The following is a 144,179-nucleotide window of genomic DNA, read 5'->3' on the forward strand; positions in this document are numbered from 1 at the left end:
CCAATATAATCAATTGCCATATTTGCTCAGGCAGCTTGTCATGTGCCAGTTGTCCTTTGACTAGTTGTGGCAAGCTTCTGTGTTTAATATGTTGACAGATCAGCTATGTTAAAATAACAAATTTAATGAGAGCCATAGTTAAAAGAAACACCTTAATCCTGAGCCCACCTGTATGTTGCTTTTTCTCCCAGATGGCCATATTTTTGGTGTGTCTGTAGAGTCAAATCTTTTAAGTCGCTAGAGTCTGGATTGACTTCTAAGGCTTGAATTATGGTTTGTTCATCTGTAATAGAGTTATACCATCGTTCTATAGAATTTGGAACACTATTAACATCTACATGAAAGACTGAAACATTAATAGTTTGAGCAATTTCCAAAATATCTGACCATGATTCCTTTCCCCATAGCACTTTGCAGTGAATTTGCCAGTTATTCTTTACCCATAGGGGAAGCCAAGTGGCCATCCATTGGCTACTGACCATGACATTTAGTTAAATTTTCTTGCTTTAATACCTGATAAGTGAAAGTGTTAGTCGTTCAGTGGTGTCCAACTCTTTGCGCACCCGTGGACTGTAGTCCACCAGGTACTTCTGTCCATGGAATTCTCTGGGCAAGAATACTGGAGTGGATTGCCATTTCCTTCTCCAGGGTATCTTCCCAACCCAGGGATTGAACCTGGAGCTCCTGCATTGCAGGCAGATTCTTTACCATCTGAGCCACCATGAGTGCTTTAATACCTGATAAATAGCATCAGTCAGTTCAGTTCAGTGGCTCAGTCGTGTCTGACTCCTTGTGACCCCATGAACTGCAGCACTCCAGGCCTGTCCATCACCAACTCCCAGCATATAACTCTGCAAATTGGCTACTTTTACCTTCCTCCGTGGGGCTTCTTGGGTGGCTCAATGGTAAAGAATCCATCTACCAAGCAGGAGACATGGGTTCGATCCCTGGGTTGGCAAGATCCCTTGGAGAAGGGCATGGCCACCCACTCCAGTATTTCTACCTGGGAAATCCCATGGACAGAGGAAGCTGGTGGGCTCCTTGGGGTTGCAAGAGTTGGACCTGACTTAGCAGCTAAACAGCAATAACAATTGCACTTTTAGTGGCATAAAAAGCCTGTTGTTGCTCATCAGGCCATTGAAATTTATACTTTTTCCTAGTTACTTTGTAAAGTAAACTTAATATCTGGCCCAAATGTGGAATATGCTGTCACCGGAAACCAAATAGCCTTCTAAATTTCTGAGCCTCCCTTTTTTGTCTGGGGACTTTTAAATTTCATTATCTTTTGTTAGTGTGCATGCTAAGTCTCTTCAGTCATGTGACCCCACGAACGATAGCCTGCCAGGCTCCTCTGTCCATGGGATTCTCCAGGCAAGAATAGTGGGGTGGGTTTGTCATTCTCTACTCCAGTGGATCTTCCTGACCTAGGGATTGAACCCAGATCTCTTACGTCTTCTGCACTGGCAAGAGAGTTCTTTACCACTGGCACCACTTGCCTTAGGTAATATCTCTTTATGTTCATTGTTGTTCAGGTGCTAAGTCATGTCTGACTCTTGTGACCCAATGGACTGCAGCACTCCAGGCTCCTCTGCCCTCCACTATCTCCCGGAATTTGCTCATATCCATTTAGTCAATGATGCTATCTAACCATCTTGTCCTCTGCCGTCCCTTCTCCTTTTGCCTTCAGTCTTTCTCAGCATCAGGGTCTTTTCCAGGGAGTCAGCTCTTTGCATTACATGGCCAAAGTATGGCTTCAGCTTCAACATCAATCTTTCCAATGAATATTCAGGGTTGATTTCCTTTTGAATTGACTTGTTTGATCTCCTTGCTGTCCAAGGGACTCTCAAGGTTCTTCTCCAGCACCACATTTTGAAAGCATCAATTCTTTGGACCTGAGCCTTCTTTATGGTCCAACTGTCATATCTATACATGACTACTAGAAAAACCATAGCTTTGAATATGTGGCAAAGTGATGTCTCTGCTTTTTTTACACTGTCAAGGTTTTTCATAGCTTTTCTTCCAAGGAGCAAGCATTTTATAATTTCGTGGCTACAGTCACTGTCTGCAGTAATTTTGGGGCCCCATAAAATAAAATCTATCACTGTTTCCCCTTTTCCCCCATCGATTTGCCATGAAGTGAAGGGATCAGATGCCATGATCTTAGTTTTTTGAATGTTGAATTTTAAGCCAGCTTTTTCACTCTCCGCTTTCACCCTCATCAAGAGGCTCTTTAACTCCTCTTCACTTTCTGCTGTTAGAGTGGTATCATCTGCATATCTGAGGTTATTGATGTTTCTCCCAGCAATCTTGATTCCAGCTTGTCATTCATCCAGCTTGGCATTTCACATGATATAAGTTAAACAAGCAGGATAACTTGCATATAAGTTAAACAATCAGGGTGACAATGTACAGCCTTGACATACTCCTTTCACAGTCTGTTGTTGCATGTCTGGTTCTAATGGATGCTTCTTGACCTGCATACAGATTTCTCAGGAGGCAGGTTAGGTGCTCTGGTATTCCCATCTCTTTAAGAATATTCCACATTTTGTTGTGATCCACACAGTCAAAGGCTTTAGTGTAGTCAGTGAAGCAGAAGTAGATATTTTTCTGGAATTCTCTTGCTTTTTCTATGATCCAACAGATGTTAGCAATTTGATCTCTGGTTCCTCTGCCTTTTCTAAATCCAGCTTGTATATCTGGAAGTTCTTGGTTCATGTACTGTCAAAGCCCAGCTTGAAGGATTTTGAGGATTAACTTGCTAGCATGTGAAGTGAGCACAATTGTGTGGTACTTTGAACAGTCTTTGGCATTGCCTTTCTTTGGAATTGGAATGTAAACTGACCTTTTCCAGTCCTGTGGCTGTTGCTGAGTTTTCCAAATTTGCTGTCATATTGAGTGCAGCACTTTAACAACAACATTTTTTTTAGGATTTGAAATAGCTCAGCTGGAATTCCATCACCTCCACTAACTTTGTAGTAATGCTTCCGAAGGCCCACTTGACTTCGCATTTCAGGATGTCTGGCTCTAGGTAAGGGACTACATCTCTCTATGTTCTTTAACCCATTGTATTCCCAAAACTTTTACAGTCTGGCCAGGTCCCTGAATTTTGGAGGGATTAATCTCCTATCCTTTATTTCTTTAAAATACTAACACATTGGTTTAGAGTTTTAACACTGTTTCCTCGGTTGGTCCTTGTATCATAATATCATCAATATAATAAAATATTTTTACATCATCAGACATTTCCATGTGATCTAAATGTTCAGCTCCAAGTCATTGACAAATAATAGGACTGGGCACATAACCCTGTGGCAAGTGGGTGAACGTATATTGTCACCCCTGCCATGTAAAAGTAAATTGATTCCATGATTATTCTTCTATGAGTAGAGTAAAGAAAGCACTGGCCTGATCAGTTACTGCATACCATTGTCCTGAATGGCTGTGTATTCATTCTATTAAAGTTATAGTATCAGAAACTGCAGCAGACTGCTTAAAGTCATACCTGCCACCTTCTTAGTCCTAATAATCTACAGTCTTTCTCCAAGAGCCATCTTTTTTTTTTTTTACTGGCCATACAAGGTTATTCCCTTCAGTAGATGTAGCAATTAATACTCCAGCCTCTAATAGGTCTTGTATAGTTTTAGTAATTTCAGTCTGTCCCTCAGGAATTTGATATTGTTTTAGCTGAATTAATTTGGTAGCAGCCAGAAGTTTTAGGGGGGCATGATTGACTTTCTTACAATTACAAGAGATGCCAGTTGTAAAGCATATACTCCAAATTGATATCTTCCTGCTTCTAGATTTAAAGTCATGCCTGCCACGATGTCAAATTCAATTATATATTCTGGAAGAAGAACAGTCATTACTGAATAAGTTTTTTGAGGTAATTGCCCTATTTTGAAATCAGTTTTGGTTTGTACAGCTTTTGTCTGTTTACCTCTAAGGCCTGTCATTATTATTTTTTTGTCTTTAAAATTCTTGAGATTCCCATAGACTAAAGAGGCTTCCACCCTGGTATCAAATAATGCCCTAAAAGTAATTGGTGAGTCATTTTTCAAAAAAATTATTACTTTAAAATGAGGCCGCCTATCTTTCCCAGCCGAAGAATTTACTGAAGCTTGTCCCACAAGTCATTGTTTGTTTTTAATTTTCCCCATATCTGTCCAGGGATAAATGGGGTTGGGGAACAAATCTGATTACTTAGACTCATCTTTACCATTATTGTCATTAAATGGATTATTTCCTCTTGGTCCCCCTTTTCCTTCCTCTTGTTCCTTACCCTTAACAGTTTTCTGGGAAGTCTTTCTTATATCTAATCCATTCTTACAGTACATTTCCCATAATTCTTTAGTTGTTACTCCATCAATTTTCTCTTTAGGAACTCTCTCTTTAATGTGAGCCATAAACGTGTCCTTTCTAGATACCCTGTTATTGCTTTTATTTTTTTCCTTCTGTCCTCCTATTTTTCAAAATTCCATTCTCCTAAGTCACTCAGTTGCTGGACTTTATCAATTACTTAATTGATGGGAGTGCCCATCTTATTTAAAATAGGGTTAAAATGGCATGATTGTAGCTTGGAGGGGCCATTTTAAAGATCTTCTGTCTCATTTGTACTGTTAAAGGTATTTGTGACATCTCATTCATGTGCTCTGCGAAGATAGTGCTTTTCATAGCCTTTTCCTTCAGTCTCAGAACACAGTCCTTTAATGCATACCAAGGGCGATCACTCCCAGGCCAGGTGGATTTTAAAGGATATTTCTTAACGCACCCTTCAATCACCACTTCTAGCAGAATTGAGTCTCCAGGACTTTGACTTTTATTCCTAAAAACTTGTTGCACCAAAGAATCATTGCTGATAGTGCCAAATTTATTTGCGTCATCCCCATCTATGAGGATTCCAGCTGCCCCAGTGTCATATACACACACCATCTGAGAAGTAAGGAGCTCTTCAGCCCTCTGAGTAAATCTGCTTAGAATGTTGTTAATTTCTTTCTTTTTTTTTTTTTTAACTTTATTTTACTTTACAATACTGTATTGGTTTTGCCATACATTGACATGAATCCACCACGGGTGTACATGTGTTCCCAAACATGAACCCCCCTCCCACCTCCCTCCCCACAACATCCCTCTGGGTCATCCCCGTGCACCAGCCAGAATGTTGTTAATTTCATACTGGGTATTATCCTCAAGCATATCCTTCTTTATGACATTCCCTTGAGCATCAGTTTCCATTCTCCACACTATGCCGACTCAGCATAAAAGTTAGGGGGTTTGATTCCTCCTTGGCTTGTATAGAGCTAGGTTGTGCTCTCGAGCTTGCATCATCCTCTGCCTCTGAATTTGAACTATCATCCCAGATATCCATATCCCAAGCGCCAGGGTCCCAGTCTACCCTGATTCAGCTATCGCTGGATGAACTACCTTCTTGTTAACCTTACTGTGCTGCTTTCTATATTTAGCTTGTGCAGCCTTTACAGCGGCTTTTTCCATTGTCGACTGGCAAGTGGAGACTTAGTCACTTAAAATATAATTTTGACATTGTAACATGGACAGTCATCCTTGCAAATCACATAATTATTTCTCTAGTTTTGCCTTCTCTTCAATCAATTTTAATTTGGCTTCATGTACCTGATGATATGCAGAGAGGAGGATCCAGCCTCTCAGACCCAACGTGGTACATTTTTATCCTTTCTCAATTGGCACGAGCTGCAAACATTCAATAATTTCAAAAGGTTCAGCCCACTTTAATTTGGGGGTCCCAATTCTCACACAATCCAGTGGATGTGCCTCCTATAGCAACTAACAAGCAGTAAGACAGATCTTCCCATCTAGGAATAAAAACCTCATCAATCTTAACCTCTTTCTTCTTAACAAGTTGTGTTTTGTTTTACAAATTCAGCTCATAGCACCAACGTATGTTTGGCCAAAAGGATTACTTTTATTTTAGATTTGAACCATTCATTAACAAAAGAAACCACTCATTACTCACAAATGAATAATTTCAAATTTTTACAGATTTTTTGACTTAATTTCCATATACGATGAACAAAAGAGAAGAAATAGAAACAATAGAGAGAAGTAGCAGTGTATACATCATCAAACTGGGCCAACCTACATCCAGACTAAACAGTACCAGGAAGTCCCTCAGTAACAGCAATCTGGAGTCCCAATTGGGAACAGTCTTGGACGGTGCATCCACCCCATGGAAGAGATTTCAAATTGCCATTTAAGGGGGTCCTACCATCATCAGTTTGCATGCAAAAATACAGCTCTGGTTTTTCTTGTTTAAAAAAGTATTTTACATATTTTTAGAACTTTTAATTTTATATTGGGGTATAGCAAATTAACAATGTCATGATAGTTTCAGGTGAACAGAGAAGGAACTCAGCCATACATATACATGTATCCATTCTCCCACAAACTCCCCTCACATCCAGGCTGCCACATAACATTGAGTAGAGTTCCATGTGCCATACAGTAGGTCCTTGTTGGTTATGCGTTTTAAATACAGCAGTGTGTACATTGTCCATCCCAAACTCCCTAATGAGTGCTTCGCCTGTCATTCCCCCTGGCAACCACACATTCATTCTCCAAGTCTGTGAGTCTGTTTCTGTTTTATAAGTTCATTTGTATCATTTCTTTTTAGATTCTACATATAAAAGATGTCATACAATAATGCTCCTCTGACTCACTTGACTCAGGATGACAATCTTTAGGTCCATCCATATGCTGCTAATGGCATTATTTAATTCTTTTTAATGGGTGAGTAATATTTCATTGTATATATGTACGACATCTCCTTTATCCTTTCCTCTGTTGATGGACATTTAGGTTGATTTCATGTCTTGGCTCCTATAAACAGTGCTGCAATGGTGCATGTATGCTTTTGGACCATATTTTTCTCTGGATATATGCCCAGGAGTGGGATTGCAGGGTCATTTGGTAGCTCTATTCTTAGTTTTTTAAGGAACCTCCATATTGTTCTCCTAGTGGCTGTACCAGTTTACATTCCCACACCCTCTCCAGCCTTTATTGTTTGTGGATTTGTTGGTAATAACCATTCTGGCTAGTGGGAGGTGATACCTCACTGTAGTTTTGATTTGCATTTCTCTAGTAATTAGCAATGTTGAACATCTTCTCATGTGCCTCTTAGCCATCTATATGTCTTCTTTGGAGAAATGTCTGTTTAGGTCTTCTGCTCACTTGTTGATTGGGTTGTTTGTTTCAATGATGTTAAGTGTCATTTCTGGTATTTCTTTTAAATTTTACAATGCTGTTTGTTTTACTTTGTGAGTCATATGACTTCTTCAGTGCTGGGGGGCTGGTCAGGCCCTTAGGGACTTAAGAGATTCCAAGACCGACTCTTTTTCTTATCTGAAGTGCTGCCTAACTTGCTGTGCTTACAGGCAGACACAGAATCTGGGGAGCATCTAGGATGGTCAGAAGCAGGTCAGAGGCCTGCTATCCTGCTTCTGAAGCCTGAACAGGACTTCCTCCATTTTAATTTCCCTAACACTTAAATGCGGATTTGCGGTGCCATCCCAAGGATGTTCAGCAGGGAGTTGAATATAAATGCAAAACTCAAGTGAAGATTTAGGGCTTGGGATATATTTGGAGGTCATTTGAAAGTAGAGCATCCCACCTACATTGTAATAACCTTCAAATATAATCCAAGCAGTAGGAATGTCTCAGTGGTTTTTCTCAGGCCTATGGATGGTTTCAGTCCATCCTGAGTCTGTGGAGACATGCTAATTTGTACAACTCTATTTTCACTACATGCTAGAACACCCAGTCTGGAATTTAATAGAGAGTAAAGTTATGCAAAGAATCACTGTGTGTGACAAGAACCAGAACATTTTCTGCCAAGGCCATCTCCAGTATAAACATGTACACACACGAGTCCATTCTATATATAGAACTTGGCTTTGAATACCAAAATCTATTTGCCACACTGTGGAGCAAATGTGTTTTCATTCTCTTGATTAAAATAATAGCAAGTATCATCATTCTTGCAGTCTTGGTATTTATAACAAAAATATAACCACTATATATATATTTGCGTGTGTGTAACTTTGGAGACTTGCCAAGGTCTATTGACAAGGTGTCTGGTACCATCCTTGGCTTGGGATTAAAAACTACAGTTGAGAATCTTCTCTCTCAAGCAATTACTTGAAGATCCAGTCCAAGAGGACTAAAAGTGTCTAGAGAAGTCCTCTATAACTTCCGGCCAGAAAGGGGCCTCTGCCTCTTTAGCTAGTCTGGCAGGTCATGGAAATTCTACTCTGGAGCTGAGGATACAAGAGAAATATTTCTTCAGTATTTACTTTGACCATTGAAATAGCCATGACAGATTTTTTTTTCTTTTTCTCCAGGCCCAAAGTGACATTTTAAAGAAGAAATCATTCTTTGGGTGCCATAGAGTCTTTTAAAAATAATATTAGAATAAAAGTTACAAGGAATATCTGCTCAAGCACAGCTGTCCAAAGCCTCATGTTTCAAAAAGAATTTGGCCACTTAGCAAACAGGAGTCAGGACTGCTCATTTCAGCCTCTTGCCTTTGAATCTGCTTCTTTTATATTCAGATAACACCAGATTCACACCTAGTGACTGTCTCTCAGTTCAAAGGCATTTTTTGGCCTGTTTTTCTATTCAATGCATGTTACCTTGCAGCATTGGTCCTTTTTTTTTTTCATATTCCTGCTTTGTTTTTGCAACTGATTATGAGATTTGTAAGGTGAAGGGTCACATCTTGCACTCCATTATTTCTTGCAGAGCTGTGTTTGTCATGGTAAACTCCCAGGAAATAGTTGTAGAGCAGGTGAATGAATGAAAGAATGACAAAAACTGGAGAGCCAAGGTAGGTAAGTCACTAGACAGCCTGATGAAGATAATTACAAAACTCAGGTCAGATTAACAGGAAAGGTGGTGTAGGGACAAGAATGTTTCATTTGAGCCACAGACATGGATCCTAGCCCTAGGTTGCCTTGCTTGGCTTCACTCATTCAACAGATACTCCTTTAAATGTCTTCCAACAGGCCAGGCAGGCACTGTAGCAGGCCCTGACTGAGACCAAGTCCCTATTCTCCAAGCGTGGTGGTGGTGGGGAGGGGGACACGCAGAGACTAGGGATGACAGGACATATGATAATGACAAGCACTGGGCATGTGGGACAGAAAAGGGTCTTCTGTGTTAGGCTTGTTTCTAAGAAGGCTTCCTGAAGAGAAGGATTTTGATTCAAGTCTTGAATGATGAGTAGGTTTTGGCTAGATGAGATGAATTGGGAAAGGCATATAAGGATGTTCCTAACCATAATATAGGTTGCATTTGAGAACTAAAGTCTCACCTGAAAGGATAACCATGGCCAGGGAGGAAGGCCTGAGAAGCCTTGCAGAGGGCCTTGTGGCAATGTGATTTAGTACTAAAGAGCAGAGGTTTAGAAATCAGACAAAACTGAGTTCAAATCACGTTCTTGTACTTACTAGCTATGTAGCAGTAACTCTGTGTGTGTGTTTAACCCAGAAATCAAGTGTTGATTTCTTTAGCATGGTGTCTAGCTCTGTGGCTTAACTATTGCTGTATAACAAATTTATCCCAAACCATAACAGCTTTAAAATAACATGGTTTTATTAAATTCTCATAGTATCTGTGGGTCCCAAATGTGAATCCTGTTTAGTGAGGGTCCTCTGCTTCAGTGTCTCTTACAAGACTGCAGTCCAGGTGTCAGCCAGGTGCTGTCTCAAGACATTGATGCCTTCGAACTGTGGTGCTGGAGAAGACTCCTGAGAGTCCTTTGGACAGCGAGGAGATCAAACCAGTCAATCCTAAAGGAAATCAACCCTGAATACTCATAGGAAAGACTGATGCTGAAGCTAAAGCTCCAGTATTCTAGTCACCTGATGCGAACAGGTGGCTGTTCCATCTGTTCCAGTGAACTTTTCCTCATGGAAAAGTTCCTGATACTGGAAAAGATTAAGGGCAGAAGGAGAAGAGAGTGGCAAAGAATGAATGGCTGGATGGCATCACCAATGCAATGGACATGAACTTGGGCAAACTCCAGAAGATGGTGAGGGACAGGGAGGCCTGGCATGTGGCAGTCCATGGGGTTGCAAAGAGTCGGACACGACTGGGCAACTGAACAACAACAACTCAAGATATGACTGGGGAAGGATCTCCTTCCAGGCACACTTACATTGTTGTTGGCAGAATTCAGTGCTTTGTTGGATGTTGGCCAGAGGCTGCCCCCAGTTCCTTGTCATACTGGCCTTCTCAGCATAATCGCTTGCTTCATCAAAACCAGGGAGAAAGAGTCTGCCAGCAAGACAGATTTAGCCAAATACTGGAAATGATTACTCAACTCTGTTGCCACATTCTTTGGTTTAGAAGTCACTAGGGGGTTCCTGGAGAAGGCAATGGCGACCCACTCCAGTACTCTTGCCTGGAAAACCCCATGGACAGAGGAGCCTGGTAGGCTGCATGCAGTCCATGGAGTCGCTAAGAGTTGGGCACGACTGAACGACTTCACTTTCACTTTTCACTTTCATGCATTGGAGAAGGAAGTAGCAACCCACTCCAGTGTTCTTGCCTGGAGAATCCCAGGGACGGGGGCGCCTGGTGGGCTGCCGTCTATGGGGCCGCAGAGAGTCGGACACTACTGAAGCGACTTAGCAGCAGCAGCAGCGGCAGCAGGGGGTTCCTTTGTGGCTCAGTGGTAAAGAATCCACCTTCAATGAATGAGACATGGGTTCAATACCTGATGTGGGAAGATCCCACACACCAAGGGCAACTAAGCCTGTGGGCCACAACAGTTGAGCCTGTGCTCTGGAGTCCAGGAGTTGCAACTACTGAAGCCCATGTGCCCTAGAGCCCGTGTTCTACAACAAGAGAAGCCACCACAGTGAGAAGCTCACCCACCACAACAAAGAGTAACCCCTGTTCACTGCAACTAGAGAAAAGGCCACGCAGCAGTAAAGACCTAGTGCAACCAAAATAAGCAAAATAAATAAATAAAATTATATTAAAAAAAAAAGTCATTAGGCCAGCCTACACTCAAGGGGAAGAGATTATACAAGGGAGTGAACATTAGGAAATGGGGGTCGTTGAGGGCCATCTTAGGGTCTGCCTGACTCACTAACGTATGGCTTATTACCACTTCATAAATGTTAACTATTATTATTCTCAGTTGAGAGATTTGCAAGAGGTACAAAAATCAGTAAAGGATTTCATATCACAGAGTAACTTTAGGTGAACTTGGGCAAGTCAAGTCACCTAGTGTCTTTGAGCTATTTCCTCCTCAGTACGATGAAAATAATCTGTTTCCAAAAGAAAGGAGAATATAATATATGCAAACACAAATACATTTTTGTAACATCAAATATAGGTCTTCACAGTTTGAGGAAGCAAACTACTTTAGGCCAGTTTTCCATTTTGTGTTAACTCTGTGAGTCTCACAGTCTGATCTTTTTAAAGTTTTCAGGGCTTGGCCCTGTGGGCTGGTAAGGATTTGTATAAGGGGAATAACACCCACAAAAGGAAATCTGTTTCTTGAGCGTTCCTAAAGGCATTTCCAAGGGTTTACTTTTCCCTTCTTTTAAAATACCTTTGCTTCCAAAGACCCCAGGGAGATCCCAAAAGAGAAAACAGACTATCTGGGAAATTTCAAGCTCTTGATAATAAAATTGGTAGTAAAATCTCTTCCAGCTACTGGAGCTTCGCTGAGGGTACAGTTATGGTAGATGGGGTTCCCCCACACTCTCAGGGCATCTGGTTTGGCGGTTGTGAGGTTTCCAGTTCCGCGGAGAGCTCGGGTTACCACCTCTGTGGCAGCGGTCAAGAGCAGCTTCGATGCCCGACCCAGGGTCTCTCCACCGTGGCGCCTAGCCCGTTTCTGCTTGGTGTCCAAACCGGATGCCTTATTCCACGCCCCAAACAGAGCCGATCGCACACTGTAGCGTTTCATGCCCTTCCCGGGTGCGGTTTTCCCCGGGGAAGGTAAACAACGCTCTTGACTCGGACTGGCAGGCATTTCGGCCCGGTGGCCCAGTCCTTCCGGGCGGTCCCGTCCTCCTGGGAGGCAACCTTCGGGTGGGGGGGCGGAATGGAATTTAGGAGTCAGTCCCCAGGCTTCACACAAAGCCGCAGTTCTCCGCAACGCGTCTCTGGGTGAAGTGAAGCGGCCGCGCGGGAAGTTGTGGCTGCGACAGTGCCTTTTGCTTCTCGGCTCGAGAGCCTGACGTTCAGGGCGACGGGCGCCTGGGACCCCAGGGCAGGGCTCAAACCGTAACCCCCACCACCCTCGCCCTGCCAGGCTGGCGGGGCACGTTGCGCCAGCCGGCAGCTGCACACGCCGCCTCGAGGTCCCCCTTGGCGCCGAGGTCATCTCCTGCAGTGCCGCCGCCTTCGAACCGTGTGGGCCATTTGGTCCACAGGGCGGGACTCGCCTGGATCTCCGGGTAGCCCCGTCAGGAGGGCGGAGATGACCTCCCCGCCCCGCGAGCTCTCGGGGAGCGGAGGCGGAGGAGAAGTAATTCCGATCACCCCTGGCGGGGGCTTTCACCTCTCCAGCCCCCGCCGCTCCGGTGACCGCTGCCTTAGAGAACTTAACGAGAACCAGATGTGGTGGCAGCTGTCGAACTTTCTCAGAGCCGGCGATTGGGTCCGGGCCCAAGGCCGCGGCCAATCAGAGCTTTGGGAGGGCCCAGAGTCCCGCCCCGCCCCGGCACCCGCGGGGATCCAGGTCCGAGGCCCGCTCAGCGCCGCTAGTGGGCTGGCGGGCCGGGCGGGACGCGGTCTGTTGCGGGGCAGCCCAGGGCCGAGCAAGCATGCGGGCGGACCGGGCGGCCGGGCGGCCAGCGCTGCCGCTGCCGCCGTTGCTGCTACTGTTGCTGCTGCTGCTGTCGCGGGCCGCGGCGCTGCACCCAAGCGAGCTCTTCCCCTACGGGCAGTCGCGAGGGGACCAGCTCCTGCAGGAAGGCGACGACGAAAGCTCAGCCGCCGTGAAGCTGACGCTTTCCTTGCGCTTCTACGATGCCCAGTTCAGCGACCTCTACGTAAGTTTAGCTTCTTCATGGTGCGGGACTCCAGATTTCTAGCAGCTTCTGAACAGGGGTCATTGGTAGTGTGGATCTCACCGGACCCCTGCCTTCCGAGGGGAGGAAATGGTCCGCATCGTCTGCTGTCCCCGAGCGCCCTTGGGGTGGGACCTGGCTTTTTGCCTTTGCCAAACGCACTGCTTTCCCCTGCTACAAGGGGACGGTAAGAATTGTTAGCCGCATAAGCGTCCCAGGCAGAAAAGAAGGTGGGATTCCTAAGGCGGCCAGTGGGGTCTAAAGTTAAGTTCAGCGAGAGGGCCGTGCAAATTTGCAGAACTGGGTGCTCCTTCCTCGAACCCAGAGCTTCTTCCCCAGGGATGTGCGGGAAATGAAAAGATATGTGAAGGAATTTAGGGCTCCTGGACCAATTGCACTGTACGTGTGGGATAGGGTGGTGGGGCGGGGGGATGACGCCGGCTGAAGTTGCGCTGGTCGCTCCGAACCAGGAGTCAGACTTCCAGAGGATGGGGAAGTGGGGAGTTTCATGCCTCGAGGGCTTCCTTCCCTCCTTGCGATGCCAGGGTAGGCTCTCGCGTCCTTGGGCTTCCTACGGTCACCTTTTTGTCCCCCTCATTCCCCAGGTGGGCACCAACGGCATCATCTCCACCCAGGACTTCCCCAGGGAGACCCAGTATGTGGACGACGATTTCCCCACAGACTTCCCGGCCATCGCCCCCTTCCTGGCCGACATCGACACCAGTGGCGGCAGGGGCCGGGTCCTGTACCGCCAGGACACCTCTCCGGCGGTGTTGGGCCTGGCCGCCAACTACGTGCGCACAGGCTTCCCGCTCTCCGGCGCACACTTCACTCCCACCCACGCCTTTCTGGCCACCTGGGAGCAGGTGGGCGCCTACGAAGAAGCCAAGCGTGGGGCCCCGCCCTCGGGAGAGGTAAGCGACCAGGGATGCTTGGCCTCTGTGCTTACTGAAAGATGGGCTTGAATTCTGGGCTGGAACCCAGGCTTGAAGTTTCTCCTGAGTCTGCTCCCTTGATGAACCTCAGGTACAGTTTGTTGGCACCGGGGCTGAAGTGGCTTGGTTTTCTCCAGGCTTTCTCTGAGGATCTGAGAGGTGGTCACACTTGTAAGGAGAACTGCTTAGGAGATGTGAGTGCCCAGTGCAGATGCAGGAGGGAGTTTATGGTTTGATTGTTTATTTTTAGAATCACCTCATATATATGAGAATTGTTTCTAATTATATGTTCACTGAAGGAAAAACATCAGAAGATGGCAGGCAGTTTTGAAAAGAACAGCCACTCATTTTCCTGCCACTTAAGATAACCACTATTAAACAGTTTTGTGTGCACCTGCCAGAGCTTTTTCCTATCCATATCTATATGTGTCTCTGTCTATTAATGATGGATTCACACTCCATATACTGTTTTGTAACTTTTTTTTCAGTAAGTTGTGAATATATTTCATTGTCAATAAATATATTTCTACAACATCATCATTAATGTTTGTATGTTCCATCCAGTGGATTTCTCACTGTGCCCAGTGGTCAGCAATGTCATTTCCAATTTTTCATCATTATAAATTTGTGAAGCACTTTTTCTTTTTTAGGCTAAATCTTTATGCCATGTCACCACTTGACTTTCCAGGAAGTGGAATTGGTAGGCCAGAGAGATGCATTTTATATGAAGTTTTTGATAATTTTGCCAAACTGTCACTCAGGTACCAGGTCACATGCTCCCTACTTTACAGGAGACTGCCCTTGATCCATTGTATAGTCTCTACCTGAGATATTGAGCACCTTCTTTGTGCAGGGTATTGGGCTAGGTGCGGGGTTGGAGAAAGATAAAGAAGGTAAGTATGTTGCATGCATTCATTCACTGAGGTACTCCAAATGGATTATCAGATGGGTCAGGGTGGTTTGGCAGAAGGGTACTTGCCTCATTCCTGGGGTAGGTATGGGCTTCCTCCATGAAATTCAACCTAAATCTAAAATGTCATACTCCAAGGGCTGAAACTCTTTCAGCTTATCTCTATTTTAACTCATCAATGTGATTTTTAGCTATATAGAAGCGGTACATATCCTCCTTTAGGTTCAGAGAGGTTAAGTAGCTTGCTTGCACACTCTCCCTGGATGATTCAAGATGGTGGCCATTCTTACTGTGTTCCCGGAGCGAGAGGAGTATCTTCTAAAGACTCTACTAAGCAAAGAGGATCTAGAGATTTAAAAAATCATTTGAATTGATTTTAGCCAATTGTTTTGAAACATCTAGTTTTGTTTATTGAATAACTTTTTAATGCATAGATTTGACATTTCAGTTATTCAATTCAACAGAGTATATTTAATTCAAACACATATATTGAGCACCTTCTTTATGCAGGGCATTGGGCTAGGTGGAGGGTTGGATAAAGATAAATAAGGTAAGTATGTTGATTCATTCATTTATTTTTGTCGATAAGTTTAAAAAACATATTTAAAGTTTAACATATCTCTAATACAAAGTTTAGAAAATAAATCCAGCTTATAATTATACTAATCAGAGGTCACCACTGCTATTTTATCGTCTTCCAATCTTCTTTTCTAAACATATATATGTGATATATTAATATATGTATGTATAAGTAATTTATATTTAAACATGGTTGAGATCTATTTATCCAGCAAACTTTTTTGCACACTTACTGTAAGTCAGGATGCGTAGGCACTGTGAAAGGACACATTCTTTACTTTCAAGAATCTCAGAGTTTAATATTGATTATGATTCAATATAAGTGAAGTGACATCTTAAGGAGACTAACTCCACCCCTCACTGGTTAGGGAACCTAATCTGGGAAAGCTTCAGTGAGCAATTGTCTTTGAATCTGAGTTGAGCAGAGTTGAACATTCCCTATAGAAGGGGTAGCATATGACGTATCACCTACGTACTATATTGTTAATGTGTTTTGGGGCATTACACGTGGTCCTATTACTGAACAGGAAGGGTGGTGGGGATGAGGCTGGGAAGGCCATGGGGTAGGGGCAGATCATGCTCTGCTAAGGGTTTGGACTTGGTTCTTTGGCACTGGGCAGCTCTTGAAGGATTTTAAATAGAAGTTTTTGTTTTTCAAAGAGTGCTCTTTCTGACTATTGAGAAGATAAGGGTTCAGAGGAAAGGCTGACTACTTAGACAATGATTATACGTGTTGTTTATTCAGGATATCTTGTTAATTCTTATAACAACACTTTATCTTGCTGTCTTCTCACAACACTGCTGCAAGACAAGTACAGAAAGACTCACTGTTTGCCATTACCTAGTAAGTTAAGGTGAGTGTGCAGAATTCTGTACATAGTAAGGCAAAGGCAGGTTTAGAATACAGACATTTTTTTCTTTTTTGTGGTGTGTGGGATCCTCCGTTGTGGCATGTGAACTCTCAGTTTCAGTATCTAGTTCCAGTTTCAGCTCTAGTTCCCTGACCAGAAGTGAACTCAGGTTCCCTGCTTTGGGAGCATAAAGTGCCAGTCCCTGGACCACCAGGGAAGTCCCTATAATATAGACTTGTTGATTCTTAGGTTTTTGTTGTTGTTGCTTCTACCCAGACTTTTCATGCAGGGCCCATTCTATTGGCACAAGTGATGTAGGCAGACACAATAGTTATGCCTTTTCCAAACACTTCCAGTAAATGAGGCTTGTTTTATTGTTTTGATGTGATCTTAGTACCAGAAGAGTCCTTGGACTCATATCTCATTCAAAGGAAGAATTAACTTGGAATGAATTTTGCCAAGGATACTATTGATGCCTTATTACTTCCAGATTAGTATTCCAGTGGTCTGAAGTGAATCCAGCTGCATCTGTCTTACTTTTTCAACAGAGAAAAAAAGGTAATGTTGAGCTGAGTGAGATGAATTGGAGAGATGAGCAGTTGCACAGAACCTATGGGGTGATGAAGTCACTTGTAGAGCTTCAGGAGTCCAATTTTATCAGAACTTATTTGAAACTGGAAATTATAATGCAGACAAATATTTTTCTGTTTCATCTGTAGCATGGAAATAATGCTTCTGATGTGAAGATAATGACAAAAAATGTTTTGAAAGTAGTTTATGAAAGGTTATCCAGTGACTTTGGAAGCAATGATCCTGCCTCAGTCTTAGTTTACTAACCTGTAAAGTGAGGTAGCAATGCCTACCTTACAGGACTGTTGTGAGAATTCACTAAGGTGACATTTTAAAGTAGCCATCGTAGTCCCTTAGACTTAGCAGGTGTATTTGCTCAGCAGATCTGTATTCCCCTACCTGGGGTTGATGTAGGACCAGATTCTGGTTCTTTGATTTCTCTGTCTTGAAAGGATACTGTGATGTGAGTCTTTTACTTAAGGACTCTTTAAATACAAGGTTTTCTGCATTGCAGCTTCTGTCTGGGCCTCTTTATGGTGGGGGCGGAGCATGGGAAGATTTGTAGAATCCATCTCTTACTTTTCTAATTAAAATTAATCTTCAGAAATGTTGCCAAATGCTGAGCTGGCTTCAGAATGTTTCATTTAGAAAGGAGATAAAGATTCTGTTTGGAGAGAGGATTTTTTTTAATTACCCACATTGAAGGTTCCTTCTGAATACTTTAAAGAGCCCTGTGACATGAGTTGTTGTTTTAATAGTTCTTTGGAAATAGATTCTGGCAAACAGTAATCTACTTTGCTTGAAGGATTGTGTGAATTCTACATGACCTTCTTAAACCTTGGCATATAACATGTTGCAGAGTTACAAGAGACTTGAAGATGTTAGAGGAAAGGCATTTCTGCCTTTTAAAACTGTTTCAGATGTTGTCCTTTCTCACCTTGGACATTCTTGATGGATGTGACAGGATATGGTACCTGATACTGTAGGAATGTCAAGGTGTTACTGTATCTAAAAAGCTATGACCAAATAGTGTTTGTCAGCGCAATCTGAGATGCCTTGAATTGTCATAAGTACGTCACAGAGCAAAGTCCCAGTTTAGTTCAGTTGCTCAGTAGTGTCTGACTCTGAGACCCCATGGACTGCAGCACGCTAGGCTACCCTATCCATCACCAACTCCCAGAGCTTGCTCAAACTCCTGTCCATCGAATCAGTGATGCCATCCAATCGTCTCATCCTCTGTCATCTCCTCCTCCTCCTGCCTTCAGTCTTCCCCAGCATCAGGGTCTTTTCCAGTGAGTCAGTTTGACCTTCAAAGAACTTACTGACAGGAGACATAGAGAGGACTAATGTTTACCTTAGCTGTGTCTTTTTCTCGAGGGTGGTGCGGGTGAGGGTGTTGTTATTTGAGGGATGAAGGGGGATAGAAAACTGGGCTTCACAGATCTGTGTGGTACAGGGAATGTTTTGTCGACTGTTATCTAAGTTGGGCTGAAATGACGGATATCGAGAATGGAGCAACAGGACAGATTGTGCTGACCAAGGATGTGTCCTGGGAGAAGGCCAAGAGAGCTAAGGCTGGAGATATGGATGAAGGCAGATGTGGGCAGTAAAGTAAGATGAGCAGAAGGCTTCCTAGTGGAGGCCTCACCTCGGGAGTGATATATGCCAACATGTTTCAAAGAATGATGGTCATTGATCCAGTGGGGGGGTGGGTAGGATCCAGTGAGAAAATGAGAAGTAAAAGCAGGACATGGTTGTAGCTTTTTTGAATTTTGAAGCTGAGGTCCCAAAGAAGGGAGGTGTACAGTCTGAGAGAGTTTAGCTTGTGTCTGAGATCTAGCTATGCAGACATAGAGAACAGAGACATATATGAAAATTGGTTAAAGAAATGCTGCAGTTTTGCTAAAGACCAAGTGTTACGAAGGTTATAATATTAGGGATGTGATAGTACTGGGCATTAATTTTGGTATTTTTGGCAGGATCTGTAGGATTAGGGCATAAAAAATGAATGAGGGAAAATTATACAAGTGACAGTGATGTATAGGTAATGGTAGATAGAGAAATATGCTGAGGAATGAAGGTCAGCATTCACACCAAACAATGGAGACGAGAAGCTAATAATGCTAGGAGTAGAGAGAGCAGCAGCTGCTGCTGCTAAGTCGCTTCAGTCATGTCCGACTCTGTGTGACCCCATAGATGGCAGCCCAGCAGGCTTCGCCGCCCCTGGGATTCTCCAGGCAAGAACACTGGAGTGGGTTGCCATTTCCTTCTCCAATGCATGAAAGTGAAAAGTGAAAGGGAAGTTGTTCGGTTGTGTCCAACTCTTCGCGACCCCATGGGCTGCAGCCCACCAGGCTCCTCTGTCCATGGGATTTCCAGGCGAGAGTACTGGACTGGGTTGCCATTGCCTTCTCCAGTATAGAAAGCATGAGGCCCTAAAGAAGACAGGAAGGGGAACTTTGTGACCCTATTTCTTAATTTTCCTTATAATTTTTGTAAGCCACTTTAGGCAAACCCTTTGGGACATGGATGGTATTGTCGTGATATTTGGCCAGATGGCTGAAATTAAGTAAATTGAATAAACTGGGAACTCATTGAGGAGCATGCTTTGTATCCATCAGCCTGGCTTTGCCAAGCATCAAGTCAGCACTGATTGGTGATGCCCTGCACCTGAAAGGGAGAGCCCAAAGCTGTCTGATTTCTGCTGAGGGCTCTGGCTTTTCTCTTTCTGATAGCAGGAAGGTGGATCCTGAAGCTCTGCAGCACAGGCCCTGCTCCTCTCCTCCCCGGGATCCTGAGGAAGTTGGAAACTGGTGACCCTTTTGTGAGGTTTGGCAGCCCATCTGAGGCTTTCCCTTCAGGGACAGAGCATGTAGGGTTCTTGGGAAGTCTTTTCTCCAGGAATGTGTAGACCTTTCCGGTTAGGAAGCCAGTCAAGGAGTGTTCTAGGGAGAGGAGCCCTGCAGGACATCATGAAGCAGGCTCTTTAGCGATTAGGTGTAGAATGTTGTGGAACTGAGGGAGAACTTTAAACGTGATCATTTGGTGTGCAGGTGGTTTTTAAACAGCCAGACTTTTTTGGCTGGTACTCTGGGATCCTAAATTCTATTTAAACTTCTTCTATTTGCCTATTTCACTGAAGACAAGTAGATTAAATAAATGCTTGCCACCTGTAATAAGTGCATGTCTCAAGGATGGCATATAAAGACGTTGAATAACTTTTCTTTGAAATAAATTTGCTCACTGGCTGAAAGAATGAATAAAATTTGTTGACTAGCTAAATACCCAGACCCCACAGTAAAAAGCCAGACTCTTCCCTTCCCAGCTCTGTTTACTTTTTTCTTCCCTTTCCTATCCCATTCAATTCCTTCACAATCTATAGGACCTCCTTATCTCACAGAGCTTCTCTAGATGTAGAACCAGGATTCCTCCTATCTGACATTTATTGTGGGCAATCAATGCCAGAAGCTTTGAAAGCTTTGCTTCTTAAAACAGAGTCTCTTTCCTTGAGTACCTTTCTTTCTCTAGCTGAACTTTATTTATTCTGAGTAAAGTAAAACTCTGAAGTTACTGAATTGCCATTAATCGATGATGTATACATTCTGTATGGACATGATACAGAATGGCTTTTGTTTACATTTGGCAGAAGTTATGGCTTCCGAGCTTTGAGAAATTCTAGAAAACATCCCTTGCCTTTTGTTTGTGGAAAAGTCAAGCTTTCCGGCTGAAACAATCAACAACGAAAACAATAACAAATATATGAGGCCCCCCCTCCTTGTCTTTAAGTTTCTGAACTTAAAGGAAAGCAAAAAGCCAAGCCACGCTAGGTGACCTTTTCTATGTTGGCGATCTGGAAGAAAAGTTGGATAATATTTTGAGTTTTTCTGGAAAAACATTTTAACACCTAAACTTTATCTTGTAAGCAAACCATCCAAACTATACTTTGAAATTAAACATCAAAAAAGAATAATTAACATTAGAAAAGAGCGTGGCCACCATTTGGGGAAGGACGCAGGACAGGCCCATACCTATTTTCTGCTGTTTTATTTAGTAAAATGCGATATGTTTCTTTCTGCCTAACTTTGTGTGTCTAGCAAAATGGGGAGACAGTGCTCCTTACCAGTAAAGAATGTTTCTAGGAGTCACATTACTTAGGAAGTAGTGGTATTTATAAATACCTCTCCTGCTCCCTGCTAAGTTGCAAAAAGAATGGGATTTAGTGAGAGGGGTGTCCTCAGAGGCCTTCATATAACATTTTTTAAAAGATACTCAAATACCATTAACTGATCATTTGTGTGTTGTGAGGGAGATAGCTGGATGTAGATAAAGGCAAAAAAAAAAAGTGTCCTGTTGAAAATACTAGAGTAAATTGAACTTTAAGGAGTGATTCTATAAGGACCTGGGTGTTGCGTTTGTGGCTAGTTCAGGCTCCTGGCCTGTCCTTCTGGTCTGCTTTGGCTCCTGCAGTGTTTATTACTATTCACAGTCAGCCTCTGCGACGCCTGCCCATTCCAGCCCTGAGGTCTGGGGCCCACGCCTTCCTCTCTGGCCTCTACTACCTTCTCCAGCAACTCTCCTGGAATCCCAGCCATGGCTGCTTCCTGTCGTAAACTCTGAGACTGTCCTGGTTGGAGGCTTCCATCCTCTGCCCCTTTGCTTCTTGCCACCAAGCATACTGTCCAGTGCTTAGCTGGCACCTGGCTCTCTGAATTAATGTACAAATGAACTAATGAATCAAGTTTACAAACATGTAAACAGCTAACCAGGCTAAACTAGGTGACTGCTAACTAGAAACACTCACTAAGATGTTGTGGAGGGTCAGAGAACAGCAATAAATCTACAGGGAATCTCAAAAACCCCTCAGAGGTCAGTATGAGAAGGTCAGGAGTGTTTCTAGGCACAGGAAAACGTGAGTAAATAAATGTTTAGAAGCATCAAAGTACATGGGACAGATGGGCAATATTAAATAATCTGGTGAAGATACAGTGGATGTGAGCCTGGAAAGAGAGTTTGTAGCTTATAAATCACCTGGCGTGGCAGGCCAAGGAGTGGTTGGCATGGCCTGGTGGTGCAGGGCAGGGACCCTGGAGCTGGCTGGCCTGCCACTGCATACTAACAGCCTAACCCTAGGCAGAGCTCTTAGCCTTTATGTCTTGGTTTCCTCATCTGAGAAATGAGGATAGGATAACTCTGGTGCTGGTGTCAGAAGGTAGATGGAAGAGATTAGAGAGTGAGGCTGTGAGAACAGTAATGAGGCCTTTTGATCAGCCAGTGCCTCACACCACCCCTCCCCATAAAGGGGATTTAGTAAATGAGTGAATGAATGATCCCGATAAGTGCCCAGAGCAGTAAACTAGGGCAGTGACTACAGGAAAGTACACATTAATTTTCCTAATTACTTTCAGCTCTGAAAGAAGTTTGGATAATAAAAGTTTGAAACCTTAAAAAATAGTTTTATTTTTTTAACCTGTGTTTTTAAAAAAAGTCCTTTATTTTTGGTTGCACTGGGTCTGTTGATTTGCGCAGGCTTTCTCTAGTTGCAGCGAGTTGGGGCTACGCTCTGTTGCAGTGTGTGGGCCTCTCATGGCAGTGCAGAGCACAGGCCTTAGGTGCACGGGCTTCAGCAGTTGTGGCACGTGGGCTCTAGAGCACAGGCTCAGTAGCTGTGGTGCACGGGCTCAGTTGCTCCACGGCATGTGGGATCTTCCCGGACCAGGCAGATTCTTAGGCACTATGCCACCAAGGAAGTCCTAACCTCTGTGTTTTTTTTTTGTTTGTTTGTTTTAACCTATGCATATTTCAACTATTAATCTAAATTGATAAAATATGATTATAATAATACAGCTTATGTAATTATGCTTATAACTTGGAGAGGAAATTTAAAAGAATATTATGTTAAAACAATTTAGAGAAATCCTGAGAAGGGGGACAACACTTCGCATTTCATAATGCTTTGCTTGCAGGTTTTTTTTGTTGTTGTTGTTTGTTTGATTTATTAAGAATATTGTCTATTTTTTTCACAGCTGAATACTTTCCAGGCAGTGTTGGCATCTGATGAATCTGACACCTACGCCCTCTTTCTTTATCCTGCCAATGGCCTTCAGTTCTTTGGAACACGCCCCAAAGAGTCTTACAACGTCCAGCTCCAGCTTCCTGCCCGGGTGGGCTTCTGCCGAGGAGAGGTTGATGACCTGAATAGACAGGGACCATATTTCAGCTTGACTAGCACTGAACAGTCTGTGAAAAATCTCTACCAGTAAGTAGCATAGGGCTCAAGCCCTTTCCTGTTGGAATGTAAGGACTCTTAGGAGCTACCCAAACTTCAGTGGCTCTAAGACCATTAAGTATCTTGGTAGTTTCTAATTAAGCAAGGCATCAATGTCAAAACCAGGAACTAGGCTAGACCCTGGGAGGAGCAAGTTGACCAAAATATAAAAGGTTCATTATTTTTCCTGCCATATTGGCTAGGGATACTAGAAACCAAACTATGTGTGTGAGTATATGTGTGTGTTTGTGTGTGTGTGTGTGTGTGTGTGTGCGTTAGCACAGCCACTGAGGCTTGCTATGGAAAACATTGCTCTTGGAACCACATAAAAATATTCAGTAATATAACTGCCCAGGTTGAGGTTTTTCCAGGTTAATCGTTTCACAGCTGGAAATGTTGTGAGTTAGTCTTTTAAACAGATAGGTGTTAAAAGTTAAATTAAGGGTTGTGTAATTTGGGAAAAAAAAAGAGAAAAACCAACAAACAGATTGCTAGGGTTTTGAAAGTCTTGGGATTTCTCAATGGCTTCATTATCTGAAATCCTTCTGATGGGTTTTTCATGAAATGCCTGGAACTGGGCACATTTCTTAGTCCCATCACGTGAAGCCCACTTTGCTTGTCCATATCATGCTCAGTATCTGGGTTGGCATCAGTTGATATTTACTCATTTCTGGGCTTAAAAAACAAATCTCTGCTTTTATGCTTCCCTGAGTACTGGTCTACAAGCTGGACAGAATGAGATTACTGGGTACTGGAACAGCTTACACTTTTGCATACCATCCGCTCTACTCAGAGACCAGAGAGCGGCCCTATAGCCAAACAGGGTTACTCAGAGCTGACATTTATTGAGAGCTTACTGTTTGCCAACATTATGTTAAACACTTTCCAGAAGTTCTCTTAATTAAAACTCAACAAGAGTCTCAGGGGGTAAGTTCTGTTCCTTTGTCAATGTGACAAATGAGCTTAGGAAAGTTAAATTGCCTATAATCTCGAAGTTATGAAGTGGCAAAGCCAAAATTCAAGCACGAGTCTGGAGCTCTGAACTACTTTTTTTAATGCTGAATCCTGGCTTGCTTTCCCATTCTCAGGACTCACATTGGGCATCTTATGGGCTCCACTGAGGCTGCCTTTTAGTCTTGACTCTGGAGAAAACTTAGCTCCTTGCTTTTTCTGCCCTAGCTCCGCCACCCTCTTCTCTGGAGCCCATGGATTCTCTGCTTTTCAGACATCATCCAAGCGCTGGAATGACGAAGATGTCTAAGGCCTAGGCCCTGTATACTAGCAGCCTGCACTCTCCTAGGCTAGATGGAGGAACAGTTAGACAGTTCCAGAGCATGGGACTAGGTGCTAACACTTCCGCAGGGTATAGGAGGCAGCGGAGGCCATTTACCCATTCACCACTGTTGTATGGACATCTTTCAGTAAGATATCTTTATAGTATTATTTGAAGGCTATAAAACATGGCATCATATATGGCCTGTCTTATTAAAATGATAAACTGATGAACATTTAATCATTTCTGGTTTTTCCTTTTATAATTACTGTGGCAGTAAACAAAATAATACACGTTGTTTGGATGCTCATTTGTCTTAAAGATAAATTCTTAAAAGTAGAATTGCTGAGAAAAGGTATATGCAGTTTAACATTTGAGTGCACGTTAACCAATCACTCACCCTTCAGAAACCCTGCACCAGCTTACAATCCTACAGAGAGCTGTGATCAACAATGTTCATTTCCTACAGGCTTCTAATGTTTTTAGTATTTGTGAATCTGATAGGTGTAAATGTTCATATTTTCACTCTAATTTTTATGATTATGGTAAAACTGAGCACCTTTTCAATGGTTAATAGCCATTTCTTTGCTCTTTTCTGCTGAGGTATTTACAGAGATCTTTTACAAATAAGAAAAAGCTAGTAAAAATATTTTCTCTTAAGTGCCATCCATATTTTTATCCAGTTGTTCATCTTTAAAGGTAGTTACAATCTAAAAGGTATAACTTTAGGGTTGTCAAACTTATTGGCTTTTTCCTTTATGATTTCAGGTCTTGGTATTATTCTTAGGAAGGCCTTTTCTACCTCCAAATGTTAGAAAGATTCCCCAACTTAATATTCTATTTTACTTTTTCTTTCTTCTTTCCTTCCCTTCTTCCTTCCTTCCTTTTCTTTCTTTCCTCCCTCCCTTTCCCTTTCATTCTTTCCTTCCCATTATTACAAGATATTGAATATAGGTCCCTGTGCTATCCAATAGATTCTTACAGGTTATCTATTTTATGTATAGTAGTGTGTATGTGTTACCCCCAAACACCTTATTTATCCCTCTCCCACTTTCCCTTTTGGTAGCTGTAAGTTTGTGTTCTGTGTCTGTGTCTTTCTGTTTTGGAAGTAAGTTCATTTGTGTCTTCTCTTCTTTTAGATTCCACGTATCAGTAATATCATATGATATTTTTCTTTGTCTGGCTTATTTCATTTAGTGTGATAATCTCTAGGTCCATCCATGTTGCTGCAAATGGTATTCAGTTTAGTTCAGTTCAGTCGCTCAGTCGTGTCCAATTCTTTGCGACCCCATGAACCACAGCATGCCAGGCCTCCCTGTCTGTCTCCCTGTCCATCACCAACTTCAGAGTTTACCCAAACTCATGTCCATCGAGTCGGTGATGCCATCCAACCCTTCTCCTCCTGCCCCCAATCTCTCCCAGCATCAGAGTCTTTTCCAATGAGTCAACTCTTCTCATGAGGTAGCCAAAGTACTGGAGTTTCAGCTTTAGCATCATTCCTTCCAAAGAAATCCCAGTGTTGATCTCCTTCAGAATGGACTGGTTGGATCTCCTTGCAGTCCAGGGGACTCTCAAGAGTCTTCTCCAACACCACAGTTCAAAACCATCAATTCTTTAGCGGTCAGCTTTCTTTATAGTCCAACTCTCACATCCATACATGACTACAGGAAAAAACCATAGCCTTGACTAGACGGACCTTTGTTGGCAAAGTAATGTCTCTGCTTTTTAATATGCTGTCAAGGTTGGTCATAACTTTCCTTCCAAGGAGCAAGCGTCTTTTAATTTCATAGCTGCAATCACCATCTGCAGTGATTTTGGAGCCCCGAAAAAAGAAGTCTGACCCTGTTTCCACTGTTTCCCCATCTATTTGCCATGAAGCGATGGGACCAGATGCCATGATCTTAGTTTTCTGAATGTTGAGCTTTAAGCCAACTTTTTCAGTCTGCTCTTTCACTTTCATCATTACTATATTCTTTTTTTATGGCTGAGCAATATTCCATTGTGTATATATACACCACATCTTTATCCATTCATCTGTTGATGGACATTTAGGTTGCTTCCATGTCTTGGTTATCGTAAATAGTGCTGTTATGAAAACTGGAGTGCATGTATCTTTTCAAAGTATGGTTTTCTCTGCACATATGCTCAGAAGTGGGATTGCTGGGTCATATGACAGGTCTATGTTTAGTTTTTAAAGGAACCTCCATACAGTTCTCCATAGTGACTGTACTGATTTACATTCCCACCAACAGTGTAGGAGGGTTACTTTTTCTCCACGCCCTCTCCAGCATTCATTATTTTAAATATCAAAAATATGCAGCTTGTAATCTAGATTTACAAGCTGTTGACATTTTGCCATCTTAATAATTTTTTCCTTTATGTTTCTAATTTAAAGTAAGTGACACACATCATGCCACTCACCCCTCAGTGCTTCAGTATGCATTAAAAAAAAATAAAATTATTCTCCTAGTCAATAAAGTTTTCTTCCTCAAACTTGTCTTATAAATTTAGAGGTCATAAATTATATAATTCATAATGTGTTTGTAATAATTCTCCTTCTGCACATTTAAATATGAATGTACACATTTGTATTTTTTGAGATTATTCTTTTCTGTCTCCTAGAAAACAGTAGTTACTAAGCACTTATTATATGCAGGGCCCCATGCTGAACATTTTATGTGATTTTCTAGCTTAATCCTCCTAATACCCCAGGGAGGAAGGCACTGTCCATCTCATTTTGTAGCCTTGTTTTCTTTCTAGGAAATAAATTAAGTTCTTTCTATCACTAAGCTTTCCAAATGACCTTGGATTTTAGGATAAACTCAAACTGGCTGCTTTCCTATCATGCACAATGACAAAAGCCAGGGTAGTGATTCACATTTAAGTAGAAGGCTATTTTATTTAGCTTTTAACTGCCATAATTTGTGCTTTCCTACTCTTTGAAGCTTTTATAGTTCTGTTTCTAACCTCAAGAAGAAATTTCACAGCTGCAACACCTCCGATGTGATAATAAACTCAACATCCTCAGATCTTCTGAGTCCTCTCTTATCTTCTTTAACATTCCTTGCTTGCTTGCCAGAAAGCACCAGCATTTAATTCTTAGAACTTACCAAGTTTACATAGCATATTACACAAAGGATCAAAAGTTTTTCTTTCTACACTTGTTTCCCTAAACTAATTACAACAGCAGTGGTGGTAACAACATGTGAAGGGGTGGGGACTGACTGATTGATTCTTGGAACTGTGTTAATAAATATTATTGCTATAGAAATCCACATGGAGGTGAGGAATACCAGCCCAAATGAGCAAAATTCTCTTGTCCTCATATGAGTCAATGAATTTCCTGTTATATTATTAGTCATTAACTGACTTTTCATGGACTGACTGTGGAGAAAATCCCACAACATGAGAGACTGAGCGCCTGGTGTTTGGTCCATATACCAGAGAGGATAGAAATGGGTGTATTTAAGCCAGCCAGACGCTTTCTTTCTTCGGGTTTTTCCTTTTTTTTAAAAAATTGTTTGCGGGGTTATTCTCTTTAGAATGTATCATTGACTAAAGTAATGGATCGCTGGGATATTTGGAAGACTGAATGGAGCCTGTGTCCTTTTCTAGTGGAGGTGTACAAGTGAGCCCCCTGGCTCCAGATGTTTCTGGACATCTCTCACCTGTGACCCGTGGCAGTTAATTAACCTGCTTTCTTATCCCCACCCCCCTTACCTTTGTTCTACATTTGCTCAACATTTTTGATACTTAGGTATTTCTATTTCTTTGAGTTTTTTGACATTGATTTACCAGGGTTTGTGAATTAGTTAATAATCCATGTGACTAAACAGTGAAATGTTTCTAATGTTCTGTAGTGTAAAATAATTAGGATGTGGACTGATTATAGTGTACTGGTTTTCTGACATGACGTGGATATTCAGAGCATGGGCTTTGGTGTTATTACTGAATTCAAGTCCAAACTCTGCCAATTATTATTGTGCAACCTTAAGAAGATTAGTTAACCTCTCTAAACCTGTTTTCTCCTCTGAAAAATCAGGCATATCACTGCCCCTACCTTGCAAGTTGTGTTGAAGAATGTTAAGCACTTGGCATGTAATTAGCTCTTAAATAAAAAGGACTCATTATTATTTAGGTGTTTGGCAGAAATGTTTAAGCATATGTTTTCTTGAGTTTGTTAAAAGTGTGTGTGTGCTTGCGTTCAGTAGGTAAGTCATGTCCAACTCTTTGTTGTCCCTATGGAGTGTAGCCCACGAGGCTCCTCTGTCCATGGAATTCTCCAGACAAGAATACTGGATTGGGTTGCCATTTCCTTCTCCAGGGGATCTTCTCAACCTAGGGATTGAACCCGTGTCTTCTGCACTGGCAGGAGTCTTCTTTACCACTGAGTCATCAGGGAGTATTAGTTGCTCAGCTGTGTCCGACTCTTTGCCATCTCATGGATTGTAGCCTGCCAAGCCCCTCTGTCCATGGAATTCTCCAAGCAAAAATACTGGAGTGGGTAGCCATACCCTTCTCCAAGGGATCTTCTCAACCCAGGAATTGAACACCAGGTCGCCCATGTTGTGGGCAGATCCTTTTCCATCTGAGCTAGCAGGGAAGCCCTTGTTCCCTAGGTGTTTTCATATAGCCATTTAGATAAAACAAGTAGTACAGAATTCTGCTTTGAGTGTCCGGCAGTAGGCATATGGCCTTTGAAACCCATTGTTTAATAAGAGATTGTTTGCATCAAAATTCCAATATAATGCTTTTCAGTTATCGTGTAAGTCTGGTTTTGTTTGGTTTCCTGCCAGTGAAAACTTAATCTGATCTGAATAGTCTTTCAGTTTTCAAATAAATTGCTCACCTTTGTAAGAAGGTGGTGGGTGGACACGTATGCTACAATATCTTTTTTCCTTTCTATTTAGACACAGCAACCTGGGCATTCCTGGAGTGTGGGCTTTTCACATAGGCAGCACTTCCCCGTTGGACAACGTCAGGCCAGCGACCGTTGGAGGAGTCCTTTCCAAAGCCCGTCCTTGGGCCCCTCTGGGACAGTCCTTCAGCCCTGCCGTGGCCCTGGAGGATGACTACACTCAGGACACTTTGGATGAATATGATGAGAATGAGGAGGAAATCGAATACCCGCCTAGTGAGCCAGCGGAGGCATCAAATGGCCACAGCGCAATCGATGTTTCTTTAAGAGGTAGGATCTCTGCTCCAGATTCTGACCTGGCCTCCCCTGTGCCACGTTCAGCATCTCGGGGTGGGCCTGAAACAGAAGCTTCCCCCTTGGACCCTCACGCCGAAGAGAGGAGACCTCAGGGGGAGACCAATGCCCCGGATTTAAAACAGCGAGTTGAGTCTTCTCAACAGCCAGGGACCAGAGTCCCTGCTCCTCCAGAGACTGAAGGAGAGTCACCTGCTCCTCCCCGGGAAGCCCCGCCGCCCTCCCTAGAGGGAGGAGCCGGGCCAGCGGACCAGGATGCTCTTCCAGCCCATCCCGGAGGAGAGGCGGCCCTTCCCAACTACCCTGGGCCTGACCACGCCCCGCACCTGGGTCACCGGAGGCAAGTGGTCGGGGTGGAGGACGACATCAGCTCCAACACTGAGGGTAAGTGGATTTGAACCGTGGGTGCTAAGAATTCATTGAAAAAAAAAATGCTGGTCTTGCAGAGACTCATGAATTTTCTTTCAAGCGTGTAGATGAAGAGTTTAGCAAAAAGAAGCTGGGGACTTATTTTTAAAACCCAAGTATCTTTTCTTTGCCAAAGAAATCTTGGCAGGCAAATTCTGTTTGGAATCTGTTGACCATTAATAATATTTTTTTTTAAAAAAGGGGCTTCTTGAAGCACGTGGGGAAAAACTGGGGGTTGCTCATGCCAGCTACGCTCTCAAGTGGAATGAAGTATTTTAGTCTGAAAGTTCAACAAAGGTAAAGCGTTTTTGAGGCCTCACACATATTATGGCGATAGAGGGCTTCAGGCTTTAGTTTCAAGTGATGAGTTGTTCTGGCTGGGATGAACATTCCAGATTCTTCCTCCATAATGGGATGACCTCAGTGCTCCCCTCAGTTAGGGACATGGTGGTGGAGTGTGTGGGAGAGGGGACCCCTGGGGAGAAAACTTCGAACCACCTGTGTCTTGTCATTTCTGGTTCACGGCTGTGCAGCTGTGCTATTCAGCTCCCTGGAGCCTTGTCCTCATTTCATGACTCACTGACCAGAGTGAAGGGCCAGCAGAGAAATGCCCAGGGGAGGCCTCGGTTAATTAATATAGACACGGAGCCCATGTCGCCTTCTCTTGAAGGCGAGACTTGTCAGGTCAGCTTTATGTGAACACCTGAATGGGAAACTGGCCACAGATTTATCCCATTTGTTCCAGGGACTGCTCATCTGACCTCTGACAGGAGGAAAGAGGTCAGAGGTGAAAGCATTCTTTAGAACCTTTGTGGTTTTTCTTCACCTTTCCTGTTTCCCATACTTTTTACGGTAAAACAGGTTGACCTAGCAAAAGGTCTTTCAGGTGGTTCTGCAGTGGCCCCTGACCTGCAGGAATTTGCTTGAAGAAGCGCTTCTTTTGCGAGGTGGGGGGATGAAACTATTTCGTGACTGTGGTGACGCTGGGTAATGATGACAAGGAGAACATTGGTGTCAGACTTAGGGTTGAATCTTGGCTGTCATGCTGGCTTCATGTAACCACAAACCTCTAGTTTCTCCTAAATTTGTTGAGAGGATTGAAAGAGATAATGAAGGTCTTAGGTTAGTGTCTGTACTAGTTAGATCTTAATAAGTGGTGGCTGCTTTTACTAATTATAGAGGATTTAAAGCAGTGGGAATGGGGGTGGGGTGGTAGAGAAGGAAGAGTGGGCTTGTAAAGTACTTGTGCTTTAATTTGTGCCTAAGGACTGCCTTTCTCTCAAGAGAGAGATGCAGATTTTATGGGGAGGCTTCAGAACCTTCACACCTTTTTAGTCTAGTCTCCTGAATTTTCAGCAGAAGTGACATATATCTAAAGAAAATATAAAGCCAAGTATCAAAGACTTGTTTTTTTCTTTTTTTTAAAAAATATTTATTTTTAACTGGAGGATAATTGCTTACAATATTGTGTTGGTTTCTGTTGACCAAAGAGATTTTGAGGTAAAGATATGCTCCAAAGTGGTCTTTTCATTTGTGGGTTGTGACTTCCTGCCCTGAGAAGAGCTTGGAATATTAGAAAGCAGATCCCTAGAGTGATTTGTTAAAGGGTTAAGAAGAACGGGCTGCACGCCCTGTTTTGAGCTGTGAGGGGCTGAGAGAAGCGGTGTAACTGTAGGAGGCCAAGGGAACTGGCCATAGAGAACAGAGGCAGCAGCCATAACTCTCGTGGGGCATGAACTATGATATTTACCAGCTGCTAGATAACGCCTACCCCTGACATCTCGGAAATGGCAACATGCTTTTGAAACATCTGGGTGATACAATGAGACATTTAGGGGGGAAAATCTATACGTTTTTGAACTTTGAAAAAAGAAAAATCAGCCACCATATTAGCAGAGAGAGAAAGCTTTAAAACTTGAAAGCAGAAATGAAAAATAGTTGAACCTCTGATTTCATCTCAGGCTTTAGGAAGACTCAGTATCCTCGGGGAACTTGTTCCAGGACCCCCTCTTCCCGTGCAGAAACCAAAATCTGTGTATGCTCAAGGCCCTCAGTCAGCCCTTCGGATCCCCGGTTCTACAACCTCAGCTCCCCCAGCTGTGGGTTCCCCTAACTGTCGATCTTAAACACAGCACAGGATCCTCAGCTTCTTGAATATGCAGTTGCTGAACTTGTGGACACCAGAGGGCTGACTGTATAGAACCGTGCAGTTATTAATTACTTGGTTTTTCTTGGCAGTGAAGTTTGTTTTTTCAAACAAAACATTAGCATCCCCCAAGTCTATCAGGCAAAAGTGGACTCCCTCTGGGAAAGTTAGTGGATGGGGTGGCCGAGACTCAAGTTGAACACTGCCTGCTAAAATGCCAGCCTTGAGCCACGTTGCCAGCTTTTTCTAATGACGGAGTGGAGGAGTGTGGATTTTGGTTTTCAATGGACTTGAGTTTGATTTCCAGCTCTGTTATGTGGTTTAGGATAAGACATTTGCTCTGTTGGAGTCTCATTTTCTTCAGCTGTGAAGCAGAGATAATGTGTATGTGCTGTGTGTACTACATTGCTTCAGTTGTGTCTAACTCTTTGCGACCCTGTGGACTGTAGCCCGGTTCTGTGCGTGGGATTCTCCAGGCAGGAATACTGGAGTGGGTTGCTGTGCCCTTCTCCAGGGGATCTTTCCAACTCAGGGGTCGAACCTAAGTCTAATATCGCCTGCATTGGCAGGCAGGTTCTTTACCACTAGCGCCGCCTGGGAGCTCATCGAAGAGTTGCAAGAATTAAAATTGGGCATGGAAGCACCAGGCCCACTAGATTTTACTTTCGCCTTTAAGTTTCATAGTGGTTAACTTGCTAAACCAAGAAATTAAATAGATTTCCCTTCTCTTTAGTCCCTAAGGAAAAATTTTTTTTAATTTTTATAGACTTTTTGTTGAGAAATCTAGATTCTTTTTAGATCATGTCCACACCAGGCAAGAATGAATCCCAATTTCACTCTAGTTCTGGCCTCAAGCTTATTGTTTTCTTTGTTATCTTTTTGTAGACCACAAAACTAGCAGTAAATTGGCTGCACAAACTTTCCCTGTTTCGGGGTATTGTTTCTCCAAGCAACTCTGGAAACTTGTTGTCAAACCAAAAATTACCTGACCCTCCTCTGATCAGGGCACTAATGGAAGTCTTCACTCATATTTATTGGGTGTCCACTTGGACTCTGAGCGGGAACTTTGCTTGGATGCCACTAGCGCAGTTAATCCTCAGAATCGCCCTGAGCAGTAGATCCTTCCTACAGTGCAGAGAAGGAGACGGAAGGCTGAAGTGCTGAGTGATTTGTTGGGGTAAGAGGCAGGCCAGGACTGCAGCAGAGCCATGGAAGGTTAGAGCAAGCACCATGCAGGGCAGATCCACCTGTGGTGTGTCAGGGACGTCTTCCTGGAGAAGGAGGACTTGAGCCAGGTCTTGAGGTCAAGGCCTCAGTTTTGGGAGAGAGAAAGTGGGGCATATTCTGGACATAGGAGTGACAAGAGTGGAGGTTATAAGGTGGAAATGGGGAGAGAGAGAGAGTTGTAGAGGGTAGGTGTAAGAGGCAGCAGCCAGCAAGGCTTTTGCTGCCTGGAGCCAGTATTGTGAGCAGCAGGAAAGAGCTTGATTCACAGGGGCCATAGAGATTCTTAAGATTCTGAAACCTACCTGCCCAGGTGGTGCAATGAGGAGCTTAATTTGACCTCAGTCTGCATGACGAATTGGAAAGGCGACACCTGGCTTTCAGCACCCTCAGGCGTTCTCACTCTGGCCCGCGATCCTGTTGATTGTACTTGGATGGCAGTCATGCAGGGAAGGCCTAAGATGTGAATAGGATTTCCCTGTGGCTTCTGGCCTTGGGAAAGGCCTTAGGGATGTGTCTCAAGTAGCTTCTACCCTGGGATGAACTCAAACAGGCTCTGCTGCCCAACCCAGCCTTCCAGACACAAAAGCCCTTCTCTAGGGGTGGGCGGCACCCCCAGGTTGCTGAGGGAATGTGAACAAGAGGGTCGCCCATACCGCTGAAGACACCTTAAGGGAGACCCTTCGAAGGTCAGATGTAACTCTCCCCTCAACAAAAAACAGGGTCCTAATACCTGTTTGCCCAGCCAGCTTCACTATGTACCATACATATACACCAAAAACAAATGAACCCTGGAGGGAAAAGCCTGCTACTGTTTTTCATTATAAAGCTGCAAGTGGTTTTTCTTAATTCGTCTATCATGCTGTGAGGTGGGAAACTTAGAAAAACTCTGTCCTGCAGTGAAAAATGTAGGTTCTTTATCTTGAGGTAGCAGGAAGAGCTGTTAAAGTAAAGGGCAGCCCAGTTGCCAGAGGCAGGGCCAGCTCGGGAAAGCCCTTGGTGCCCATTTGCACGGTGAATCTGGTCTGTGCCCTGGAGCCTGCCAGTCTTCCACGTGGCTGGGCCAAGGCTGAAGATGAGCGCTTAAGGGTTTTTGGAGAAATGAAGACTGAAGGATGGATCAGAATAAGTGCAGAGGACGAGTTTTCCATTTGTGTGAAAATCTCCCAGTTAGGACAAGTCTCAAGTGCCCTGGCAGCGCCTCTCTTTCTTTTTCCTGATATAGCCCCGTGACTCCACCCTTATTTTTTCTTTCCGTTAAGGATGGGAAAAGAGTGAAAAAACATTCAACGAAAAAAAAAAAAAAAGAAATGACGTTTTTTAAATCCTCATAGGGAGATTCTTTTAGCAGTTGTCTAACCTCGTCTAACAAAACTGCTGCAAACTGAGCCTATTCAGACCTGGCTGCCCTCCACCCTCCTGTGAGGTCCTAGTTGCCAGCAGACTTGTCCCTCCCTTGTGACAGGAGCCGCCAGGCAGAACGCGGGCCCCCAGAGCATCTGGAGTGAAGCCTGCCCAGTGGGTAAAATTTGGGAGAGAGGAATCTGTGGGATGAAAGCTAGATTTCTTGAAGTGTGGCTCTAGTCCACTTGTGGCTCTTTCTTTCATGGCCCTGGTTTAAAATGCTGATTCCACACCCCTCCTCCACCTTCTCACCCAGAATCTGCCTGTTTAAGCCAGGTCCCTAGTGATTCTGAAGCCCACTTCAATTGAGTATTGCTGATATGAGGGAAGGAGTGTGGGATTTAGAGCCAGAAGATCACATAGTCTTTGTGGAACAGGAAGAAGTGTGTGCAAACACATTTACAACTGTGAGATAAAGAGGCACAGAAATGACCACTGAGAAAGAAAAGGTACTTACTGCACATCTCATTCATTTGGGATTCAGACACTGATTTCCCACCTCCATGGGGTTCAGCATCCTTGAATCTACCTGCAGTTCCCATAGAGGTTTGAGAAGTACATTGGCCAGAAGTCTGGCTTTTCTTGCCCGGATAAAGACCTGGGTCCTGGGCACCTAGTTTCCTCCATTAAGGATCTTCACGTGCCACACTTGGAGACTTAGCCTAAGTGGGCCATCCAACGCAGCGTCCTGCTTCTCAGCCAGGGCAGGAGTGAATGCTAAAGCATTCCCTGAAACCCACCCACCCCAGGAGCTGCTAATTAATTGGTCAGATGAAATTCATTCACTACATGAAACAGCATTCTCCAACTCAGAAAGGGAAGGTTTGCAAATATGCTGACCATTGTCATCCATGGGCATAAGAGACCCCAGGAGTGGCTAAGGTGCAGACTTGGGATCCGCCCACTGAGTCTGAATTGGTAGGTCAAAGGTGTGCCCTAGGAATTTGCATTTTTAGTTGGGATCCCAGGTGATTCTGATGCAGCGGTTCCCAGAATTCATAGGAAGGAAGGCAGCGTTCCCTCTGCCTGGCACCATGCTGAAGATGTAAGTACCTGTCAGAGCCAGAGTGGAGCTTCCCAGGTGCCTCAAAGGTGCTGCCAGAACTGACCTCCCACAGACCTCCTCCAGTAAGCGGCAGCTCCAGGCTTCCAATTCCCACGTCAGGAAATGAACATCCCTGTGGAGCCCTCTCTTGCTCCTCTTCTCCTCCCCACCCGCCTCCCCTCTCTCTACCTTACCCCCGACTCCTCCTCCTGTTCTCCCTCTGTCCAGTCCATCAGCTCCACCTCACAGCACTCCAGATCTGGTCCCTTCTCCAGCCCCTCCATGAGCACCTCCGACGACCAAGCCACCGCCCCTTTCCCCACCACACAGCATCACCCTTCTGCTCCAAACCCTCCAGCAGCTTCCCACCTCGCTCAGACTAAAACCTAGATCCTCCCCTCGACCTTCCAGGCCTAACAGGAAGTGGCCAGAGCTACTTCTCCGGCCGTATCCCCTCTCCCTGCCCCTGTTTCTCCCACATGCCTGCCTGCCTGACAGGGCGTGCCTGCCGTCACTCATCCTCCTTTCCTCCAGGCCTCTGCCCAGAGTCACCTTCGCCCTCCCGTCCCTCCCCGACTTAAGTTTCTGCGTAGCTCTGGATATTATCCCCCATGCCAAATAATTTACCTGTCTGTTGACTGTTGTCTAGGGAGGGGGATATAAGCTTCAGGACAGGAAATTATTTTAATTAAATTTATTTCTGGCCACGCTGGGTCTTTGTTGCTGCACTAGGGCGTTCTCTGTTTGCAGCAAGGGGGAACTAGTCTTGGTTGCAGTGTGCAGGGTTCTCATTGCTAGTGTCTTCTCTTGCTGCAGAGCACCGGCTCTCTAGAGCACGAAGGCTTCAGTAGCTGTGGTGCATGGGCTTAGCTGTTCCGAGGCATGTGGACTCTTCCCGGACCAGGTATTGAACCCATGGCCCCTGCAAGGCAGGCAGATTTCCATCTACTGTGCCACCGGGGAAGTCCAGGACAGGAACTTTTGTTTCTCTTGTTCCCTGCTGTATCCTCAGTTCCTATTCCAGGGCCAGGTGCATAGGGAGTTCTTGGTAAATACTTGTTTGAATTACTGAAAGAAAATGGTAGCCTTTGCCTTTCACCTAGGTTGACACTGCCAGTATTACATGTACTCATCTGCACATGGAGGCAGGTACAGAAAAGGAACTGGATGTTCCTCTGACCACGAGCATACCCACGTTCCCCCTGGTGTGGCCTGCACGGTCTGGAAAGCACAGCTTGTATTCCTGTCTCAGCAAGTCCCACCCTGAGCATGCAGCTCCCCTCCCCCCTACATACACAGTTTTAAAAGATCCCCAAACCAGCCTACCAGTAGCTAACCCATTATAATTATCGTCAGTCATGTGACAGACTTTCATGGGGGCCTAACTTATTTTTTGTTAGAAACATGCAGACAGTGTGCCCATAAACTTTTAAACTTTGGCACAGTTGCATTTGTACGTTGCTGGCTACACTGCCAAGCCTCTCTTTTTACCCATAGCGTAGCTATGCCTCCGCCTAGTAGTTTAGTTCAATTAACCCAACTCTACACATCTGTAGGACTTCCCTAGTGGCTCAGATGGTGAAGAATCTGCCTGCAATCCAGGAGACATGGGTTCAATCCCTAGGTAAAGAAGATCCCCTGGAGAAGGAAATGGCAACCCACTCTAGTATTCTTGCCTGGAGAACTTCATGGACAGAGGAGTCTGGCAGGCTCAAAGAGTGGGGTCACAGAGTCGGACACGACTGAGCAACTGAACTGAATCAAACCCATCATTTATTAATGTGATGGCAGAACTGTGTTTTTGAAAATTGGAATACGAACACTTTGCAACATTAGTTTCTGCGGTACAATGAAGTGAAACAGCCACACACACACATATATCTCCTCCCTCTTTGGGCCTCCCTCCACCCGCATCCCACCCCTCTAGGTCATCACAGCGCACCGAGCTGAGCTCCCTGGGCTTTACAGCAGGTTCCCGCTAGCTATCTGTTTTACGCATGGTAGTGTATCTGTGTCAATCCCAATCTCCCAATTCATCCCTCCTACCCTTCCCCCTGTGTCCACATACCTCTTCTCTCATCTGCATCTCTATTCCTGCCCTGGAAATAGGTTCATCTATACCAAGTTTTTTTTTTAACCTGAATTTCCTGAAGATGACTACCCTTTAGTCCTGCATCAGATCACCTTTTCACCTTTGCATCCAGAAGTACGCTGAGAAACAGTGTGATTTCTGGTGATGAGGGGTATGTGTGTGTGTGGGGTCATCCTGATTTTGGAGAGGAAGGAACAGACTCTACATCTCTGTGGTTTCCGTGGAGCCATCTGAGCCAGGCTGCTGTTGAGTGTCTGACGTGGATGCTTTGCCACCCAGTTCCCTTATGCTCCAGGAGAGGAGGGTCCTGATGGCAGCTGAGGCCATGAACATACTCACACGTGTGCCAGTCCTTCCAGGGGCCGCTTCTTAACACTTAGTCATGACTTTCTGAGCTGGAGGAATCTGAGATTTTGACAAGTTACATTCACTTATTTTTACTCAAACTGGGCTTTCCTCCCCTCTTTCTTATTAAACCAATGGTAAATAATGATGCATAGTTTTTTTTCCTCATAGCCACCTTTTACAATCTTTTTTATTATCTGTCTTGTTTTTCTGCATTGAGTTTTGTGTCAGTTTCCTGTTCTTATTTTTTCCCAAATGTTCAGAGTAATGCCTAGTTTTCTATTTTTAACGAGCTGGAATTTCTCAGCCATGTGCTCAAGGCCCAGTACCAAATCTTGATTCACCAACTTTATTTTCTGTTCCCAGTCAGATATTCCACTTGAGTCAAGATCGTCTGTCCTGCCAACCCTCAGCTCTCTGCTTTCTCAAAGGAACCTGGAAACACTGTCCAGAAGTGGCTGCTGCTGCTCAGTTCTCTTCTCTGTGCTTTCCTGTCAGGGAGAGAGCCCCCTGGGGGATCTCTGCTGTCTTCTCCCATTCGGTCTGATACATGAAGTGTGACTCAGACTCTACTGGTCGAAGTCTATGTTGATTAACGCTGGTTACCTGACCAGCTCCTTTGCCTGGCTCTCAGGATAGACGTCCTTGGGCCCCACCAGCTGGTGGTCAGGTGCAGCTGTTAAGAATCTGGAGCAAGTGTCTCTGGGTTCAAATCCCACGTTGGCCACCTGTGTGACTTTAGGAGAGTCAGTTTGATCTGTGCCGAAACTTGTTTATCTGCATATAGGAATTTGAAAAAAGTCCCTGCTCTTGTACAAACTGAACAAATTAAGTTCCTGGCATTTAAAGTACCTGGCATTTATCAGGCACTGTTTCGATGTTCACTTGGCTGTATCCTCACTTGCTGGTACAAGTCTTTATGCTGGCCCCACTGTTAGCTTCTATGGTGGTGCCCCCTCCCCCCACCGCCCCCCAGTTTTGTCTTCTGTTCTCTTCTGGAATACTAGGTAAGTATTGGGTTTTCCATTTCTTCCTCCCCTTCCCATTTCCTCCTTTTCAGACCTAGTCCTGGAATGCAGCTGCAGCTCAATTTTTCCAAAGAGCAGGTTATCCGTGTTCCTCACAGCAGCTCCGGAGTCTAGCCCTGGATTCTGCGCAGTCTTCCCTCCTCAGTCCGCTCGGGGAGTCTCCGCCCAAGTCCTGCTCCAGGGGATGCGGCGGCAGAGGTGTGCACAGCCGCTCTGCCTCCTGGTGGCCATGCTCGGGACTGGCATCGTCCCCAGTGTCCGGAGAAAGCCTTCTCTTGTCTGCCAGCCCCCCTGGCCACACCCCAGCTCCGTGGCCATTTGCTGTAGTGACAATGGAATTTGCTCCAGTTCCTTTCTTTCTTGGCAGCACAAATGGTCCTCTTTCTTTTTTTAATGGGCAGAATAAGCAGGAGATGGAAGGGACAGCTACTGGAGCGTTGAACTTACCTGGGGCCACATGGCTTCCTAGAGAGGGGTGCCTGTGCCCAGGCTCTCCACTACTGCCCAGACATCTCTCCTGGGTCACACCCACCACAAGAAACCCTGCGAAGGCCCAGAACTTTTCACGCCTGGGTTCCCTGCTCCTCCTCCTCCATCTCGACCTGCCTCTCCATGCATGTTCTTTAGGGGGGGTGTGTGTATGTGTGTTCTTTCTTAAACACCCTTCTTCTCTTTCAGAAAACCTTTTTTTTTTTTTCCTGGATAGTAAGACAAGCTATAGGTTATTCTCTGTCAAGTTCAGGGTTACCGAAAAGAAGAGAAGAATGGTTAGACATAAGACCGCATTTTGTTAGTTTTTCTCTTTTGTCATCCTCTCAGAAACTCATTGCTAGTAGTTTGAACCATATAAAATTGCTTACCTTTGGCCATTTCTTGACCCAGAAAATGGCTGTTTTGTACAGTTCAGCCTAAAACCTGCTTCCTGGCTGGCTTTCCTATCCCCACACAGAGGGTCTCAGCCTCATCCGTGCTCACCAGCTCTGCAGGGAGACCAGATGCAAGCAGTCAGCAGTGCTTCTTGCCAGAAGACCAAGCAAGTTCATTCCCCCTGCATTGAATGTCATCCCTGTCTCTTAAACATCGAAACTGCATTTGTTTATTACGCTCTAAATGGATTTTATGGAGCAGATGCTGTGTCCATGATGAAGCTTGGCAGCCACGACGCCAGAATCACTTAGTCCTTTTCATGCAAGTTTGTTTTACTTTCCAGTCTTCACATACAATGCTGCCAACAAGGAGACCTGTGAACACAACCACGAGCGCTGCTCCCGGCATGCCTTCTGCACTGACTACGCCACGGGTTTCTGCTGCCACTGCCAGTCCAGGTTTTATGGGAACGGGAAGCACTGTCTACCTGAAGGTGAGGGGTGATGGCTTGATTGGGGCAGGGGGCTGCTCTGGGTCTGTTCCTGCCACTTGCTGTTTCTAGCGGCCACCGTGAGTTCTGCTTGTGGACATTGTGTCACTACTGTTTGAATCAAAGTGCTAGCAACTTGCAGGTGCTCCATAAATATCTGAGGAATGAACACGTTTGAGCTGATTTCCCAATTTGAGGATTAACCAGAAATGTTTCCTCCCATTTTGCTAGTGCGTTAGAGTCAAAGTGGATGGGAGGGAGGGAGGATGGGAGGAGACAGATGGAAGGTAGGTCTGTCTGGTACCTAGATGGCCAGAGGGATGTTAAGGAGTTGGGAAAAGGGCTGAAGATGGAGACTGGGGAGTTGGTGGGTGGCTTTATCTGTGCACCTGGATGATGGTCAAGGTTGACAGGGTATGTCATCTCTCAGGGGCACCTCATCGAGTCAATGGGAAGGTGAGTGGGCACCTCCTCGTGGGCCATACACCCGTGCACTTCACCGACGTGGATCTGCACGCTTACGTGGTGGGCAACGACGGCAGAGCCTACACGGCCATCAGCCACATCCCGCAGCCTGCTGCCCAGGCCCTTCTCCCACTCACGCCGATCGGAGGTCTGTTTGGCTGGCTCTTTGCTTTAGAAAAACCAGGCTGGGAGAACGGCTTCAGCCTCACAGGTGAGCAAGACCGTGGTCACCGCTGCTTTGGTGGCTTGGAGGCTTGGGTTTCCACTCAGTGGAAGAGGATTCACTTGCTCCAGAGCCACATGGATGGGCATGTTCTGTCCAAGGTAGTGGGGGATGGTTTGGCCTTGCAGGACTGTTTCTAAGACCCCATGATTCCTTCTAAATGCTTTCCAGGTTGTTCTGAGAAGCAGGATGACTCCATTTGGATCATTCATGGTCTCTTACCCCATTTGTTGAAGCCTGTGTGTCACACCCCATGTAGCTGAGTTGTCATGCACATATCTGTCAAATAGGGATGCACGTGAAAATTCTAGGGCACCTGGAGCTGATTTCACTTCATGGGGAAGGGTGCCTTTCCTCCTTGTCCCTTGATGACCTGTACCTATAATGGTATAGACAGCACTCCTTAGACTTTAACACACATGCACATCACCTGGGGCCTCAGGAAAGGGTAGGTTCTGATTAAGTAGGGGGAGGAGAAAGGTGCAGAGAAGGGGGGCCAGGGGTATCTGGGATCCTATTTTCCTAGTGAGCTTCCAGGAGATTATAATTCTGGTCTGAGGCCCACCCTTTAATAGCAAGGGTGTAGGGAATACATCCTGGCTTCTCACCTCAGTACACCTTGTTCCCCAGTGGATTTATCTTTATTACACATAAAGTGTGAGAGAGAAGTTCTTTGCCCACCTCCAGCTATAGAGCTCAATAGCTATTTGTAGGGTCTTGCTTTTAATCAAGGTTTGATAAAACCTTGAGTCAAAAGTAGATAAATACAGTATACCTTAGTTACATTTGAATTTCAGATAAACTGATTAATTTGAATAATTTCTGTAAGTATGCTGCAAATATTGTATGGGACATAACTTATACTAAAAATCTGTTTTTTTATTCATCTGAAATTCAAATACAAATGGGTGTCCTGGGGAGTTTTGTTTGGTTTTGCTAAGTCTGGCAGCCTTAGAAAGAGAAAGATCAAGGATGTTCATAGGGGTTTATTTTTAACAGAAAACAAGTTCCTACAAAGAGAAGCAGTGTGAAATGGGATAGGATGGAACCACACTCTTGAACAGAAAGTTTGGGGAAACTCATGAAATCAACAGCTGATAGTACTTTATCCTGGTTATCAGATCTCCTTAGGTACTGTCCCCAGCAGCAGCAGAAATTGGGAAGTGGAAGTATGCACTGGTGATTATTGCTGAAAGATGCAATGCTTCTTTTCACTCTTGGGCTGAATTTTTATTTTACACTCCAGGTGCTACCTTTATCCATGACGCGGAAGTTACTTTCCTCCCAGGAGAGGAGAGGGTTCGAATCACTCAAACTGCTGAGGGCCTGGACCCAGAGAACTACTTGAGCATTAAGACCAACATTCAAGGCCAGGTGCCTTACATCCCGGCAAACTTCTCCGCCCACATGGCTCCCTACAAGGAACTCTACCACTACGCAGACTCAGGTGCATGCCGCCAGTTCTCACATCTGTTAAATGGGGATGGCACACATCTCACAAGATAGTTATGAAGCTGATGTGAGTGACTGCATGGAAGGTCCTTAGAACAGTGCGTGGCCCATGAAATGAGTTCAACATTGGTTTGATTATTCTTGTTATTTTGTTAGTGTGAGAAAGGTGCTGGCTGTGGTAACACAAGGATATCAACATCCCTACCCAGTACTTGCAAGTAATAATAATATAATCAGTTACAACCTTGTCTGCAGAGTGGGAAGGGATGGTATAATTATGTATGGTTTTTAACTCTCGTTCTCTCTGGACCATGGAAAAGTACTGATTATTGGAATTTATACTTGTTCTCTAACCTTGTTTGGAGCTGCAGTGTTGTAAAACTACTGTTAAATTTGGAGTCAGAAGATAGGAATTTTTGTCATAATGTGTCTAAAGAATTTGGGGAAGAAGGTCACTTACATCAGAGAGCCTGTTTGCTCATCTCTAGAATAATAACCCGCTTTCTTTCTGTCTCACTTGGGTGACATGTTAAGTGTGATGTGTTCTGTAAAACACCACCTGCTTTCAAGATGCTGCCCCGATCTCAGCTCCTGTCCTGCAGCACAAGGGTTTTGATTGTGCCTTTGCTTCTTCTATGATGAAATCAGGCAAAAGGCACAGGGAAGAGAATGGGCAGCAGAGACCTGGCCTGGGCACAGAAAACTGTCAGGCCTCCCTGCTCTGCATTCAGATGGAGATAAAAGACGCTCTCCCACACTTCCTTTCCCCAGAAGCCTTCAGACTTGAGTGCAAGGTGTTGGAAAGCTTCTTTTCTGTGCACTGATGGATGGATTGGCTAAAAACTTGGGAAGTAGAGTCAGGCCAACTTGAATTCCAGTTACCACTCTGTGCTACCAGCCTTGTGTCTTAGATTACTTCTTAACTACTCCTTAACCTCTGTAAGGCTCTCCATACAAGATGACAGGGTCCACCTTACTGGCTACTGTGAGGAGTAAATGAGGCAGTGCATATAGAGTGCTGGGAATGGCTGGCAGATAACACAGTGTATGCTTTGTGAATAGTGACAGCAGGGTTTATATCTCCTGCCCTCAGCGCTTTGGTTTTACTTTTACTCCAGTTCTTGGGGTTGCCTCACAGGTTCCCGTTTAAACTCAGGAACTTCTGAGGGGGACATACTCCAGCAACTACATAAAAACTGTGCCAAGAAACTCAACCCACATAAAAAAACCTCTGTTTTTAATATTTGCAAATTTTCTTGTTTGACTGAATGATGTCTGTTGCAGCTGTGACCTCCACAAGTACCAGAACCTACTCTCTCATGTCTGGTGCCATCAACCAAACACAGTCCTACCGCATCCACCAGAACATCACTTACCAGGTGTGCAGGCATGCCCCCAGACACTGGGCCGTCCCCGTCACCCAGCAGCTAAATGTTGACCGGGTCTTTGCCTTATACTCGGATGAAGAAAAAGTGCTCAGATTCGCCGTGACCAATCAAATTGGCCCCGTTGAAGGTATGGTTTCCCTTTTCTGTTCTTACTGGGCAAAAATTACATTGAACCTCTCTCTTCATTCCTTTTTAGTGCCTCAGAACGATTTACACAGGTTACTAAGGGTAACTGAGTGCCAGGCTCTGTTAGGTGCTGGGTTGTAAGGATGAATAAAGCAGGATCCTGTTCTTGAGGTGGAGACAGAGGTAGAAATGGGGCTTTTAGATAGTGTCCCTGCCAAGATCGGGAATAGAGCATTATACATGAGGCTGGTTTGTTGTAACACCCAATTGTGTGTGCACATCTGTGTTGGGGACACACCTGTGATCAAGGCATGGCCAAGTTAGGAGGGAGAATGATGCTGACAAATATTTGTTATGATAGTGATAAACACAGGGTGCTGTGAGCCTAGTTGGGAATTTCAGGGAAGATGTCCCCAAGGAAGTGACATTTAAGCTAGTTAAAGGGTGATAAGGATTTCACCAAATCAAGGTGGGACAAAGACCCAGTGCCTGAATTGGATGCAGATAAGTAGTCAGTGGGGGCTGGTCATTGCAGTTATGGCCCTGGAGATAATGATTGTTAGGATGATGATAAAGATGATGGCGTTTATTAGTACAGGAAGGATATAAACTAACATTTTCAGAGAATGGGCTTGATAGCTTATTTAACTGACATTACTATAAAATATAGTGTAATATGGTAACACGAAGAATTTTGAATTCTTAAGGGCAGGTTCAATTTCTATGATTCTAGACATATGAGGGTTTAAACCTCTGTTACTTTAGCAAAGTAACTTTTATCAGACTTTTTTTTTTTTTTAAAGAATCTTTTTGTCTTTATTTTTCCTATTTATTTTTGGCGGCACTGGGTCTGTTGCTACGGGCGGGCTTTCTCTAGTTGTGGTGCATGAGCTTCTCGTTTGGTGGCTTCTCCTGTTGAGGAGCATGGGCTCCAGAGTGCGTGGGCTCAGTGGTTGCACTGCACGTGCTTGGTTGCCCTAGGCCATGGGCGATCTTAGTTCCTGGACCAGATGTTGAACCTGTGATCCCTGCATTGGCAGCCAGACTCTTAGCCACTGGACTACCAGGGAAGTCCCTGTCATACATTTCCTACGTTTGTGGAGGGTGATGCTTGATGTTATAATAGGTAGTGAGATGTGTCATAGGCATGGGAGCCAGTGTTAGTGGTGGGAAGTTTTTTCAGAGTAGGTATATTAGTTGATCATATGGGAATCGAGGGTAGGATGCTTTAGTTCATAGCAAAGAAACTGTGGATAGTGTTTTATAATAAAGTTGGTTGCATGTAGTTCTGGTATGTGGGGGTTGTGGAATATTCTAGAAAGAGGATTATTGTGAGAGTATTTATTATAATAATGTTGGCATATTCTGCTAAGAAAAATATATCCAATGTGCCTGCTGCATATTCTACATTGAAACCCAATGCGAGTGTAGATTCTCCTTCAGTTAGGTCAAAGGGGGCTCAGGCTCAGTTAATTTCTGCTAGAGTGGAAATAAATAAATTGATTATAGCTAGGGGTCGTGATAGGAAGATTATTCACAAATGTTCTTGTGATGAGGGTTGAGAGGGTTAAAGATCCATTTATTAAAAGGATTGATAGAAGAATAATTGCTAATGTTACTTCATATGAAATTGTGTACTGCACATAAGGCTCTGATTAATGTATATTTTGAGTTGGAAGCCCGTCTGGATCATAAGATGGAATATAGAGCTAGACTTGGCATAGCTAGTATAAATATTACCCCTAGATTTATATTAATGAGGGGATAATGTATGGGTAGAGCAATTCATATGATTAGGGCTAGGGTTAAAGTTAGGACTGGTATAGAAATGGAAGATGTAGCTGGTTCCTTAAGGAATAGTAGTTCTTTAATAACTAATTCGACTGTGTCAGCAATAGGTTGTAATAGGCTGTATGGTCTGACAATATTTGGTCTCTTTGGAAGTTGCATATAACCTAAGATTTTTGGCTAAATTAATGCAAGAAATGTCACAGCTAAAAGAATAGAGATGATGAATATTAAGCTGTTAATTATAAACATTTGTTAGGGAAAGGATTTGAACCTCTGGTTATAAAGGGTTAAGTTTTACACAATTACCAGATTCTGTCCCCTTAATAAACTTTGTTCTTGGGTGATATTTTGTATATATTAAATTACATCATTAATTGGTTATACGTGTGTGTGTGTATATGGCAGTTTTTTCAAGTGGGCATTATTTCTCTTTGTCTTTTCATGCTGGAAGAACTATATAATAGAAAACAACCTTGATTACTCTGGTCTGAACTCAGATCATGTAGGACTTTAATCGTTGAACAAACACATTTTTAATAGCAGTTACACCATTGGGGTGTCCTGATCCAACACTGAGGTCATAGACCTTTTGTCAATATGAACTCTAGAATAGGATTGCACTGTTATTCCTAGGGTAGCTTGTTCTGTTGATCAATTTTTGGATCAATAAGGAATAATATTTTGACTAGTAAGTCTAGACTTTAGTCATTTGGAGATATTTTTATTCTCTGAGGACACTCCAACCAAAAATGTCAACCCATATAAAAATTTGTTATCCCTTAGTGGTTTAGTTAGTTTTCTCGGGAGTTAGTCAATTAAAGCTCCAAAGGGTCTTGTTTTATTTTGCTATTGCTGCCTCTTCACGTGGAGGTCAGTTTCACTGATTGAAAGTAAGAAACAGTAAAACCCTCATGTGGCCATTCATACAAGTCCTTATTTAGAGAACAAATGATTCTGGGACCTCTGTACAGTCAGGACACCATGGCTGTTTACCAGTTGTCACTGGGCGGGCAGGGCCTCTAATACTAGTTGTGCTAGAGGTGATTTTTCTTTTTTGTTTGCTATGTTCCTTTTACTTTTTAAAAATCTTTCCTTGAGTGCCTGCCTGCGTTGGATTAATAGCATAATTACTGAATAATCTTGAGTTGTGTTTATTTGCTGTTAATTAGCAGTATATTGGGCTTCCCAGGTGACATTAGTGGTAAAGAACCCACGTGCCAATGCAGGAGACACAGGAGACTACGGTTTGAGCTCTGCATCAGGAAGATCCCCTGGAGGAGGGCGTGGCAACCCACTCCACCATTCTTGCCTGGAGAGTCCCACAGACAGAGGAGCCTGGCGGGCTACAGTCCATAGAGTTGCAAAGAGTTGGACACGACTGACGTGACAGCACGCATGTGTGTGTCAGTATTTTATTAGTTACTGAGATAAGTGTGTGTAAGAAGTATTTCTAGTTACTCATGTTAACATTGTTGCCTCTATTGGTCAATAGATTAGTTCACCGTAAAGCTAGGAGTTGATTTGCTTATTATTGGTATTAAGATAAAGTTATTGAGGGCTTCCCTGGTATCTCATCTGGTAAAGAATCCACCTGCACACTGTTCACAGTAGCTAGAACATGGAAGCAACCTAGATGTCCATCGGTAGATGAATGGATAAAGAAGTTGTGGTACATATACACAATGGACTATTACTCACGTATAAAAAAGAACACATTTGAGCCAGTTCTAATGAGGTGGGTGAAACTGGAGCCTATTATACAGAGTGAAGTAAGTCAGAAAGAGAAACACCAATATAGTATATTAATGCATGAAGTGAAAATCGTGTCCAACTCTTTGCGACCCCATGGACTGTATGGAATTCTCCAGGCCAGAATACTGGAGTGGGTAGCCTTTCCCTTCTCCAGGGGATCTTCCCAACCCAGGGATCAAACCCAGGTCTCCCGCATTGCAGGCAGATTCTTTACCTGCTTAGCCACAAGGGAAGCCTGAGAATATTGGAGTGGGTAGCCTATCCCTTCTCCAGTGGATCTTCCTGACCTAGGAATCAAACCAAGGTCTCCTGCATTGCAGGTGGATTCTTTATCAACTGAGCTATCAGGGAAGCCCATATTAATGCATATATATGGAATTTAGAAAGACGGTAATGACAATCCTATATGCAAGGCAGCCAAAGAGACACAATTGTAAAGAACAGACTTTTGGACTGTGTGGGAGAAGGCGAAGGTAGGTTGATTTGAGAGAATAACATTGAAGCGTGTGTATTACCATATGTGAAACAGATGACCAGTGCAAGTTCAATGTATGAAGCAGGGCACTCAAAGCCGGTGCTCTGGGATAGCCCAGAGAGATGGGGTGGGGCAGGAGGTGAGAGGGGTTCAGGATGGGGAGACACATGTGCACCCACAGGAGATTCATGTCGATGTGTGGCAAAAACCACCACAATATTCTAAAGAAATTTCCTCCAATTAAAATTAATTTAAAAACAAAAGAATCTACCTGAAATGCAGGAGACCCCAGTTCAATTCCGGGGTCAGGAACATCCGCTGGGGAAGGGATAGGCTACCCACACCAGTATTCTTGGGCTTCCTGGCTCAGCTGGTAAAGAATTTGCCTGCAATGCAGGAGACCTGGGTTCCATCCCTGGGTTAGGAAGATCTCCTGCAGAAGGGAGGGAACCAGCTACCCGCTCCAGTATTCTGGCTTGGAGAATTCCATGGACAGGGGAGCCTGGCAGGCTACCAGTCCATGGGGTCACAGAGAGTTGGATATGACTGAGTGACTTTTACTTTCATCACCATATTAACACTGTTGCCCTTATTGGTCAATAGATTAGTCCAGTATAAAGCTAGGAGTCAGTTTGCTTATTATTGGTATTAAGATAAAGTTATTGAGCTTGAATGCTTTCTTAATTGGTGGCTGCCTTTAAGCCAACTGTGGTGGTGTTTTTAACCTCTAGATAAGGTTGTGTCCATATCTAAAATCTAACCTTTTTATATTAACATTTAAAAATACATTAAAGTTTTAAATTTTCTGGTAATTTAAAAAGTTGAACTAAAATTCTTTTCCTGGAGAACCAGCTATTACTAGGCTCGTTAGACTTGTCACCTCTACTTATATATCTTATTTTGCTACATAGATGAGTTTGTTCATAAGTAGCTCTTCTGGTTTCAGGATATTTAACTTCTCTTTGTTAATGTTTGCTAGTTAAATGATTATGCAAAATATACAAGGGGTGAACTTTTCTCTTTGTTACTTTTAATGTTTCTTTCATTATTCTCTTACTGTACTTTATAGTGCCAGAAGATATTTTGAATTTCTGTCCCCTATACTTTAAATGTTGAGTGGATGTTTTATTTAATTTGCTTATATTAGTAAAACTTGTGGGGGTTTGGCTTGACTTAGTTCAAAGTATTCATAAATTATGAAATCTTCTAAGTGTAAACTAGACGCTTTTCTTCAAGCCATGTTTTGGCTTACTTGAGCACACTTTCCAGTATACTTACTTTGTTCTGGTTTGTCTCTTCTCATATACTTGGTGTTTATTACAGTGCTTGGGGAAGGTGATGGGTGGTGTATGCGTGCTCCATGGCCTTATTCTATTAAGCATTCTGTTTTCTTTAAAAAGCAAATATCTACTTTTGGCTGCGCTGGGTCTTCATGGCTGTGCAGGCGTTCTCTGGTTGTGGCGAGTGGGAGCTGCTTTCTAGTTGCTGTGCTTGGGCTTCTCTTTGCAGTGTCTTCTGTTGGTGCAGAGCACAGGCTCTAGGCACGTGGGCTTGCGTAGTTGCAGCACGTGAGCTCCTAGGTGTGGCACGCAGTCTTGGTTGTCCTGAAGCATATGGGATCTCCCTGGACCAGGGATCGAACCCACGTCCCCTGCATTGGCAGACGGATTCTTAACCATTGGACCAACAGGGAAACTCAAGCATTCTATTCTTAATTTACTACTAAATCCTCCTTTGGTTTTTAGTTTTCATAAAAACTTTCGTGTAGTGAGAAATATATTCTTGAGATAGAAAACACAGCCCACTTCTTTCCACCCCATCAGTGATACCTTGACCTAACATTTTTATTTGTGACAATTATGCTTTTATTCCTTTCTTAGGGTTTGCTAGAGACAGTGGTAGATAGACTGAATTAGCAAGGGTTGGTGGGGTTTATCAATTATAGAACAGGCTCCTCTAGAGGCTTGTGAGGCATAGCCAAGTCCTTTGAGTTTTGAGTTGTTGCTAGTAGTACTCTGGTGAATAATTTTGTTGTTATAATTATTTGGATTTAGGGCCAAGCATAGTGGGATATCTAATCCCAGTTTGGGTCTTAGTTGTCATGTTGTCAGGAAATACTAGTCACTTTCATAGTCTATTTTTATTTAGCTATGGCTTTTTACAGTTTAATTGAAATTTAACTTTATATTACTCTTTAACATGTTTTACACTAAATTTCTATGAATTTGAGTTAATCGTATGATCTTGGTGGCTGTCATGGAATTTTCCAACCCTAGTTAATATAACTTAGTTGAACTTTTGTTTATGGCTTTATTTTTATTCCTACTGCTTCCATGGGGATGTGGTTAAGCAAGACGTTATGAAGTACTACTGTTAGTGTGCTTGATGCCGGCTCCTTTAAATCTTAGTGATTTAGAGGGCCTTCTCATTGGATGTGGATGATTGCATATGTAGTTTTATGGAGATGTGGATGCAGAGAACAGACTGATGGACAGCGGGGATGGAGAGGGTGGGATGAATGGAGAGCGTAGCATGGCAACATTTATATTACCATGTGTAAAATAGATAGCCAGTGGGAATTTGCTGTATGATGCAGGGAGCTCAAACTGGGGCTCTGTGGCAACCTAGAGGGGTGGGAGGTGGGAGGGAAATTCAAGAGGGAGGGGACATATGTATACCTGTGGCTGATTCATGTTGATGTAGGGCAGAAACCAACACAATATTGTAAAGCAGTTATCTTTCAATTAAAAAAAAAAACTAATAGGCTGGGAGCAAACCTATGTGTTTATGGAATTGATAAACTTATCTAGGCATTTTCAGTGATTGCTTTAGGTTTTAAGCTACCTTGACAAGTTGTGTTTATATAGTGAAGTAACATGTATATAATGTTTTGTGTGATTTATGCTAAATTTAGTATTAAACTTTTTATTAAAATGGTTGATGGATCTTGGGAGATATCTGTCTATATAAATAGTAAATATGTAAGCAGTTCTTTGGTATGATTAATGCTTATTTTCTAGGTCTATTTTATTTTGCACATTACATTGTTGGATAGATTAAATTCTATGTATTTATATGTTTCTGCCCTGTTTGGAGGGTTTGACAGGGCATTAAGGACTTGTAGAGCATGGGATTTAGTGGGGAATGAGGGGAGTTTGTTAAATAGGTCATTTACCTGTTCAGTCTGTACATGTATGTACATGTGTGCAATTTCCTTGTTTTGTGACCATTGACTGAGTAACACCTTGTGGTTGATGTTGGTAAATAATATTCAATAATATTCAACTAACGTTCAGTTTATTTGACTGTGTTAAGGCCTCAGATGGCCATAACTGAGTCACAGCATCCCTTTATGGGTTTTTTTCCCATTTATTTTTAATTGGGGGAAAATTGCCTTACAGTGTTATGTTGGTTTCTCCTGTACCACAGTGCAAATCAGCCATAATTGTATGTGTATCGCCTCCCTCCCTGCCCCCCTATTCCACCCTTCTGGGTCATCACAGAGCACCAGGCTGGGCTCCCTGTGTTATACAGCAACTTACAGCATGCCTTTAAAAATTAAAAATATACCAAATGCATGAAACCAAAGTTATGTGTGAGCATGGCTGATTAGTCATTAGTCTATCAAGATGTCTTATTTAAGAGGAAAGGGCAGGTCATTTTAGGTCCCAAAGAACCAGATTCTGATGAAGTTGAGACATTAATAGAAACCACCCCAGGTTATTGGTCTGGAACAAGAGGAGGGACGCCAGCCAAGAGGGGTTTATGATTTCATGTGACTTGCTGATTAAACTTGTGGTCTATTGGATATGATGCACATGTTGACTAGAATTGATTTGACTTAATGTACTATCTACACCCAATAATATGTACCATGTAATAATAGTATATATGCTTTTAAGCATGGAGTAAATAATGAATTTATGTATAGTGTATTATATACTATCATTATTATATTATGTATAATATGTATTTGTACTTATTAATGTGGTAATACATGTTATGCACGAAGTACATAGAAATTTATGGTAAAAAGAGGTTATTTTAACACTGAGATGATACTTAGTAAATGTAAATATTATAAATATCCCATAACAAATCTTCAGGGACTGGTTTAAATAGAATTTCGGCTTGAGTGCTGATGGTGGAGCTGGAGCTGCTTCCTTGAGTCTTAGGGAGACGTATTATTCTCCTTTTCTGGTTTACAAGACCAGTATTATAGATATACTACAAAGACTCTTCATTTTAGGAGGTTATTTTCAATGATGCTAGTTACTGGCATTATGTGTGTGGAGGCATGCTAAGTCTCTTCAGTCGCGTCCAACTCTGTGTGACTGTAACCAGCCAGGCTCCTCTGTCCGTGGAATTGTCCAGGCAAGGATACTGGAGTGGGTTGCTGTGCCCTCCTCAGGGGATCCTCCTGACGCAGCGATTGAACCCAGGTCTCCTACGTTGCTGGTGGATTCTTCACCACTAGCACCACCTGGGAAGCCATACTGGCATTGTTCTAGAATTAAAAAGAAATATATGAATGCTAATTGTTGGATAATAATGAAGGGGTGCTCTATAGGTTGTCCTCCAAACCATGTCAGTGTTATAGTTCTGTTACTAGTACTCAAAATACGTATTGACCGAGAGGTTGAAACATTACACTTCATTATTTGGATATGTGAGACATTGGGATAAATACTAGAATTAAAACTGAAAAGATTAGGGTCAGTACTCCTAATTTATTAGGAATTGGCTGTAGAATTGCAAATAGAAAATATCACTCTGGTTTGATACAAAGTGGTGTGTTGAGAGCATTTGCTGGGGTGTAGTTGTGTAGGCCTCCTAGTAAGTGGTGAAAATAATGCTAATGTTATTAGTATTAGAATTAGTAATGAGGCACCTAGGATGTCTTTGATTGCACGCATGTGTGCATGCTCAGTTGCTTCAGTCATGTCCGGCTCTTTGCAACCTCATGACTGTAGCCTGCCAGACTCCTCTGTCCATGGGGCTCTCCAGGCAAGAATACTGGAATGGATTGCCATTCCCTTCTCCAAGGGATCTTCCTAACCCAGGGATTGAACCTGTGTCTTCTATGTCTCCTGCATTTGCAGGCAGATTCTTTACCAACTGAGCCATAAGGGAAGCCCCTTTGATTGCACGGTAGGAATTAAATGGGATTTTGTCTATATGAGATGAGATTCCTGTGGGGTTATTAGATCCTGTTTTGTGAAGGAATAGTAAGTGGACAGCTGCTAGTGCTGCGATGATAAATGGGAGAAATAAAACGGAAGGTGAAGAATTGTGTAAGATTTACTTTATCTACTGAAAAGTCACCTCAGGTTCATTTGATGAGGCTTGTGCTAATATTTGGAATTGCTGAAAGGAGATTAGTAATAACTGTTGCCCTTCAGATATTTGTCCTCCAGTATGACACAGCCATATAAATGCTGTAGCTATGACTGTAAATAAGTTGATTTCAGTGCTCCATGTTTCTAAAAAATTGTGGGATCAGTAATATAAGCCTTGTCCTACATGAATAAATAGGCAAATAAAAAATATGGAGGCTTCATTTGCATGTAGATATTGGATTACTCATCCATAGTTTACATCTTGGCAGACATGTGTTACTGATGCAAAAGTGATGATTATGTCTGATGTATAATGTCTTGCTAGGATTAACCTGTCAAGATTTGTAGAACTGAGCAAATAACCAGTAGGGAACCAAGGTTTCATCATGATGAAATGTTTGATGGAGCTAGGAGATCAATAATTACATTGTTGATAATTTTTATTAATGGGCGTGATTTTTGGATGCTCATCATTAATGTTCTTTTTCAAATTAATTTTTGACTGTGCTGGGTCTTCGCTGCTGCATGGGTTTTTCCCCAGTGGTGGGAAGCCGGGGACTACTCTCTAGTTGGTGGTATGCAGGCTTCTCATTGTGGAGCAAGGGCTCTAGAACACACGGGCTTCAGTAGTTGCGTCATGTGGGCTCAGTAGTCGTGGCTCTGGGGCTCTAGAGCACAGACTCAAGAGTTGGGACGCACAGGCTTAATTGTTCTGTGGCGTGTGGGATCTTCCCAGACCAGGGATTGAACCTGTGTCTCCTGCACCGGCAGACAGGTTCTTCACCACTGAGCCACCACGGAAGCCCCAGCGTTCTTATAGCTGAATTAACAGTGATGATTTTTCATTTCATTGGCTATGGTTAGAGTCCACGTAAGAACAATAACATACATTGTGTTTAAGTACTATTTTCATAATTAGTTTTGCGGGGTTTTCTTCAAAACCTTCACCTGATTATGTGGACTTAGACTGATTGTAGGTGGTGGTATTGGTTGTGGGCTTGTGTTGAATTATGGTGGTTTATTTCAGGGTTTAATAGTATTTTTATTTATTTAGGCAAAATAGTAGTAGTATTTGGTTACACATCAGCTATGACTACTGAGAAGTATTCTGAAGTTTGAGTCTCTAGTAAGACTGTTTTAGGAATATTTCTTTCAAGGTTGATGATAGAATTTTCAGTAGTATTTTGTGTGTTAAATGGTGAGGAAGGGGAGATTGTGTTTAAGTTTAATGGGCTAGATAATTGGGTTATTTATGATATAAGTAATTCTGAGTTTTTTGATGAAGAGGTACAGGAATTGGGGTGTTGTACAGCTCTGGTACTTGATTGATAATTGTTACTGGTGTATCACTGCTTATTGGTATTGTGGTTATTATAAAGGTTCAGTTCAGTCGCTCAGTTGTGTCTGATTCTTTGTGACCCCATGGACTACAGCATGCCAGGCTTCCCTGTCCATCACCAACTCCTGGAGCTTACTCAAACTCATGTCCATCGAGTTGGTGATACCATCCAACCATCTCATCCTCTGTCGTCCCCTTCTTCTCTTGCCTTCAATCTTTTCCAGCATCAAGGTCTTTTCCAATGAGTTGGCTCTTTGCATCAAGTGGCCAAAGTTTTGGAGCTTTAGCATCAGTCCTTCCAATGAATATTCAGGACTGATCTCCTTTAGGATGGACTGGTTGGATCTCCTTGCAGTCCAAGGGACTCTCAAGAGTCTTCTCCAACACCACAGTTCAAAAGCATCAATTCTTTGGCACTCAGTTTTCCTTATGGTCCAACTCTCACATCCATGCGTGACTATTGGAAAAACCATAGGTTACTCATGGTAATTTGGACTATGAATAATAGATCCAGACCATATAAACAGTATGGCCTTTAAAAAGGGGTGTGTGCAAATATGGAGAAATGTTCCATAAGATTGGTTAATATTGATTGTTAATGATTATAAGGCCTAATTGGCTTGAAGTAGAGACGGCAACAATTTTTTAAATGTCATTTTGGGTAAGAGTGCATATTGCTGTAAATAATGTAGTGATATTTATCCAAATATAATGTTGTTTGGATAAATTTATTATTCTGTTAAAAAGGGTAAAAGTGGATGAGCAGAAAAATCCCTGCTACAACTACTGTGCTTGAGTGGAGTAGGGCTAAAATGGGAGTAGGGACTTCTGTTGCTGAGGGGAGTCACGAACGGAGGCCAAATAGGGCAGATTTTCTAGTTGCAGCCAACGCAAGTCCTATTAGAGGTAGGTTTGAGTAAGTGATTTAGGTTAAGCATCAAGACTTGTTGTATGTCTCATGGATTTAAGTTAAATAGAAATTATACTACTGATATAATCCAATGTCTCCAGTGTGATTATATAAAATTGTTTGAAGAGCAGCTATATTTGTGTCTGCTTATCCGTATCATCACCTGACAAGTAGGAAAGATATAATTCTGACTTCTTTTCACCCAATGAAAAGTTGTGAAAGATTGTTTTCAGTGACAAGAATTAGTATTGTGATAAGAAAAAGTAGTATTTAAATATCATATTGAAAATTCCTTAACTGATCATGTGAGAAATAATTCTACTGGAACAAATATTATTGAGAAATAGTCTAATTTGAAGCTAAGTGATGATTTAAGGGTTCAGATTGAGATAATTATCTCTTGACATATACGAATAAATATTGTTGGAATTAAGCTGGTGATAGAAGCATAGTTGTTTTTACGTAGGATGGATATATATTACTTTTGTAGGTGTTGGCATTTGTTATTATAATTGATACAGTTAGTATAAATATGTAGTGTGAAAGAAGTAAATAAGTTTAGTTTTTTTGTAGTTGCACCAATTTTTTGGTTCCTAAGACCAATGGGATAACTACTATCCAGTTTGAAAACGCCATGCTATTATATGGGGTAGCATGAATTAGCAGTTCTTGCATACTCTTTTGGTAAATAAGAAGGTTTAGTCTCCTGTTACTAGATTCATAATCTAATGTTTTTTTAAAAAAAACTGTATTTATAGTGTAAGAACCCTAAAATGATTCAAGGGTTTAATGATAGGAGTAAGAAAGGTAAAATGTGAGAGGTTATGAGGCATTTTCTTGTGCAAATGATGGTTTAATATTACCGATATGTTATGTTTATTTGCCTCTGTGTTACAATTAATATGTGTAGGAAGATAAGGCAGTAATTATTGTACTGTGGTAATTCCTATTAAGATAATCATGATATTTGATCATGAGAAGGATGATACTACCGCAAGTAGTTCTCCAGTTAGAATGATAGTTGGTGGTTAGAGCTTGGTTTGTCACACTTGCTAGTAGTCATCATGTATTAATGGGAGGAGTGTTTGAAGACCTCATGCTAGAATTATTGTTTGGCTGTGAATTCTTTCATAATTTTAATTGTCTAGGCAGAATAATGTGGATGATGTGAGGTTGTGGCCAGTTATTAGATTCGTGGCTCCTATATAACCTTTAAGGTGTTAAGTGAAAGAGGAGAGTGAAAAAGCTGGCTTAAAACTCAACATTCAAAAAACGAAGATCATGGCATCCGGTCCCACACTTCATGGCAAATAGATGGGGAAACAGTGAAAGGCTATTTTGGGGGCCTCCAAAATCACTGCAGATGGTGACTGCAGCCATGAAATTAAAAGACGCTTGCTCCTTGGAAGAAAAGCTATGACCCTGGACAGCATATTAAAAAGCAGAGATATTACTTTGCCAACAAAGGTCCATCTAGTCAAAGCTATGGATTTTCTAATAGTCATGTATGGATGTGAGAGTTGGACTATAAAGAAACCTGAGCACCAAAGAATTGATGCTTTTGAACTGTGGTGTTGGAGAAGACTTTTGAGAGTCCCTTGGCCTGCAAGGAGATCCAACCAGTCAATACTAAAGAAAATCAGTCCTGAATATTCATTGGAAGGATGATGCTGAAGCTGAAATTCCAATACTTTGGCCACCTAATGGGAAGAACTCACTTACTGGAAAAACTGCTAATGCTGGGAAAGATTGAAGGCAGGAGAAGGAGATGACAGAGGATGAGATGGTTGGATGGCATCACTGACATGACACGAGTTTGAGTAAGCTCTGGGAGTTGGTGATGGACAGGGAAGCCTGGTGTGCTGCAGTCCATCGGATGACAAAGAGTCGGACATGACTGAGCCACTGAACTGAGCAATAACAAGTGCTGTGTGACTGACAAGAATACACAATCAGTGCCTTCAGGTCTGTTTGGTGTAAACAAATTGAACTAGTTATGGTTATTCCTCCTAAGGAGAGTATGAAAAAGGGGTATGTTATAAGACCTGCTAGTGTGTTTAGAATTGTTGTGATTCACAATATACCACAGCCTCAGAATCTTACTGGTTCAGCTGCTAGGACTATGGATCCTTCAACGGGGGCTTCTGCCTGTGCTCTAGGTAATCAAAGGTGAGGCTGGAGAGGAGTATTTTTACTGTAAAGGCTAACATACATGCTAGTCATGTGAAAATGTTGAATCAGGAGTTGGGTGCTGCTAGTGTTCAGTATTGAAGTATTAGAAAATTTAGTGAGCCTGTGACAGTTTTTGTTTGTTTTGGCCATGCAGTGCAGCATGCAGAATCCTAGGCAGGATCTTCAGTTCCCTTACGCCCCTTGCAGTAGAAGCTTGGAGTCTTAACCCCTGGACTTCCAGGAGGTCCCAAACCTGAGATGATCTGAGTATATACTAGTGCTGCTAAGAGAAGAACTCCTGCTAGGGTATAAAATGAGAAGGTTCTGCTTCAAGATGTTCTGCTTGATTACCCCATTGGGTAATGATAATAAGTGCTGAAATTACTGTTGCTTCAAATAAAATATAAAATGAGATTAATTCTTTGGCTGTGAATTTTATAATTAGGAACATTTCTAATATAATTAGTATGGTAAATATTGTTTCAAGCTAATGATTCTTTCAGTAGGCGAAACTGGTTAGCTATTAATGTTAATCATGAGTCATATTGTTAAAAATTAATAATGATGCTGATTAAGGAGTTAGAGAAAAAGTGAGAAGTTAAGGCTACTGTCATTAAATTAAGACAAAAAGCTTATAGACTAATTAATAAGCTATGGACTGTGATATTAATTGAGATTATGTTCTTTGACAGTCATGTTTGTGGTATTAGTATAATTGTAGGAATAATTTTTTGTTTAGTGTTTGTCACTTTTTTTTTTTACTTTTATTTTTTAACACCAAAAACATTTTGTATTGGGGTATAGCCAATTAATGACGCTGTGATCGTTTCAGATGAACAGTGAAGGGACTTAGCTATACACATACATGTATACATTCTCCTTCAAACCCACCCCCATCCAGGCTGCCACATAACATTGAGCAGAGTTCCATGTGCTGTACAATAGATGTTTGTTAGTTATCCATTTTAAATATAGCAGTGTGTACATAACTTTCCCAAAGTCCTTAACTGTCCCTTCCCCCCAGCACCCATGAGTTGGTTTTCTAAGTCTGTGAGTCTCTTTCTGTTTTGTAAGTTCGTTTGTATCATTTCTTTTTAGATTCCACATATAAGGGATGTCATGTGACATTTCTCCTTCTCTGTCTGACTTACTTCACTCAGTGTGACACTCTCCAGGTCCATCCACGTTGTTGCAGACGGCCTTATTTCATTCTTTATAATGTCTGAGAAATATTCCATTGTATATGATATACACCACATCTTCTTTATCCTTTCCTTTGTCAATGGACATTTAAGTTGTTTCCATGTTTTGACCATTGTGAACAGTGCTGCAGTGAACACTGGGGTGTATGTATCTCTTTTAAATGTGTCTCCAACATTAAACCACAAAGTTCTGTCAATTCTCTCATCGTGGTAGCTCTATTTTAAGTTTTTTAAGGAACCTGCATACTTACTGTTCTTCATCGTGGCTGTACCAATTTACATTCTCACCAACAGTGCAGGAGGGTTCCTTTCTCGCCACACCCTCTCCAGCATTTATTGTTTGTGGATTTTTTGATGATAGCCATTCTGACCGGTGTGAGGTGATAATCTCATTGTAGTTTTGACTTGCGTTTCTCTAATAACTAGTGATTTTGAACATCTTTGCATGTGCCTATTGGCCATCTGTATGTTCTCTTTAGAGAAATATCTATTCAGGTCTTCTGCCCATTTTTTGAATGGGTTGTTTGTTTTGATGCTATTACGTGGCATAAGCTGTTTGTAAATTTTGGAGACTAATCCCTTATCAGTCACATCATTTGTAAATATTTTCTCCCTATCTGTGGGTTTTGTTTTTGTTTATTGTTTCCTTTGCTGTGCAAAAGCTTGTGAGTTTAAGTAGGTCCCATTTGTTTATTTTTGCTTTTATTTACATTATTCTGGGAGGTGGATTAAAAAAGATTTTGCTGTGATTATGTCAGATAGTGTTCTGCCTGTGTTTTCCTCTGAGAGTTTTATTGTCTGGTCTAACATTTAGGTCTTTAATCCATTTTGAGCTTATTTTTGTGCATGCAGTTAAGGAATGATCTAATTTCATTGTTTTACATGTGGCTGTGTCTAGTTTTCCCAGCACCACTTATTGAAGAGACTGTCTTTCCAACATTGTGTAGCCTTGCCTACTTTGTCATAGATTAACTGACTGTAGGTGCATGGACTTATTTCTGGGTTTTATATCCTGTTCCATTGATCTATATTTCTATTTTTGTGCCAGTACCATACTGTTTTGATGACTGTAGCTTTGTAGTATAGTCTGAAGTCCAAGAGCCTGATTCCTCCAGTTCCATTTTTCTTTTTCAAGATGCTTGGGTTCTTTGGGGTCTTTTGTGTCTCCATACAGATTTTGAGATTTTTTTTTTTGTTCTAGTTCTGTGAAAAATGCCATTGGTAATTTGATTGTGTTGCATCTGTAGATTGCCTTGGATACTATAGTCATTTTGGGAATATTGATTCTTCCAATCCATGAATATGGTGTATCTTTCCATCTGTTTATGTTTTCTTTGATTTCTTTCATCAGCATCTTATACTTTTTGGAGTACAGGTCTTTTAGCTCCTTAAGTAGGTTTATTCCTAGATATTTTATTTGTTTTGATGGAATGATAAATGGAATTGCTTCTTGAATTTCTCTTTCTAATCTTTCATTGTTAGTGTAGAGAAATGCAACAGATTTCTGTGTATTAATTTTGTGACCTGCAACTTTACCAAATTTGTTGATGAACTCTAGTAATTTTATGGTAATGTCTTTAGGATCTTCTATGTATAGTATCATGTCATCTGCAAACAGTGACAATTTAACATCTTTTACAATTTGGATTCCCTTTACTTCTTCTCTGCTGTAGCTAGGACTTCCAAAACTATGTTGAATAAAAATGGTGAGCGTGGACATCCTTGTCTTGTTCCTGATTTTAGAGGGAATGCTTTTAGCTTTTCACGATTGAATATGGTGCTAGTCATGGGTTTGTCATATATGGCCTTTATTATGTTGAGGTATGTACCCTCTATGCCCACTTTGTGGAGAGTATTTTTCGTAAATTGGTGCTGAATTTTGTCAAAAGCCTTTCCTGCATCTATTGAGATGATCATATGGTTTTTATTCTTCAATTTGTGGAGTATGGTGTATCACATTGATTGATTTGTGGATGTTGAAAAAATCCTTGCAACGCTGGGATGAATCCTACTTGATCATGGTGTATGATCTTTTTAATGTATTGTTGGATATGGATTGCTAGTATTTTGTCGAGGATTTTTGCATCTATGTTCATTAGTGATATTGGCCTGTAATTTTCTTTCTTTTTTTGTGTGTGTGGTATCTTTGTCTGGTTTTGGTATCAGATGGTGGCCTCATGAAATGAATTGGTAAGTGTTCCTTCCTCTGCAACTTTTTGGAATAGTTTCAGAAGGAGAGGTGTTAACTCTTCTCTAAATGTTTGATAAAATTCGCCTGTGAAGCCATCAGTCCTGGACTTTTGTTTCTTGGGAGGTTTTTAATCACAGTGTCAATTTTAGTGCTTGTGATTGGTTTGTTCATATTTTCTGTTTCTCCCCGGTTCATTTATGGAGATTGTACCTTTCTAAGAAATTGTGCATTTCTTCCAGTAATTCCAATAAAAATACCATTTTATTGGTATAAGTTCATAGTAGTCTTATGATTCTTTGTATTTCTGTGGAGTCATTTGTAACATCTTTTCTATTTCTAATTTTACTGATTTGAGTCCTTTCCCTTTTTTACCTTGATGAGTCTGGCTAATGGTTTATCAGTCTTGTTTATCTTCTCAAAGAACCAGCTTTTAGTTTCATTGATCTTTGCAGTTGTGTTCTTTGTCTCTATTTCATTTATTTCCGCTCTGATCTTTATGATTTCTTTCTTTCAACTAACTTTAGGTTTAGTTTGTTCTTCTTTCTCTAATTGTATTAGGTGTAAGGTTAGGTTGTTTATTTGAGATTTTTCTTGTTTCTTGAGGTAAGACTGTATTGCTATAAACTTCCCTCACAGGACTGCTTTTGCTGCATCCCGTAAGGTTTTTACCTTTGCACTTTCCTTTTCATTTGTCTGTAGGTATTTTTTAATTTATTCTTTGATTTCTTCAGTTATCTAATGGTTGTTTAGTCACATGTTATTTAGCCACTACATGTTTGTGTTTCTTAGAGTTTTTTTCCTTGTAGTTTATTTCTAATCTCATAGCATTGTGATTAGAAAAGATGCTTGATATTATTTCAATTTTCTTAAATTTACCAAGGCTCATCTTGTAGCCCAGCATGTGGTCATGTGTGGGCTACACATGACTGTGTGCACTTGAGAAAAATGTGTAGTTTGCTCTTTTGGATGGAATGCTCTATAAATGTCAATTATGTCCAGTTCATCTAAAATGTCATTTAAGGCCTGTGTTTCCTTATTGATTTTCTGTCTGATCTATTGATGAAAGTAGGTTATTAAAGCCGCCCAATGTTATTGTGTTACTGTTGATTTCTCCCTTTCTGTTTGTTAGTATTTGCCTAACATATTGAGGTGCTCCTATGTTGGGTGCATATATATTTATAATTGTTGTATCTTCTTCTTGGATTGAACCCTTGACCATTATGTAGTGTCTTTCTTTGTCTCTTATAACAGTCTTTGTTTTAAAGTTGATTTTGTCTGATATGAGTATTGCTACTCCAGCTTTCTTATGATTTCCATTTGTGTGAAATACCTTCTCCCATCCCCTTACTTTCAGTCTGTAAGTGTCCCTAGGTATGAAGCAGGCCTTTTGTAGACAACATACATATGGGTCTTGTTTTTGTATCCCCTCAGTCAGGCTGTGGTTGGTGCATGTCTTTTGGTTGGTGCATTTAATCCATTTACATTTAAAGTAATTGTCAATATGTATGATCCTATTACCATTTTGTAAATTGTTTTGGGTTTATTTTTTGTAGTTTTCCTTCTCCTGTGTTTCCTGCCGAGAGAAGTTCCTTTAGCATTTGTTGTAAAACAGGTTTAGAGGGGTTGAATACTCTCAACTTTTGCTTGTATGGAAAGCTTTTGATTTCTCTTTAAAATCTGAATGAGAGTCTTGCTGGGTAGAGCATTCTTGGTTGTAGGTTCTTCCCTTTCATCACTTGGAATATATTCTGCCATTCTCTTCTGGCTTGTAGAGTTTCTGTTGAGAAATCGGCTGATAGCCTTATGTGTTTTTCCTTGTATGTTATTTGTCTTTTTTCCCTTTTTGCTTTAATAATTTAACTTTGTCTTTAATTTTTGTCAGTTTGATTGCCATATGTTTCGATGTATTCCTCATTGGATTTATCCTGGTGACTCTCTGCTTCCGGGACATGATTGACTATTTCCTTTCCCATGTTGGGGAAGCTTTCAGCTGTTATCTCTTCAAGTATTTTCTAGGGTCCTTTCTCTCTTTCTTCTCCTGGGACCCCTATAATGTGAATGTTGATGCATTTAATGTTGTCCCAGAGGTCTGTTAGGCTGCCTTCATTTCTTTTCATTCTTTTTTCTATATTCTGTTTTACAGCATTGATTTCCACCTTCTGTCTTCCAGGTTGCTTATACATTCTTCTGCCTCCGTTACCCTGCTATTGATTCCTTCTAGTGTATTGTTCACCTCTGTTTCTTAGTTCTTCTAGGTCCTTGGTAAACATTTCTTGCATCTTCTCAATCTTTGCCCTCCATTCTTTTCCAAGATCATATTCACTATCATTATTCTGAATTCTTTTCCTGGAAGGTTGCCTATCTCCACTTAATTTAGTTATTTTTCTGGGAATTTATCTGTTCCTTCATCTGGGACATAATCCTATTTCTTTTCATTTTGGGTAGCTTTCTTTGATTGTGGTATTAGTTCTGGAGGCTGATGAGATTGTAGTTCTTATTTCTTCTGTCAGCCTTCTGAAGATAAGAGGCTTGTGCAGGCTTCCTGATGGGAGGGACTTGCTGGGGAAACTGGTTCTTGCTCTGGTGGGCAGGACCATACTCAGTAAAACTTTAATCCAGTTGTCTGCTGGTGGGTGGAGCTGTTCTCTTTCCCTATTAATTGTTTGGCCTGAGATGACCCAATCCTGGAGTCTATAGGCTTCTGTAGTAGGGCTATTGGTGACCTCCAAGAGGGCTTATGTCATGACGCAGCTCCTGGGACTGTTGCTGTCAGTGCCCCCATCCCCTCAGCAGGCTCCTGCCAACACACACCTCTGCAGGAGACCCTCAGACACTCACAGGTAGGTCTGGCTCAGTCTCCTGTGGGGTCACTGCTCCTTTCCCCTGGGTCCTATGCACACAAGATTTTGTTTGTGCCCTCCAAGAGTCTCTGTTTCCCCCAGTCCTATGGAAGCTCTATAACCAAATCCCACTGACCTTCAAAGTCAGATTCCCTGGGGATTCCCAGTCCCTTGGCCAAATCCCCACACTGGGAAGCCTGACGTGGGGCCTAGAACCTTTACAACAGTGTAAGAACTTCTTTGGTATTATTATTCTCCAGTTAGTGAGTCACCACCTGGCAGGCATAGGATTTGATGTTATTGTAATTGTTCCCCTTCTGCCATTTTGTTGTGGCTTTTCCTTTATCCCTGGATGTGGGGTGTCTTTTTTGGTGGGTTCCAGTGTCATCCTGTCAATGATTGTTCAAAAGCTAGTTGCGATTTTGGTGCTCTGGCAGGAGAAGATGAGTGCAAGAAAAGGGATCAAGAAAAGAAAGTCTGTTACTATTTCCATTATTTCCCCATCTATTTGTCATGAAGTGATGGGACCGGATACCATGATCTTCGGTTTTTAAATGTTGAGTTTTAAGCCAGCTTTTTCATTTTCCTCTTTCCCCTTCATCAAGAAGCTTTTTAGTTCTTCTTCACTTTCTGCCATAAGGGTGGTATCATTTGCATATCTGAGGTTATTGGTATTTCTCCCAGCAATCTTGATTCCAACTTGAGCTTCATCCAGCCTGGTATTGTGCATGATGTACTATGCATAGAGGTTAAATAAGTAGGTTGACAATATATAGCCTTGATGTACTCCTTTCCCAGTTTTGAACCAGTTTGTTGTTCCATGGCTGGTTCTAACTCTTGCTTCTTGACCTGCACATAGATTTCTTAGGAGGCAGGTAAGGTGGTCTGGTATTCCATCTCTTGAGGAATTTTCCACGGTTTGTTGTAATCCACACAGTCAAAGGCTTTAGCATAGTCAATGAAGCAGAGGTAGATTTTTTCTGGAATTCCCTTGCTTTTTCTGTGATCCAACAGATGTTGGCATTTTGATCTCTGGTTCCTTTGCCCTTTCTAAGTACAGTTTGTAAATCTGGAAATTCTCGGCTTGCATACTATTGAAGCCTAGCTTGAAGGATTTTGAGCATAATCTTGCTAGTGTGTGAAATGAATGCAATTGTGTGGTAGTTTGAACATTCTTTGGCTTTGCACTTCTTTGGAATGAAAACTGACCTTTTCCAGTCCTGTGGCCACTGCTGAGTTTTCCAAATTTGGGGGCTTATTGAGTGCAGCACGTTCACAGCATCATCTTTTGGGATTTGAAATAGCTCAGCTGTAATCCCATCACCTCCACTAGCTTTGTTCATAGCAATGCTTCCTAGGGCTTCCCTGATAGCTTAGTTGGTAAAGAATCCACATGCAATGCAGGAGACCCCTGGGTCAGGGTCGAATCCTGGGTCAGGAAGATCTGCTGGAGAAGGGATAGGTTACCTACTCCAGTATTCTTGGGCTTCCCTTGTGGCTCAGCTGGTAAAGAATCTGCCTGAAAGGCAGGAGACCTGGGTTCGATCCCTGGGTTGGGAAGATCCTCTGGAAAAGGGAAAGGCTACCCATTTCAGTATTCTGACCTAGAGAATTCCATGGACTGTGTAGTCCATGGGGTTGCAAAGAGTTGGATATGACTGAGTGACTTTCACTTTCTCTTCACTTCTTGCAATGCTTCCTAAGGCCCACTTGACTTCACGCTCTAGGATGTGTGGCTCTAGGTGAGTGACCACACCGTCGTGGTTGATCCAGGTCATTAAGCCCTTTTTTGTACAGTTTTTCTGTGTTTTCTTGCCACCTTTTCTGAATATCTTCTGCTTCTGTTATGTCCATACTGTTTCTGTCCTTTATTGTCCCTGTCTTTGCACTGAATGTTCTCTAGGTATCTCTAATTTTCTGGAAGAGATCTCTAGTCCTTCCCAACCTATTGTTTTCCTCTATTTTTTTGCATTGTTCACTTAAGAAGGCTTTCTTTTTTTTTTTTTCTTTAATTTTTATTTATTTATTTTTTTTAAATTTTAAAATCTTTAATTCTTACATGCGTTCCCAAACATGAACCCCCCTCCCACCTCCCTCCCCATAACATCTCTCTGGGTCATCCCCATGCACCAGCTCCAAGCATGCTGTATCCTGCATCAGACATAGACTGGCGATTCAATTCTTACATGATAGTATACATGTTAGAATGTCATTCTCCCAAATCATCTCACCCTCTCCCTCTCCTTCTGAGTCCAAAAGTCCATTATACACATCTGTGTCTCTTTCCCTGTCTTGCATACAGGGTCGTCATTGCCATCTTCCTAAATTCCATATATATGTGTTAGTATACTGTATTGGTGTTTTTCTTTCTGGCTTACTTCACTCTGTATAATCGGCTCCAGTTTCATCCATCTCATCAGAACTGATTCAAATGAATTCTTTTTAACGGCTGAGTAATACTCCATTGTGTATATGTACCACAGCTTTCTTATCCATTCATCTGCTGATGGACATCTAGGTTGTTTCCATGTCCTGGCTATTATAAACAGTGCTGCGATGAACATTGGGGTACATGTGTCTCTTTCATTTCTGGTTTCCTCGGTGTGTATGCCTAGCAGTGGGATTGCTGGGTCATAAGGTAGTTCTATTTGCAATTTTTTAAGGAATCTCCACACTGTTCTCCATAGTGGCTGTACTAGTTTGCATTCCCACCAACAGTGTAGGAGGGTTCCCTTTTCTCCACACCCTCTCCAGCATTTATTGCTTGCAGATTTTTGGATCGCAGCCATTCTGACTGGTGTGAAGTGGTACCTCATTGTGGTTTTGATTTGCATTTCTCTAATAATGAGTGATATTGAGCATCTTTTCATGTGTTTGTTAGCCATCCATATGTCTTCTTTGGAGAAATGTCTATTTAGTTCTTTGGCCCATTTTTTGATTGGGTCGTTTATTTTTCTGGAATTGAGCTGCATAAGTTGTTTGTATATTTTTGAGATTAGTTGTTTGTCAGTTGCTTCATTTGCTATTATTTTCTCCCATTCAGAAGGCTGTCTTTTCACCTTGCTTATATTTTCCTTTGTTGTGCAGAAGCTTTTAATTTTAATTATATCCCATTTGTTTATTTTTGCTTTTATTTCCAGAATTCTGGGAGGTGGATCATAGAGGATCCTGCTGTGATTTATGTCTGAGAGTGTTTTGCCTATGTTCTCCTCTAGGAGTTTTATAGTTTCTGGTCTTACATTTAGATCTTTAATCCATTTTGAGTTTATTTTTGTGTGGGGTGTTAGAAAGTGATCTAGTTTCATTCTTTTACAAGTGGTTGACCAGTTTTCCCAGCACCACTTGTTAAAGAGATTGTCTTTACTCCATTGTATATTCTTGCCTCCTTTGTCAAAGATAAGGTGTCCATATGTGTGTGGATTTATCTCTGGGCTTTCTATTTTGTTCCATTGATCTATATGTCTGTCTTTGTGCCAGTACCATACTGTCTTGATGACTGTGGCTTTGTAGTAGAGCCTGAAGTCAGGCAAGTTGATTCCTCCAGTTCCATTCTTCTTTCTCAAGATTGCTTTGGCTATTTGAGGTTTTTTGTATTTCCATACAAATCTGGAAATTATTTGTTCTAGTTCTGTGAAAAATGTGGCTGGTAGCTTGATAGGGATTGCATTGAATTTGTAGATTGCTTTGGGTAGTATACTCATTTTCACTATATTGATTCTTCCGATCCATGAACATGGTATATTTCTCCATCTATTAGTGTCCTCTTTGATTTCTTTCATCAGTGTTTTATAGTTTTCTATATATAGGTCTTTAGTTTCTTTAGGTAGATATATTCCTAAGTATTTTATTCTTTTCGTTGCAATGGTGAATGTAATTGTTTCCTTAATTTCTTTTTCTACTTTCTCATTATTTGTGTATAGGAATGCAAGGGATTTCTGTGTGTTGATTTTATATCCTGCAACTTTACTATATTCATTGATGAGCTCTAGTAATTTTCTGGTGGAGTCTTTAGGGTTTTCCATGTAGAGGATCATGTCGTCTGCAAACAGTGAGAGTTTTACTTCTTCTTTTCCAATTTGGATTCCTTTTATTTCTTTTTCTGCTCTAATTGCTGTGGCCAAAACTTCCAGAACTATGTTGAATAGTAGCGGTGAAAGTGGACACCCTTGTCTTGTTCCTGACTTTAGCGGAAATGCTTTCAATTTTTCACCATTGAGGATAATGTTTGCTGTGGGTTTGTCATAGATAGCTTTTATTATGTTGAGGTATGTTCCTTCTATTCCTGCTTTCTGGAGAGTTTTTATCATAAATGGATGTTGAATTTTGTCAAAGGCCTTCTCTGCATCTATTGAGATAATCATATGGTTTTTATTTTTCAGTTTGTTAATGTGGTGAATTACATTGATTGATTTGCGGATATTGAAGAATCCTTGCATCCCTGGGATAAAGCCCACTTGGTCATGGTGTATGATCTTTTTAATGTGTTGTTGGATTCTGATTGCTAGAATTTTGTTGAGGATTTTTGCATCTATGTTCATCAGTGATATTGGCCTGTAGTTTTCTTTTTTTGTGACATCTTTGTCAGGTTTTGGTATTAGGGTGATGGTGGCCTCATAGAATGAGTTTGGAAGTTTACCTTCCTCTGCAATTTTCTGGAAGAGTTTGAGGAGGATAGGTGTTAGCTCCTCTCGAAATTTTTGGTAGAATTCAGCTGTGAAGCCGTCTGGACCTGGGCTTTTGTTTGCTGGAAGATTTCTGATTACAGTTTCAATTTCCGTGCTTGTGATGGGTCTGTTAAGATTTTCTATTTCTTCCTGGTTCAGTTTTGGAAAATTGTACTTTTCTAAGAATTTGTCCATTTCTTCCACGTTGTCCATTTTTATTGGCATACAATTGCTGATAGTAGTCTCTTATGATCCTTTGTATTTCTGTGTTGTCTGTTGTGATCTCTCCATTTTCATTTCTAATTTTATTGATTTGATTTTTCTCTCTTTGCTTCTTGATGAGTCTGGCTAATGGTTTGTCAATTTTATTTATCCTTTCAAAGAACCAGCTTTTGGCTTTGTTGATTTTTGCTATGGTCTCTTTTGTTTCTTTTGCATTTATTTCTGCCCTAATTTTTAAGATTTCTTTCCTTCTACTAACTCTGGGGTTCTCCAACTCTTCCTTTTCTAGTTGCTTTAGTTGTAGAGTTAGGTTATTTATTTGACTTTTTTCTTGTTTCTTGAGGTATGCCTGTATTGCTATGAACTTTCCTCTTAGCACTGCTTTTATAGTGTCCCACAGGTTTTGGGTTGTTGTGTTTTCATTTTCATTAGTTTCTATGCATATTTTGATTTCTTTTTTGATTTCTTCTGTGATTTGTTGGTTATTCAGAAGTGTGTTGTTCAACCTCCATATGTTGGAATTTTTAATAGTTTTTCTCCTGTAATTGAGATCTAATCTTAATGCATTATGGTCAGAAAAGATGCTTGGAATGATTTCGATTTTTTTGAATTTATCAAGTTTAGATTTATGGCCCAGGATGTGATCTATCCTGGAGAAGGTTCCATGAGCACTTGAAAAAAAGGTGAAATTCATTGTTTTGGGGTGAAATGTCCTATAGATATCAATTAGGTCTAACTGATCTAATGTATCATTTAAAGTTTGCGTTTCTTTGTTAATTTTCTGTTTAGTTGATCTGTCCATAGGTGTGAGTGGGGTATTAAAGTCTCCCACTATTATTGTGTTATTGTTGATTTCCCCTTTCATACTTGTTATCATTTCTCTTACATATTGCGGTGCTCCTATATTGGGTGCATATATATTTATAATTGTTATAATTGTTATATCTTCTTCTTGGCTTGTTCCTTTGATCATTATGTAGTGGCCTTCTTTGTCTCTTTTCACAGCCTTTGTTTTAAAGTCTATTTTATCGGATATGAGTATTGCCACTCCTGCTTTCTTTTGGTCTCTGTTTGCGTGGTATATCTTTTTCCAGCCCTTCACTTTCAGTCTGTATGTGTCCCTTGTTTTGAGGTGGGTCTCTTGTAAGCAGCATATAGAGGGGTCTTGTTTTTGTATCCATTCGGCCAGTCTTTATCTTTTGGTTGGGGCGTTCAACCCATTTACGTTTAAGGTGATTATTGATAAGTATGATCCCGTTACCATTTACTTTATTGTTTTGGGTTCAGGTTTATACACCATTTTCATGTTTCCTGTCTAGAGGATATCCTTTAGAATTTGTTGGAGAGCTGGTTTGGTGGTGCTGAATTCTCTCAGCTTTTGCTTGTCTGTAAAGCTTTTGATTTCTCCTTCGTATTTGAATGAGATCCTTGCTGGATACAGTAATCTGGGCTGTAGGTTATTGTCTTTCATCACTTTAAGTATGTCTTGCCATTCCCTCCTGGCCTGAAGAGTTTCTATTGAAAGATCAGCTGTTATCCTTATGGGAATCCCCTTGTGTGTTATTTGTTGTTTTTCCCTTGCTGCTTTTAATATTTGTTCTTTGTGTTTGATCAGAAGGCTTTCTTATTTCTCCTTGCTATTCTTTGGAACTCTGCATTCAGATGAGTATATCTTTCTCTTTTAACTTTTTTTAAGGCCTCCCCAGACAAACATTTTGCCTTTTTACATTTCTTTTTCTTGGGGATGGTTTTGATCACTGCCTCCTGTACAGTGTTATAAAGCTCTGTCCATAGTTCTTCAGGCACTCTATCAGATCTAATCCCTTGAATCTATTTGTCACTTCCACTGTATAATTATTAAGGGATTTGATTTAGGACATACCTGAGTGGTCTAGTGGTTTCCCCTTCTTTCTTCAATTTAAGTCTGAATTTTGCAATAAAGAGTTCATGATCTGAGCCACAGTGAGCTCCTGGTCTTATTTTTGCTGACTTTTGTGGGTGTGCATGGTGGTGAAAGTATAGTCTGATGCTATAAAGAACAATATTGCATAGGAACTTGGAATGTTAGGCTCATGAATCAAGGTAAATTGGAAGTTGTCAAACAGGAGATCGCAAGTGTGAACATCGACACTCTAGCAATCAGTGAACTAAAATGGATGGAATGGGTGAATTTAATTCAGATGACCATTATAGCTACTTCTGTGGGCAAGAATCCCTTAGAAGAAATGGAATAGTATAGACTTTTACCAACTTTGACTGCAAAGAATATAATAATCTGATTTTGGTATTGACCATCTGGTGATGTCCATATGTAGAGTTATCTCTTGTGTTGTTGGAAGAGGAGGGGGTTTGCTATGATCAGTACTTTCTCTTGGCAAAACACTGTTAGCCTTTGCCCTGTTCATTTTGTACTCCAAGGCCAAATTTGCCTGTTACTCCAGGTATCTCTCGACTTCCTACTTTGTATTCCAGTTCCCTATGATGAAAAGGGTGTGGTTTTTTTTTTTTTTTTTTTTTGGTGTAAATTCTAGAAGGTCTTGTAGGTCTTCAGAGACCCATTCAACTTCAGCTTCTTCAGCATTAATGATTGGTACACAGACTTGGATTACTGTGATGTTGAATGATTTGCCTTGAAAACAAACAGAGTTCATTCTGTCGTTTTTGAGATTGCACCCAAGTACTGAATTTTGGACTCTTTTGTTGACTATGAGGACTACTCCATTTCTTCTAAGGGATTCTTGCCCACAGAAGTAGATATAATGGTCATCTGAATTAAATTCACCCATTCCCATCCATTTTAGTTCACTGATTGCTAGAATGTCGATGTTCACACTTGCAATCTCCTGTTTGACAACTTCCAATTTACCTTGATTCATGAGCTAACATTCCAAGTTCCTATGCCATATTGTTCTTTATAGCATCAGACTATACTTTCACCACCATGCACACCCACAACTGGGCATCTTTTCTGCTTTGGCTCCATCTCTTCATTCTTTTTGGAGCCATTTTTCTGCTCTTCTCCAGTAGCATATTGGACACTTACCAACCTAGGGAGTTCATCTTTCAGTGTCGTATCTCTTTGCCTTTTTGTACCATTCATGGGATTCTCGAGGCAAGAATGCTGAAGTGATTTGCCATTCCCTTCTCCAGTGGACCCTGTTTTGTCAAAACTCTCCACCGTGACCCGTCTGTCTTAGGTGGCCCTACACGGCATGGCTCACAAAGCTGTGATCCACATGATCATATTGGTTAGTTTTCTGTGATTGTGCTTTTCATTCTGTCTGCCCTCTGATGGATGAGGATAAGAAGCTTATGGAAGCTTCCTGATGGAAGGGACTGGCTGGGGAGAAAACTGGGTCCTGCTTTGGCAAGGCCATGCTCAGTAAATCTTTAATCCAATTTTCTGCTGATGGGTGGGACTGTGTTCTCTCACTGTAGTTTGGCCTGAGGCCAATCTATGGAAAGGGTAATGGCAGCCTCCTCCAAAAGGACTTACACCAGCATGCCATGCCTCTCAGGACTGCTGCTGGCCCTGTGGGCACTGTTGACCCACGCCTCCACCAGCAACTCCCAAACACTCATAGGCGAGTCTGACTCAGTCTCTTGTGGAGTCACTGTTCCTTTCTCCTGGGTCCTGGTGCGCACAAGTTTTTGTTGGGCCCTCCAAGTGTCTCTGTTTCCCCAGTCCTGTGGAAATTCAATAATCAAATCCTGCTGACCTTCAGAGTCACATTCCGGGGGGATTCTCAGTCCCTTTGTGGGATCCCCAGGTTGGGAAGTCTGTTGTGGGGCCTAGAATTTTCACAACAGTGCAAGAACTTCTTTGGTATCATTGTTCTCCAGTTTGTGGATCGCCCACCCCGCAGCTCTATAGTATGGCTAATGGCGACCTCCTCCAGGAGGACTAATGCCACATGCTGTGCCTTCCAGGACTGCTGCTGCCAGAGCCCCTCTCCCCACAGTGGGCCACCGCTGACCCATGCTTCCTCAGGAGACCCTCAGACATTTACGGGCAGCTCTGGCTCAGTCTCTTGTGGGGGTCACTGCTCCTTTCCCTGAGTCCCAGTGCGCCCTCTCAGTTCCTCTGGCTGGCATAATGTTTGATTTTAGGCACATGAATAGGTGGAGGTCAGGGGAAACTGTGACACTTTAATGGAGGATACGCGTCATTATACATTTGTCAAAACCTGTAGAACTGTACAGCACAGAGAGTCTACCCCAAGGTAAACTACGGATTTTAGTTAATAATAATGTGTCAATATTGATTTATCAGTTATAACAAATGTATCTACTAATACGTAATGGTAATAATAGAGGAAACTGTGTAAATTGGTTAGGGGGTGGCTATGGAGACTCTATACTTTCTGCTCAATTTTTTGATAACCTAAAACTGTTTTAAACAATAAAGTGTGTTTAAACTTTTAAAAAAGTTCTAGGCAAGCCAGAGGATGAGCCTGGACGTCAGGGAACCCTACTGATGGGAAATGACTTTGTCAGATCAAGGGGAATATTAATTCTGAAAGCCAGTAGGCAGTTTTGTTCTTGAAGACTAGAGGCACATGATGAGAATGAATGTTTCCCTTCAGTTCTACTGATACTTAGCAGTACTGATACTGCTGAGTCCAGAATCTGTACCTCAGACAGGTGGGCTCATAACCAGCAATTCTGTGTTTTACCACTGGAGCTGAGGCCTCCTTTACCACCTCCTTAGGCTCTCTGGGCAGGTGTCACTTCAGCAGTATGATAACAGGAGATAAAGAGGACTGGGTTCTCCTGTGGAATATAGAGGTGACACAAAACAGGAATCCCGAGCTTGTTGGTGTGCTTGGTTGGTTCAGTTTTAGAAAACTTGGTTGGGGGCACAGCTGCTGAGTGTCCGAAGAAGGGATTATAATGCAGTGAATTAATAGCATGAAAATATCAGCTGATTTTATAGAAACATGCACCTCAGAAGGAAGGAAAAGATCAGTTTTTGCTGATTTCTTAAGGAGAGATTTCAACAGAAACACCTAGGGAAAACGACCGTCACCTTTGAATGTCCAGTTCAGCCCTTCGCTAGGTATAGGAGTCTGATCTGTAAGAGAAGTAACTTAGTGGGAGAACTTCCTAGGCCAGAGTCCCATTCAGACTCTGGAATCATTTATGGAAAAGAGAGATCTCTGGGTGTATCTTTCCTCGAGACACACCCTAAGGGAGTAGCAAAAGGTCAGAAAGCCCACAAACTGGTGGGTACCAGGTTGCTAATTTGCTTTTAGGATGACATGATTTTTTCTTTTCTACCCAGGTCTAATTATAATAATAATTAGTAGCGGTAGTAGTGGTAGTTAGTAAAGGACAGTTTTACTTGATGCCAAGCACCGTTCTAAGTACCTTTCATGAATTTAACTCATCAAATCCCCACAGCAACCCTACCAGTCAAGGGACTGTTACTCCCTTTTACAGAGACAATGGTGTAGACATGAAGTAATTTGCCTGGTCACAGCTGGAAGAGTTGAGCCGGGGCTCAAATCCAACGCCAGCCCCAGAGCCCACTCTCATCCCTCACTCATGGCTGTTCCCCGTGGACCCCACAGACTCCAGGACTACCTTGTAACATAGATCAAATTTTAAAAGAAGGAATGTGGATGTTTACCCTTTGTGTTTCAACTCTGCTCATCCATCCACCCCTATGTAAAACAGCAATACTGTTCATTCTATCCAAATAGGAGAAAAATGGGGAAGAAAGAAGGAAATTAAAAAGAAAAACACAGCCTCTTTTCTTTCCTCTCTCAGTGCCTGCAAGTATCTTAAGAGCCTTTCCCTTTTTCCAGAGGGAGCGGTGATCTGGTTGGAATGTGTATGAAACAAAACAGCAGCCCCACCTGACGTGGGAGCTCCCAGTTGGGTGTCCAGGGTTCAGGAGGCAGTCTTCCCAGGGAGCCCCTTCTCCCTAATCACCAGCCAGCTCCCTGCCTTGCCCAAGTGTTTGAGCTTCCCGTGTGGCTTGGCTGGTGTTGGTGGGGTTGCAGGACAGGATCCAGGGATGCTTCCTGCCCTTGCTCCCAGTTCAGGGCTCAGCTCTCCAGTTGAGGAGCCTTTGGGCAGAGGGCCATGCATTGAAGCTGAACGGACTGTTCCTTTAAGGAAAACCAGTCTTCTCCTGTTGATTAAATGACTAAATTAGTTCCAGATCCTCTGTCAGAGAGTCAAACTGTTCAAGAGGGAGAGGGAGAAATAGAAAATGTCTTAAAAAGGATACAGCTCTTCTTTACTTACTATAATAGGAGAAAAGCTAACTAGTCACAGAGAATGAATAGACTTACAGTTTAAAAAGTGGATTTTTAATATAGTGTTTTTGGAAACCAAATTCTGAGCATAGGGCCTCAGGCTCAGAAACTGGCTGATACTTGGTTTAAAGCTGTGCTGTCACTGTCTTGAAACTCTTAATAATTTTTGGACAAAGAGTTCCACAGTTTTGTTTTGCATTGGACTCAGCAAATGATGTGGCCGTGCTGTCAGTGAAGGCTATTTTAAGTCAGTATGATGCAGGTATTCACACTTTCTCCTCAATTTCAGGAGGGCTAGTGTATCCTGTCCAAGTTGGCCAATCAACTTCTGGGCTGCATTTTTTTTTTCCTCCTTTTAATGCCTCTCAGGCTGGTAAGCTCCTGACATGATGTATACCCACTAATCTCTGCTGGAATGCGCCATGGTGCAGTTTTGATGCTGGAGAGCACTGAACAAGAAGGCTAAGTCATCAGTATTTATAAACTAAAGTATCTCAAAGCTCACTTCTTCCTTTGGCTGGGTAGGTCAGGAATTTGGTACAAAACCTTCTCCTAAAATGGAGAGAGAATAATGGGAGGCAGTCAGGTCTTTGTTTCATGTGGGGCCTTCAGTGAAGACCTGACCCTGTTGTCAACTGCAGCACGCACTGGGGACTGACTCCGGGCCTTGGTCAGTAAGATCAAGTTAACCCTGCCACCACAACCCGAATGCTATACTTCCAGACCGCCTGGCAAGAGAATCAGAGGGGAGGGCTGAGGGACGTCCAAGCATGCCTGTATGATTTGGGGAGCATGGCCTCTGCCTGACTTTTGGACCCATCCATTTCTTCTGGTTGTGTGACCTTGGTCAGGTTACTTGACCTCTCTGTGCTGCGGTAAAAAGAACATAATACATTCCTCACAGGATGCTGCTGCTGCTGCTGTTAAGTCGCTTCAGTCGTGGCTGACTCTATGCGACCCCACAGGCGGCAGCCCACCAGGCTCCCCCGTCCCAGGGATTCTTCAGGCAAGAACACTGGAGTGGGTTGCCATTTCCTTCTCCAGTGCAGGAAAGTGAAAAGCGACCTTCGCAACCCCATGGACAGCAGTTTACCAGGCTCCTCCGTCCATGGGATTTGCCAGCAAGAGTACTGGAGTGGGGTGCCATTGCCTCACAGTATAGTCATGAGTAATTAATAGAATAGAGTAGGTAATAGTTTAGAACAATGCCTGGCGCATAAGTGCTTAAGACGCATTACTGTTACACTCAATCTAGTAGATTAAGGGAAGATTTCAGATGTTAACTGTCATCACTGCCTAGTGGTCGGATGGAGCCATGGCAAGGTTAATCCTAAAGAGTAAATACGGCACAAGTTATTCCCATTTATTTGGTCTTATAAATCTTAAAAAAAAAAAGGCAAGATTTTCTCATTAATTGAATTTTGAAACATAGAATAGTGCACTTAGTGAGACTGCCCAATTTAGAGGCAGAAATTTTTGGTATAAGTTTTGCTGTCCCATTTCCCAGCTTTCTGAGCTTGGGCAATTTTTCTAATGTCTCTTGCTTATTTTCCTTATTGGTGAAAATTACCAATAAAAGGAATGACAGCCTGCCTCACAGAATTATCCCGAGAATCACAGAGGATAATAAAATGAAAGTACTTTTAAATAAAAGGATGCTTTTATTTTTTATTGGATATTTTTATTCCCTGGACACAAACCTGCTGTAAATAAGGTTAGTTATCTGCAGAGTAGGCGAGAGGAAGCCATTCTGGAATTGAGAACTGCAATGTAGATGATCCACCCTCACTTTAGATATTAATAATTTAGTCAGGTTTCCAGGCAGGCCTCAAGCTTACAAGTCTGCAGCCAGTTCCACTTGCCAATCTTCTTCCTTCTGGGCCGTTCTCTTGATGACAGCCAGATTGTGCTTTTCTTTTGTATTTTCTCTCTACCCACCCAGGAGACTCCGAGCCCACCCCAGTGAATCCCTGCTATGATGGGAGCCACACGTGTGCCACCACAGCTCGGTGCCATCCGGCGACCGGTGTGGACTACACCTGCGAGTGTGCATCTGGGTACCAGGGAGATGGACGGAGTTGCGTGGGTAAGACCCTGGGGCTCTGTGTTCCTCCATGAAGGCCTCCAGCATCCTGTCCATAGAAGACAAGTGTCTGCTTTGTCATCTCCATGGATCAATGAGTTTAGCAGCTATTCATTGAAAACTACTAACTATTTAAAAACCAGGCATAATTCTGGTTAGGTTTACCAGAGTAGTTTGGAGTGGGTATTTAGGGCTATTGTAATTTGTGGATATTTTATACTCTTAAATATTGTCATTTTGAGCCTGAATCAAGTATTTTTTACATTCATTAAAGAGTACATTTTTCTGGTTACCTTCAGATTTCAGACATCCATTTCATGCATTTCTTTCAGTTACTGTATCTCAAAAGCAGTCATGGAGATTTCTTTACACTTTAAAAGAAACATGGTTACTCTGTGTGTTTTTCTTCTCAATGTTCAGAATTGCTTAAATGTTTAAAGAATTCTCAGAATATCTGTTCAGAACACATCTGCCTGGGGTTCATACTGGAATGACTTGAAATAAACGTTTATTTTCCTGGCGGTCTGCAATGGGCATCTGCACCTGGTGCTGAGGCAGCCTGCACTTTGCCCCCTGTTTAGTCTACCGACCGCTAGTCCCACCGAAACCTCTCGGGGGTGAGAGAATACCAAGTCTGCAGACCGTCCACCTGTGGGGCCTTTGGTTTAAGCAGCCTTTTCTGTTCTTACTCCTCCTTAGATGTCAACGAATGTGCAACTGGCTTCCACCGCTGCGGCCCCAACTCTGTGTGTGTCAACTTGCTGGGGAGCTACAGGTGTGAGTGCCGGAGTGGTTACGAGTTTGCAGACGACCGGCACACCTGCATCTGTGAGTGCCCACCCGTGCCCCAGGATGCACGGCTGTTTGCACTGTGGCTCTACAGAAGACCTGTTGCATGGTTTTCTAGGAGACCGACAACTCACATGGGAAGAACCCAGAGCTATGGCTCAGTTCAGTCCTGTGTGTTGGGGTTTTGTTTTTGTCTGGGTTTTTGTTGTTGTTGTTGTATTGTGCTATTTATCTACCTAAATAGAAATTTTTGGTGTAAGTCATGGAAGGATGTTCACGTCTGTCAGGACTGCTGTGTAGCTTGGTGTTTGGCCCCATCATGTAGTAAGACTATGAACTTTTCTAATACCAACAGCTCTAGATAGAGGTCAAGTGTTTCTCAAATCAGAATGACATAGATTTTGTAATTTAAAGAGGCTTGTCCTATTTGACTGACCAAAAGCTCCATTGGTAATAAATATACCCTTTCTAGAGTTCCAGATAAATACTTGATATAACAGTGGATCCAAAAGAACTAGAATTCCGAAGTCACTCCATTGCTAGAGCTAGATGATTTTAGAGAAAACCCACTTTTGAATCCAGTGAGATGAAAAGGTAGCAGCAATCATAGAGACGTGTGTGTGTGCGTGTGTGTGTGCGTGTGTGCATGTACACACAGCATGCCAAGTAGCAGTGTTCTGCTTTAGTCAAGGACATTTGCTGACGACTTATTTTCATGTCTAGTATTATAGACACAAACCAAGACCGGCACTTCTTAGATTGTAATTTGCATACAACCATCCAGGGATCTTGTTAAAATTCCTGTTCCAGTTCACTGGCTCTGGGTTGGGGTCTGGGAACTGCATTCCTTATAAACCCCAAGGTGTCCCCATGCTGTTGGTGTGCAGATCACGCTGCAAAGAGCAGGGCTCACCCGTTCACAGGCCTGGGCTCTTGGACATCTTTGCCGCCTTCTCTCTTCAGCGATCACCCCACCTCCCAACCCCTGTGAGAATGGCCGTCATAACTGTGCTCCCGCCAGCCAGGCCCGGTGCATTCACCATGGAGATGGCTCCTTCAGCTGCGCCTGCCTGCCTGGTTATGCCGGAGATGGGCACCGGTGCACCGGTGAGTACCTGTGGGCGACTCAGTGACCCTGAAAGTTGCTTTGGATGCACATCCCCATATCCCCACGGCCTCTCAGAAACCTCTCTTTTCCTTTGACTCACACCTCCTGGAACTGCTGGAAGAGAAAAAAAAGAGGTGTCCTTTGAGTCAGAGGCCAAATGTGATTGCCTTGGCACCAGATTGTTGAGCGAGGATGGTTGTCCTTGGAGGAGACGGGCCTGGAACAGTGGGGAGCTCCTGCCAGCTTGCAGTCTTCTGTTCCCTGGAGCTACTGTAGCTCAGAGGGATGCGAGTAGAAATTGTATATTCCCCTGGGAGGAAGTCTCCATCCTTCAGTCTCTCTAGCTAATGGCTTAATTCAGCACTTCCAGTCTTGCCCAATTTTTAGTTGCTATTCCCCTGCTTGAAGTGGTATTTGAAGCAATCTCTAAACATACATACAGTTCTTTCTGTGTAATTTATTCCTTTGTCTCTCTCTCTCTGAAAGGGGAGAGGGAGAGAGAGAAGAAAAATCCACAGATATAAAAGGATATTAATGCATACCTAAGTACTCAAAGCTTTCCTTCCAGAAATGGAACTGTCTTTAAGACTTTATACCATATTTTATGAAATCACTAAACCAGAAAGCAGGACTAACTATTTAAATTTAACTTCAAGATGTATGAGGTTGTTACTGAAAAACTAGAAATAACACTCTATATATGTTCATGAAACTGGGATTAGTAGTACCTTAATATAGAGATCATTCAGTAAGCCTAGATAATTCACTAAAGATCTTCAAAACATCTGTCAGTAATACACACAAATAATGGTTAAATGAGATACTCGGAAATGAGAGGATGGTGGGAAAGGAGTCAGTTTTAGGAACAGAAATTGAAAATGCAGGCTTTCCCTTCTTTTCAAATTGCTTTTTGCATCTGGACCCGGAATACCTGGGCCCACTGAGCAAGTATGCTAAGAACAGCCTCTAGGAGCTTTGTTGTTGTTCAGTCCCTCTGGTGTCCGACTCTTTGCGACTCTTTGCGATCCCATGGACTGCAGAACGCCAGGCTTCCCTGTCCTTCACTATCTTCTGGAGATTGCTCAAACTCATGTCCATTGAGTTGGTGAGACCATCTACCCATCTCGTCCTCTGTTGTCCCCTTCTCCTTCTTCTCAAACAGATCAAATAGCCTGTTCTTAACTAGATCAGATCTTCTTAAACAGATCGCATAGCCTGGCCCCTCCCTCCTCACCAGCCGTTGGCTTCTTCTCCTCCTCCCCTTTCTCTTTGGTTTCATCTGGATGGGCTGAATGGACCAGCAGCCTAAAGCCACATGTTCTTGACGGAACAGATATGTCAGGGCAGCACAGCCCTCTGCTCCTTTCCAGATGTGGGGCTTTTCGAACCTGGCTCTTGAACGTTTCCACTTCTGATGTACAGAAGCTTAGCTGTATGGGTTTCTTGAAAGCACAGTTTATATTGAAATGACCCAAAACTGTGACTCAGTTCAGCTCTGAGGTGGTTCTTTCTCCCTAAAAACACCCCCAGGTTTAGGCAGAGCTCAAGTGCTTTTCAAGTTAGGATGGAGTAGAGGTGTAAGTTAGGATGGAGTAGAGGTGTAAGTCACAGATGCTTGTCCCACTTGACTGGCCAGAGAGCTCCATCTGCAACAGATACTCTATACAGATGGAGGCACCCTCTAGGTCTGGGGGTGGTGGGGGGGTGGGAGGAGGCATCAGGTGATGCACACAAACCTCTCACGTTTCTGTTGAGCCCCACAGTAGGAATACTGCTTTTTCCTCCCTTGTGGAAACTCATCATTCAGTTTGACCTAACACACTACTGGCTCTCAGAAATGAGAACCAGAGAAAAAAATCTTGTCAGTAGAATTCCATATTTAAACATCTGGCTACTCAGGTCAGCTGAGATGGTGTTTCAAAAGCCTTTCATTCCTTAGGTCTTTGGTTTAAAACAAAGAAGTTGAAATTAATCGCCGCTTAGATGTGATGAGGATTAAAATCAGAATGCTAATGTAGGTGAGCTGCTGCTTGTCCTAACCCCTTCGAGAATCATTCTCCCTTCTTTTAACTTCTGCTTGTCCTGGAGGACTTGGGTTACCTTCTGGGGTTGTAGTAGGACCTTGAAATTAGCTACTTTTCCATGCTGGGAGTTTTCTAGGATTGTCATTCTTTGCTATGGCTGCCCTGTTTCTGATTTCAGGGACATTTTCAATTGTCCCTCGTTCATCTCTGCTTCTCTACTTTTGGGATTCTCTCTGGAACCCACAAACTTAAACGTAGGCCAGGCCAATCTGTTGCTTCCCCAGTGTATTAGTAGTCTGTTGCAACATAACCATTTACCCCAGACACGTAACAGCTTAAAACAGTGCACTGTATTATTATCTGTATGGTCTAGCTCATTCGTTTGCTTTAGGATCTTCACAAGGCTGCAGTCAGGGGGTCTGCCAGACCTGGGGTCTCATCTGGGGTCCAGGTCAGGAAAGAGGCTCACGTGGTTATCGGCAGGATTCCGTTCCCCAGGGACTTTCCAGGTCCCTGCTGGCTATTGCCTGGAGGTGACTTTCAGCTTCTTGCCACTCAGACCTCTCCCACAAGGTAACTTCCTTTATCAAAGCCAGCAGCAGGAGGCCTCTCTAGCAGGTTGGCAGTGACCACAAAAGTGATGTCTCCTCAGTATTGCTTTAGTGTCTTAGCTGGAAGCCAGTTGCTCAAAGGAAGGGGATTATAGAAGACCCTGAATACCAGGAGGAAGGGATCTTTGGGACCATCTATGAGAGGCTGCCTGCCATAATCAGTTACCCTGTGGTTGCCGTCCAAGCTTCGGGGCAGTAGAGAATAACAATCATTTTCCTAAAGGCCTCTGCTGCGCATAAATCAGGCTGGGCTAGTCATGAAGGTGGCTTTCAGGATAAGTGTATAAACGTGTGTGTGTGTGCACGCAGTTTTAAAGGCATGTCACAGGGTGCATGTGTCCCAGTGACAACTGAGATAGAGAAGAAAGGAGGAAAATCGCGATGAAGGCTCTGTTTTGTGAGCACACTTAGATAGCACATTCGTTTTCAGTCCGTCAAACTGGCATTGAAAGAGTGTGTGGGTTTTTCTGTCTCCAGCCAGTTTGTTAAAAACCAGTTTCCCTGGGGAGGCTGCCCTTGGCTTTGGGTTCTCGATCTAGCCTGAGTCACAAGGAGGAATTATTTTTATACAAGTAGAATGAAATCTTTTCCAGCTCCCCTCAGTCAGGATTGATTTCGATCCTGCATTGGTGTGAGCTGGATATTTCTCAGGCACGTTTGTCCGTGCAGCTCTTAGTGACTTTGCTGGATGGAAAAGCAGATTTTTGTGAGCTGAGACCTTTTCAGGGAGGAGCACGTGTGAGTTGAGGAACTGGGTTACAGATGGCCCATTACCCACAGAAGGGCTGTGACTAGGGGTTCTTACACTGTTCTCGCACATGGCTTTTGTGGGAGGAGTGCAGACTCTGGATAAGGTATAGTAAAGTTGGTGTGGCCACAAGCGGTATGGAGACCAAGGCTTGAAGGGAAGAAGCTGCCTCTACTCACAGGTCCTGCCATGCAGGACCCTATGGGCACAGCCAGAATTCAGGTCCTGACCGAGTAGGTGGGGAGTGACAACTCATGGGCCTTCAAGCCTTTGTTGGGGTCTGGAGCGGGATCAAGGAGAGTTGGCGCCAGGGAATTTCACTGGGTGTTTCGAAAGCAAACCAGGGGAGGCAGGAGGGGAAAGCTAGAGTCCAGGGGCTGGGCTTGTTTTGAAGGGATTTCAGCTGGGTTTTGGGTGTGGACTCAGAATTAAGGCAGGGAGAAGAATGTTGAAGCACCAAAGCCTGCACTCAAAATAGAGAATTTTAAACACATTTTCCAAAGAGGTGTTTTAGCTGCTTGGGAGCAGATAGAATGGAGAATTGCACTGAGATTAAGCCATCTGGCATTGTCTGACTTCCCAGAGACTCTCCTGTGCCTTGAACCTTGCTACCTTGACCTACAGCACCTGAGGACCCTGACACTGATGGTTAAGCACACCCCTGTCCCAGGAGTGTAAGAAGAAACTCCTCCCTTGCTAAGGAGTTCAAAGTGTCTTTATACTTTCTGCTGACACCTGATCCCCTGAAGCTAGGAAGAGTTCTCCTTTACACAAAAGCTCTGGTTCCCCCTATACCCCTCAGGGTTGGTCCTCTGAGGAAGGCGGGTAGCCTGCTCTGCACTCAGGCCCTGGAGTGGCTGGTGGGGCTCCAGTTCTCTGACATGGTGTGAGAGCCTCCAAGGAGGAGATGGGGAGCTTGCTTCAGGGAATCTTAAGCTTCTCCAGCTTTAGGGGACGGGAGTTGTTCACCTGTGATACTCTCCGTCTCTTCAGAGACTTTTTCCCTGTTCATTCATAAGTTATTGTCTTCCCAAACTTTGCCCTTGGGAGGATGGCTGCTCTTTCAGGTCTGGTTGGAATTTTAGGCCATAGGCTTTAAGAACATAACTCAGAACCTCTGGGGAATCCTCTTTCTCTTTGTTCACAAAAGTAATCACAAGCAACTGATCTATGGGTTCTAGAAATAGGCCCTGTGTCTCAGGAATTCCTGCTTCCTGCCATTGCCTGGGGTTCCTGTTACCATGAGAAGTACTTTTAGCATATGCATTATGAATAGCTTTAATTTCCTGCATTTGGTTGGATGTTAATTTTTGCAGTTTGGTTTTATAGCATCATAGAAAGCACAAGGAACTGAATGGGCACCAACTTCAGCCAACTGGACCTTGGCATTGTCCTTCTGAACAAACTGGGCCAACCTCAAAGATAATGAAACATGACAATATACAGCCCTGACTGATCAGATTGGAGATAAGTTTCCCGTTGTAATTAATTTGGTTTAGTTTTGGTTAATTGAGGAGCTAACCAATTTAACCTTGCAGATAAATTTATAACCACTTTCCTGCCTTTGTCAGTGAAAGGAAGGCATCCAGGCAGGCCAAATGCTCATCTAGGCAGAGTCTCTCTAGGTGGCATTAACTTTGGTCGTGTCAGGCATTCAAGGTGTTTCAGACTTCAGAGTGAAGTAATTTATGGGGGCTAAATGGTGGCTACCACCCTTATGGCAGAAAGTGAAGAGGAACTAAAAAGCCTCTTGATCAAAGTGAAAGAGGAGAGTGAAAAAGTTGGCTTAAAGCTCAACATTCAGAAAACGAAGATCATGGCATCCGATCCCATCACTTCATGGGAAATAGATGGGGAAACAGTGTCAGACTTTATTTTTGGGGGGCTCCAAAATCACTGCAGATGGTGGCTGCAGCCATGAAATTAACAGACGCTTACTCCTTGGAAGAAAAGTTATGACCAACCTAGATAGCATATTCAAAAGCAGAGACTTTACTTTGCCAACAAAGGTCCATCTAGTCAAGGCTATGGTTTTTCCAGTGGTCATGTATGGATGTGAGAGTTTGGACTGTGAAGAAGGCTGAGTGCCAAAGAATTGATGCTTTTGAACTGTGGTGTTGGAGAAGACTCTTAAGAGTCCCTTGGACTGCAAGGAGATCCAACCAGTCCGTCCTAAAGGAGATCAGTCCCGGGTGTTCTTTGGAAGGAATGATGCTAAAGCTGAAACTCCAGTACTTTGGCCACCTCATGCAAAGAGTTGACTCATTGGAAAAGACTCTGATGCTGGGAGGGATTGGAGGCAGGAGGAGAAGGGGACGACAGAGGATGAGATGGCTGGATGGCATCACTGACTCGATGGACGTGAGTCTGAGTGAACTCCGGGAGTTGGTGATGGACAGGGAGGCCTGGCGTGCTGCAATTCATGGGGTTGCAGAGTCGAGTCGGACACGATTGAGCAACTGAACTGAACTGAAATGCCGGATCAGGAGGATAAGCAGTGTAAGTCATTACATTGCTAATTACGATGTCAGAGATTTTCCTTTCCCCTGAAGAGAACGTCTGTGCTGTGTCCAGTACGTCTACTTACTGGTAGATGGGAAAAGCCCTTAGTGATGGAGAGGCGGCTCGGTGCAACGTGGTCACAGCAGGGGTGGCACTGGTCACCCCAGGAGAGAATCCATCTGGGACCTGGGAGGCTGGGCGCCTGGAGCCATGTTTGTCCCCAGCTGACTGGCATTGCATTCGGGGTTCTTAAGTCTCCAGCTTCCAGGGCGCCATGTGTCTCTGTCACAATCTGTACAGATTCGACAGAGTTCATCCTGTGACTCCTGTTCTCTTGGTTTAATGTTGATCATCCCATCCCATGTTTTTTCCCTCTTCACACAATTTTAAAACATTTTTTGTATGTTAGCTCGGGTGTGACTGCTTTATTTTCCATTGAGCCTTGATCAGATCCAACCCCTTGATCCCCTCTTTGCTCAGGAAGACTTCCTGTCTCTGAAGATGGCTTATCTCAACTACTGGCCATTGGTTTCAGCAGTTAGATTGTCAGACTTTTTTTCCTGGCAGCAGGGTGGAGGGTAGGGGCGGTGTGTTGCTATTGTCTGCCTGCACTGATTTCAGTAAATAAAAGGAATGTAAATCCGCCTTTCTTTGAAGTTTCAGGATGTTGCAGCTATGAGAAATATGAAGATTAATCCACATGGTACAGTGTAGGAATGTTGGGACCTGAACTGTTTGTACTGAAAACCTGGACAAATTTAAATTTTCTTTTCTATGTGTTGTCTTAAATCCTCTGATGATATTTTTCTTATACTTCTATATTTCTTCTAAAGGTGGAAAGTAAATTTCTGATTAAAAAAGTTTTTTTTTTTAATTTCTGAAAGTTTTTGGACATTCTAGGTAGTAGGAGTCTCTGATTATGTAAGACTGAATGTGTTTGTTAGTTGAGAAACTAAGTTGGAGCTTCACTGGGTTCTTTTGCATCTATAAATTGGTACTATAGGGAGATATTTCTCCTGGCAATCTTGTCTGAGGTTATTGATATTTCTCGCAGCAATCTTGATCCCAGCTTGTGCTTCTTCCAGCCCAGCGTTTCTCATGATGTACTCTGCACAGAAGTTAAATAAGCAGGGTGACAGTATACAGCCTTGACATACTCCTTTTCCTATTTGGAACCAGTCTGTTGTTCCATGTTCAGTTCTAACGGTTGCTTCCTGATCTGCATAGAGGTTTCTCAAGAGGCTGGTCAGGTGGTCTGGTATTCCCATCTCTTTCAGAATTTTCCACAGTTTATTGTGATCCGCACAGTCAAAGGCTTTGGCATAGTCAATAAAGCAGAAATAGATGTTTTTCTGGAACTCTCTTGCTTTTTTGATGATCCTTGGCAATTTGATCTCTGGTTCCTCTGGCTTCTCCAAAACCAGCTTGAACATCTGGAAGTTCACGGTTCACATATTGCTGAAGCCTGGCTTGGAGAATTTTGAGCATGACTTTACTAGCATGTGAGATGAGTGCAATTGTGTGGTAGTTTGAGCATTCTTTGGCATTGCCTTTCTTTGGAATTGGAATGAAAATTGACCTTTTCCAGTCCTGTGGCCACTGTTGAGTTTTCCAAATTTGCTGGCATATTGAGTGCAGCACTTTCACAGCATCATCTTTCAGGATTTGAAACAGCTCAAGTGGAATTCCATTACCTCCACTAGTTTTGTTCGTAGTGATGCTTTCTAAGGCCCACTTGTCTTCGCATTCCAGGATGTCTGGCTGTCGGTGAGTGATCACACCATTGTGATTATCCGGGTAGTGAAGATCTTTTTTGTACAGTTCTTCTGTGTATTCTTGCCACCTCTTCTTAACATCATCTGCTTCTGTTAGGTCCGTACCATTTCTGTCCTTTATCCAGCCCATCTTTGCATGAAATGTTCCCTTGGTATCTCTAATTTTCTTGAAGAGATCTCTAGTCTTTCCCATTCTGTTGTTTTCCTCTATTTCTTTGCATTGATCGCTGAAGAAGGCTTTCTTATCTCTTCTTGCTATTCTTTGGAACTCTGCATTCAGATGCTTTTATCTTTCCTTTCCTCCTTTGCTTTTAGCTTCTCTTCTTTTCATAGCTATTTGTAAGGGCTCCCCAGACAGCCATTTTGCTTTTTTGCATTTCTTTTCCATGGGGATGGTCTTGATCCCTGTCTCCTGTACAGTGTCATGAACCTCTGTCCATAGTTCATCAGGCACTCTATCAGATCTAGTCCCTTAAATCTATTCCTCACTTCCACTGTATAATCATAAGGGATTTGATTTAGGTCATGCCTGAATGGTCTACTGGTTTTCCCTACTTTCTTCAATTTCAGACTGAATTTGGCAATAAGGAGTTCATGATCTGAGCCACAGTCAGCTCTTGGTGTTGTTTTTGCTGAATGTATAGAGCTTCTCCATCTTTGGCTGCAAAGAATATAATCAATCTGATTTCGGTGTTGACCATCTGGTGATGTCCATGTGTAGAGTCCTCTTGTGTTGTTGGAAGAGGGTTAGCAGATGACACCACCCTTATGGCAGAAAGTGAAGAGGAATTAAAAGCCTCTTGATGAAAGTGAAAGAAGAGAGTGAAAAAGTTGGCTTAAAGCTCAACATTCAGAAAACGAAGATCATGGCATCCAATCCCATCACTTCATGGGAAATAGATGGGGAAACAGTGGAAACAGTGTCAGACTTTATTTTTTGGGGCTCCAAAATCACTGCAGATGGTGACTGCAGCCATGAAATTAAAAGACGCTTACTCCTAGAGGGAAAGTTATGACCAGCCTAGATAGCATATTCAAAAGCAGAGACTTTACTTTGCCAACAAAGGTCCATCTAGTCAAGGCTATGGTTTTTCCAGTGGTCATGTATGGATGTGAGAGTTGGACTGTGAAGAAGGCTGAGCGCTGAAGAATTAATGCTTTTGAACTGTGGTGTTGGAGAAGACTCTTAAGAGTCCCTTGGACTGCAAGGAGATCCAACCAGTGCATCCTAAAGGAGATCAGTTCTGAGTGTTCATTGGAAGGACTGATGTTGAAGCTGAAGCTCCAATACTTTGGCCACCTCATACGAAGAGTTGACTCATTGGAAAAGACTCTGATGCTGGGAGGGATTGGGGGCAGGAGGAGAAGGGGACAACAGAGGATGAGATGGCTGGATGACATCACCGACTCGATGGACATGAGTTTGAGTAAACTCTGAAGTTGGTGATGGACAGGGAGGCCTGGAGTGGTGCAGTTCATGGGGTCGCAAAGAGTCAGACACGACTGAGCAACTGAACTGAATATCGAGATAGTGCCAATAAAGAAAGGAAAAAATAAACTATTGTTATCTATATTTATTGTAGTGTTACTGAAAGGAAATGGTTTATGGGCTAAATGTTAGTTCAAAGGTAATAACCTCCTGGAATTAACTGTAGACGAAAGACGCCAGGATGTATTTCTGTGTGAGAGACCACGTTTGACTTCTACACTGGACGTGTCCCTTGCACTCTGTACCCTCTGTACCCTTTAAGGTGCCGGTATGTTTCTGCCCCTACATGAGGGTCTTCTGAAGTGGATGCCTGGGTGTCAATCCACGCACACTGAGGCACGTGTTCAGTGAAATCATGCTCCTTCCTTCCCTCCCTCTCTGTCCCTGACTGCTGCAGATGTCGACGAATGCTCGGAAAACAGATGTCACCCCTTGGCCACCTGCTCTAATACCCCTGGCTCCTTCTCCTGCCGCTGCCAACCTGGATATTACGGGGATGGATTTCAGTGCACACCTGGTAAGGTCAGGGAGGCCTCCCCATGTGACTTTGTATCACTTGTCTCTGACTTGTGGAGTGCAGGAAATAGTCTGAAGTCTGTTTTAATATCAGTGGGGAAAATAAGTGTGACCCTTGTAGGTGGATCCCACTGGTTTATTCTAAGCTAGTAACCCCAGCCCTCTTCCCAACATGTCGATGGGGAATCACTCTTGCTCCTGCCACCTATAGAAGAGGTGCAGGGATCTGTTCTGTTCACCTTAGAGACCTAAGATGCTGCTGATGAACTTGTCTGTTATGGTCTAAGCACTCCCTGTCTGCATGGGTGTGGGGTGTGGTTTCCAAGCACTCAAGAGTTCACGCCAACTGTAGGTTGCCAAGGCAGACTGCTGCTCCTTTGTTGAGTGGTTCAAAGATGAGAAGAACTTTTTCTTTTAATACAGAAGAACTTTATTAATGAAACACAGCATTATCATTTTAACCAAAGTAATTCCTGTACAGATCCATGAGCTCACTATTCAAAGATCAGTTTTTACTGTTGAGGAAGGTTCCATAAGTACCAGTCTTGGCTTTTAATGTATGAGAGTAAGAAATGGAAAATTACTTCATTTTTGTAATTTTGATTACAGTTTTGATTTTGATTGCCAGTTTTGATCCTTTCCATAATATGAATTGTTATGGCCAGGACATTAGTGCTTCTAAGATTAATATAAGTAAACATTGGTAATGTTTGTTCTAGATGTCTATATACCCTTGCTTCCACTATAACATTCCTTTTTGTTTCCCCTGTTTCTGGGGAAAGATTTTTCAGGTCCCCCCCCCCACCCCAAATACAGAGAAATTCTGTTTCACTCATGCCTAGTCTTTAAAAAGTCTTGATTAAATTCCAGCTGGGATTTAAAGAAATCAGATGGTTGGGAGGTGCCCTAACAGAATGGTTCAGAATCCTGTTAAATTTATTAAGATAGTCATGTATGAAGGACAGTGATCCAGAAGGGAGCCAAGAGAATGAGACGTTAATTACAGCAAGAGGGGCACGTTCCTTCGTGCAGACTCTTTCCCATGACCAGGCCTCTCTGGGTGCTGGTTTGGCCTTGGTCGCCATTTCTGACTAGTCTCATCTGCATAATAGGGTCCGCTTTCACGGGTGAGAGAACACTCTGTGCCCAAAATTCAAAAGTATTTAAAACCCTGCCAGCCAGAAAGAGAAATAAATCCATGATTGGATTGAGAAACAGCTTGAAATAGTAAGCAATGACAGATGCCCACATGTAAGTGACGTGAGGTACTCCTTTCCCAGAGGCTGACTGCCTTGTTGGGTGGTCCCCCAAGAACTGATGCTCTGAGTTTGGAATGTGGACCAGGGGCGATGCTGGGAACTTCTTCAGGGAATCCCACCCGGTGATGATGGCGAGTGTCTGAGGAAATGGTATTTTCCTCTCTGGGTCCTCTGAGACACATTTGGGTGAGGAAGTCAGTCTTTTTTCTCCATGATGTTTTAAAAAGAGCTTTGCTTCCCATGGGTTATGAGCTCCAGCGGCAACCTGAAGGGCATCGGCTTGCCCCCAACATTGTGAGTCTTGGAGTTGTGCTCCTTTGGTTGGAGCTCTGGAGATTTTATTCACCATCTTCTGGTTTTCCAGGTGCTCAAATGTAGTGTTTCCAGCTGTTCTTTGAACTCATTGGAGGTTTTAACCAAAGGAGTGACATGAGATGACTTTTTTTTTTTTTAAGGGACTCTTTCTGGCTGCTGGTTGAGTTTACAGCAGGGCAGGGGGTGGGGAGCAGGAAAGATGATGGAAGCAGGGAAACCAGTAAGAAGGCTAACATACATAGTAATTCTGGCACGAGATGACAGGGGTAGATGTGGTGAGATGTGGAGATATCAGCTGACAGTTTTTGATATATCAGATGTAGAGTGGGAGAAGGGAGTCAGGGTTTAGTGAGTCTGAGCAATGGAAAGGTGGAGATGCTATATAATGCTATGGAAAAGTTTAGGGGAGAGAAGCTTTGAGGGGAGAAAGCTTAGTTTTTGTTCTCCTCTGAAATCTGTTACACATCCATGTGGTGATAGAAGTTAAGTCTGATGTGTGATTCTGCAGGCTCTGAGTTGCAGGAATTAATGAAGGACAAATACCTTCAATCAGTACTTCAATTCCTGTAGGTCATCCTATCTTAGGAGTCTGTCAAGTTAAACTGCCTCAAGCAGAGTCTTAGCAGACAGAGGACTGCTGTATCTGAGACAGAGCCTTGGCAGCCCTGTAGAAGCAGTCTGGGGAAAAACTGCTGGTAGGGAAGCTCTTCTGCCACGGCAGCTAACAAGAGTTTCAGCACAGTCGTGAGGAAGGAGGAAGGATGGCGAAAGATGCTGGAGAAAGGGAGGAACCGAGCAACACGGCGGGAAGCTGGGGCCTCAGCTTTGAGATAAACCCAGGGCAGGGTAGCCAAAGGACTTCAAGGAGCTGGAGTGTCGCAGTCTGTATCAAGTTGTTTGCCACCAACTCTATGATCACACATACTAATTATAGTCAGTTTTACTCAGTATAGTTTTCCAGCGGACAGATACGTAGGGCCACACGTAAGCAGGGCGTTCGGTAATACTTCCTAAGACACACTGGCCAGTCTCAAGACAGCCCTCTCAGATGCAGGTCCCAGAGTTTGAAACAAGAAGGAATAAATATTGGCTTTAAGCATCATGTAGGCCACTAAGTCCCCAAGGAGAGTCCCCAGAAGTGCTGTTAGCAGAGGCCCCTTCCCAGGCTGAGCAAGCCCTGCACCCCGGATGTTACTGCCTCTTGTTCTTTCCTGATGTGGCTGGGCCTTGATGACACTCCTCCTGGCCTAAGGGTCACAGGAGCATCGGGACAACCCCTTCTCCCGATCCCCAGGAGAACCTCCTGGAGCACTTTGCTGCTCGGGGCCAGCATTCAAGGGCTTGGTTGAGGCCTTGTTATGGACATGAGGAGGAAGAAGATGAGGAGGCCAGGCCTGGGGATCTTGAACCACATGCTACAGTCTGTCCTTGGCTCACACTCAAAAGGCTCTTGGTCCACATCTGCTCAGAGCCCACCCAGAGGCCCCGGACCGTCTGTGAGCGCTGGAGGGAAAGCCTGCTGGAGCACTACGGGGGCACCCCCAGGGACGACCAATACGTGCCTCAGTGCGACGACCTGGGCCACTTCACCCCACTGCAGTGCCACGGCAAGAGTGACTTCTGCTGGTGTGTTGACCAGGACGGCAGAGAGGTGCAGGGCACCCGCTCGCAACCAGGCATCACCCCTGCATGTAAGCACCTGAGGGCAGCCCTCCCTCCCCTCTGCCGTGTTGAGGTCCCTGTAGGGAAGCTGCCAGCTGTGGGTGAAGGTGGGGGAATGAGGGGTGGACAGGTCCAGTGGAAGAAGTCGCTGATGGGCTGTGCTGATTTATAATCTTGTCCGCCCCAGATCCCAGTGCAGATTTAACGTTTGGTTTTGTCATCAGCACTTGCTGTAATTAGAACATCTGGAGCTCAGTTCAATATGTAGTGCCACCGCCTGCTCCCACTACTCTGAGCCTGGGGTGTAAGGGGACAGATGTCACCATGGGGCCCCAAAGAGAAGCTGACACAACACTGGCTCTGGATATTTTTTTTTTTTTTAAAAAAGGGGGATGTTCTGCTTTGTTCAAAGGGAAATACTTTGTTGTCTTCCTCCCCAGTAATTGGCAGTGATTTGTATAATTGATCTTTGGGAGAAAAAACCCTGGAAATTAGAATTTCTTTTAAGGCACATCTGGGGCACATCTGTCCAGAGTAAAGAACTTCTGATGTTTCTGGAGGCTCTGGCAAATGGGGAAGTAAACTTTTCTTCTCCTCTCCACTGACCATTTCCTTCGCTCTGCTCCTTCCACCTCCCTCTTCCTCACGGCAGGTATACCCACCGTGGCTCCGCCCACGATCCGGCCCACGCCCCGGCCCGACGTGACCCCTCCACCAGTGGGCACCTTCCTGCTCTATGCCCAGGGCCAGCAGATTGGCCACTTGCCCCTCAATGGTACCAGGCTTCAGAAGGACACGGCCAAGACCCTGCTGTCGCTGCATGTAAAGTGGACTTCTCCCCTGGGGGTGGGGCTGTATTGCATTATCAGATCTGGGCAAGGTCTGAGGTGCAGGGGCGCTCCTGGAGGGCTCCTGTTTGGCAGTTATCTTTGGGAACCTAAGGGAGGGGTGCTGTTGCTGGGAGCCGCATCTGACTGATCAAGGCTACTTTCTCCAGTTGGTGTGTGGGGTTTCAGCTATGTGGAAGGCGAATTTCAGAGTTGTCAGGATACTGAGGCAGCGATGGGGATCCAAGGGAAAGTGATTTTTAACCCCAGCCCCCAGCATTCTCTTTAAGCCACAGACATCTCTGCATATTCTGGAAGTCAACTAGTGATAGCCTTGTTGTTGTGGACCCTTTCCCTCCTCTTTGGTCCTGTTGACCAGCTGAATCTGTCATAGATGAAGATATGGGGAGCACATGATGCTGGAAAGGAGTAGACAGGGCTTTCCCCAAGGGATGCTGGCTGCTTCCCGAGCTGACAGCTTCCCTATGGTCAACACACTCCATTTTGGAGCAGGGATTTCTTCACTAAGATGGGAGGAAAGAGAAGGGAGTTCACCAGAAAGGCAGTGACACTTATAATGGGTTCCCCTCCCCACTTTTAAGATTTGAGTTGTGTGTTATTCCAGACACTAGCTGTGATTTTTAGTTTCTCTACAAGGTTTAAGTGGGACTTTTTTCTCCAAGAAATCTTGAAATCATTAATGGGCTTATAAATCCCATGATCCCCTGGGTTAACGGAAGCCTGTATGGATGTGCCCCCTTGCCCAAGACAGGTAACTTTCAATTTTCAAGTAAAATTGAAAATTAAAATCCTATATAAAACTGCCCACTTTCCCATAGTAGCCTAATGCTGCTTTTCTTGTCCTGACTCCTCTCCCAGTCAGGCCAGTCCCAGGAGGCTTTGTTAGGCAAGCAGGGAGCTTGCAAGACCTCAGGGACAGCGTTGGTGTTGGCTTTGCACATCTGCTGGGCTTCTCAGAGCAGGAGTCTGGGCTGGAATTCAATGAAGCAACTTCTGGGCAGAATTTTGGAAAGGAATATCACCGACTCAGCACTTACAAAAAGGATTTTGTCATTTATTTAGCAATAAGGAAGGAGGGGAGAGCTCCCAAGCCAGAAGTCAGGTGGCCACCATTCCCCAGTTCCTTCGAGTTCTAACAGACTTTCTTTTACACTAGAGTACAGCCCAAGGATTGCTTTGTAGTAAGACGCAGAGACAAGGGTAAGGGTGTCTGCAGCTCAAATAGCAGAAAGATCTGACTGACAGGGCAGGGGAGGGTTGATTTCATTATATGTTGGCAAATTTTAGACAGGCTTTTTCAAAAAGTGCTGGATTACATTTGACAGAGTCAGTTTTTGTCCAGTGAAGTATTAAAGACTTACTTTGCTGAGACTAACATTTGTCCTCTAACCACTGAATGGGCTGATCTTTTCATGAAATCACTTTTGTTTTTACCAGCAACAGTAATAATGCTTATTGAAAGCTTACAATGTACTCATCACTGGTTAGGATACTTTATAAGCTTTTCTGGTATTATGTTGATAGCAGCCATGTGAAGTAGGTGCTGTTAACTTCTGTATGCCTTTGTCACCTCATTTGCAAAATGAAGGTAGTGCCGAAGTAAGTGGCCAAGCCTGGCGTTGGCTCAGGGAAGCCAGCCTCCATCGCCTATACTTCTACCCACTGCGCCCAGCTGCCATGAACAAATGAGTGAGGTGGCTGAGCATGAAGTCGGGGGAAGTGCAAGGAACCTTAATTCTTCCAATTCTGTGTTTTGGTCACACAGGGCTCCATAGTCGTGGGAATTGACTATGACTGCCGGGAGAGGATGGTGTACTGGACAGATGTTGCTGGACGGACAATTAGCCGTGCCAGTTTGGAACCAGGAGCAGAGCCCGAGATGGTCATTAACTCAGGTCAGCAGCTCCAACCAGAAGACACTTCCCATTTTATTTCATTGTACTCAGTCCAGGTTATTTGCCTGTTTTGTGCCTAAGTCTCCCATCTACCTTCTAGATAGGACTCTGAACAGGAAGGGCTTGTGTAGGAACTCAGGGAGTGGCCCCAGCCCTGGGGACGCTTGGTGCCACCAGGCTTGGGGCGGGGGGCGTCTTATGAGGCTAGAGTGAACTAGACATGGTAGGAAAACTACAAAGGACCTACTTCTCTATTAAGTCTGTTTTTTTAGAGACTCTCAAGATTTTCCCCTTAACTGTTGGAACATAGTAGACCTTTCTGCTTCAGATTCTCCTTTCATAGCTGCAGTTGCTTCAGTCTTGCCTTTGCTTTATTTCAGGTCTAATAAGCCCTGAAGGTCTTGCCATCGACCACTTCCGTAGAACAATGTACTGGACGGACAGCGGCCTGGATAAGATAGAGAGGGCCAGGCTGGATGGCTCTGAGCGTCGGGTCCTCTTCCACACGGACCTAGTGAACCCTCGTGCCATCGCTGTGGATCCAATCCAGGGGTCAGCTGGGCTTCCCTAATTCTCCTCTGTTACCTGTTGACCCTCACTTGAAGCCCTTGGGTTCTAAGTACAACGTAGGGAGGGTCAGAACATGAGCATAAAAGTGCACGTTAATTTAACAGTATTCACGGAGGATCTACTAGGTGTCAGGCACTGTTTAGGCAAAGACAGGGTCTGTCCTTTCATGGAGCCTATGTTCTACTACGTTCTAGGAAATAAGACAGTAAACTAATGAATAACAGAATAACAAGGAAATTACTAAGCCTGTGATGTGGTATGTAGAGGATTCAAGAGTATGTGAGAGAGACTGGGGGCTACTTTGGATCAGGCCAACCCTGCGACTTCAACTGGAATGAGGTGGGTCTCCCTCCAGCAACATATTAGGAAATCCCAGTTGTTAAAGCCATAGTGGGGTTACCTGTGTAAAATGGTGCAAGTAAGCAAAACTCAGACACCAGATGTGTTATTCCTCTGGCCCCATTTTCACAGTGGCAGTGGTTAACAGAACAGTGTTTCCTGTCTACAATAATTGCTAAGGTCATCAACTGGGACATATAAAGATAACCTTCAGCTTTAACTTTCAGCAGTGTTTTTGACTCTGAAATTTGGATTCTACGCATTGAGGTGGTTTATCTTTATCCATTTCATTTACCCATAGCAACCTGTACTGGACAGATTGGAATCGAGAAGCACCTAAGATTGAAATGTCATCCTTAGATGGAGAAAACAGAAGAATTCTAGTGAATAAAGACATTGGACTACCCAATGGATTAACCTTCGACCCCTTCTCCAAACTGCTCTGCTGGGCAGATGCAGGTAATACTATTGATGGAATGCAAATACAGAACACTATAGCGTGCAGTGTGAGCACTCTGATTTTACAGTAAAACCAGATCCCACCATTTGGAACTTCTGGTTTAAATTTATAACACTACAGCAAATGCTCTATGCCTTTTACAGCAGCGTCCCTAACCTTTTCGGCACCAGAGACTGGTTTCGTCGAAGAGTTTTTCCATGGACAGGGGAGGACAGGGCGTTTTGGGATGATTTGAGTAGGTTCTATTTACTGTGCACTTTATTTCTATTATTAATTGTATTAGCCCCACTTCAGATCATCAGGCATTAGAGCCCAGAAATTTGGGACCCCTGTTTTAAAGGACACTTTGTAACAATTCTTACAGTGAACTTCCTGAGGTCTTATGTGTATAAATGAGGCGGTAAGTTTGAGAGCTAGTACGATGTCCAACTTATTTTTTACTGCTTTCCTTCCCCCAACACAAGCACTTGGCACATCTTTTAGGTTAAAAATAAGTATTACACACTGTTGGAATTGACAGGCTTAGATAAATGAACAGAGGTTATTATTTTCTTGTCTCAGTATTACAACATCTATAAGTATCTGTTATTCTAACAGTCAGTATGCTGTTATGCTGGGGACATTCTTTGAAAAGCAATATGGCAGGATGGCTTCCTTTAGTAATAAATTTGGGCTGCCTGTTCCCAGGTTCTCTCTGTTGTATAATTTCGTTACTATTAGTACAACTGAAAAGATACTTTGTTTCATTCGATACTAAAAAATAAAGCTGTTCTTAAGGAATTTGATTCTAATAAAAGGGACAAAAATGCAGGTGGGTCAATATTACAACCCAGCTGCCCAAAACAAGTGATATTTTTAATAGGTATTTGAAATTTACTTAAGGGTTCCATGAGAAAATGGCTTCCCCAGTGGCTCAGCTGGTGAAGAATCTGCCTGCACTGCAGGAGACCTGGGTTCAATCCCTGGGTTGGGAAGATCCCCTGGAGAAGGGAATGGCTACCCACTCCAGTATTCTTGCTTGGAGAATTCCATGGACAGAGGAGCCTGGTGGGATACACAGTCCATGAGGTCACACTTGGAAATTCCTGTCTTGTTTAGCTATTAAAATATTTACATTGAAAAACACAAGTCAGGCTAGCATTTTACTTTTTATTCCTGCCTAGAAAATAATATAGTCTAAAAAAAAAGGATTTTAGTTAAAAGGCAGCCTTGCTTACAAAGGGCAGGTATTTATCCAAATGTTTTAACAGTATATGAGCTCACATGTAAACTTCTTTAACACTGATGTAACTTTATCTCTATTTCCTCCTCTGGGAGAAACTTAGCCAGGTTTCTGTAAATGCAATCCTGTTTTCCAAAAGAGGATTAAGAGTTTAAATTCCAATAAAAACTAGAATGGTCTTAAACAACCTGAAGACTGGTAATAGAACAGGAAATTTTTAGTTTTTAATTTGTATTATTGCAACGGGGATAAAATATTCCACCTTTGTTTTCTCTGAGAATGAATTTTACTTGCCACTGTTTCTGGTAAAAGAAAAAAATTTTTTTCATCATATAAAAGGATCTCTTTGTTTTAAAAGGAACTAAAAAACTGGAGTGTATATTCCCTGATGGAACTGGACGGCGTGTCATTCAAAACAACCTCAACTACCCCTTCAACATTGTGAGCTACGCAGATCACTTCTACCACACCGACTGGAGAAGGTGAGCCTGAAACACTCTGGACAAGCCTGAAAAGGCAAACTGTTCTGGAGGACACAGCACTTGTTGTACCATGTTAGTAAGTGACTTTAGAAATTAAGCCCTATGCTTGAGCTTTTGTTTTTTTTCATTCTTTCTTCATTAGTAGATGATATTCAAGTGTTACTGAAGACTTTTAAAAGCATACTTTTATATCACCCAGAAATTTAATAGCTCTGCCATTTTTAAGTTACATGTGAGCAATACTACTTGGTAATAAACTATCCAAAAAGCAAGGACATTAGTCTGAATCTGCTCTTCAGAGAATAAAAAATGGCATTATGGACATATTAGTTGCTCCCTAGGAGAACGAAAAATACTACACCTTACACTAGTTTGCCAAGAGGAACTGGGAAACATTAAGTATATGTTCTTCCATTCCACCCCCAGCAATTCTGATTTGCACACTGGTTCTCAAACTTTAGCATGACATCTGAATAGGAGCCCAAAGAATCTGTACTGCTATCAAGTTCCCAGATAATATAGATCTGAGGACTACTTTGAGAATCACTGATACAGACGGATCTTCAGAATCCAAGTCAAAAGTTAGTTAAATTAATTTTAAAAATGTATTTGAGAAGTCTGGCAGAGATTTCGTTTATCGATAAACTGACTTTTTCTACCCCAGTCTTAAATCCTATGAATTCACTCTTTCTTTCTGTTACCAGGGATGGTGTTATAGCAGTCAACAGAGACACCGGCCAGTTTACTGATGAGTATCTCCCAGAGCAGCGATCTCACCTCTATGGGATAACTGCAGTCTACCCCTACTGCCCAGGTAAACAGCTGCTCAAGCAGCTTCTTTTGGATCAGCTGGGTAGAGGAGGATAGATCTAGTAGCTGATCACCCTTGGCCTGCTGCCACCACCAGTGAGAGCCACTCTGAGCTAGAAAAGCTAATGGCTAAAACATAGGGGTGACCATTCTGCTACCTTAAGTCTACCAAGCTTAACTGTATACAAAAAATGTCAGCCTACTAGAATATTTCCCCTTTAAAAAGACTTGCTGTTGCAAATTAGATATAAAATACTCACATATTGTTCCCTCCCTCCACAGGAAGAAAGTAAATGTGGACTTGGAATTTACAATTGGAATCTGGACCCTAAAGAACATTTATCAGGAACAAAGGTGAAAGTAAAAAAGGAATTGGTCATTAGAAGTTCCTGGACATACAAGATGAACATTTTCAGTGCAAGAAGACTAAGTATATTTTGTGAAAAGTTTATACCTCAATCTTTACTACTGTATTTTTAAAAAACAAGTTATTTCAAGATTAAGAAAGGCAACAGAATTTTAATTGTTGCTTATATAAGCAACTTTCCATAAACATTTATATCATATTTAAAAGGTCAAATTCATTCAACTAATAACCAATTAGAGCATGCTGAGACCCTAAATCTGATTTTTGCTTTCTGGACAAATTAAAGCACACGTGATCAGTATAAAAATACAATCCTAAAAGATCATAAACCCTGACATAGTTAAGAGAAGGCTAATGCAGAACTGATGGGAAATAACCAACTTATTTATAGTTTCCCAACAAAAGTTCTAGGGTTTTTTTTACCTCTACATCAATGCATTTCTATTTATATTAAAAGGTGCTAGAATGTTTCAATTTGTATTTTCTGATCCTGTAAATCCCTCTATAGGATTACCCACAGAAATTACATTTATATATAAATACCAAAGATGTAACAGTTCTCAAATTTTCTAGATTACTCCAATAAAATATATTTTTAAGTTTTCCTATGACTTAAGGATTTGTGTTGTCTATAATGAAGTTGGGGGGGGGGGTGGCAGGAACTTAAAACCACAAGGGAGAAAGTACTTTTACAGATACATAAAACACACAGTCCAAAAAAAAAAAAAAATGGCCTTCCCAACTTTATTAAAGAAAAAGCAATGATGGTAAATCTCTAGAACAGAGTCAATTTTCTGGGATTCTTCCCTTGAAAACATGACACTTCCAAACACATGCCAAAGCTTACATGGTTCCCAGTTGTACTAAGTAGGTGAGAAGCTGAAATCCTAAACTGTTCATCTTCCAACTTTCCCCAGTCTGTGGTCTGTCTTTGGGTCAGCGATAATCGCCTGAACGGCTACTATGGCTTCATTAATTTTTGTCTGTAGCTCTCTGAGCTCTTCTATGTGCAGCAATCTCAGAATTTGAGCAGCTTCATTAAGAACTGCATCTGTTTCATAAGAAACACTGGATTAATCAGTAACTTTTGCATTTATTCACTTACTTCCCCCAAATAATCACCAAGTCTCTAAAAAGTTTGAATTAAAAATCACTTACCCCCCGTGTCAAAACCAAGAATATGCTTGTCTAAGGCAACAGGCAAGCCCTTAAGGGAAAAGGACAAAAATCAGACTATATATAGTTATACATTTCTATTTTCTTACCTCAAACTGAAAAGCAGCTAGCTAGCCTGTTATTTTAGCCCTTTTAGCTGCAGTGGCAAGGTGCCTGAGAATTTTCTCTTTAAATATGCCTTTTGCTGAGTGACTTTTTTCCTACTACCAAAAAAAACACCCCCCACCCAAAAAAGGCTTTTTTCCATGTAGTAAGAAGCTAGTTTCATAACACAATCCAATCCTTTAAAACCAGGCAATATAAAAGCATAGCTCCTTTCTGCAGCAGTGCTATCATTACAGCTATGCAGCAAAGGCTGAACAGGGCTGCTCTTATCCCCCTTTAGTGACAAGTGAGCAGCCAGTTTACAGAACCAACAGGATCACTTCTGTTCATGAGCTTCCTCGACTTTGTACAGTTCATAAAGACAATATGCTCAAACAATCTAAAATACACATAACTTTTTTCTGGTTATGACATTTATCAGATTATATGTTATTTAAAAGTTACTTTGAAATGGTCTAGGAAAATGAACAGAATCTAAACCATTTAGTTAACCAGTCAGCACCTGTATCATAATCACCATCTTTGGTATGATGCCAAACCATATAAAGTTCACAATAACTATTAAAAATAAGGAAGGCGGTTCGGTTTAGGCTTTCTGCTTATTATATACTGTATAAAATCATTACCAGTTAAAGTCAATACTTTCATTGTTACAAATGCTGAACTGTCACTTCTCACTTCATGCCCCAACTCCGGTGTAATGAATGAGTGCAAACAAGAAACTATAGAACTCTTCCACTGTTATTACTGTAGCACAGTATCTTCTGAGATGACACTGAAGTTAGGATTTATTTGGAACACTGAAAATAAACTGAATTTTACTTGGCAAATAGGAGCAAAGATTATTTGGTTATGGCCTTATCTGTACTGCCTTCCAAACCAAAGGCATAGTTTTGCTGAATGATGATGAATGATTTTATTATGCCAAAACAACTTACTGTTTGTTCTGCAGTGGGGGTGAAATAAGCTGATCTTTAGTTTCCAGTGGCCTGATTCATACATAATTAATAAGCCAATAAAAACCTTTAAAAGAAACTGAGTGTCTTTCAGAGGGGCACTACCCTGCCGTGGCATTAATAACCTTTCAAAACTACCGGGCTTTGATAAAGATGAGGTCAGAGGACAACAGACACTGGGGAATTAGAGGGTGAGGGAGGCATGACCGAAGGACCAGGGTTCAGAATACAGACTGTAACCAAGACATTCATCTATGCAGTAGGAAGGGGCATTATCAGATATCTGCAGCTGCTAACCCGAGGACACTGTCTACACTGACCCATACTCAAGAAGACTTTAGGGACATTTGGATTTTTGGTACAATCCATCGAAAACTACCCTAAAATTATGAACAAGTTACTTTATCATGGTTTATGGTAGGAAATGAGATTTCTCTGAAGAAACAAAAGGGTGAAGATAAAGATTTATGCAGAAAAGGAAAACTAACGAGTAACAAAGAGGAGATGTGTCCTGTTTTCTAGTAGTTAGTCAAAATAACCCAGTAAATTTCACAAGGGTAAGTTCTTTTAAATTAACTGAGCACACACAGTGGTTTTCTACTGGTAGGCTGTAAATGTGCTACTGGTAGCTTCTTAAAAGTAATGAAGTGAGATAAATGTGAAGTTCACTTTTCACTCAAATATGACCGGGTACAATTTGCTTAAGAATCAAATTCAACCCTGCTGAAGTACTTTCTCTGGGCAGTTCTAACACAGAATATCTCAAGCATTGTCAAGCAAAGTTCAACCCCCCAAAAAAACGTTCAGTAATAATTTAGAATTTATTTAGATTAAAAAAAACACAACGTACCTCTTTCGTTTGATTTGCTTTAGCAACTGCATCTTGTGTCAGGCGCTCCTGGACCAAAATGCGAATTGCCTAAAAATTCCCCAAAATATTATTTTTACTTTTTATTGGCTGTTATTTTTTCTTCTCTAAATATATAGAATAAGGATGCTCAATATGATGAAATTAGAAATACCTAATTCAGTACCAAACTGCCAGCAAGTTAAATAAAACAGCTACTGTAATGAAAGTTTTCACTTTTAACATTTAATAATGTGGAATGATGTTCATAACAATTACATTTTTTAATAAGTAATTTGTGTGTGGTAAAAAATTTTAATAAAGGATACACGGTGAAAAAGTAGGTCTCCTTTCTATCCAAGCCTCAGTCATCGTTTCAGAAAATAATTATTGCTACCAGATCCTTCTACATACTCACAAAGTCTCTATCAAATTACAAGCTCACCAGGGATATATGCACATGCGTGTGTTACGCACATAATCTTTGACACAAAGAGTAGTGTATAATACTGTCCTTGGGTTCTTCATTATAGTAAAATTTTTTCATATTATTCATAGGACACATTGATTTTTTCATTATCAACACATTTTATCACTGCAGACACAAGTGCATGCATGTACTTGCACACTCGAAAAGATTTTAAGGAATTTTAGTGAATGATAGTGAAAACCCCAAAATAAGTATGAAAGTGTGAAAAATTATTTTTAATAAAAACCTGGAAAAATACACTTGAAAAATAACTAAACCAATCTAACAGTCACTGCAAATATATTACATAGTCCAGTTTCCAAACAGTTAATGTACTGATTCTCACACCTAGCAAACCTATGAAGATGTCCATATTGTCATGTATTGTTTGCTTCAATTAACTCAAAAGAACAAACATGCAGTTAGGATTAGAATTTTATAGTTTTTGATTGTAACTGACTTATACTTTAGCATCCCAAATACAGTATTTTCCTCTCTCTCTGTTTATGATTAAGGCTGACACAACCACTGTAGAACCATCCCAAAATAATTTCTGTAATTGCCCAAGAAAGGAACAAGCCTTTGAAAGAGCTAAATTTCACTAAAAACAACTTTTGTCTCTTGGCATCCAATTGGAGTTGAGACAATCAAAGTTAACATTTAGATTCAGCAGAATTATACTAATCTAGGAAGAGAATAGTCTTCCCCTTCTTACAACTGTCACTTAATATAATTCTAAAAAGGAGAATAAATTATGGCTTAATCTCTTGTGGGGAGAGTGAGATTAATTTCCTGCAAAGTAGCCTAAAGTAATTTAAAGCTCTTTAATTTCTCATAAAAATCAATAATAATTTCTAAAATAACTTCCAAATCTGGTATCCTAAGGACCACTCCCCTGTCCCTCCCCCACAACACTATCATAGTTACTCAACATGAATCGTCTGAAGCAAGAGTAGATTTTTCCTCTCAGAAATAAGACATCTTCCAGACCATCAGATTCCCTGATGGAAGGATTGAACTGAATGGCCTATCTAGCATGGGGGGCTTGGAGAACAGAAACATTCATTCCTCAAAGAGAGTTGGGGGTATGTATTTTTGACCAAATGCACCATTTACTAGTTTGGCATTTTCCATGATCTTAATGAATTATAGACCATGAATCTTTAGAAGGACTAATTAAAAAGAGGTGGGATGATAGGAGGAAGACTGGACCGAGTGTCTAGTTTAAGGTCAAGTGTCTAGTTTAAATCCTGACTATCATTTTCTGTGTCAGCTTGAACATTATTTATCTATTATCATTCAGTCTGTTTCTTCATATACATATTTTTAAAAAGATACCAGTTAACTACCTCTAGGACTGTTGGGAAGACTGCATGAGATCATCTTTGCAAAAGATTTAGCACAGAGGCAGGTACACAGTAAATACTTTGATACTGGTTGTTAGATAATATAAAACCAATGAACTAATTAAATCCGGTTTATGTCCTACATTCCTCCACATTTTACTCATTCAACCACAGATTTAAATATCAAACAATTATTTTTAGAAAATGACAATTTTAAAAATTATATACAAATATATAATTACTTAGAAAATGAGTTTTTAAAATTGTTTCATGTATGAATCAAAAATATGAATCTGACCTTCAGCATTACCAGGTAATCATCATGACGCTGAATCTGAAGAAGGTTAGCCAAAGCCATTACACCAGCCTTAAAATCAGGATTATTTACTATAAAAGATTAAAAATGGAAACTTATAGCTCTGTAAGCATGTAATTACAGACATAAATGTAAGCATATATAACAAAAAAAAAATCTCAATTTCTAAAATTAATGCTGACAAAAGTAGTATGGGGCATCATCATTAGGTAAATTGATGAGATCAATGGTTTTCCTACTAATTAACCAAAGTGAACAACCCAATAAATGACTAACTTACATGAGGTTTGTCCTGTAACTTTCTCTGCAAGGCCCATTTATGTAGCACTTTTAATTAACTTTTCTCACAAAGCTATTAATTTTAACACACAGATTCCCTTCAAAGGACAGTTTTCCCAAAACCTTTTCTCTGAGCAGCAGCCCTAGAGTGTCCAAGTAGCTTATTAATTCATAAGAGTAACTCATAAATAACAAGTTAACATCAGTCAGCAAAAGAATATTTAACATAACCTAAGTAATTAGAATCATCATACTTTTAAAAGGAGAAAAGAACTAAAGACATCTGGGACTTACAAAAATGAAAAAATTTAACACCTGTTTCATAGTCATTAGATTTAATATTTTCTACACCTAGGAAAGCAATCACCACTATGATTAAATACAAATCAAATGCCCAAGTTACTACAGACAAATGAAAGAAAAGCATTTTAAATTTCAGGTATTCAACTATATAAGGGAGAAAGGACACTGTCACAATAAAAAACAGCATAAAGAATAAAAAATATGAACACAAATGTCTGTCTGCATGAAACATTCTTAATCTACTAAAACCAAGTAAACCCAAACTTCATTCTAGACGTAAAAAACATTTAAGAAACCAAAAATGTTGATAATTTTTATGCATTTATAAACTTACCATCCAAATTGATCAATGGCTCTGCATTTTTAGCTGCATTGTCAGCATTTTTTGTATTATCAGGTACCAAGTCCTTGTTGTATTTTTCAGCTGTAAAGATAGGCAAAAATACAATTTGTAGGACTTCAACTTAAGGTAAAATAAACACTGCTTATTTATTGAATTTAACTAAGCTAAATTGGTTGTAAGCAAAGACAACTCATCCATTCAAAATTACTTTTTGCTATTAAAAAACTCTACAAGACAATGCGAGTTTATTTTTTTAATTAAGCTAAAATGATTATCCAACACAAATACCTTTTCATTAATGTTTCTTAAAGTATCTAAATTTTGAGAGAGAAAGTCTGCTTTTCAGCTTCCTCTGAAACTTCGGAGGGGTAGAAGAATGGGAAGTGGGTAAATATAGGTCACATGAGGTTAAATACAAACTCACTAAGAAGTTTCTTACCAAAATTTCTTTTGAATGCTGTATACAGAATCAAAAACTTTGCTTTCTAGAAAAAATAGCACTTCAAATACACCATGATACACAAAGCTAAACTTTTGAGTCTTAAAATGCAGAATTCCAAAAATAGATTTTATTAGCTTTACTTGAAAAATAATATTTTAAGATTTTACAAATAAAAATATTTAATAGTAATTCACTAAATTTAATGCCCCCAAAGACATCTTTGGCTATAGTGCTTTTATGATTTGCTTAAAAAAAAAAAAAAAAAAAAAGGGAAAATAAAAGCATTAAAATTTAAGTCAGATAGAAATTAGCTGAAAGGAGTCCCCACTAGCCAAATCTGGAACAAACATTTAAATACACAATGACAAATAAGGATTAAAACCCACTGAGTAAAATAAGAATTCACATATCTACACTGATTTGAATAAAAACATACATTGGTAAGAAGGAAACTGCTCTTAAAGGCCTTTCAGTGGAAAGCCAAAAAAATTGTAGAAGAATGATGGAATTAGAAAAACACTTTCTGGCCATCATAATCAATAATTGACTCAGGCCAGAATCATCAAATGGATACTAAAGCTAAGGTTTAAGGAGGAAAAGTACAGAGAAATCATCTCAAAGTATCTCTTTTCCAAGATATGTATCTAAGGAATCTCAGTGACTAGGACTCTGGTCTTCCACTGCAGAGGGCATGGGGTTTGATGAACCAAGGTCTTGCATCCTGTGAGGTGCAGTCAAAAAGAAAAAAATAAGACACATATTTATTGCAAAGGGGAAAACAGTAACTTTACACTGAAGAAAGTTTACCGAAGTGATCAGCAAAATGACTAACATTTAGGTATATCACTAACACATGCATCCTAATATGAGGTACTTAACAAGAATGCAACATAACTTGTATTATTCTTAATAAAACTACAAACTCTCAACCCAACCACGAGGAACCATCAGACACACCCAAACTGAAGGACATTCTACAAAATAAATGTCACTGTCCTAAAGCACAAAGACTGAGTAAATCGTTCCAGAGTGTAGGAGAATGAACACAAGAGATGAACAAGAATGAACAAAACACACAATCCAGGATTGCTCTAGAGGTTTTTATTCGCTTGTTTTTGCCGTAGAGAACATTACTGAGACAAACACTGAAATGTGAGTAATACCTACAGACAACAGCAGAGAATCAAAGTTAATCTCCTGATTATGATAAGCATACTGCAGCTATGTAAGACAATGACTTTTTCTTTTAGGAAATGTGCATTTAAGTACTTAAAAGAGAAATCATCTACAATTTAGTGTCAGATGGTTTAGAAAAAAATTAGGAGTATGTGAATACACAGAAAAGGATAAGGCAAATGAAGTAAAATGTTAATAACGCCTGCAGAATTTGAGTATGTAATAATTCTTTTTATTATTCCTGCAACATATCTGTAAATTTTAAATTATCAAAAAAAGTTAAAAGAATTTAAGTTAGCTTTTAACCACCTTAATTGACAAGCAAGCTAAAGGCTTTACAAAATATTATGGCATAAATAATAAAAATTCATAATTTATCAAAAATAAAAATTTTAAATAACTTAAAAGTCAAGAAGAATGAACTCACCAACGTAAAGCCATAAGAGAGCAACAGTGCCCCCTACTGATAAGGGGCAGTGTTTCAGATACAAACTCAGCTTTTTTACACATTAAAAGAAACCATGCTATCACTGAGAAATACCTGTACTTACGTTAATATACTGCACTTACCAAGGATTTATTAAAATTGATAAGCACATCTATTGTACACAAGAAACTACATCAGGCACTGTGGCAGAGAGAATCATGACTGCTCCCTCCCCACAAAAGATGGCCATACTGCAATCCCTAGAAGTTATGAACATGGTATCTTACGTGGCAGAAAGGACCATGTGGGTGTGACTGAATTAAGGACCTTGAAACTGGGGGTGGCGGGTTACCCTGGATTATCTAGGTGGGCACGATGAAATCACAGCATCCTTAGAAGAGGGAGGCAGGAAGGTCAGAGTCAGAGGAGAGGTGACAATGAAAGCAGAATTACAGAGATTAGAACTTGCTGCGCAGCTAGACTCGAAGACAAAGGGAGCAGAAAGCAGGCAGCCTCCGGAAGACGGAAAAGACAAAGAAATGAATCCTCCCCTAGAGCCTCCAAAACAAACCAGCCCTGTCGACAAACTGACTTTAGTCCTGATACAGGTGTTGGACTTCTGACCTCCAAAACAGTAAGATACTGTCTTTTAAATCAGAGTTCATGGCAATATGTTACAGCAGCAACAGGAAATTCACAGAGGTACCATGTAGAAAACAAGGCTGAGTATTAGCTTACAATTTAGTGAGGCCATTAAGACGAGCAAAATGGAAAGTGAAAATGATCTAAAAAGGTATTGAGGTAAAAGTTATGAAAGTTGAGAAGGAAGTATCATTGCTGCTAGCTGGCATTTGAGCTGGATCTTACAAGGACAGACAGACTGAAATGGCATATTAGCCAAGGGAAAAGTGAAAGCAAAGAAAGAAGGGGGAAAAAAGGAGATGGAAAGAGGAAACAGCATTACTGCAGTTTGGCTGGGGTGGCAAGTATATGAATACTAGTTTAAAGGCTTTGAATATCATGCTAAGGAGCCTGGAATTCCTTCTGTAGAAAATGGGAAAGCAATGGTGTTTGTGAACATATAAAAGGAACTATTCTTTGGAGACAAAGTGTAGCATCCTAAAACATTTATGTTTAAAAAGTTAGCTTGCTGGGGGCCATGTGGATGAAAACAGAGGGTGACACAGATGGGAGACTACTATGAAAGGTGTTATGATAATCTCAGGAGAAAGGGACAAGAGCTAGAATTAGGGTGACAGCAGTGGAGATGCAGAATGAAAGATACAGCAGACAAAGGAAAAGATGGATGGGAAGAAAAGAGGGCCAAAGATGCTGAAACCAAACCTGGAGCATTTCTCGCAACCTACTCCAGGATTCTTGCCTAGGAAATTCCATGGACAGAGGAGCCTGGTGGGCTACAGTCCATGGATTCCCAAAGAGTCAGACATGACTAAAGACTAAACAACAAAAGGCATTAAAAAGGCTTCAAAAGCACATGATTAAGACTGGAACTGATAGTCGCAAGAAAGAGAACAACATAAATGCAGAAGATGGAGATAAAATAAGATAATTGGATCTTACATTTAGATGTTAACAGGCCTTTCAAAATGAAATGGCCTAATGAGAGAAAATGGTTTATTGGAAAACTATTTTCACAATAAGTACTAATATTCAAAATCTTCCAATGATATCAGTATCTGTAATAATGTTAAACATGAATAATAAATATATTTTGGCTTATTGTGCATATCTGCATTAGATGTATATTTCAGTCTCTAGTGAAACTGGCTGCTGCAACCAAGACTTGAAATCCTATCAATTCTGGGACAGTAGCAAAAAGTGAACTTGAAGGCTAAGGTCCAGACTGTACCAAGCCGGCAAATTCACTGAAGTGATGTGACTTTGTGAGAGGACATCACCTTCAAATTCTAAAAAAGAAAATCCAGAATGACTACAAACAAAAAGTAAAATTTTAATCAGATACTGCAGAGTGAGATGAGGATGTACAAAACTTAAAATGAATCAAAGGTAAAACAATCTAAGACAAACGGGCAAGTTCCCTACATTTTTAACCCCCTTTCCCACCTTTTCTCTCTAAAACAATATATTCCCCACAAAACATACCATTATCTCCATACTCAAGTCTAACAGCTAAGCCAAGAAGCCAGTCAATTGCTTCCTGTCGATCTTGAATCTTGAAAGGACAGTTAACATCTCTGAGATACTGTGAAGGAAAAAGAAAATTGCTTCATTGTTACTATAAAGTCACAAAATAAAACATGGTAGAATTAAGAGACCTGAGTTTGTATCTCTTAAGAATTTCTTGCAACATTTATATTACTAAACCTTTGATGCAATTATATAACCCATTTAAGCATATACTACTTAGGAAAAAAATTAAGTACTTCCATCATGGTTTATGAAAGTTTTACTTTTGCAGATTGCAGACAGGGTATCACTGATCTACGATAACTTCATTTTGTAGATGAGAAAACCAAAGCCTATAGGTCAACACCTCCTGACAGTTACACAACTGAAATCAGGGACCTGAATCTAAACCATATGATTCTAGGTCTCAATACACAGAGTAGTTAAATAAAAATATGTATCAAAAAACAAAACCCAATTATTATCTAAACCTTAGCTTTCATATTTTGGAACGTTTCCAACAGAGTAAGCTATGTGACACACCACTGTTTTGAATAAACATCAGAAGCAATATATTCAAATGAGCATGTCCTTAAAGTAAATCTCTCAGGAGCTTAAAATCTAATCCCACGACAATGCTGTAACTCAAACCTTCTGGAAATCCTTTGGCGGATACCTAATGAATCAGCACTTTTTAACCATAACTTATTTTCTAACCAAAAATGTTATTCACCTGCTTTTATAAAAAAAAAAAAGGCACCTCATTCACAAGATTTAGTCATGATACAAAAAGCAAACCCACCTTCAAAGTATAAAAAAACTGCCAATATTCGAAATAAGTCTCTTGATCTAAAAGTAATTCCAAAAGAAGTTCTAAATATGCTTTAAGCAATGACATCATCATTCCAAAGAGAGTTCCAATATATTTATCTTTAGGTTATACTACTTTACTGTCATTTCTGGGTCTTTTTCATTGGAAAGTTTATTATTCTTCAACACCCTCCCACATGTGGAACTCTGTATCGTCTTGTACACAAGTAGACCAGTAAGTAAAATGTGATAAAAGCAAATATAAAATTCTAATAATGTATTTCAAAGTCTTAACAAGTCTGTTAAAAATTTCAAAATATAGTTTTGAAGGGTAAAGGAAAATGATCTAGTGGTACCAGTATTAGTAGCAGAAGCAGGAATATCAACAAACATATAGCACTTGCGATGGGCCAGGCACCTCTGTGACAGGCTGAAGGTATATTTCATTAACAATATGCCACTCCTGAGATAAGATACCACTGTTATGCCCATTTATTGATAAAAATCTAGAGCCACAGAAAGGTTAATAAACTTACTCACTGTCACAGAGATAGTATGTAACTTACATAGTTCCCTAGTCCACAAAAGGAGAAAGTTAGCTACCTAAACACTCTGCTCCAGTCAATGAAAAATTAAATCATTTTCAAATTCTTTTTTTTAAAATATAAATTTATTTATTTTAATTGGAGGTTACTTTACAGTATGTATTGGTTTTGCCATACATCATCATTTTCAAATTCTTAAAGGAAAAGATCTCATCAAAGTAACAGAGCTGATAAAATGTTTAATATGACACTGTAAAATGTAATTTTTATTCTAATTTGAAAAAACAGTTTTCTGCAAAAATGTTACTAAAATTAAACTAGGTCAATGAAAAAGTTATTCCACCCACAAAAATAAGATAATACCGTTTTTTAAAAAGTATTATTTCTATAGTACACAACAAAGGAGAACTGTGTATATTAAATATAAGCAAACACAAGAGAACCTTAGTTTACAATCATGTTAATAATGTCTTATTTTAATATAATACTATTTCTGCTACATTTTTAATGTAATGTAAAAAATCTTATTTTGGCCATTTTTACTATTTATATAATATGTATCACTGTTTAATTAAGAAGTCTCTTTGTTTTTTGGACTACACTATTTCTTTTGAGTGTCTAACTGTGCCATTACTTTTATTAGTTAATAGTCTATAAAGCTTGTTTTCAATGGGCAGCCTGCTAGTCAGGTACAGGGCCTTAGAGGATTTGAATAAATTTTGCTATAGGGAAAATGCAGAAATGAATACTGACATATCAATCACTCATTTATATTCATAACGTATATGTATACAAATACACACTTATAAATATATATTTTCATGAAAGAAACAGATCCTTCTGTTGAATGTCAGGCACTCATCTAAGTACTGGGGATAAAGGCCTGCTCTCCAGATACATTACCTTAATGCTGACAGTTTCGAGAAGCCAGGGATTGGTTGGGAAAGCTGAGGAGTGGCAACACTAGTCCAGTCATATCACCTAAAACTGTGAGAGCTCCCTAGTTCGATCAAGATCAAACTCTTTATCCCCTATACCCCTGCCCCCACCCTCATGCCTGATGGTTCACCATACTATTTCTATCTAATACTGAATGCTTGGTAGCAAGAGAGAATATGCTTTAAAAATATGGTTTTAAAAAAAAAATACATCCCTGAAATCAAGCTTTTCTAACACTGATTATTATTATTGTTTGGAGTATAATTGCTTTACAATGTTGTGTTAATTTCTGCTGTCAATGACTTACTTATGCCTGTGTATGTGTGTGTATATCTCCTCCCTCTTAGACCTCCCTCCTACCCGACCCCCCATTCTACTCATCACCCATCTAGGTCATCATAGAGCACTAAGTTGAGCTCCCTGCACTATATACACTGACTTCCCAGTATCTACTTTACACATGGCAGTGTATATACGTCAATCCTAATCTTCCAGTCTGTCCCACCCTCTCTTTCCCCTGCTGTATTCAAGTGTTTTTTAAGTCTGCATCTCTCTTCCTGCCCTGCAAATAAAACATCTGTTTTATTCAGCTATATATTTTAAAAGAAAAATTATATTATTTTAAAAGCTGTCTTCATAGACAAGCTCTTGGTATATTTTACTTTCTAATTCATTACCTGTTCAAAGAACTTGGGCCAGTCACTGCTGTGGATGTTTCTTAAGTTACCTCTGTCTTCAATTTTATAGTGTCTGATTTTCTGGTCTTCAAGCCAAACAATGAAGTTTCTAAATTCTGTTTCATCTGTAATAAAAACACCATATAAATCACAAGAAAGTGAAAGCTGCTCAGTCGTGTCTGACTCTTTGCCACCCCATGAACTATATACAGTCCATGGAATTCTCCAGGTCAGAATACTAGAAGGGGTAGCCTTTCCCTTTTCAAGGAGATCTTCCCAACCCAAGGATCGAACCCAAGGTTCCCCGCATTGTAAGCAGATTCTTTCCCAGCTGAGCCACAAGGGAAGCCCATGAGAAGCACTAGGTAAAACACTTCCTTCTCCACAAATAGTCTTGTGGATTTTTTTTTTTAACTGCAAAATCATAAATTACTTGAGCTGCTTGAAGTAGGAGTTGAATGTACAGACTTTGAATTAACTTCTGTTCATATTCTGGCCCAAATTCAAATTCTGGCTCCAGAAATTTAGTGGTTGTGTGAACCTGGGCTAATTAACTAAATTTTCTGTGCCTCAGATTCTTGAGTTACAAAATGGGGACTTACCTCATAGGCTTGTTATGAAAGATTTAATAAAGTAACACTAAAAACAGTGCCTGGCACACAATTTTTCTACTTAAGTGTCAGTTATTATTTCAGTTCCTGTGAGGAAAAGGGGGAGAATGGACTGCGCAAGCTTAAATTAATAGCAACAATACAGTACAAGAAATTACATGGCGATCACAACAAGGATACCGACTATCACTGTCATTTGCTATTAAGGACATTAAACACATTCATGAAATACTGTGCATGTGGTTTCATTTACTCCTTCCATATGCTTTTGAGGTAAGTAATATCCCCATTTTACCAGTGAAAAAGTTGAGGCTCAAAGTTTCAAAACCAGACCTAAGCTCTATTCCTACTGAACCTTTTTTGTTAAATAAAAGGCAAAGCAGAAAAACAAGATTCTGTAAGATGACATGCTTCTACAGGAGATGACAAAACACTGTCATCCTGCTTGGAAATCATCTTCAATTTTCAAGTTCAAGCTTGAGTTCAAATTCCGGCTTCCCCAAGTCTTGAGAATACACAATGGTCTTAACATCCCAGGTGTTACTTGATCCCTTTCAAACTTAATCTACCACAGGCCAAGAATTCTGGAAGAAAATAAGTAGTGGTGGGCGACAGGTGAGTAGCAGTGGGTAGCAATCTTAATACTTTCTACAGTTTCAAGCTGTGAAATCCCAAACACCTTTGTATTTACAATTCAACCGCCCCGCTCATCTATTAACTCCCCCCCCCCACAACCCCCACACTGTAATTAGCTCGTTAATACACGCGCTCACCCCAACACTGTCTTGGACTTCATTTTTGTCTTGGGCTCAAACTACTGGATGGGTTCTAACTGCCCTTATTCCTAATCCCTCCCCTCCTTAGTTCCCTGAACGAGTCTTCAAGTTACTCGGTTTTTCTCTTCGAATTCCAGCACTGTGCCGACCCCAGCAGGTGCTCAGGGTATCGCCCAATCACCCGTGAAACACGGGGCTGAAGGGCTAAGTTAAAAAGCGAAGACCTTCCTTCTAGAGTGCTGAGGGCGCGGGCGAGGGCTGTGGGGGTGGTGTCTGGAGTTTAGCAAGTGCAGAAAGTGGCGATGCCGAGGCAAGAGTGGGTAGCGGAGAGGGAAGGATGGGAGAAAGCAGAGGTATTCGGGGCCAGGAGGAGAGGGGCGCCGGGGAGACAAGGCCGCGGACGGTCCGGGTGGAGAGCCCAGGAGCCGGCGCTGAGAAAGCGGCGGCCGGCCGGTCACGGACGCGCTGCGGGCCTGGGGCCGCCGCCTCACCTTTGCAGTTGAAGCCGGCAGGGTTGTGATAGTCAAGGGCCGTCAACTTGCGTCGGAACATGGTCCCCGCTGCTCGCTCCGGTCCCCCGGGATGCGGCCGGGAGAGGCGAGGCGAGGCAAGGCAAGGAGGAGCAGGAGGCGCAGACAAGGGTGACGCGGCGAGAAGGCGGGCGGGCACCGGGAGCTCCGAAATGACGGCGGCCTTAGCCAATCGTGGCTTAGGAACGGCAGCCGCCGGACAATGCCCACCAATCGCGGCTCTGGCTGGGGAGGCGGGGCCACGTCGGGGCACGTCGACGCTTAAATAAACTTTATTGTCAGCTTTCTAGTTGTACAATAGGCAGAGAGCAACTGAGAAACATAGTTACCGCTTGCTTTCTTCGCGGTCTTGATAACAGCACGCAAAGAACAGTATCCTTAGAATTTCTGCTATGGGCCATACCTCTTATTGGACCATACAAACTGTTTAGTATTTTCAGTGTATTCATTCATTCATTCATTTAATTATATGCCTCCTACATAATAGGTGCTCTTCTAACAAGGCTAATACAAAGACTTTTAGCAAGGTCCGTTTATGACTTGGCCTTCCCTCCTGGCTCAGTCGGGAAAGAATCTGCCTGCAATGTGGGAGACCTGGGTCGGGAAGATCCCCTGGAGAAGGAAATGGCAACCCACTCCAGTATTCTTGCCTGGAGAATCCCATGGACGGAGGAGCCTGGTAGGCTACAGACCACTGGGTCACAAAGAGTCGGACACGACTGAGTGACTTCACTCACTCAAACCACCACTTTATGACTCCTTCGGCTTCCCAGGTGGCGCTAGTGGTAAAAGAACCCGCCTGCCAATGCAAGAGACGTGGGTTTGATCCCTGCGTTGGGAAGATCCCCTGAAGAAGAAAATGGCAACCCACTCCAGTATTCTTGCCTGGAAAATTCCATGCACTGGCGGGCTACAGTCTGTAGGGTCGCAAAGAGTCGGACACGACTGAAGCGACTGAGTATGCATACACATGACTTGTTAGGAGTGGTCCATAGATAAACATACAACTGTAATACTACGTGATAGTTCCTGACATGTCTAGCAACCACGAAATTTTGAAGCCAGAAACCTGGACTTACCCTTTACTCCCTCTGACTGCAGTTACAACATCTAGTAGTTCCTTGATTCCTGCTGTTCTGCCTCTCAAATTCCTCACCTCTTCCCAACCTCACTGTTGCTACCTCAAATCAGGGATTCAATTTTTGCTTGCTCTAATTACCTGATTTCTTAGAGCCAGTTTTGCCTTCTCCAGCCCACTCCCCCACACAGCAATGATAGTGATTTTGTAAAATAAAAACCTCCTAAAACAAAAACCTGTCCATAACAGTTTAACGCTTAGTATCTTTCAGTGGGTCCTCATTGCCTTCTAGCAATCATCAAAACTCCTTATCATATTTAAGATCCTACCTGATTCAGTCCCCATCTGCTTTCAGATACTGGACAGACAACAGTGAGCCAGAGAGACCAAGCCTCTACTTTTATGAAGTTTATAAGCCCTAGAGGGAAGAAAAGCAATAAACAGACAAACAAGCTTAAATTATGACTTGAATGTGGTAAGTTCACCATGCAGTCAAAAGGGTAACTTGTCTTGAGGGAAGAGGATATACAAAGGCAAGGCATGGCCCAGGGGGGCTAGAACTTATGGGAGCTGGAGGGTAGGACAGAATGACAGCTGATGAGACTTGGACAGAGGCAAGGACCTGATCAAGAAGGATCTTTCATGCCATGCTACTGGGAACTATTGAAGTTCTTGGGGGGTAAGCCAATTATGTAAATTTAATTTCAACAGATTATAATTAAACACTGTGTTAGCATTTGTGGGGCCTACAAATGAGTTAGATATTTTCAGGAAGTTCAAGTTCAGTTCAGTTCAGTTCAATCGCTCAGTCATGTCCGACTCTTTACAACCCCGTGAATCTCAGCACGCCAGGCCTCCCTGTCCATCACCATCTCTCGGAGTTCACTCAGACTCCCATCCATCGAGTCCGTGATGCCATCTAGCCATCTCATCCTCGGTCGTGCCCTTCTCCTACTGCCCCCAATCCCTCCCAGCATCAGAGTCTTTTCCAATGAGTCAACTGTTCGCGTGAGGTAGCCAAAGTACTGGAGCTTCAGCTTTATCATCATCCCTTCCAAAGAAATCGCAGGGTTGATCTCCTTCAGAATAGACTGGTTGGATCTCCTTGCAGTCCAAGGGACTCTCAAGAGTCTTCTCCAATACCACAGTTCAAAAGCATCAATTCTTCGGCGCTCAGCCTTCTTCACAGTCCAACTCTCACATCCATACATGACCACTGGAAAAACCATAGCCTTGACTAGACAGACCTTATTTGGCAAAGTAATGTCTCTGCTTTTGAATATGCTATCTAGTTTGGTCATAACTTTTCTTCTAAGGAATAAGCATCTTTCAATTTCATGGCTGCAGTCACCATCTGCAGTGATTTTGGAGCCCCCAAAAATAAAGTCTGACACTGTTTCCACTGTTTCCCCATCTATTTCCCATGAAGTGACAGGACCGGATGCCATGATCTTCATTTTCTGAATGTTGAGCTTTAAGCCAACTTTTTTACTCTCCTCTTTTACTTTCATCAAGAGGCTTTTTAGCTCCTCTTCACTTTCTGCCATAAGAGTGGTGTCATCTGCATATCTGAGGTTATTGATATTTCTCCTAGCAATCTTGATTCCAGCTTGTGTTTCTTCCAGTCCAGCATTTCTCATGAGGTACTCTGCATATAAGTTAAATAAGCAGGGTGACAATATACAGCCTTGACGTACTCCTTTTCCTATTTGGAACCAGTCTGTTGTTCCATGTCCAGTTCTAACTGTTGCTTCCTGACCTGCATATAGGTTTCTCAAGAGGCAGGTTAGGTGTTCTGGTATTCCCTTCTCTTTCAGAATTTTCCACAGTTTATTGTGATCCACACAGTCAAAGGTTTTGGCATAGTCAATAAAGCAGAAATAGATGTTTTTCTGGAACTCTCTTGCTTTTTTGAAGATCCAGCGGATGTTGGCAATTTGATCTCTGGTTCCTCTGCCTTTTCTAAAACCAGCTTGAACATCAGAGATTTCACAGTTCACGTATTGCTGAAGCCTGGCTTGGAGAATTTTGAGCATTACTGTACTAGCATGTGAGATGAGTGCAACTGTGCGGTAGTTTGAGCATTCTTTGGCATTGCCTTTCTTTGGAATTGGAATGAAAACTGACCTTTTCCAGTCCTGTGGCCACTGTTGAGTTTTCCAAATTTGCTGGCATATTGAGTGCAGCACTTTCACAGCATCATCTTTCAGGATTTGAAACAGCTCCACTGGAATTCCATCACCTCCACTAGCTTTGTTCGTAGTGATGCTTTCTAAGGCCCACTTGACTTCACTTTCCAAGATGTCTGGCTCTAGATTAGTGATCACATCATTATGATTATCTGGGTCGTGAAGATCTTTTTTGTACAGTTCTTCTGTGTATTCTTGCCACCTCTTCTTAATATCTTCTGCTTTTGTAAGGTCCATACCATTTCTGTCCTTTATCGAGCCCATCTTTGCATGAAATGTTCCCTTAGTATCTCTAATTTCCTTGAAGAGATCTCTAGTCTTTCCCATTCTGTTGTTCTCCTCTATGTCTTTGCATTGATCACTGAAGAAGGCTTTCTTATCTCTTCTTGCTATTCTTTGGAACTCTGTATTTAGATGCTTATATCTTTGCTTTTCTCCTTTGCTTTTCACCTCTCTTCTTTTCACAGCTATTTGTAAGGGCTCCCCAGACAGCCATTTTGCTTTTTTGCATTTCTTTTCCATGGGGATGGTCTTGATCCCTGTCTCCTGTACAATGTCACGAACCTCATTCCATAGTTCATCAGGCACTCTATCTATCAGATCTAGGCCCTTAAATCTATTCCTCATTTCCACTGTATAATCATAAGGGATTTGATTTAGGTCATACCTGAATGGTTTAGTGGTTTTCCCTACTTTCTTCAATTTGAGTCTGAATTTGGTAATAAGGAGTTCATGATCTGAGCCACAGTCAGCTCCTGGTCTTGTTTTTGTTGACTGTATAGAGCTTCTCCATCTTTGGCTGCAAAGAATATAATCAATCTGATTTCAGTGTTGACAGAATGTGGTCCACTGGAGAAGGGAATGACAAGCCACTTCAGTATTCTTGCCTTGAGAACCCTATGAACAGTATGAAAAGGCAAAATGATAGGATACCAAAAGAGGAACTCCCCAGGTCATTAGGTGCCCAATATGCTACTGGAGATCAGTGGAGAAATAACTCCAGAAAGAATGAAGGGATGGAGCCAAAGCCAAAACAATACCCAGTTGTGGATGTGAGTAGTGATAGAAGCAAGATCCGATGCTGTAAAGAGCAATATTGCATAGGAACCTGGAATGTCAGGTCCATGAATCAAGGCAAATTGGAAGTGGTCAAACAAGAGATGGAAAGGGTGAACATAGACATTCTAGGAATCAGCGAACTAAAATGGACTGGAATGGGTGAATTTAACTCAGATGACCATTATATCTACTACTGTGGGCAGGAATCCCTCAGAAGAAATGGAGTGGTCATCATGGTCAACAAAAGAGTCTGAAATGCAGTACTTGGATGCAGTCTCAAAAACGACAGAATGATCTCTGTTCGTCTCCAAGGCAAACCATTCAATATCACAGTTATCCAAGTCTATGCCCCAACCAGTAACACTGAAGAAACTGAAGTTGAATGGTTTTATGAAGACCTACAAGACCTTTTAGAACTAACACCCAAAAGAGATGTCCTTTTCATTATAGGGGACTGGAATGCAAAAGTAGGAAGTCAAGAAACACCTGGAGTAACAGGCAAATTTGGCCTTGGAATGTGGAATGAAGCAGGGCAAAGACTAATAGAGTTTTGCCAAGAAAATGCACTGGTCATAGCAAACACCCTCTTCCAACAACACAAGAGAAGACTCTACACATGGAAGTTCAAGTATAAAAGCAAAAATATGCATGTAAATAAGTGCGTATGATCTAGAGTTATAAAGTGATAAATTTTGAGAAGTGCAAAGTGTGCTATCAGGTCAGAATACAGCTTTAAGGAGGAACTGTGAAAAAAATCTATATTTTCCAAATAAGATGTTTACTGAATAAATCAGGAAAATCAGCTCCAAGTGTTTTGCCTCAAACAAAATTTGATCAGAGCTGTGGCCCTAGTCACACACTGTGGTTTATACTAATTGTATAATCAATGAGGTACCAGCCAAAAATTAAGAAAAATGACCCCTACCCATAAACAAAGGGAAAATAATAAAGGAATGGTTAATGCAACTACAGATAGTGCATTTCTTTAAAGAGTGGGGATAAGCAGCTTTTAAATTTTGCTTTTTGGAATTGACTCCTTAATGCAAAAAACTAAGTTTTTTGCTCCTGACCATGTCTCTCTATTTCAGGCCCAAAGTTATCAGCCACCTGAAACTCCCTGGTCATCACCCCCAGGTGTGAGAAGGTTGGAAGAGGATTCAGACACACAGAATGCTGCAGGAACCACCAGACTCAAGCAGGGGCTAAAACTAATCATGGAAAAGAAGTATAGAAGATTATAAGCATTCAACTTTTTTATTTACAAAAATTTGTCTTTTCTTCCCCCTGCATTTGAAGGAGTCCCTTGGCCTATAGTGTCCAACAGGAAGTAAATCTTGGACAATTCCATTTCTGAAGATTAAGTCCTTTATGTACATCAAGAAGGAGAAATTGACTATTTTTTTAAATCAAATGACCTGAACCCCAATCTAATAGTTGGCCAAGGGGTTGATAGGTCATTAATCCATCTGTTTAATTATTCAACAAACTTATTCAATCTTGCCTGCATGCCCGCAAGTCTTTTAGGCACTTTCACACAAAAACCTCTGCCCTCTGAGAGCCTGCCATCTGGCAAGGGAAGATGAACTATATGATTATAAATAAGTAAATTATTTCATGTTTTAGGAAGTGATAAATTCTATGGGGTAGTCATAATCAGATAAGGGGAATAAGGAGGGGAGATGGGGATGGCAGAGGCAGTGGGAAATGATACAGGTAGCATTTTTCAAGAGGATGGTCAGGTTAGGCCTCACAGAGAAGGTAAAATGTAGGGACTTGGTGGTCCAGTGGCTAGGACTCTATGCTTCCAATGTAGGGGCCCTGGGTTTGATCCGTGATCAGGGAACTAGATCACACACACCCCAGCCAAGAATTCACATGCCACAACTAAAGATCCTAAGTACCACAACTAAGACCTGGTGTAGCCAAATAAATAAATATGAGAAAAAAAAAGAAGGTAAAATGTAGAGACCTAAGAAGGCAAGTGAGTTAGCCGCATGAATACACAGGGTTAAGACTGTTCTAGACAGAGTACTCAGTACACGTGAGGGATAAGGAAGGTTTATATATTTTTAAATAGTTGAAAAATCAAAAGAAGATTATTTTATAACACATGGCAATTATATGAAATTCAAATTTTGTGTCCCTAAATAGAGTGGTATTGGAACATAGTCATAACCATGTGCTCACTGACTGCTCTGGTGCTAAAGGGTAGAGTTGAATGTTGGTGACAGGGACCACATGGCTTATGAAGCCTGGAGTATCTGTGAGAGTTTGCATGGTTTCAGAAATGCAGAGGTGGCAATTTCAATATTATTACCAGGCCAACTCACTATCAAGTAAAACAACAAATCAGAGATACAGGTTACTCTTTGAAGGTTATTTTCATGATTTGCAACATTTTTTAAAAAGTCTTAGCAGATTTACTAGACCTCTTTGTTCAAATTATTCTTCCAAGAACAATAAACAGAACAAATTAATAACACTTCTACAGAAGTCTCTATTGTCTAGAAAGACAAGTTTGATATTCTAATGAATGCTATCAATTTAATGCCCCATTAAATTAGATCTCGTTTTAAAACAAATTGTAAATACAGAGAGTCTTTCTTCTTCCTTGGAGATAGAACATCTTTATTCCTTTTTTTTTTTTTTTTTTTTGAAGGTCAGGCTCTGGAATTTCATGGTTTAGCATTAAAAGCAAAAAGCAGGCCTATGAAGCTCAATTTTAACGGTAGAAATGGAATAGGAATGAATAGGAATTTCCTTAGCCATCTAGGGAGCATGAAGTATCCACCTTTCACATTTGATGCTCAGGAGAAAACCTTGCCTGGCAATGAAAACAACGTGAAGAAAACAGAACCAAGAGGTGGAGAAAGACAATTCCTGAAAATGTCTTACTTTTCATATATGTGAGCCCATATATTCCTTTGGGTCCTTGAGCCAGGTAGGGTTGGGGTTTTTTCACTTATAAATGAAATAGTCCTAACATGAGGACAGATGCCAGAGAGAGGGTTAAAAGAAACAGTCCAGAGTTGGTGGGACTCAGCATGGGATGAAAAGGGGATGGCTTAAAGGAGACCTCAGGAATGTCACACATCAGAGATTTGAAAAATAGTGGTTGCAGTCATAGAAACAGGAGCACTGGGAGAAATGAACCAGTTGAGGAACATGAAGAAGCAAGTTTGGGACCTGCTGAGTTTGAGGTGATGGTTGATGGAAATGTGAAGGAAACCAGAATATGTCACCATAAAATAGGTATGCTTCTTTGACATAAAACTTACTTCGAGCTGAAGGTAATTGAGAAGCAGCAAACCCAGAAAAAGTTCCCTCCCTTTTTTGCCTAAAGGCAGGATATAAAACAGAACTGGACATGGAAAAACAGACTGGTTCCAAATCAGGAAAGAAGTACTTCAAGGCTGTATATTGTCACCCTGCTTATTTAACTTATAATACAGAGTACATCATGCAAAATGCTGGGCTGGATGAAGCACAAGCTTGAATCAAGATTGCTGGGAGAAATATCAATAACCTCAGATATGCAGATGACACCACCCTTGTGGCAGAAAGTGAAGAACTAAAGAGCCTCTTGATGAAAGTGAAAGAGGAGAGTGAAAAAGTTGGCTTAAAGCTCAACATTCAGAAAACGAAGATCATGGCATCTTGTCCCAGCACTTCATGGCAAATAGATTGGGAAAGAATGGAAACAGTGACAGACTTTATTTTTTTCTCCAAAATCACTGCAGATGATGACTGCAGCCATGAAATTAAAAGATGCTTGCTCCTTGGAAGAAAAGCTATGACCAACATAGACAGCATATTAAAAAGCAGAAACATTACTCTGCCAACAAAGGTCCATCTAGTCAAAGCTATGGTTTTTCCAGTAGTCATGTATGGATGTGAGAGTTAGACTATAAAGAAAGCTGAATGCTGACAAATTGCTGCTTCTGAACTGTAGTGTTGGAGAAGACTCTTGAGAGTCCCTTGGACTGCAAGGAGATCAAACCAGTCAATCCTAAAGGAAATCAGTCCTGAATATTCATTGGAAGGACTGATGTTGAAGCTGAAACTCCAGTCCTTTGGCCACCTGATGCAAAGAACTGACTCACTGGAAAAAACCCTGATGCTGGGAAAGATTGAAGGCAGGAGCAGAAGGGGACAGCAGAGGATGAGATGGTTAGATGGCATCACCAACTCAACGGACATGAGTTTGAGCAAGCTCTGGGAGTTGGTGATGAGTAGGGAAGCCTGGCATGCTGCAGTCCATGGGGTTGCAGAGTCAGACATGACTGAGCAACTGAACTGAACTGACTGAGGATATAAATTCTCCTTTTACTCAAGATGGATTCTCATCGGCTCAGAGATGCAACAGAGAAACCTGTAAACAAACCTCATTCCCTTACTTTCCTCCCGTATATTTACCTTCCCTCAGTTTGGAAGACTAAAACTGCTCTGTCTTATTATTTGTCTACAGATGAATCATCCTCTGTTGAAGGTACTCTATAATCTGGAATTCTAAACCGCCATCTTGAGTTACTTTTTGTTTAGGCTCGCCTATGTGTGCTGCATGTATTAATAACTGACTTGGTTTTCTCTAGTTCATCTGTTTTGTTGCGGTTGTTACTGTTGTTACAGGGGTCTCAGCCAAGAACTCACAGGGTAGAGGGAAAATTATGATGTTTCCTTGCCTACACCTGTGAACACTCCTGAGATTCTGGAATGAGCCTGAGTGGTGGTCCAGGCAGAAATGTCAGCTGAGGAGCTGTTAATGTAAAGCTGTAATTGAACCATGAGGATGGGCTCCTTGAGAAACCATGGAAAGAAAAGAGGGCTAGTGACTGCATCTTAGCAAAACCTGAGGGAGTGCTTTCATGAGAAAAGTGGTTGGCAGGAGAAAGAAAATCAGGAATGTCATGATCCAAAAGGCAGAGAAGAGAGGATTTGGAAAGAGGCAGAGTTGGAAGCAGGGCAACAGAGATCAACATTTGAGTGATAGAATTTTGATGAAGCTTCCCCTAAATATTATAAAAGAGCCAATTCTGAACACTTGAAACCAGGTAAGTAATGAATATGGTGGAGCTTATGATCTCATATATTAACATACAGATTGAATAATTCACTTTAGGGACTTCCCTGGTACTCCCAATGAAGGGGACCTAGGTTCAGTCCCTGGTCGGGGAGCTAGATCTCACATGCCCCGGCTAAGAATTCATATACGGCAACTAAAGATCCTGCATACTGCCACTAAAAAGATCCTGAGTGCTGCAATTAAGACCTGGCACAGTCAAATAAATCATATTAAATAAATAAGTAACTTGCCAGATCTCCTGTGGATACTCTTATTCCCTCTTTCCTCTTCTCAACACCCCGGTGAGCCCTCAGGTACATTTGCTAACTCTCTGAATCACCCACAAAAGCTTAGTTATTTCCTGTTTTTCAAATATTTAAGTATTATTATTTTATTGAGGTATATTTGAATTACAATATTATACAAGCTTCAGATGCATAACATAGTGATTTACAATTTTTTAAGATTATACTCCATTTATAGTTATTATTTAATATAGGCTACGTTCCTTGCACTGTACAATATATCCTTGTATTTATTTTATACATAGTAGCTTGTACTTTTTAATCCCCTACCCCTATCTTCCATCTTCCCTCTCCCCTAGTAACTACTGGTTGTTCTCTATGACTCTGCTTGTGTTTTGTTATATTCACTAGTTTGTTTTATTTTTTAGATTCCACATCTAGGTGATATCATCCAATATTTGTCCTTTTCCATCTGACTTATTTTACTAAGCATATGTATATGCGCTCAGTTGCTAAGTCGTGGTTGACTCTTTGAGACCCCATGGACTGTAGCCCTTGAGGCTCCTCTTTCCAGGAATACTGGAGTGGGTTTGCCATTTCCTCCTTCAGGGGATTTTCCTGACCCAGGGATAGAATCTATGTCTCCTGCATTGCCAGGCAGATTTGGTACCACTGAGCCACCTGGGAAACCCTTCAGTAAGCATAGTACTGGCTAAACACTTTTTTTTTTTTCAAATTTCTGCAAACAGGGATGGGGGAGCCTCTGGGGTCGCACAGAGTCGGACACGACTGAAGCGACTTAGCAGCAGCAGCAGCAGGCTTTCCTCAGGATGCTAGGAGTTGGACAGGGACTGCTACTACAGGGATCCCTATAGTGTTGAGAAGTCAGGTTTCTCAAAGGTCCTTTGATCGTCTTGTAAAGGGCATTGTCCTACTGAGCAAGCTCCAAACGCAGGCTTCATGCTGGGGCCAGACTTCCCAGGGTTCCTCGCTGTTAACCTCAGCACTGGAGCACAGCCGGCAAGCTGAGAAGGAGGGAGGGGATGAGGAACTCCTCCAGATCTGCCCGAATCCCACACTGGCTCTCAGATATGAGGACATTGTAAGTTAAATTCTATTTTGATTCAGGAACACGAGATTCTCTGCTTTCTACCTCAAAGTCTCACAGAACTGTCCTGTGCTCCAATGACATGTAAACCTCAGATACCTCACAGAGGGTCAATCCAAGAGGAAGTGAGACCTGGGTGAGGGTGGAGGCCAGTCATCCATTTATTCATTCATCAAACCATCTGTTCTGTACCAGTTAGATAATTGGGATATAGAGATGATGAAGACAGATCTGATCTTCATCCTCATGGAATTTACAGCCCAACAGGGAGACAGAAAACAGAACAAGGCAAAGGAGAGAGAGGAACAGAAAGGGGTTTGATTTAGACAAGGTGGCAAGGAGAGACTTCTTGAAGGAGGTGACCTTTGGGCTGAGTCATAAAATATGAGCTATTACTGGATGTCCAAATGAGAAAATAAAGGCAGAGAAAATAGCATGAGCAAAAAATCCCTTTTGCAGGAAGGGCATGATACCGTGGAGCTGAAGGCAGGACATGGTGGGAAAAGGAGAAGAGCAAGGTGGGTGGGTGGGTGTTAAGTGGGGAGGGGATAATGATAGGGAAAGGGCAGGTGACAAAGATTCTCAGAAAAACTAGAGTCAGGTTCCTCTGAGCCCCCTCCTCGACTAGGTCTTAAGTGTGGTCTCTAAAGACATAAACAAACATATGTTTTCTAATAGCTCAAGGCCACATATCCCTAAGATAACCCTGAAGTGAAGTGAAGTTGCTCAGTCATGTCCGACTCTTTGTGACCCCGTGGACAGTAGCCTGCCAGGCTCCTCTGTCCATGGGATTCTCCAGGCAAGAATACTGGAGTGGGTTACCATTTTCTTCTCCAGGGAATCTTCCCGACCCAGGGATCAAACCCAGGTCTCCCACATTGGAGGCGGATGCTTTAACCTCTGAGCCACCAGGGAAGCCTCCACTTAAAGTACCTACCTGAGAAAACTCAAGGCTGTCAGGAAATTTGCTGTTAGTTCTGGTCATTGTCTGAGGACAGGGCCTTCGACTCTCAATCTCTATTGGATGGTAAAATCCTAACGTCCACAGTGGTTGGCCAGCAGACACAGCTAGCCTAGTTGCACTGATACACACTCCCGTTTGTATTCTTGCACTTCCCTGATTGTATTAAGCTCCCGTCTGCCTCCTCTCCCTACTCCCTCATTCTCCCTTTAAAACACCCATGCACCTCTACCAATCCAGGTTGAGTTCAGTTCATGGTGGACTCTTTCCTGTTGGAAAATGTGTAACTGATTAAAATCTGTCCTTACCACTTTAGCTAGCATCTGACTTCATTTATGACACAGGTCAGGGGTGCCCTGAAGCCAAGAAGTCTAGGTTTTATTCTAAGTGCAGAAGAAAGCTATTGATGGTATTAAATGATGGCAGGGGTGGGGAGTTTTGACTTGGGCTTTACAATCCTCTTGGCTACTGGGTGGCGAACAGAATGCAGCTGGTAAAGAGTAAGAAACTGGGTACATCCCTGGTGGTCCACCACCACAGTGGACATGGGTTTGATCCCTAGTCAGGGAACTAGGATCCCACATACCATGTGAACATGCTGTCACTTCAGTCGTGTCCGACTCTTTGCAACCTATGGACTATAGCCCCTTGGGCCCTCTGTCATGGGATTCTCCAGGCAAGAATACTGCAGTGGGTTGCCATGCCCTCCTCTAGGGAATCTTCCCTACCTAGGGATCAAACCCACGTCTCTTAAGTCTCTTGCATTGGCAGGTGGGTTCTTTACCGCTAGCACCACCTGGGAAGCTTTCTTACATACCATGCAGCACAGCCAATATGTTAAAAAAAAAAAAAAAAAGAAGAAGAAGAAGGAAAAGAAAAATAGTAAGAAACTGGGAGGCCAGTTAGGAGGGTGCTGCAGTAGTTAGGGAGCAGAGGGAATGTCAGAGCAGGCTGCCAGATATACTATCATGTATAGGAGAGGGGGTTAACTGTTGCAAATTACCCTTTCCCCTCTATTCAGCCATCATTGTTAAGGATGGGGAGTCATCTTGTACACTATTTACCCTTATATTTCCTGTTTATTACTCAGCATTTCTGAAAGAGCTGGAGAACCATTTGGGTAATTTTTCCATTATAGTAAAATAAATTTTAAACAGCAAGAGCACATTAGGAGGAAAGTGAGAAATATAGCCACCAACAGTCAAGACATATTCCTCAGCTCTTCCACTGTGACTCTTACTTGAAACAGATCTATTCTCCAGTGAGATGCAGGCCCCAATTTCTCTCCTCGGCTCAGGAAAAACACTGGCTTTTTGTTTTACAAAGCTCCCTAGAAAGTATGGCACATGTGCTACTATCTTGGATTTTAATAATGAAGAGGAAAAATTTTGTTCTTCATACTCATCTGCACTTGGACACTTTGTTTCTCTTTACTTTTCCCATATCTGCTGTGTCATTCTTACTTAGCTTTGTCACGCGAGTATATGTTCCTCGGTTCTTTGTCTCGTCACAACAAAGATTTGGAGCGACGGACATTAAAGCCCTCGGCGTGTCACAGCTCTTGGGACAAACCGTGTTATAGCTCTTGGGCAAATCAGTGTTACAGCTCTATTTTATTTAGAAGATAGCAGGAGAATCCATCCTCGAAGCGTGAGGGCATGCCAGCCCAAAGACTTGAAGGGAAGAGAGTGGAGGAGCATGTGGGGGGGTGGGGGGGAGAGAGAGAGAGAAAGCGCTTTGGCTCCTCCTTTTATATGTTTCCCTCCACCTGGGCCTGCCCTATGCAAATTGGGCAGAGCCAGGAGTGCTGTTTGTTTTCTCTGAAGTCTTCACTCTGGTCCTCGGACCTTCCTTTGACCTTTTTAGCCACTGCCATTTTGGACTCCGTTTCCCTATTCTACCTACCTAACAGCTTTGGCAAATGAGAGCAGTGGCAGCAGCCTCCGGGGGAATTTCGTGTTCAGTGCCTGACACTCCATCCTGGGCACAGGTGTGTTCAGCCCAGGGCAGCCTGCTCTCTCCTGCTTCCCCTCTCCAGCTGTCATTACCCAGTCTTCCCAGGGATGGTGCCGGAACCTGCAACCTGACCTCATTGGTTCCACTAATGACTATGTAGGAATAAATAATTCAGATTGTCAATGAGGGTTTGAGTTATTTCCCCCAATGAGCCAATTTTCTGGCAGCCTGAGGCTTCAGAGTTCAGCATAGCATGTGTCTTTAAAGATGCTGCCTTTTTCGTACTCTTTCCTCACAGTCTGGAAGTATTTGGAATTTGTTTTTTTAAAGTCCAGATCTGCTTCTGACAATGGGCCTCTTTGACAGTGCTCATGGGAAATAAAATAGGTCCCAGCCTGTTTGACCCAAGCATTCCTGGAGAAAGTGAAATAAAACAGTCTGCATTTGTGAACCGAACTTCTGCTTGGACCTCCTTTCCTCTTGTGGTTGGTGGTAGGAGCTGAATCACAATCAACTTACAATCCAATGAGTCTGTTGACAGAATCTGTTTTGACCTCGTTTCCCAGGGTTTTGCCTGAGTTACGGGTGGGACATTCTAAAATGCCAAGGAGTGGCTGGTGGGTCAGTGTCCTCAATTAGCCCTCCTTGGTACCCCAGGATGGTCTCATTTCTGTCCAGTCTTTGATTATTGCTCTCATTTCTGTCCATCTTTGCAAAAGTCATTGCTGGCCCCCTCGTGTCCAAGCTAGGTTTCCAGGTCCTCTTTGCTGTGCTGCCCTTAGTTCTTTGGGAATATCTCACTGCTCCTGTACCACCTCAGTGACAGAAATCTATTTCCAAGGCCTTTGGGACCCAGGGGCTGCAGGGCTGATCCTCTGCTGTGGCCTGTTTCACTGAGTAACTCAGCCTCATCTGCCCACATCACCCTGCAAATTGGGGGCCCACACGTGGCCCTCAGATGTGTTTTGTTTCATGTGTACTAACAAAAAATTAAAATTAGAGCCAACACTTAGAAATCAGAAGCTTTCATGTATTTCAGATCCTCCTTCCATTCGTTCCTGTCTCCTTGCCTTCTCTGAACCCACAAATAGACCTTTAAAGAGCCATCCCCTGCAACAGACCGCAAACTACCTCTTCAAGCTTACTTTTCTCAGTTCTGTTTTACACTTGACACTATATGGAGCTAGACTTGGCACTGCTTGAACCCCAGTGCTTCTTAAACTGTTTGTGGTAAAGGATCAATTCAAAAAATTCCCAACTGATTGCAATAGTAAAATATAGGAGTCCCGTTCAACACGGTAGAGGGAAAAAGAATGTGCATTCATCTCCTCCTGCAAGAGCACCAAAGTCAAAATGAGCTGTCGAGTGACCATTAACAGGAGGATGCTGGAAACTACCAAAAAAAGATACCCCATGTCCAAAGACAAGAAGCGGCAGCAAGGCAGTAGAAGGGGCACAATCATGACAAAATCAAATTTCATGCCCACTGGGTGGGTGACTCATAGACTGGAGAACAATACCAAAGAAGTTCTTGCACTGTTGTGAAGGTTTGGAACCCCACGTCAGGCTTCACCAGTCTGGGGAACTGACAAAGGGACTGGGGATCCCCAGGGAATCTGACCTAAGCCCAGCAGGATTTGATCACAAGACTTACACAGGAATGGGGGAAACAGAGACTTGGAGGGCACAAACAAAACCTTGCATGCACCAAGATTCAGAGGAAAGGAGCAGTGACTCCACAGGAACAGGAAACTGAACCAAAACTACATGCTAGTGTTGGAGGGTCCCCTGTGGAGGCCTGGGTCGGCAGGGGCTCACCACAGGCATGGGGGCACTGGCAGCAGCTGTCTGGGAAAGTCCCCTTTAGCATAAACCCTCTTGGAGGTCACTATTAACCTGACCATAGAGCCAAGGGATGGGTCACCTCAGGCCAAAAAACTACCAGGAAGGGAGTGCAACCCCACCTATCAGCAGATAATTGGATTAAAACTTTACTGAGTAGCTTCCTTTAACTTCTTGGGCTCCAAAATCACTGCAGATGGTGACTGCAGCCATGAAATTAAAAGATGCTTGCTCCTTGGAAGAAAAGTTATGCGCAACCTAGATAGCATATTAAAAAGCAGAGACATTACTTTGCCAATAAAGGTCCATTTATCAAAGCTATAGTTTTTCCAGTAGTCATGTATGGATGTGAGAGTTGGACCATAAAGAAAGCTGAGTGCTGAAGAACTGATGCTTTTGAACTGTGGTGTTGGAGAAGACTCTTGAGAGTCCCTTGGACTGCAAGGAGATCCAACCAGTTAATCCTATAGGAAATCAGTACTGAATATTCATCGGAAGGACTGATGCTAAAACTGAAACTCCAATCCTTTGGCCACCTAATGTGAAGAACTGACTCACTGGAAAAGACCCTGATGCTGAGAAAGATAGAAGGCAGGAGGAGAAGGGGACAACAGAGGATGAGATGGTTGGATGGCATCACCGACTCAACGGACATGAGTTAGGGTAAGCTCTGGGAGTTGGTGATGGACAGGGAAGCCTGGCATGCTGCAGTCCATGGGGTTGCAAAGAGTAGGACACGACTGAGTGACTGAACTGAACCTAACTGAGTAGCTTCCCTGATAGCAAAGAATCTGCCTGCAATGCAGGAGACCCTGGTTTGATTCCTGGGTCGGGAAGATCTGCTGAAGAAGCGATAGGCTACCCTCTCCCTGGTGGCTCAGCTGGTAAAGAATCCACCTGCAATGTGGATTCCTGGGTTCAATCCCTGGGTTGGGAAGATTCCCTGGAGAAGGGATAGGCTATCCACTCCAGTAGTCTGGCCTGGAGAATTCCATGGACTATACAGTCGCAAAGAGTTGGACACAACTGAGCAACTTTCACTTTCACGTAACTTTTTACTAAGGTCCTGCTTACCAGAGCAAGTCCCAGTTTTTCCCACCACCAGTCCCTTCTCTAAGGAAGTTTACACTAGCCTCCTCCATCAGAGGGCAGAGAGAAGAAGCAGGAAGACCACAATCCCACAGCAACTAAAACAAAACCACATTACAGAAATTTAATCAGGATGAAAAAGCAGAACGTTATGTCACAACGAAGGGAGAGATAACACCCCAGAAAAACAACTAAATGAAGTGGAGATAGGCAACCTTCCAGAAAAAGAATTCAGAATAACAATAGAGAATATGATCCAGGATCTTGGAAAAAGAATGGAGGCAAAGATTGTGAAGATGCAAGAAATGTTTACCGAAGACCTAGAAGACCTAAAGAACAAACAGACAGAGATGAATAGAACACTAGATGGAATCCACAGCAGAGTAACCAAGGCAGAAGCATGGATAAATGATCTGAAGGACAGAATGGTGGCAATCACTGCCGCAGAACATAGGAAAAAGACTGAAAAGAAATGAAGAGATCTCTGGGACAACATTAAACACATGAACTTTCGTGTTATAGGGGTCCCAGGAGAAGAGAGAGAGAAAGGACCTGAGAAATATATGAAGAGATAATAGTTGAATCCTAACACGGGAAAGGAGATAATCAACCAAGCCCAGAAGCACAGAGTCCCAGGCAGGATAAAAGGAGGAACACACTGAGATACATAGTAATCAAACTGACAAAATTAAAGACAGAGATAAACTATTAAAAGCAACAAGGGAAAAATGGCAAATAATATACAAGGGAACTCCCATTAGGCTATCAGCTGATTTCTCAACAGAAACTCCACAAGCCAGAAGTGAATGGCATGACATATTTAAAGTGATGAAGGGAAAAACCTACAATGAAGAATATTCTACCCAGCAAGACTCTCCTTCAGATTTGATGGAGAAATCAAAAGCTTACAGACAAGCAAAAGTTAGGAGAATTCAGCACCACCAAACCAGCTCTATAACAAATGTTAAAGGAACTTCTCTAGGCAGAAAACAAGAGAAGGAACCCCAAAACAATTAAGGAAACAGTAATAGGATCACACATGTTGATAATTACCTTAAGTGTAAATGGATTAAATGCACCAACCAAAAGACAGGCTGGCTGACCTGATGAAAACTTGTGCATGTATGCACTTCCATTGACCACATCACTCTGCTTGACCCCTCAAATTGAATGCAATTATTTTATATTGTTAGGTTAATCACGTTCCCATTATGGCTTGCAATTGTAATCACCTTTTATTTTTTGTCTGGCTATTGATTGTGAAAACTGACAAACATCTTTTACTACTGTGATTATATAACTATTACTTAATATCATTGTATCATGATTGGTCAACAGAAAAATTATAGAATTCTATATCACCAAATCTAGCATTTAATAGAAAAGCCTATAATCACTTTTTAAAATCTATATGCATATCAGAATTATCTTGGAATTTTCTGAAAACTACAAATGCCCAGGTATTATTATTTTTTTTGCCGGAGCTCCAGATGTGTTTCTAATGAGCAACCATGTTTAAAAACAACTGGACTTATGAGGATATTTTACTTTTATCTAGTTTGTTTCACTTTTCTATTTCATATTCAGTGCTCCTGTTTCATTTTGTTTGTTTTCCTATTTCTCCACCTCTTTTTTTTTAAATGTTCTTTCTGAAGCCTTATCAAGCATAGTGGAAAAATTTTGTATACATAAATATAAATAATATGTATAATATATGTATTTTAGAAAACATTAATTTTTTGCTAACTAAAAATTTTGACATTTTGATCCCACTTGTTTGACTTAGTATGAATAGAATGCTAGATTTCTAATTTTAAAAAATAGATGTGCAACAAGCAACAAAGGTTTACTGCATAGCACAGGGAACTACAGCCAATATCTTATAATAACTTATAATGGAAAATAATTTCAAAAATAATATGTGTGTATACATATAACTAAATCAAACACACAAAAAAGGATTCTACTTTTTGAAATTTAGCAATGTTTATCTTTTTGCCAGTTTTTAAAAATGTCCTATGGACATCTAATAACAATGTGTGAGACACAAAATTTTAAAGATGTTTGTGTGGGATCCGATTAATATAAATTAATTATATATAAATCTATATTTAAATTATTAATGACATCATTCAAGATGCTCCTAATTCTTTTTTTTTCTGCACTTGGTAAAGTATTCTCAGAGAAATGTTAATGTCTCACTATGATTATTTTTTCTTTTCCCTTATATTTTTTTCTGATTTTTGTTTTATGTATCTTTGTTCTCTTATTGTTACGGTGTCTAATGGTTTCTGATGTCTATTTTCTTTGTGAATTGTACCTTTTATCATTGAAAATATTCTTCTTTGTTTCATTTACAAAAAGAAATGTAATTATGTGATATTACAGAAGCGTTAGCTAATGCTATGGTGACAATCGCATTGCGACATGAAATGTGTCAGATCAACTTGTTGGACGTCTTAAGCTTACACAAAGTACCCTGCCATTTAGATCTCAATAAAAAATTACACCTAAAACACAGTAAAATGTAAAAAACTTTAACACTAAACAAAAAATGAAATAAAAGGACATGCACAAACACAAGTTCATTTTTAAAAAATTATTAGTTTGAACAGAAAAATTACTACCTTATATTACTATATAATTTTTAAAAGCTTTTGCTTGGTTCTCTCCTTAACTCATTGTGGGTCAGTAACAATTATAAGCATGGCAGAACAATTCCCAGACTTCTCTGCTTCTGTGCCTGATGCTGTTTCTCTGCCTGGAAAGCTGTGCCCATCACTGTCCATCCTCCATGCCTCCCCTGGCCCTCATTATCATGCTCATCTTCTCAAGACCTCCTGATCTTTAAGGTCCTTTCAAATGCTACCTCTGCTAGGAGGCATCTTTCCTGCTCTTTGAGCCCCTGCAGAGCACAGATCAACTGCCAACCTTTGGACACTGCACTATGGTCATGTATACTGGAATCATTATCCCCTTACCCGATATTCCACTGCCTGAGCTTGAGGACTTTCTTTCCCATGGTATTAACACAGAGCCTTGTATCAAGCAGGCTCTCAACACACACTTGCTCATTTGACACTTCAGTTAAAAAAAAACAAACCAAAGATGCCATTTGGTTGCTCACAGAATGTTAGTGGCAGAAGTGGGAACAAAATTCAGGGCTTTGGGCTCTTAATTTCATCCTCATGAATTTGCACAAATATAGCCTGAAAACTTGAGATCTCTATTATAGATCATCACAGAAAATCTGATTAAGAGAACACAAGTCTATTTATTATTGCCAATTGAAATTTGACAATCTATTTTCCCAAATTTGAACAAAGGCTCAGGCACCTAGAGGAAGCAGATGAAAAGTCCCTGGAATTAGAATTCACATGTTCTTTGACCTTGGTTCTCTTTCACCCAAGATTGGGTCATTCCTGGTTCTCTTTCCAGCTTTAAAAGAGGTGGCAGGGGTAGTGGGGGTAGGGGTGGAGGAAGGACTCCAGAGGGCTGAGACCCAAAAGCGGTGTTACTAAGGGGGCTGCTGGCAAGGCACCACCAGCCTCAGAGAGACTCTTCTTGGAAAAGAAAACCCTGGAGGCTGGAACAATGAAGCAACTGGGCCGCTTGAGAGGGATACTGAAGACATGGAAAGTCCTGCCTACCCTTTCAGGGCCTCCCTGAAGTTATGGGAGGTCAGACTATGTCCGGTTTTTGAGGGTTTGGGTATGTTTTCAAAATCAAGGAACATCAAGCCATGCAAAAATTGTAGTATTACATATTAAATGCCTAATACATAGCAAATTAACACTTTTCATGCACACACACACACACACACACACACAGATAAGAAGACTGCAGATCTAGCCTCATGTAGAAATAAAGCTAAAAGTCTGTATGTGAGGCTGTCTGTGAGTGTGAGGCCTGGGGTGGGGGTTGAGGTCAGGGGTAGGAAGACCCACTTCTGATGGTTTATGGCTGATGGGGCTCCTTTCTGCCCCCAAAGAATCCAGATATTTACCTCCTTGTCTATCTTGGGGACCACTTTCAGCTGTTTTCTCTATTCAAACACTCCCTAATGGTCTTATTCATTCTTACAGTTCTAATTGCCATGTTTGCTGATTCTCAGATCTGTACCCTTTGGTCAAGCCTCTGTCTTGAAACCCAGATCCTTGTACCCAATCTCTGTACCCACTGCCCACTGGACATTTCAATCTGTGTATCCTCTTGATACTTCAAGCTCAGTGTTCCCCAAAATAAAGCCCACTCCTCTGTCTCCTTTGCCGTTCCCCGCTCTTTGATTTTGTGCTCCAGACCCAGCTGGCTGTGAAGACGCCAGCATATGCAATTCTTCCAGGCTGAAACTCCCTCTAACCTTTCCCTCCCAGTTCCCTTTGCCCAGTTCCCATCTACTCAGCTATAAGATGGCCTTTCTTTGATTTCAGGAAGCTGCCACCAGATCCTCAGAACAGGCTGGGCCCCTGGCTGCGCACTTTCACCCAACCTTGATCTGCTCTTCAGTTTATCACCATCTTGTCTATGTTCGTACTCGGTCATGTCCATCTCTCTGTGATCCTATGGACTGTAGCCCGTCAGGCTTCTTTGTCCATGGGGTTTCCCAGGCAAGAATACTGGAGTGGGTTGCCATTTCCTCCTCCATGGGATCTTCCCAACCCAGGGATCGAACCCACGGCTCCTAGATCAGCAGGCAAATTCTTTATCCACACCGTGGTCAGGATTTAATTAATTGTGGACTTTTTCTTTTAATGACTGTACCTACTGCCAGCAGAAACCCCCCTGCCTGACTGTAGGGATCCTTTCTACCTTGTCTACTGCTCCGTCCCCAGGGTCTAGTATATGGTACCTGGCATACTATAGGCACTTAATAAAATATGTGTTGACTGACTGAATATATGAATCCTGTTGCTCCATTACTTAAAATCCTTCAAGCTGGCAGGCTTCAAGATAAAGGCCTGTCTGTTCCACATGGGATCTGGGGCCCACAGTCTGAAGCCTGTCTACATTTCTTCCCACCCTTATTCTATCAGTCCAGTATAAAAAGAGTTCAAGTTTTAGCATCAGATGGCCTGGGTTCAAATCACAGCTGTGCCACTTACTAGTCATTTTCCTTGGAAAATTACTAATAGCTTTACTACCAATTTTTTACTTACTAACAATTTTCCTTGGGAAGACTGGTAAAGCTTTTGGTGCCTCATGTTTCTCGTCTATTAAACAGGAATAATAACAGTAGTTACCTGGTAGGCTTGTGAATATTAAAGTTAATTTTACTGGACTTCCCTGGTGGTACAGTGGATAAGAATTCACCTGCCAATGCAGGGGACATAGATTTAATCACTGGTCTGGGAAGATTCCACATGCCAATGAGTAACTAGGCCAGGGTGCCTACCACAATACTGAAGCCTGCATACTATAGAGCCCAAGATCCGCAACTACTGAGCCCACAGGCTGTGCCTGGAACCCACGCCCTATAACAAGAAAAGCCACTGCAATGAGAAGTCTGCACACTGCAGCTAGGAGTAGCCCCCATTTCCCGCAACTAGAGAAAGCCTGTGAGGAGCAACGAAATCCCAGCACAACCAAAACTAAAACAAATGAGTAATAAAAATTAAAGTAAAATTAACTTTACTTATTCATCAACATTACATATAGGACACATGTATACATATGTGTATATGAATTTATATGTGTCAACATATGTTGTACACATACTGCATATATGTGCATATGTGCATATGTTAATGATATATGTTAATTCATTTGCACATGTATATATATATATGAATTGATTTACAAAAATTCTGTGTGTGTGTGCGCACGTGCAAAGTGCTTACGCCAGTGCCTGGCACATGCCACGCTCCTTTCCTATCACACCCTCCCACACTCAGTGCTTAAATCAGACTGAGTCAGTTTTGGTCCTGCAGTACACCGTGACTTCTCCGTCTCTTTGTATTTGCTCCCCTCTTGGCCTGGAATAGCCTCATATCCTCCTGCCCTCATGACCCAGGTCAGGTCACCACTTTGGGGTGCCTTGGGTCACCCTCTCTCCATCTGGTGGTATGCAACTTCCCTCAGCCCATCACGACTCCATGTACTCTTTTCTTATCTGCTACCATCAATGACTGTGAGCTCCCTGAGGGCAGGGTTTGTGTTTCATTGCTTTGTATCCTGCATCGAGCACAGTGTCCTGGCTCCAGCAATGCTCTAGAAATATTTGCTGAACAAATGCAAACAATCAAAATGATTTATAGACAGGGCTTGTATATACATATGTACATGTGGGCCAATGACCCCTGTGGAGGGCCTGGGTGGTCCATAGGAGAGGAAGGAGGGCCATGGTATGAAGGGAGACGCTCCTCTATTTCTGAGGGTAAGGGTTGGGTGGAAGGGATAGTGCTGACAGAGTGTGTCCACCTTTCCGTGTCAGTGTCCAGTGGTGCTATTGGTAGCAGTCAAGAACCCACCTGCTAATGCAGGAGATATAAGAGATGTGGGTTCAATTCCTGGGTTGGGAACATCCCCTGGGGGAGGAAATGGCAACCGACTCCAGTATTGTTGGCTGAAAAATTCCATCGACAGAGGAACTTGGTGGGCTATGGTCCATAGGGTCGCAGAACTAGACACAGTTGAAGCAACTTAACACACACACACGTTGTGGGCACATTGTGCAGTTATGGCTGCACTGCTGTATATATTGCAGTGATTGTAGCTTTGCTACTAATTTGACTATGATCTTGGAAAACAACTTATCAAAAATTCAGTTCCCTCATCTATAAAGGAGACCCAATCAGCAGCCCTGGGCTGAAATTAGCTGCATTTCCTTCTACTTTGCTTCCCTAGTAGCTCAGCTAGTAAAGAATCCAACCACAATGCAGGAGAACCTGATTTGATTCCTGGGTGGGGAAGATCTGCTGGAGAAGGGATAGGCTACCCATTCCAGTATTCTTGGGCTTCCCTGGTGGCTCAGCTGGTAAAGAATCCGCCTGCAATGTGGGAGACCTGGGTTTGATCCCTGGGTTGGGAAGATCCCCTGGAGAAGGAAACGGCTACCCACTCCAGTATTCTGGTCTAGAGAATTCCATGGACTACACAGTCCATGGGGTCACAAAGAGTTGGACACGACTGAGTGACTTTCACTTCACTCCTACTGATAACTCACTGCTTTTGACTGTGTCTGTTCTGATTGTGCAAGGTCCATGCCTTTCTATTTGTTAATTTTTGCACATTCACCCGGACCCCTAACTACATAGTAAGTATAAATGTAAGGTCATTTCCTTTTTATGTTCATATTTATTAAGCATTAGTTATTTGCATACCACTCTCTGGTTTATCCTGTATTCACATTTTACCTATACTACTTTTTGGCTAAGTATTTTTTATATAAATTGACTTGCGTTTTGTTTATATCCACTTTAGCCTTATTCTAAAATACAATATTTTTTAAATCATGAATTTTTTAGGCAAGTGGTACTTTTTAAATACACATGAAAATATATACACATCTGTTACAGTATTCACCTGTCTGCCATCATTTTGGGTGCAGGTATGCACACTACTCTTTGATAGACCAGTGGTTCTCAAAGAGTGACCCCTGGACCAGCGACACCAACATCTCCTGGGGACTTGTTAGAAATGTACATTCTCTAGCCCCACCCTAGATGTAATGACTCCGAGTCTAGGAGAGTGAGGCCAGCAAGCTGCGTTTCAACAAGCCCTCCAGGTGACACTCTCAAGACTGGGAACAGCTGTTAGAGGCCTTTCTGGGCTCCCATGAGCTTCTACACAGAAGTCCATACTCAGACCCTTGAGGCCCAGCTCAGCCCCGCCTCCTCCAGGGCCATTCACTTGTCCTTGTTCAACCACCGACACTGGAACAACCACAAGAGCACACACCTGCCTTTCCTGCAGCTCACACGGCAGGATCCCCCAGAGGCAGCTTCTTTTGGTACAATTTCCTTCCCACTTCTATTGTTTCCCAACCTTTCAGCCACTACGTTGATTAAATTCAGAGGCAGAAATAGGTCAAACCCTCTGTTCCATACAAACGAATTACCTTCTCTGTCTTCCTCGTTCTGTCCTGTGAGGTGGGTGAGTCCTTGTTGCTCTCTCACCCCGCTTGATCCTCCATGTGGTCGACAGCTTTCTCCACTAGGCAGGGCACAAGGCCCCTAGTTGTCCACAGAAGCTTGAAGACACTTTCTTGTCCTTTGACCAGAGGCTCGGTCCCTGGAGAAAGAAGCACAGGACCTTGTAAGGATTTGGTTTTGCTCAGCCACGGATGCTACGGCAAAGCCACCACTGTCTCCTTCAGGGTTTTTCCCCTCTGTACCATGTGCCCTCACTCTCTCCTCTGCTGACTACAGCTATTTTGTAGCTTCAGCTGTTGAAGAAGCCTGAACCCACGTGTGCAAACCCACCTCCCAGAGAAGCTCTCATTCTGCATTTTCCAGGCTAGCCCCATCCTCTGCACCTCACAGCCAGCAATTGCAAAGCTGAATCGATCACCTCTGTGGAGAAGGAGAAAATCTTTTATCTCTAACCTTCTAAAGTCTCAGCAGGGGCCCTGCTGGCAAAGAGATGGATTAGTGAGAAAAACACAAGCAAGTTAATTCCCAGGTGTACCTGGGAAGGCAATGGCACCCCACTCCAGTACTCTTGCCTGGAAAATCCCATGGACAGAGGAGCCCGGTGGGCTGCCGTCTGTGGGGTCGCACAGTTGGACACGACTGAGTGACTTCACTTTCACTTTTCACTTTCATGCATTGGAGAAGGAAATGGCAACCCACTCCAGTGTTCTTGCCTAGAGAATCCCAGGGATGGGGGAGCCTGGTGGGCAGAGTCGTACATGACTGAAGCGACTTAGCAGCAGCAGTACCTGGTGTAGGCGGACATGCGAGAAACCCATGAAAAAAGAAAAAGTAACTCTTTAAGAGGTGGCTTAGAAATACCGTCTTCATATTCACTAAAAACAAAAAATGGGTGTGGGGAAGGCCAGTCATGGGGAGAACGGCCAGGAAAAGCACGGTTGTTTGTGATGCAGATTTAAATTGCTGCCTTCTCCTTGGATGAGTTTCTAGTGGTTTAGGGTCACCCTTCTCTTCCTGGTACAGAAAGGGAGACACCCTTGCAAATGGACAGTTCCTTTATAAGTTTACCTTACAAAAGGGTAACTTGTATTACTCTCAGAGCTTACCCGGAATCTGCTGCTTTTAAAAAATAACCAGCTCAAATACTCCTTATACCAAAGAGGCGCTATCCATAATGAACTTGTTCTCTTGCATTTCCATCTCAGCTAATGGAACCAAAGTCTCCTGCAGCATCCAGGCTAGAGAACCCTCTCTCTTCCTCACCTTCCACTCCTCCATCTGGGGTGCTCTCCAGGGTGTGGTGATCCTGCCTCTTCCTCTGGAATCTTCCTCTCACTTTCGTAGGGAAGGCCCTCACTCTGTTTTTGTTATTACAGCTTCCAAACTGGAGTACATTTCTAAATAGCAAGTAAAATCATTAGCACATTTAGCACTTCACTGCTAAAACTTTTTCAGGGGCTTCCTACCACCTAAAAGATCAAGTTCAACACCTTTGCAAATAAGGCCAGCCCCAGACTTCCTTTCCTGCCTGTTCCCAAAGCACACTGGATATGCTGGGAGCCTTCTGGCCTTCAGGCCTGGGACACCTTCCCACAGCCTGTTCCTTCCCATCACCCCTGGCATCCCAGGTCTCACACCAACCCTGTGCAGGCTCCCTGACATTTCCCTGCATCCAGCCAAGCCTAGGCTCTGTGCTCAGCACCTTCAGGATCTCTTCAGTGAGGGCAGGGCCTCTGCAGAGGAGAATGGGGTGGTCTCTCACTCACCCTGGCCCCCTCGGGGCCCAATGCATATACTCCTATCAAACTGGCACTCACACAGTCTATAGACATTAACCTTTTTTCTGACAGGTGCTGGGGGAGGAGAAACCCCCCCAGGGACATCCTGGGGTCCCTGGCTGGGTCTGAAACTTAAACTGAGAAAGACAGATTAACAGGAGGGGAGCATACAAATAAAAAAAAAATTTTTTTTACAGATATGTGGGATTCCTCACCAGAGAAGGAAGACTCAAACAAGTGACCAGAGTAGGAAACGTTTATATTTTTCTGACAATTAAACAGTAAATGTGTGAAGAATTAACAACACAAAGGAGTTTGGACTAAGGATGTTTCAAGGAGGCCCAGGTATCTTCTTTAACAAGGATAAGAGTTCCTTTAACAAGGTTTGTTTAGAGGTTCCTCTGGTGCCCTCTGTGGGCTGATAAGAGTCTATATCCAGTAAAAGGAGAATTTTATTTCCTGTCTTCAGGCAAACAAGGGAGAGCTTTTCCTGGGTTTGCAGCTTCTTAATTGCCTTCAGCTCAAAATAATTTTTTATGTCAGAGGCATATTTTGGAATGACATGGTCTGTTTTTTTTCATCAGCTCTAGCTCCCTTGTGGAGAAGGCAATGGCACTCCCCTCCAGTACTCTTGCCTGGCAAATCCCATGGACGGAGGAGCCTGGTAGGCTGCAGTCCGTGGGGTCACTGAGGGTCGGACACAACTGAGCGACTTCACTTTCACTTTCCACTTTTATGCATTGGAGAAGGAAATGGCAACCCATTCCAGAGTTCTTGCCTGGAGAATCCCAGGGACTGGGGAGCCTGGTGGGCTGCCGTCTATGGGGTCGCACAGAGTCGGACATGACTGAAGCGACTTAGCAGCAGCAGCAGCAGCTCCCTTGTACTTGCAGAGTGCCCACCTCCAAGCATAAGTTAGTAACAAAGTTTCCTTCACCCCCAAAGAAATGTGGAAACTCAGAGCAGCGCTGACATTTTGTCTGGAGTGACAAGGGCATTAGGCATGCCCACCTCCCACACACACTAGGCCTCTTAGAGGACACTCACCATCTTAAGACATGTGAATGAAAAATGTTGCTTGCCATGGGAGTAAAGAAAGGACGTTACAGCTATCAAGACCACTAAAGCTGTCCCCAAGAACAGGATACTGGCCCTAGATAGCTGAGGTGCATACCAAAGAAATGATTTAAGTGAGTCCAGACTCTCACATGTTCCCCTACAAAGAAAAGTGCTAAATTCATTAACTTGAGATATCTAAGTTTTGGTTTTTTTTTTTTTTTTTGGTAAATTAACAGTAATCTTTTGAGATTCCAACTACCTGGTCTTTGTTGCAAAAACTCTTGGTTTCTCCCTCACCTCTTTGAAGCAGTCCTTCAGAGTTGAGAGACTGAGTCCTGGGCTTACTACTGTTTTGCCTGCCAAATAAAACAGAATTCTCAACTCTTAAATTCTGCATTTTTTTTTTCAGTCAGCCTAGAACCCAAACTAGCAATCCCCCAACCTGTCTACATTAACAAGTCAGTTTCATTAGCATAACTTTACTAGTCCAGAGACTCTTACCTTGGAAAAGCAAGTAGCAAATCTTTTGTTTCATTGCAGAAATTTCTGGCAAGTCTCAAGTCATCAGCAGACAGTGTAAATTTACATTCCTAGACTTGGCCTTACATGGTTGTAGCCCACAATCTTAATCTGTTATACCACAATCCTCTCTCAGTCCTAATCAGGCCTGTCTGATCTGCCTTCAACCAGGCCTCAAAGTCTTAATAAAACAGACCTTGCCCTTCCCTTATCAAGACACTATCAGCCTTCCTTACTGGTAAATGGTAATGAACACAGCTTTGCCATAGTAACAGGTCTTTTGAAAGTCAGCATTTAACAGGCCTGTGTGTACTCCAGGCCTCTGAAGCCTAACTAGTGGTTTGTTAGTTTGCATTCAATGTGAGTTTTATTCTCTCACCAAGTTCTGTTTCTTCAGTTAATGCCTGTGTGCTGTGAAAAACTTGGCCAGGCATGGAGACAATCCCCCCAAATGCCTTTGTTTCTAGATGAAAATCGGCCTGTCGCTTCTTCCTGGCAGCAAAACCCACCTGCAGCTTGTGAATGTGACGATGAGGTGCCTTCTGAGAACTGACCAGCAGAGGGTGCTCTTGAGAAACAAGACGCCTTTGGAAGCGTCTTGTTAGGGACCGGAAAATTCCCACACAGGAGGCACCAGTTAATTTTAATTATTGTAATTAATGGTAAATGCAAGCGGAGCTTCCACAGGACATAAACCGGAACAGCTAAGGAATGAGAGAGGTGCCAAAGGCAGGAAACCCAGCAGGAGAACCTACCTAAAGTGGTGCTTAGATGAGAATTTGAAGCCTCCAATAGGGTTTTGCCTTCTTACCAACATCCCTGCAATAACAGAATTTCCTCCCAAGTAATTCTGAAACTTGCCATATTTAGGTCATGTCGTGTTGAACTCCTTCAAAACTACTTACTCTGGGTGCCTGGGGAATTATTCTCAACATTCAAACTGAAAGTGACTCTAAGCCAGAAGTTGGCAAACATTTTCTGGTAATAATAGGCATTTTCACTTCTGTAGGCCTTATAGTTTCTGTCACAATTTCTCAGATCTGCTATTGTAGCTCAAAAGCAGCTACAGAAAATATAAAATGAGTGGGCATGGTTGTATTTTAATGAAACCTAATTTATGGACCCCCAAATCTAATTTCATATAATTTTTATGGGTCACAAATATAATTTTTCTTGTTTTCCAACCATTTAAAAATGAAAAAATAATTTTTAGCTTCAGTTCAGTTCAGTTCAGTTCAGTCACTCAGTTGTGTCCGACTCTGTGACCCCATGAATCGCAGCACGTCAGGCTTCCCTGTCCATCACCAACACCCGGAGTTTACTCAAACTCACGTCCATCGATTCGGTGATGCCATCCAGCCATCTCATCCTCTGTTGTCCCCTTCTCTTCCTGCCCCCAATCCCTCCCAGCATCAGAGTCTTTTCCAATGAGTCAGCTCTTCGCATGAGGTGGCCAAACTACTGGAGTTTCAGCTTTAGCATCATTCCTTCCAAAGAACACCCAGGGCTGATCTCCTTTAGAGT

At 42.2% G+C, this 144,179-nt stretch overlaps 2 protein-coding genes across 2 annotated transcripts; one reads left to right on the forward strand and one right to left on the reverse strand.

Moving 5' to 3' along the window:
* Positions 12,732-100,010, forward strand: NID2 (nidogen 2). The gene is made up of 20 exons (XM_018054343.1): positions 12,732-13,046; positions 13,670-13,978; positions 22,933-23,165; positions 29,358-30,043; positions 40,562-40,711; positions 41,139-41,384; positions 42,643-42,843; positions 44,133-44,363; positions 77,468-77,611; positions 78,308-78,436; positions 79,361-79,504; positions 89,052-89,171; positions 92,214-92,435; positions 93,059-93,228; positions 95,020-95,149; positions 95,530-95,701; positions 96,360-96,517; positions 98,099-98,222; positions 98,927-99,036; positions 99,315-100,010. Exons 1-20 carry the CDS (start codon positions 12,819-12,821, stop codon positions 99,323-99,325), a joined length of 3,918 nt encoding a protein of 1,305 aa, XP_017909832.1. The 5' UTR covers positions 12,732-12,818; the 3' UTR covers positions 99,326-100,010.
* On the reverse strand, positions 100,118-114,810 carry C10H14orf166 (chromosome 10 C14orf166 homolog). Its single transcript, XM_018054344.1, has 8 exons — positions 114,582-114,810; positions 112,704-112,828; positions 109,709-109,808; positions 105,531-105,620; positions 104,597-104,685; positions 102,487-102,555; positions 100,558-100,606; positions 100,118-100,450 (listed from the first exon to the last, which is right to left on the reverse strand). Exons 1-8 carry the CDS (start codon positions 114,640-114,642, stop codon positions 100,296-100,298), a joined length of 738 nt encoding a protein of 245 aa, XP_017909833.1. The 5' UTR covers positions 114,643-114,810; the 3' UTR covers positions 100,118-100,295.

This window comes from Capra hircus, chromosome 10, assembly GCF_001704415.2.
Source record: "Capra hircus breed San Clemente chromosome 10, ASM170441v1, whole genome shotgun sequence".
In the NCBI taxonomy this organism is placed as follows: Eukaryota; Metazoa; Chordata; class Mammalia; order Artiodactyla; family Bovidae; genus Capra; species Capra hircus.

Bases quoted from the DNA above. Each gene is read 5' to 3' on its own strand.
- C10H14orf166 (XM_018054344.1), bottom strand. From the start codon at position 114,642: ATGTTCCGACGCAAGTTGACGGCCCTTGACTATCACAACCCTGCCGGC. The intron at 109,809-112,703 runs GTAATGAATTAG...TTTCCTTCACAG, and splicing joins GGCCCAAGTTCTTTGAACAG to TATCTCAGAGATGTTAACTG. The intron at 102,556-104,596 runs GTCAGATTCATA...GGGAATTTTTAG, and splicing joins ATTACCTGGTAATGCTGAAG to GCAATTCGCATTTTGGTCCA.
- NID2 (XM_018054343.1), top strand. From the start codon at position 12,819: ATGCGGGCGGACCGGGCGGCCGGGCGGCCAGCGCTGCCGCTGCCGCCG. The intron at 93,229-95,019 runs GTAAAGTGGACT...TTGGTCACACAG, and splicing joins AGACCCTGCTGTCGCTGCAT to GGCTCCATAGTCGTGGGAAT. The intron at 95,150-95,529 runs GTCAGCAGCTCC...GCTTTATTTCAG, and splicing joins CGAGATGGTCATTAACTCAG to GTCTAATAAGCCCTGAAGGT.